Source organism: Anabrus simplex, chromosome 9 (assembly GCF_040414725.1).
Source record: "Anabrus simplex isolate iqAnaSimp1 chromosome 9, ASM4041472v1, whole genome shotgun sequence".
Classification (NCBI taxonomy): Eukaryota; Metazoa; Arthropoda; class Insecta; order Orthoptera; family Tettigoniidae; genus Anabrus; species Anabrus simplex.
Window position 1 is genome coordinate 142,932,736 of NC_090273.1, and position 144,179 is coordinate 143,076,914.

At 40.8% G+C, this 144,179-nt stretch overlaps 1 protein-coding gene across 2 annotated transcripts; it reads left to right on the top strand.

Annotated features, from left to right (window-relative positions):
• The first annotated feature begins 24,841 nt into the window (after window positions 1-24,841).
• Window positions 24,842-121,364, top strand: LOC136881096 (dentin sialophosphoprotein). 2 transcript variants are annotated; one of them, XM_067153718.2, is made up of 3 exons: window positions 24,842-24,935; window positions 102,743-102,868; window positions 115,500-121,364. In XM_067153718.2, exon 3 carries the CDS (start codon window positions 115,738-115,740, stop codon window positions 119,827-119,829), a length of 4,092 nt encoding a protein of 1,363 aa, XP_067009819.2. In that variant the 5' UTR covers window positions 24,842-24,935; window positions 102,743-102,868; window positions 115,500-115,737; the 3' UTR covers window positions 119,830-121,364. The 2 variants fall into 2 exon arrangements, with proteins under 2 accessions (XP_067009819.2, XP_067009820.2); XM_067153719.2 differs by lacking the exon at window positions 24,842-24,935 and adding an exon at window positions 25,074-25,173.
• The last annotated feature ends 22,815 nt before the right edge of the window (window positions 121,365-144,179 follow it).

Below are 144,179 nucleotides of genomic sequence, written 5' to 3' on the forward strand. Positions count from 1 at the left end.
GGTTTCTTTCTTAGATTTTGTGATGCGGTCCTCCTTTTTATCTCCTCCCACACCATCTCAATGATATTAAAAATAAAGTGGTATGGTGGTATGCGCAAGACTGTGTGTCCATAACTGGCTGCCAATTGGTCTACAACATACTTCTTTTTTCTTTCCCCAATAGGCGTGTTCTCCGTAATAATTTCGAAGAGTACTTGTATTATAGGAACAGGATGAGGGACAGGAATATTTTTATTGATCATATATTGAAGGATTCAATCTTTCTTCCAGGATTGATTGGGTTTAGGATTGAATTCACAGCTGTGGTAAGAGGCATTATCCATAACTATTACAAATGATCCTTCTAAGCGTAGTAGTATCTTCTCTTCAAACCAGTTTTCAAAGATTTCCAATTTAATGCTGCCATGGTAATCCGCGGGAGCATCCGCCATTTTAATATGTGTAACTAGAAGAGCATCACTAATAAAACCAAACCGTCCACCGCAATGAACAATAACGATTCTATCGCCTTTGTTGCTAGTTGCTTTACATCGCACCGACACAGATAGGTTTTATGGCGATGATGGGACAGGAAAGGCCTAGGAATGGAAAGGAAGCAGCCATGGCCTTAATTTAGGTACAGCCCCAGCATTTGCCTTATGTGAAAATGGGAAACCATGGAAAACCATCTTCAGGGCTGCTGACAGTGGGGTTCAAACCTCGCCTTTGTTGCATGGGGTTGTTACAGCACAATAGTCAGAATCATCCGTTCAGTTCTTCATTCTGCAACAGTTACTGACGAACCATGTTTCATCTAGATATACAACAGCATAACCTTGCGCCCCAAGATCTTGAATATCTTGAAGATATCTGTACCGCCAAGCAATTATTTCAGGTGTTCCAGCTTTTATGCACTTTTTAGGTACAGACAGGTATTTAAAACCCATACTTTTCAGAAGACGACCAAGTGTCTTCGCCCTATACAGAAACTGATAATCTGTCCCAGCTGTCTTCTCTTTCATTGATTCTGTTAGATCACCTATTGTTGGAGATTTACCATCCCTATAATACTCAAAAACTGTTCAACGAAGCAGGTCCCTATTGAAATCGTCTATTTTATCAAATTTAAATTTCTGCTTCCGAACTTTCGTTTTAGTGGGGGTTACATAGGTATTGACATCACTGATTTTAACTATTTTTTCACGGAAGTAACGCAGATTCCTGTCACTTCCGTTCCTAAATTATTTAATTTTTTATCAGTTATAACACCGCCATTTTCTGAGAAGCAGGATAGGAGTGACAAGATGGGATAAGATGAGAAATGAAAAGGTTCAGGATATAGTAAAAGAAGAGCCACTACAGAATACGATAGAGGCATCTAGACTTAGATGGTATGGACTCATGAAAAGAATGACAGAGGAAAAGATACCAAGGAGGATGCACAAAATGGAGATAACATGTAAACGACCAAGAGGAAGACCGAGAGACTGGTGGATAAAAGGAGTGGAAGAGTGTGTACAGAGAAGAGGAGAGGACTGGGCAAGAGTGACTAGGGAGAAGTGGTGGGAAGACAAGAGGAGATGGAGAGGCAGTTTACACATCAATTTCTAATATTTATGGTTAGACAGTATGGTATTAACTTTGTACATGTCACTCTCTGGAGGAAAGCCTGTCTTCAGTTGTGGTGCAAGATTTTAGGGTTAACGTAAGTTTATTGATGAAGAATATTACAGGCTTTTGGCCCAAATACATGTTCGCGTTACAAAGAAAAAACGTTCACTAAATCTACCGTGTGGACTCTCACATAGGCAGAAAACCTATCCACATGTAAGCGCCACCCTTATAACTACCTTACTGACCGGCTGTGCCATCCCCCTCTGGTGAGAAAAAAAGAGGCCGCCCTCCTTGGAACGACACGTCCGGCCCTCTAAACAGTTGACAAAGCTATATCCTCACCATTCCGTTTGATTACAGGCCACACGTGTGCTGAAATCCAGCACCCCATGTGCCCTGTCTCCCTATCTCGCTTTCGACCGCCCTCTATTCACTTTTGCCAACAACATTTGGGATACGCCCACCCTATCCCTCCCTCTTGTGTCATTCCCTCCATCCCCCACCATTCCTTCAAGAAGAAAACAATATAAATTAAAAAAATAAAATAAATTAAGATTTTAGGGGATGAGGAAAAGATTTCATATGGTGAGAAAAATATATTTATTGACTTCAGTACCATCTGTTAACCTGATCCTTAAACTACAGTACTGTGTGTTATTATCAATCATACTACAGTAGGGTAACCTTGCCTTCTTCACAGCTAGAGGTACTCAACTTATGACTGGTAAACAAATCTAGTACACTAGAGCTGAGGTGAAGTCCAACGAGCTTGCCAGTGTGTCTCATTTCTGTGCACTGTCCACAGTGGACTCCATGGAAGAAGACCCCTTGGAGTACATCTGGATTAGGGTATACTTCATCATCATCATCATCTTCATTTCCCATTTCCAGCTTCCCAGGTCGGGTTGTGAATCAACGACCTCCATTGCTGCCTGTCTCTCCACCACTCTTCTCCTTTCTTAAGTACATCTTCTGGTTTTCCTCCCCTCTTCTCTATGCACTCCCACATTGAATATGTCCACATCCTTTGGGGTCTTCCTCGTGGTCTCTTTCCTGTTAACTTCCCTGAAAAAGCTTTCTTTGGCACTCTCTCTTCTCCCATTCTCATCATATGCCCATATTTGTTGTTTCTATCCTGTCTTGAAGTTTCAAAATTCCTGTCCTTTTCCTTATCTCTTCATTTCTAATTCTATCCTTTCTGGTCTTGCCCTCGATACCTCTTAGGAATTTCATCTCCGCTGCCTGTATTCTACTCTCCTCTCGTTTTGCTATAGTCCACGATCCAGCTGCATAGGTTAGTATGGGTTCATAATAGGTTGAATATAATACTTTCTTACATTTCTTCGGGACATCTTGGTTCCACAAAATACCCCTTACCCTCTGGTAGAAGCTGTTTGCTTGTTGTATTCTTTTTCCAATTTCCTCACCAATCTTTCCTCTTCTGTGATCACATTTCCCAAGTACTTGAAACTTTTAACCACTTCCAGAATTTTACCATTCAGTTTTATCTTTCCTCTTCCTTTCTTCCTTCCTTCCTTCCTTCCTTCCTTCCTTCCTTCCTTCCTTCCTTCCTTCCTTCCCCTTGTCATCACTATATTGTTTTACTTTTCCCTGTGCTTACTTTCATCCCAAATCTTTCTGTCTCTTGATTCCATACATCTACTTGTTTTTGCTCTTCCGTTTCATCCTCACCCTATATCACTATATCATCTGCAAACAACATGGCTTTTGTTGCCTGTCTTCCCAATCTCTGTTTAATGTTCTTATGAATTTCATCCATGACTATGATGAATAGTATGGGGGATAGTGCAACTGTCAGGGCAGACTGTCATATGCCTTCTCAATGTCAATAAATATCATCACTATGTCTTTTCCATACTCCTATCTTTTCTCCATCATATATCTTAATGTAAAGATCAGTTCAAACATTGATCTATCTTTCCTAAAACCATACTGTTCTTCCATTTCTCCTTCTAGCTTCTTCCTCAGTCTTCCTTCCAATACTCTCTCAAACATCTTAACCAGTAGCAGCGACTAGGGGGGGCGAGGGGGAGCAATCCCCCCCCACACACATTTTTAGGATTTTAAAATTCCGTTTTAGCCTCATTTATCGCATGGGGTGTTGACAGCACTCCACTTACATTTGTTAAACTACATCTTGGGATCGAGTTCAATTGGCCTGCTGTAATCTCTTATACCTCTCAAATTGACCTTCACCTTGAAGTGTTCAGGGAGTGCTTATAATTAGAATTGCTGTGAAAGGCGTTAACGCTCTTTCTTCACACGTGGGGTGTCGTCACACCCCCCCTGCGACCACTGTCGTAGCATTTCCGGCTCAGTGCTCATCTGTCGCTTGAGTGGTAAAAGTTTTATTTTCTGTGAAAATGTGTAGCTATGAAAAACAGGAGGCTAGTATACGCGAATTTTTAGAAGATGAAAGTTGTCAGGAAGATTTCAATGAGTCAGACCCAGAAGAAAGTGATAATATTGTGAGAAACTTATCGACATTCCTCAGGATTCTTTTCACTGTCGGAATTAACGCGTAAGGTTATATTTTCTTCAAACGCAGAATTAGTAAATCCCACAATGCGTAAAGAGTCTATACTGAAAGCCTACTGAAGACCATTCGGCAAGAAGCGGCAAAACTAACTGGTACTGATGACCCCAGTAAGATCCGAGAACAGGGGCTCTCAACTTGGGAGCGTGCGTTGTCAACCACGGTTCCCTTTGCTGAGTCTGGCATTGCTTCCTTTACCGTTACTATCAACCTCCCTAGGTCAACTCTTGTTCTGTTCCAACCCCGACGGTATTAGGTTTTTGAAGCCTAGGGAGTCTCATTTTCACGCAGATAGTGGCCCTTCCCTTTCTATTACCTTCATTTTTAGAAATATCGGACCTCTTCCATTGTTTCCCTCTTATTAGTGTTAGTAGAGGATGGTTGCCCAGTTATACTTCCTCTTAAAACAGTAATCACCACCACCATCCTCTACTACGGCTGCATTCTACCGCTTCCATCCGATGGGGGCTTTAATAAATACAGTATATGAAACATAAATGCCCAGAAGTTAAATAATTATATACATAGGTCTAATAAATTATTATGTTGCTTTGTCCTTTGTCACTTCTCTTCCTTAATTACAGCTTCCCTTTTCCAAAACCATAATAAAACATGTGTGTTGCTAAGTTATCATCCTCGTCCGGTGCTTTGGCTGAATGGTCAGTATTCGCCCCCGTTTCGGGTGAGGGGCCGTAAAACAATTATTATTATTATTATTATTATTATTATTATTATTATTATTATTATTATTATTATTATTATTATTATTATTATTTCAGAGGGCCACAGGTACGATTCCTGGCTGAGGCGTAGATTTTAATCGCGCCTGTTAATCCATGTAGCTCGGGGAGGTTTTGATGTTTGTCTTAATGCACATCTTCAAATACACACGTCACAAGACAAACCACCACAGGAACACAGAAATAGTGAAAACATACCTCCACATAGGGTTGACATCAGGAAAGGCATCCGGTCATCAAACTAGGCTAAGTTCATTCAAAGAGCTGGTCCCAAGTAAGTGCGAAAAGGCCAGAGAGGCTAGGTGGATCCTCAAAAGAATTTGGCTTTTTAATTTTCAAGACAAGGCGAAAGGCACAACTAGTACAATGCTCGTTTGGAAGTTTATGAAGGAGGTATTCCATATTTTAAAATTTCATTCTTAACTATTACGATTATTAAATTATTTTAATAAATATTTTCCAGGAGTGGAGACGCATTTCTCTCAACTGTAGCATACACAAATATGCATTTACTGGACCTGTCACACCTAGACGCTGTCTAGATACCATCACCAACTCTGTTCGCACTCCACTCAATGCTGTTGAGACAGAGCTGTCCGGCATTTGGTAATATTCACCCGCTTGCCGCGCGCATTCGTCAGTCTGGAAGTCTCACTCAGTCAATGTGTCTGTTACTCTGTAAGTGTGTATTAAGATAGCCTACTAAGTGACTTTATAACTATATAATCATGCCTGAAAAATTTTATTTTTCAAAGAGAAGGTTAGATCACAGCCTCTCGCATGCACTGTTAGTTGACATTTTTGGTGTTTTGCCATCGGCAAGTCTTAACATAAAGCTCAACTCATGCAGACACGAGTCACAAGTGGTTTAATTTGTTTAATCAAACGTTTGGTTATGTTTTCATAAGTGCTTCTTGTGTTGTGTATCATTAACATATTCTTGCGTGCAAACATTGTGATTACAAGGAAATGAAGCGTACTACAGGAAAAAAGTTATTTGACCTTTTTGCCAAAAGACCGAACTTGGTTGGAACAAGCGACTCAGAACAATTTGATTCCGCCGTCGTTGTGGATATTGTGTCCACGAATAGTGCCAAGGAGTGTGTTTCATTAGATACTGAAGCAGAAGTTCCATCTACCTGCGTGTCAAGCGTGTAATCTCTAAATATTCATAATGAGCTTCAACCTAGAGATCCACTTACCGGGCGAGTTGGCCGTGCGCGTAGAGGCGCGCGGCTGTGAGCTTGCATCCGGGAGATAGTAGGTTCGAATCCCACTATCGGCAGCCCTGAAGATGGTTTTCCGTGGTTTCCCATCTTCACACCAGGCAAATGCTGGGGCTGTACCTTAATTAAGGCCACGGCCGCTTCCTTCCAACTCCTAGGCCTTTCCTATTCCTTCGTCGCCATAAGACCTATCTGTGTCGGTGCGACGTAAAGACCCTAGCAAAAAAAAAAAAAAAAAAAAAAAAAGAGATCCACTTCATGGTAAGCAAGCAGCGTTACAATTTTTCAAAGAAGGTCTATTTCAACCTAGTCTTAACAAATATCCAGAAACGAAAGGAAGAAAGTTCAGAAGTACATGGTTCGCAGAGTATAAGTGGCTTGAATACAGTGTTGCAGGAGACAAAGCTTTTTTTTTTCCATGTCGTTTATTTGGTAGCACAGGTTATTATGATAAGACATTTATTTCAAACGGTTTTAAAAACTGGAAAAAAGCAGTCCAATGTTTTAAAAAGCATGAAAGAATGTCTTCTCTTCTAAATGCTTCGCAACGAGGGTCTAAAATCGAAGGAAAGTGTAGTCAGTAAGATATCTACCCAACATCAGGAAGATGTGACCAAAAATCATGAATATCTTAAGATTCTATTTCAGTCTTTGCTTTTCCTGGCAAGACAAGGCTTAGCGCTAAGGGGACATAGTGAACATGAGAGTTCAGATAACAGAGGTAATTATGTAGAATTATTAGGCTCAGATCAACAGATAATGTGTTACTGAAAAAGATGTTCTTAGACAGAGAAAGGTTTTTTAACTATGCTCATCACGACGTACAAAATGAAATGCTTGAAATCATGGCGAATATAACCAGGAACAGCATACTTGAAAGTGCTATTGGTTGATGAAACTCAAGACGTTTCACATCATGAGCAGTTCACACTTGTAATAAGATACGTCACTGAGGAACTGAAAATCGAAGAACACTTTCTTGGTTTTTAAAAAACCAATTTGACTGATGGTGAAACTTTGTACAAGTTGCTTCTCTCTATTTTTGAGGAACTTGGGATCGATCCTAGAAATATAATTGCTCAATGTTACGATGGAGCAGGAAACATGAGTGGTGTTTACAAAGGTGTGGCAGCGAGAATGAAAGAAAACAATCGCTATATAATGTATGTACATTGCTACATGCATTCTCTAAATCTTGCACTTGTAGATGCACGTAAGAGCATTATTTCTGCACGCAATGTTTTCAGTACAATACAACAAATATACTGTTTCATTGAAGCTTGTCCCAAACGGCATGCAGTATTCGCAACAGTTAAGAATTTAGCTAATGCAGTCAAGCCAGTCATTGATGAAAGTAATGATTTGTCTCTCAAAGCACTAAGTGACACAAGATTTAGCAGCAGATACGAAAGCTTGATAGCTGTTCAACAGGACCTAGTAGATATACTGCATACTTTGGAAGTAATTGAAGCTTCTGACCCAAAAACTGGTGGTGAAGCTCACGGTTTGATAGTGTGTATCACTAAGTTTGAATTTGTTTTTGGACTAAATGTCATGAAACAAGTATTTGAAAAGACGAACATTCTTTCCAAATACATGCAAAACCCTGATGTATCAGTTCATGAAGTAATTGATGTTGCTAATAGAATAATAACGTCTGTTGCTGACGTTGCTGTTGCTGTGAAAATCACAGTTTCGAGGGCCCAGCTGTTCAACGTAAGTGAAATATTCCACAGAAACTTGGTAGAGGATTGTTCACCCGGGTTATGACTTACCTGAAGACTTTTACTTGAGAACATTTTACTATCCTCTACTAGACACCCTCTCTGAGAGCATCAAGTCACGTTTTGAAAAAAACCAGCTAACTTTACTGTGTCATATGGAAACATTACTGACTGCTTCAATGAAGAACAATTCGGTTTATAGTGACCCCATCAAAGAAGCTTGTTCAGCAGTGAGTGAAGCGTTTGGGATTGAAAGTGATACTTTATCTGCAGAAATTGATGTGTTCTCTAGGAATGAGCCTGAACAAACAGATTTTAAATTGATATCAAAGTTAGTAAACCAATTTTCTGAAAACATTCACAACCAGAAAGTATTTCCAAACCTTTTCAAGCTTTTAAAGCTGTTTTTAACTGTCCTTGTATCCACTGCATCGGCAGAACGGTCTTTCAGTGTCTTGCAAAGAGTGAAAAATTATTTGAGAAATTCAATGCTTCAAGAGCATCTATCACACGTAGTAATGCTGGCCAACTTGGATTACTGTGTGGAAGTGTACGCCAGACGAAAACGAAGACACTTATCGTTGTTTTAAAACAGAAAGACTAAATACGTGACTACGAGAAATCTAATTTATATTGTATATGTTACTTTATATGACGGAAATAATTGTATTGCTTTAAACATTTAAATAAATATTATTGTCTAGCATAAATAATATAACCCTATATTTTGTTACTCCTTACACACTTTTTAGTCTATCAGGGCATAAAAGAGGGCCTAGAATAAATTCACTGGTTGGAATTTGGCAAATTATCACTTTTTAGTGTTTATTTTCAACAAGGCATACTTTTGAATGAAATCATTTGTGAATGCTCAGAGGATTTTGATATGTCCGCTTCTTTGGTGTAGTGGTTAGTGTGATTAGCTGTCACCCCCGGAGGGCCAGGTTCGATTCCCGGCTCTGTCACGAAATTTGAAAAGTGGTACGAGGGCTGGAACGGGGTCCTCTCAGCCTCGGGAGTAGAGGGGGTTTCTATTCCCACCTTAGTCAGCCTCGAAGTGGTTTGCTGTGGTTTTCCACTTCTCCTCCAGGCAAATACCAGGATGGTACCTGACTTAAGGCTACGCCACTTCCTTCCCTCTTCCTTGTCTATCCCTTCTGATCTTCCCATCTCCCACACGGGTCTTCTTCAGCATAGCAAGTGAGGACGCCTGTGGGAGGTACTGGTCCTTCTCCCCAGTTACTTGATGATGATGTTTGTTGTTTTAAGGGGCCTAACATCGAAGGTCATCGGCCCCTTCTCCCCAGTTGTATACCCTGACCCAAAGTCTCACGTTCCAGGACACTGCCCTTGAGGCGGTACAGGTGGGATCCCTCGCTAAGTCCGTGGGAAAAACCAACCCTGGAGGGTAAACGGATTAAGAAAGAAAGAAAGATTTCTATTTAATTATAATACATGTGTAATTGTTTCTTTGGTGAAAGTTTTATTGAACAGGCCTCGAGTTAAATAAAAATCTCAAGAAACTACTATTACCGCAGTTAAGTTGGGTAAAATCACCTATCAACCTTAACTTTTCTGGATAAATTACTTCAGATGGATGTAGATGCATGTAAGAGCTATTTTGTTGCTATTTTTTTTTTAAAGAATTCTAACTCCCTACAACTATACCCCTCTGCCCTTGATACCTTCCGTTGTCTGTATTTTTCATTCCCCCCCACTTTTAATTCCCAATCGCCGCTACTGATCTTAACTACATGGGCAATAAGGGTGATTTCTCTGTATTTATTGCATTCCTTTTTTAAATATCAGGATAATTGAACCCTTTCCCCACTCTTCTGGGATCTCTTTCCTCCTCCAGATTATTCTAAATAATCTATACAGCCACTGTAGCCCCTGGTCCTGCTGCTTTTATCATTTCCGTAGTTACCTCATCCTCCTGCTGCTTTACCGCTCTTCATCTTTTGTATGGCTATTTCTAACATCGATATCTCCTTTTCTCAATCTTATTCTTTCCCCGTTGTTTCTTTTTGTTCCTTCTCATTTAGCAGTTCACTGTATTTAATATTTAGCAATTCTGACAAGTATTCTTTCCATCTTTTTAGTACGTCTTCTCACTGCATCAATATCTACCCTGTTTCAGTTTTTGCAAATCTTGTATCTTCCCTATTTCATAAACTATTCTTCATCAGATAAAACCTATTTACTTCCCTTTATATCCTCCTGTAAAGTTTCTGTTAAACTTTCCCAGCTATTCCATTTCTCTTCTTGTACTATTTTCTTACATGCATTTTTGGCTTCTTTGTTCTTTATATTTCTGCCAATTCTCTGTACTATTACTGCCTATCCACTTTCTCCAAGCCATTTGTTTCTCTTTAACTGCTTCCTTTACCTTGCTGTTCCACCAAGGAGTCTCCTTTTCCTTTTTCCTCCCTGGTAGTCTTGCTCAGGTGTTTACTGCACACTTTACAAATTCATTTCTGAAACATGTCCATTACCCTTTGACACTGTTCAAGTCATCTTTGGGAATTTCTTTCTTCAGATGCTCTTGAAACTTTCCCTTATTTCTTTCTCTTTTAACTTCCATCCCTTTATTTTCCTCATATCTTGTGTGTATTAAATTCTATGAATTTAGGCAGTGGCCTGCCACACAGACACATTATGGAGGTTATTATTTTATCATTAAAAATGAAGTCATACAGACTTGACTCAGTTGTAAGTTTAAACCATACTCAGGACACCTTTACACCATGTAAATGAAATCAGGAAATAAAAATTTATACTCTAGTCAATGGACATGCACCAACTAAGAGGAAGCTCACAAAGCACAACAATTCTGGAATCAATTAGACATTTTACAAAACATTTCAAAACATCATGCCAAAGTACTTTTGGGTAACTTCAATGCCCAAATTGGTAAGGAAAGGAAATACAGATACTGTGTAAGTAAATGATCTGACCACACACAAACAGTAAGATACAGTAAGATACAAAAGTTGAAAACTAGAAAAGCAGCTGGGATTGATAAGGTTTCGGGGGATATACTAAACACAATGGGTTAGGATATAGTACCATATCTGAAGTACTTATTTGATTATTGTTTGCATGAAGGAACTTTACCAAATGAATGTAGAGTTGCAATAGTAGCCCCTGTATATAAAGGAAAGGGTGATAGACATAAAGCTGAAAAATACAGGCCAGTCAGTTTGACATGCATTGTATGCAAGCTTTGGGAAAGCATTCTTTCTGATTATATTAGACACATTTGCAAAGTGAATAACTGGTTTGATAGAAGGCAATTTGGGTTTAGGAAAGGTTATTCCACTGAAGCCCACCTTGTAGGATTCCAGCAAGATATAGTAGATATTCTGGATTCAGGAGGTCAAATGGACTGTATCGCGATTGACCTGTCTAAGGCATTTGACAGGGTAGATCATGGGAAACTACTGGCAAAAATGAGTGAAATTGGACTTGACAAAAGAGTGACTGAATGGGTTGCTCTGTTTCTAGAAAATAGAACTCAGAGAATTAGAGTAGGTGAAGCTTTATCTGTCCCTGTAAAAATTAAGAGGGGAATTCCTCAAGGCAGTATTATTGGACCTTTATGTTTTCTTATATATATATATATATATATATATATATATATCAATGATATGTGTAAAGAAGTTGAATCAGAGATAAGGCTTTTCACAGATGATGTTATTCTGTACACAGTAATAAATAAGCTACAAGATTGTGAGCAACTGCAAAATTACCTCGATAATGTTGTGAGATGTACAGTAGGCAATGGTATGATGATAAACGGGGATAAAAGTCAGGTTGTGAGTTTCACAAATAGGAAAAGTCCTCTCAGTTTTAATTACTGCATTGATGGGGTGAAAGTTCCTTTTGGGGATCATTGTAAATACATAGGTATTAATATAAGGAAAGACCTTCATTGGGGTAATCACATAAATGGAATTGTAAATAAAGGGTACAGATCTCTGCACATGGTTATGAGAGTATTTAGGGGTTGTAGTAAGGATGTAAAGGAGAGAGCATATTTGTCTCTGGTGAGACCCCAACTAGAGTATTGTTCCTGTGTATGGGACCCTTACCAGGATTACTTGATTCAGGAACTGGAAAATATCCAAAGAATAGCAGCTCGATTTGCTCTGGGCGATTTCCAACAAAAGAATAGCGTTACAAAAATGTTGCAAAGTTTGGGCTGGGAAGACTTGGGAGAAAGAAGACGAGCTGCTTAACTAAGTGGTATGTTCCGAGCTATCAGTGGAGAGATGGCGTGGGAAGACATCAGTAGACGAATAAGTTTGGATGGTGTCTTTAAAAGTAGGAAAGATCACAATATGAAGATAAAGTTGGAATTCAAGAGGACAAATTGGGGCAAATATTCGTTTATAGGAAGGGGAGTTAGGGATTGGAATAACTTACCAAGGGAGATGTTCAATAAATTTCCAATTTCTTTGCAATCATTTAAGAAAAGGCTAGGGAAACAATAGATAGGAAATCTGCCTTCTGGGTGACTGCCCTAAATGCAGATCAGTAGTGATTGAAATCTCTATCAATCTCTTGATTGAAAAATCTCTATCAAACTAATAAGAATAGCATGCCCCGCTTTGTGTTATGCACGTGATTTATTCTTCAAATTAACTTTCTTTAAGAAAGATCCCTCCAAAATTAAGACTTGGGTCTCACCTAATCCATTATTAGATAAATTTCAACTGGATCACGCCCTGATCTCCTGCTTAACCCTGGAGTGGTCGCGAAGGGTCTACGAGACCCGGGCGGACATACTTATTGGTGTTCCTGTTGTTGGAATGCACCAAACGCTTCCACCTCCCTGGTAGCTTCTTGGCTCCCGACCTTCAACAAAACACAGTAGCCCGCTCTCAGTTGTCTTGGAAACCTTGAGCGTACCGGCTGTTCAGGTTCTCACAGTCCTGGTGCGACTGTTAACGTTAGTCTTTGTTGTCAAACTTTGCATTGTTAGTTTAATACATTTTTCTTCTGTGTAACAATGGATGAAGCTAATTCTGGGCATAACTACCCTGTGCAAGCACCTGCCACAGAAGTTCCCAGTAAAAGAAAGAGATGTCATTTCTGCACAACAAACAAAGACAGGAAGACATCCTTCATCTGTCCCACGTGCAAAATTTCATTTGCGGAGAACGTGGACAACTAGGCTGCAGAATATGCATAGAAATTGATTAAAGTGATGTTTCCCTGTACTTGGATGTGTTTCTAAAACTATTTTTTTTTATTTTATGAATTATGACACATAATTCACACATATCTAAAAAAATCCATATTTTTGTACCAATAGTTCAAGTGTAAAATTCTCAAAAATATGTTTTATTAAGACTGTGTAGAAAATAGATGAAAGTGTTGCTTTGTGCATGTAAATGCATGAGAAAGTGAGAAAAAAATTTAATTACATTCTACTCTTACCATATTTTACCTTTCACAAGTTAACAGAAAACCATCAATTTTTCAGTGTAATTATAAAAATACACTTTTTGGTTAAGAAACAGGATAGTTAAATATTGTAGCAATGTAAACTGCATTAAAATAAACTAAACAATGTCCTATGATACTGTAATTGGAAATAAAGTATAAAAATCTAATAGTAAAACACTGAGAAAAAATGAGTTTGAGAGACCTGGTGCGACCATTAATATTGACAAAATCCATGCGACCACTCCAGGGTTAAATACAAGAGAAATCATGAAACTCAAAGTACTGGACCTAGACTCTGATCATTATTCTACAAAATTCTCTCTCGACATGATTCCAGAAAAGAAATTTTACCAATTGGACTCTGTAACAAAAATATTATGTAGACAACATTAAAGATAATGACAATTTTAGGAAAGTAACAGAAAAATTAGATCCACAAACCTGGTCACATATACAAGCAGGACTTCTACAAAAAGGCAGAAAAAAATAGCGTCACTGACAGATGAATGTGAAAAACACTGACAATAATCCTGGCATAATTGGTCTTGCAGCAAAAATCAACTCCACTCCAAGAGCTTCAAAATATTAGAAATCATTCAGAAAATTTGTTAAACTTTGGAAAACAAAAATCATAAACCCAATAAACATAAAGAGGAAACAAGACTGATCCAAACAATTACTGTATTGGGAAATCTCTCTCCTGCAGATCACTTATGAAATTCTTTCAAAAATCATGCTGAACTATGCTGAGCATCAACTGGACCAAGAACTTGATGAATACCAAGCTGGATTATGAAAAGGAAGGTCATGTATAGAGCAAAATTATGAACTTGGAAAAACTTATTACCTTAATTCCATAACACAGTCAACAAAAATTACATTATCACATTTGATTTCAAAAAGGCATATGACGTCATAGACCACATATCACTTCTCAACGTCTTAACAGAATTTGGACTTGATCAAAAAACAAGAAGTTTTATCAAGGATACACTAACTGAAACAATAGCTTTATTGGTGAATTTAGTCACAAATTTCAAATAAACACAGAGTCCGACAAGCGGATGGACTTGCTCCATTATTTTTCAATTGTGATCGTGAAAAAGTGGTCAGAGAATTGTGAAAAGCAGGTGCACCATCTCACCATTTAGGACCAAAGATTCAAAGGAAAAGAACAAGCAGCAAAAATTGGACTCCATATGAGAAAATCAATTTATGGCTGACATCAAAAATGTGCTGTTGGAAATTAATAGAATCATCTGAGTGAAGGAAATGAAATACACAGGGAATGATAATGAAAAGAAATCCATAATATCAAGAATTCAGAAGATGGAAAGTCCTTTCCAACTAACAATACAACGTTGCAATAGAGCAGTAAGATTCAACATTTAGGCACTACTGCATATGCTTCAGAAACCCTCAATCTGTAACAAAAAGGATTAAAGGAACAATTACATATTAAGGAACAAAAATTATAAAAAATGTAGGGTCAAGAGTTAAAAGTGAAATTCATTACCCTAAACATAATTGTGGAACACAGAGTGATTTTAAAATACATTTGCAAACCTTGGGAACAGGTTCCTTTAACCAAAACAAGGAAAGAAGTTCCTATAAACATATGTCCCTAAATCCTTCATTTCGTTTATGCATTATTAATTTATTTATATTATTTTATTAATGAAAGTTTACATTTACATTCAACAGCTTTCCAGGTCCAACCTAACAATTTCATTTATCTATGCACTCATTCATAGAAGGCCTTGATTTATTGTATCTTATGAAGATGGCGACTTGTTTATATTTTTCATTTGTGTACAGGTAGCGAGTTTACTAAAAGTATACCTACACTCATGTTCATAAAAAGCAGAACACCTTGAAAGACTAGAGATAGAAAGTTCATATTCACAGGGCATGTTCATTAGTATGTTCTGCAGAAACAATTAACATTTCAGTCACCTAGGTTAAGCATGTGTCCTGTTGCCTGGTAGGCACTGGATCTTCCATGGGCACTAATAACTTGTTCCATGCGTGATGGCATCAACGCATATAAGGCGCAAATGGTGTCCTGGGATATAGCCATCCATGCTGCATTCACCTGGTTCCACAGTTCATCTTTGGTGGTTGGCACTGTGTCACAGTGCCGCACCCGTCATTTCACCATATATTTTTGATTGGTGACAAGTCCGGTGTTCGGCTGGGCCAGGGCAACATTCTGACATCCTGTGACAACATGAAGGCACATGTTCGTGCAGCAACATGTGGTCGCGCATTGTCCTGCTGAAATATGGCATCTGGAGTATCGTACAGAAAGGGTATGGCTACAGGTTGCAGGATGTCATTCACATAGGTCAAACTGGTCACAGTGCACTGGACACGCACCTATTGTGATTTGTGTTTGTACCCAATAGGCCTTGAGTTTGCACTGTATGTCTTTTGCGAATGCAGTCAATGTGATGCCTCTCCCTCTGTCTGCGGCATACCAAAATGCAGCCACCATTTTCAAACAAACAGAACCTGGATTAGTCCAAAAATACTATCTGCTGCCGTTCCTGTCTCCAGTGACATTGTTTCATACACCATTGCAGTCTTAGCATTAGTCAAAGGTAGGCAGAGAAGTGGACGATGCACCGGTAACCCAAACCGCGATGGACTGTCACTCCTGGTAGTATACGATGTGTTACACTGTTTCACTGTTATGCCAGAGGCAAGGAAGATACAGATCTGTTCTGTAATGCCATTCGGATGAGGTGTCAATCTTCTCGAGGGGTGGTCTGGGTGGTGCGACAAGACAATGCACTAGCCATGCGTCTTGGTGGGTGTGCTATTTACCAACTGATGAGCCCAATTTAGCACACTGGGGAGAAACACTGGCAACCAGGAATGAGTTAGCTGGAAAATTTATGTCCAATAACGGACCAACTATATTGGTTTTATAAATTTACTCATTCGGAACAAATATTTCAGGTTCCCTTTGGGAATCAACATCTTTATCAAGACCCATCTCGTCATGTTCTACTGCCTTTTGTGAACCATTCTGAACTCACCCATTGCACTGCCGACACACTTCGTCCCAAATGGGCAGCAATTTTCCGGATGGATGCATCATGTTCTCTTATGCCAATAATGTGCCCTCTTTCAAACTCACTCATTTGACAGTACGGTTCTCTCATACATCTGCCAGGCATCCTGCACGTCTGCTCAAGTCACACTGATCCATTACTTTTGGTTTATAGCAACAACAAGAGCCGCAGGCATATTTTACCAGTTGGTGGTGGTGCGCCGTGATTTCTGGTTTTTATGAACATGCGTGTACATGTTACAGTGAAAGTGTTCCATTCAACCAAGGCAGGATATTAATTTCGTGAGCAGGCCATGGATGCGAGGCTGCACGACTGTATCCGAAGACATTTCCAGACCGAAGACAACCGAGTCATCCAACCGTTGCTGCTGTTTATTGTCGTGTTGCTGAGACAGGATCTGTAGCACCACAGACTATTCATCAAGGAAGACCAAGAGTTGATCATACGCCTGGCCGGGAAGAACATGTTCTCCAGTCTGTCAAAGAAGATCAGGTATCAGCAGAAAGCAACGGGGCTCTGGCGTATGATGCATCTCAAATTAACGGGACATCATGGAGGATACTTTACAAGCATCTAAGGCATCTGTATCACTTTCAATGTGTGCAGGGCCTTTCACCTGCCGACACCCACACCGGTAGAACTTTCGTCAATGGTTTCTTGGACAAACTGCCAATCCATTGTTTGTCTCTTTAGTTTTGTTTACAGATGAGGCAATGTTTGGAAGAGATGGAATAATATATTTCTTCAAACAACATATATGCACAGTTTTTAAGCCTCGTGCTACAGTTCGGGCTAGACATCAGCATTAGTTTAGGATTAATATGTGGGCTAGAATTGTAGGTGATGGTCTGGTAAGTATATACGTTCTCCCAGCACATCTTACAGGTGATGTCTACAGGGACTTTATTCAGAACGCTCTCCCAGATTTACTAGAAGATGTGCCCCTGCAAATAAGAAGAAACATGTGGTTTATGTATGATGGGGCTCCAGCACATTTTAGTTCCATTGTACAAGGTGCACTGGCTGGTATCTACCATGACAGACGGATAAGTAGAGGATGACCACTTCCATGCCCTGCACATTCCGCCAACCTCCGGCCTTTGAAATTTTATCTCTGGAGCACCTTAAACAATTGGTTTTTGCAGCAGACAACCCAGATGAAGAAACTCTTCTTCGATATGTCATGGAAACGATCAAAACCATTCAACACCATCAGGGAGTACTTGAAGATGTACGACAGTCCATGATTCAATTAGTGCATGTGTGTCTAGATGTAAGAGGAGGACATTTTGAGCATTTTATATGAGTTTATGAGTTGAACACTTCCTAACAAGCTGACAGTGTCAATGTCAAAAACAGATTAATGTGTCACTTTAAAATATTCTATCATTAGTACCATTTTGAACTTTCATAAATCAAAAATGAAGGATTTTGAGACATACAGTATGTATATATGAATTTATTTCTTGTTTTGGTGTAAGGAAGCCATCCTCAAAGTTTGTAGAAGTATTTTAGAATCACCCTGTATATCACATTTTCAAAATCACAGATGCAATGTGACTGTGCCAAATCCAATCTACAGTACGAATATAAATTTACTCATTCGTGACAAAATTTCATATTCCCTATTGGAATCAACATCTATATCATCCAATCTACAGGGCGTTTAGAAACAATGGACTCTACCAGATTTTTCCATAAAATTTACAAAGGAAGATCTTATTAACACGTTAATATCGAGGCGAGTCTGGCTTCATGGCTAAAGGTTAGCATGCTGGCCTTTGGTCACAGGGGCTCGGGGTTCGATTCCCGGCAGGGTCAGGAATTTTAACCATCATTGGTTCTTTCCACTGGTATGGGTGCTGGGTGTATGTGTCATCTTCATCATTATTTCATCCTCATCACGATGCGCAGGTCGCCTACGGGAGTCAAATCGAAAGACCTGCAACTGGCGAGCCGAACATGATTTGCTCGACTCCATAAAGGCGATAATATCGGATGTGGCTATTCCATTTGTAATATTAGTGTCTGACTATGTTTAGGGTATGTTTTCTAGCCCCTTCCCCATGTGAGGCAAGCAGAGTAGACCCTAAATAGGACTGCTCAGTTGTATCTGCAGCAACTGAATTGCCCTACAGCAAGATGACTGAGCACACATCTCACAATTACAGAGTTTTCTGACATTCCTGCCTAATCAATACTATACACGTTGTAAAATTTACAGTATTTATTTACATCTACAATTGCAATACTAGGTTTGATCCATGGATCATCCTCAGTTGCTTACACTAACAATTAAAATAGTACATTCACAATAATTAGAAACCACTTTCTGAGTTTGTCATATATTACAATCTTAAAATCTAAAAAAATGCCTGTTTCATTTCACGACATTTTTATCTGTTGAATTGGGAACCTTAAGTCCGTCGGGATTGCCACAAAACACTCATCTCAGATTTTTGTAAATTTACTATCTTAAAAATTAGTACCCAAATGTTTAAATTGTTCTTATTGTGCTACGTTAAAATCTCAGTAAAATGGGGCTCCATGAAATTAGTTACATTAGTATATATATATTTTATTAGCTGCATGAACTTAGTGTTGAAAATGGTTTATCAGCTGGTTGTTATGCTCTTGATAGTAAGGCTAGGAGAGAACATCTTCAAATAGGTGGTCGGTTGCATAATGAATATGGCTTTAGTTGTGTGAAACACCTCCTTGCAGAGTAAATGTGTTGTGTGATGTTTCCTCATGTCTTCATGGGCCGATTCCCGGCGGTCTCGTTGCTAGTGCACTGAGTATTGTTCCTTGTTTGCGACGAGCTAATCACACATGAGCACACATCTACTGCCTATGTGCAAAGTTATCGCTAGAGGCTTCCAGACATCTAACCCCGTCACAACTTCTTGATCACCGTAAGACTTTTGGAAGAAGTAATTAGTTTTGTTGGAAGGCTGCTGTGCGTGAATTCTTTTAGAGTGAAAATGTTGCTGCACACTCCTTATATGATGGACTAGGAAATATGTTCAATGGCAAGCAGATGCAAGATGACTGAAGCCTTTATCCGCCATTCCAGGCATGGTTGTGACAGTGTGTACCCCTGGTCCACCATTGAGGTCTTACTATGCCACTGACCACACGTTGTTCATCCATATTTAGGGGAATTTTCTGACCCCAAGGGCAAGAGAGTACCTTAACCGCTACCACCTTTTGATGGCATGATAGTGGGGGACTCCTTATCCCTTATTCGGACACCAGAGCCTCATAAGTACAACAGAATGCACCACATGAAGGTCAGGTTGACATTTCAGGAAGAGAACTATTTCTTACTATCTTCTTCTTAATCTGTTTACCCTCTAGTGTTGGATTTTCCCTCAGACTCAGCAAGGGATCCCACCTCTACCACCTCAAGGCCAGTGTCCTGGAGCGTGAGTCTTTGGGCCGGGGATACAACTGCGATGGAGGACCAGTACCTCCCCCAGATGGCCTCACCTACAATGCTGAACAGGGGCCTTGTGGGAGGGGGGGATGGGGAGATTTACATAGACAAGAAAGGGGGAAGGAAGCAGCTGTGGCCTTATGTTAGGTACAATCTCAGCATTTGCCTGAAGGAGAAGTGGGGAAACCACGAAAAACCACTTTGAGGATGGCTGAGATGGGAATCGAACCCTCCTCTACTCAGTTGACCTCCAGAGGCTGAGTGGACCCCGTTTCAGCCCTCATACCACTTTTCCAGTTTCGTGGCAGAGCCGGGAATCGAACCTGGGCCTCTAGGGACGGTAGGTAATCACACTAACCACTACACCACAGAGGCGGACAGCTATTTCTTACCATACAACATTATAATATGTCTGTATACAGCAGAAAGGTGTATGATAACAGTTGTAAAAGAAAAGTACAGTAGAACCTTGCTTAACCGAACTTTGCTTAACCGAAACCTGGCTTAACTGAAATGCTTTGGCAAAATTGTATTTTAATATTTTATTTTTACCCTCTCATTCTTAGCCGTCGATATTAGTAATTCTTTTGCTATATGTGCTGAGATTATTATTATTATTATTATTATTATTATTATTATTATTATTATTATTATTATTATTATTATTATTATTATTATTATTATTATTATTATTATTATTATTATTATTATTATTATTATTATTGTTATTGTTGTTGTTGTTGTTGTTGTTGTTGTATTCGTCATGAAGATCATGCAAACGACTCCGACCTTGATAATAGCAAATGGTAATTCTAAATTCCCATGGAGGGAATTAGATATTTTTCCACCAATAGAGCATATCAAAAATCAGATCAAAAATTAGATGTTGGCTTTTCAGGCAGTTCTGAGATCGAGATACAGCTGATGATGAATTTAATGCATTGGAGGTAAGATTGATTTGGAATTTTTATTAAAATACAGTACCGCATGCTTTAATTACAGTACTGTAATAAAATTACTGTATACAGTATTCAGTTCAGTAGTAACAAAAAAATGTTTAATTATTTCAGATTGTTTTGTGCTTTGTTGAAAAAAGCAATGAAACTACACCAGCTGATGTGTTGTTGATTAAATGGTGGCGCAACAGCACTGCACCAAGAAAATTCAGATGAAAATCACTGATTTTATACAATGAGTGACATTATGTAAACATTTTAATGTTAATGTACAGTATGCACCTTAGTTAAACAGAGTTTATGCATTTCATTTTGACATTATACTTCCAAAAATATTTACTATGTGTCATCAGAAAAAAACGCGTCAACCAAAGTGGCTCCGCCCACTTTATTTAGGATAAATGGGTTCTATTGTATATCAAATAAAATTAAATCAACCTCAAAATATTTATGGTTGTGACAGTACAGAAGCTGCTGAGATTTGGATAGTGCGGAGTAATGACTTTTGGAACACAAGTAGTGTGCCTGCATGTTATGAAAGATGATAAGTCGATTCATGGGATCAGTCATGTTGCAATAGTACTCTATGGCCCAGTGGGGAAAGCAAAGGCAAACTATCTCACAGCTCATTTTACCTAGTATGTCTCATTACAGCACTACCATTGGTTTCCCAATAGTATCATAACCTTCAGTCATGCAATTTGATGAACCAACCAGCCTTCAGGCTGATGACTTAATGATATTTATGTGCAATTCGGAAATAGTTTTAGCAAATGGACAATAGTTATTTGTAATAATAATAATAATAATAATAATAATAATAATAATAATAATAATAATAATAATAATAATAATAATAATAATAATAATAATAATAATAATCTTATGGCCTCAGCTACCATGTGCAGACATTTCAATTTGACGCCATCTGGCTGTCTGCTCGTCAATTTCGACGCTCCGTTTTACTCTAGGCCCACTAGATGGCAGACAGAGTAAACCGGATCTCTCTTGGGCATCTGTGGCTGAGATTTTAATGAATTTTGTCGGGTAAACACCAAATGTGTCACCAGAGATCTTTTACATGCCGACATCATACGACATGGAGTGTTGAATGGACTTTTTTCCGCCCTTCAAAAATCTGACTACCTCTGCCGGTTTTGAACCCGCTATCTTGGGATCCGGAGGCCGACACTCTACCACTAATCCACAGAGGCAGCTTATAATAATAATAATAATAATAATAATAATAATAATAATAATACAGTAGTGCGGCATTGCTCACTCAGAGGTGATTTTTGGTGTGTTTCTCTCATCGGTTGGCCGGCAGGCACACCCAGCTTATTTGCCTCCCTTTAACTCATCACGCTCCTCGCTCCGTGGCATAGCAATGAGGACAGCACTTCGCTCACTTTATCTGTGCATGACGTGAGATAACAATTAAAATTAAGAAAAATAAGCTTGTACCTTATTGTTTCAATTTTAACATTTTCATAGCCCGCTGTACTGAGCTCTTCGAAACCCCGGCTTCTTGTCCAACTAGTCTTAGGAATTTTGTAGGCGTACGTTCTAATCTTTCTACGATTTCATTTACTTTTTGCTCATTAAGTACATGTTTTTTAACACTTCACTTCTTATCGAGTAAAGATCCAGTTCCTCTCAATTTGTTTACGAGTTTACGCACGGTCTCTCTGAAAATTGTGTTACAAATCGCTTAACGACTTCCCTACAAGACTCTGTTTTCACATAATTATTATCCATAAATACCTTTTTCTCTACCGTGTACACATGTGGAGGCATTATGAGAATTATACCCCGAAGTAACATTTCACAACTCAAGAACAGTTGGAGCGACAGATCAACACTTACATACACATTCTAAGCACGGAGGCTGAACTACAAAGTGCAGGCATTCCTGTGATGTTACTGCACTGCATAACGAGAAGTTATGAGTCAATGGGAGGCAGATAAGCGAGGCATGCCTGCTGACCAACCAATGAGAGAAACTCACTGGATAGCACCTCATAGTGCTTTAAAGATATATATTCCAAAGCTCCAAAATGTTGATAAAATATCAACTCGTCGACAAAAGAATTCCTGCCCCCTTTCAAAGCAAATCTGAATACATGCCTGGATACTTTATATTATACGGTGTATTAGGCTTGATTATTGTATTAATGTACAATATCATATTAACCTATATATTCAGGGTTTCACACACTGCCATTTCTTGTTGCATGCAGTGCTTTTACATCTGTCTCCTGCTACAGGCCAGAGCCAAATGTAGCTTCCACAGAAGTCTAAGTCTTGTCCATGGCTGTGACAATATAGAACCTGCTGGGGTATGGGTGGTGCTCAGGAAGACCAGTGTGTCTGATTGTTATGAAAGATGTTGCTCATAGGGTCAGTCATGCTGTAATTACACTTTCTGGCACAGTGAGGAAAGCAATGGCACACTACCTCACTCATTATCTTGCCTAGTACGCCTCATTTTGGCGTTACAATCAGTTGTTATGGTTTCCCCGTAACTGCATAATCTTTGGTGGTGCTATCTGTGAGTTAAAAGATAGGGGCTCGGTTCATCCGGAAGGAAGTGGGTTTGAATCCCCGTCAGGAAGTCCAAAAATGAAAGAAGTAAGGTTTTCTGACACTGAGATCTATTCGGTCTACACCAAAAAATTAATACCAGGATAAAATCTGGGAGCAAAGGCAGCTGAACATACAGCTAACCATTCCATGCCACTTAATGCTGAGGTTACGAAGATCGCAGTGGAAGCCTTAACCGTCTACTCCTCCAACTATCTAACTACAAATGTTCTCATTCGTTACCCTGAAGGGGTACAGTGGGCCTCTTACAGGGCAACAACCTCTCTCAGGCTGGGGAAATTTGGAAGAGTGAAGATGATGTACGGTGGTGAGGGGGTTGAGGGCCATTGCCTATACTAGGAACTGTCCCTTCATTCGCCTTAGTGCAGGAGAATGGAAAACCATGAAAAACCTTTTGCAGGACAGCCCACGGTGGTGACCAGCCCTTTTCCGTCTCTCAAATACCGTTTCTGTGCTCGGTTGGAATGCATATCTGTCAGACCACGGACCAGCCGTGGCCACTTGTAGGCTGAAATCTACTCTGTATTCGCCGATCTTTCCCTACCGTCATCACCCATCCAAGCCTTTATTCCCTTCCCTGAAGGGTTGGGGTGGGCCACATAGTAGGATACGCCTACTTTCTGGTCAGAGAGTCTCCTCCATCATCATCATCTTCATCAAAAGTTTTCATTCCCCACCCTGAAGAGGCGGAACGGGCCAATCTCCTTCATGGGCCTTGATAGCCTGTATGAAGGTGGCTTTGCTTTGAGTTTAAATGTGTTTGTTAAATAAAAGTAATGAAAAATTAGTCGCATGGTTTGAATTTTATGTGTAGGGGTAGCAGACTTCGAAGGGTGTTTTTTTTTTCAAAACGATTTTTTACAATTTGCTGAACGTCACACCTACACAGATAGGTCTTATGGTGACGATGGGGTAGATAAGGCTTAGAAGTAGAAAGGAACCAAGCCCCAGCAATTGCCTGGTGTGAAAATGGGAAACTACGAAAAACCATCTTCAGGGCTGCCGACAGTGGGATTGAACGACTTTGTATGTACCGGTATCCAACATTTATTTCTCCGAATTCGAATGGAATTCGGTTACCGTTGGTGGGCCTACTTGATATACATCTATACAGCTAGACGCAAGAAATTTGGATGAAAATATTCCCTACTTCTCACATAGTTTCATTTCTATGTTACTTTATTATTCCTTGACGAATAAGCTTGTAATGACCACAAATTTCTTGCAGCCATTTATTATCCAGTTATATGTTTGATATTCTCCTTCAATTTATCACTGAACAGGAGGTTGAAACTTTTACAGCGTATATAAAACATTAACATTTTGATAACATTGAATCATTCAGATGGAAATAATTCTCTTTTGACATTTAATTTATCTCTGTTCGAAAGTTACCGGTGTGCCAATATGGCTGTTAATGTCTGTCACTACTCCCAGCTATCTAGTTATCTAATCAATTTCTCTGACGGGAGAAAGAAGAAAACACTATAAGCTGCTTGGAGCGAACTTGCTATTATATGAGACGTCCATAGCTAGTATATGTTGTTAATGTGCATATCTTGGTACGTATTAGCTAAACTTAAGGTGTTATTATATATTCTTTATTATGTTGAATGTTTGTAGTAAGCCGCACTGAAATTTCTGCTTTGCTGGACTATTCTGGTGGCCATGTGACAAATTCCGAACGACCAGGGAGAGAAGTAAATATCTAGTACTTATTATTTGCATCCGAAGCTCAGTGATAAATTGTACCAAGAATTGTTTTGATTACAAGTGCACATTGCTAGTTAATGTAATACGGTGAGTATTTCTTCCCTGTGTACGTACAATAATTCACTTGACGTACGTAAAGGTACGTATGATTTCACTTCCAGTACCCGGGAACCTACATAGCGACTTGCTTATTTTTAAAAGTAGCGTTTAGAGTTATTTTGTTTTGATGGTTATGATTAAGATCGTTGTATGTTAATATTAATATTTTTCCTAACCTCTGTTGTTTTTAACATGGCCAAAGATGAACGTTCCTGGTGTAAAGGGACATTAACTACAGTGTTCAATGTTTGAACAACTCTTCAGCAGCAGTGTATCGTTGCTTATTTTTCTCCAAGAAAATAACTGATACACAAAGTCTGTGCTGCATTTTAGTTATGTATATACTGGCGAGGACCTTATGCATTTTTCATTACAATTAACCTCAAAATATCTGTTATTTTTATTTATCCAAGGCCTTGTTTTACTACGGTTGTTGTTCGTATTTGAAGAAACTTGCGGTGTGTTTCGGTGGCGCAGTTCTCTTCAAGATTATAAGTAGATTATCTGTTTCCTTCTCAAGACGAGAAATTACACCTTAAAGTAGACCTGTTATGCCGTATACACTTTGACACCAAAATGCCAATATTAGTTCATGAAGTACATGTAGATCATTTTCAAGTGATTACTGTGAATATCACAGTAGCTGTGCTCATATTATTTTGAGATAAATCGTTACCATACCCGGATTCTGCACTTAAAGGAGTTTTACTCGTATGGGACCCATTCTGTTACTTATCATGGTTATGGGAGCTCCATAGTTTTATGATACATTTTAGGTTGTAAGGGTTTTGCACTAACAGGTTGAGTAACTATTTTATTTGATATATCAGTATCGTTTAGGTTTGGAGTCAACCCTAACCTATATTTCGCTTGACGTATTCTAGCAATATGGCGGATGTGTAGTACCAATACGGCGTAATGAAACGCGTTTAACGTGATTGAAATTCTATTTTAGAACTTTATTTTATCATCACTTATCGAAAATAATTTACGATACTATAATTGGTAGGTATGTTGGTCCTGCAGTTCTATATCTAGTGTACTGTTATTTAAAATCGTTAATCTATATGTACATTTTTTTATTTTTTGTTTTTTAACGAAAGTTGGTTGATTTTCGGATTGAAAGTTTCTGCTTGAGATTTGTCCTCCGAAGTCTGCAGTATAATGATTTTATGTAGGACCATTGAACTGGAGGTAACACCTATTACCTATAGTTAAATGTGTATGACAGGTATGACTACGATTGTTTTGTTTCTTTCTTTCATAGCTTTGACATTGAAGTCTTGTGTTGGCTGCATTGTCGCCGAAAAGCGCGTCTTTGCTCAGGTACTGAAAGTTCGCCGTGAATGGTCAATACTGTCACGTGACTTCAGTAGTTTATTTGGAAGGGGGTATAACAGCTTTGCCGGCATTTATTGTGGTGGAAGGTAGTTTCGGAATCTTGTTTGGATTTAACAGTAGTGTAATATAGTGTGTGATTGACTGTGACTTTTTGTCGAAGATTTTGTGGTAAAATACGCGACGGGAATATTCTCTTGTGTGTTTGTTTATACTGTCGTTCGTATAGAGGTTCCTTGTTTGAAACTTGAGCTGTACCGCGAAAGTTAGGAACTTGGTTGAAAACAGTCTCGAAAGTCCATTTTCCTTCCGAAGGAATTTTGTACCCTGTGCTCTTCTTGTTCTAATTCTGTGTGAGTAATTTGGAGGTAAGTCGCAAGTTTAAAGTATTAAATTCTGTAAGGAAGTGCATGTCCAGGTGTTTTCTGTCACATGTGAAAGAATTGCGTTTTTGTTCCCGATGTAATGTTAAGGGTTGTTTTCTTTAAAATTCCTCCTGCATGTTTGTTTATAGTTTGCTGGTTTCATGACATGTAAGCCTCTTATGTTTTTGTTATTTTCCGTGCCCCTGTCTTCTCGCCTCACGTCTTGATTTTACCGGTAAAGTTGATATACGTACTCCGGATTGCATTTTTTCCTGATTGTCAATGGGGGCCTGGAAGATACATGCGCTCTAATTTGTGTGGTCCATTTGAGACTGTTGGTTGTCAAAAATGAATATTATGAGTTTAAGATTCATTACTTGTCAAAAATATGCAGTGGACCTGTATTTCAAGGTAGTATGTCGAGTTTCCGAGGCCGTTAGGGGTTAGATTGCGTGTGGTGATTGTAGGCTGGATGCTGTCGCCATCTGGAAGTAATTTTGACGACCAGCTGGTCTTCGCCCGCCTTTCGGGTGCTTACTGCTCGCTTTTCGCACATTCTAATAATAGGTGGAAATATGCTTAAAATTTCGACGTATAAAAACTGTACATGTAGCAATAGAAGTGGATGCTTTGCCACTTTGTTTTTTGATTATGGAGTCTGCACTTGATAAAAATTTCATTGTTGGAATATTATGTGCTTCAAGTTCTCTCCCTGGTTCCGCTCGACGGGAATTTCTTACTCGACACTGCATGACTCATTGCCGCTGGTCCATTCTTCAATCTTCGCATCTTCCCTTTTTATCCCATTTCAGACGTGGTTGGGAGTTAGCTGCAGCAAATGGAAGAGGTTGGCAATGTATGTTCTTTTTTAAAATGTTTTCCTGTAATCCTATTTATATACATATTTTTCTGAAAACTTACAATATTGTGCGTGTAATTTGCTGGTGTATTAAGAAGGAATTTTACAACCAACGGTTTAGGGCTATTTTTTAAAATCCATACTTGATATATTATTAATGGAAGAGGAAAATGTCGGAATGGTAGCCTATCCGTATTTTAATCTAATCCATTGACTCGGTCTGGCAGTCACATCCGATCATTTTAGATAATAATCTATATTGGCTGTAGTTTTATGGGCTTCTCATTTCCCTTCATGGAAACGAATTATTCAAAATAACTGAAAGGGTAAATTTTGCCCCTCTCCCATGGATCTTTATTAAGGTGTGTGGAGCGGTGGCCAGAGGCCTTGCAGCTCAATCAGGAGTTGCTTCCACCGATGTGCCTTACTCCTTGCTCTCCTCTTTCCTGCCTGAATTCATTTATTCTACATTTGTTCTCTGGCGACCCTGCAGGCACTTAGTTTGCAATTTAGGAATCTTTCATTTTCATTCCTTTCTTTGCCTATGAATTCCTTCAAGGGTCTCTTCTTCTATTCCCTGTGTTTAAAGTTAAGATTATCTCGTATTACACTCTATAACAATCGCCCATGGATTGCGGTTGGGGGTCCTGCAGCTTTATATTACGTACTATCTCGTGAATGTTGAACAGGCATGAGAAAATCCTCAGAAGAACCACAGAGGGTCTGTGTGTGAAAATGAACCATTCAATTTTCTTACTTTTGTATTCGAGGCACTCGGCTGTGGAGAGGGTCGTCTCCAGTCTGTATGTTAACAAAATACTGTCCATTCGTACCTAGTATAGGGAGATATCGTGTTGAGGGGAAAGGCATACTTATGTTGAGAACTGAGCATTCATTTCATGGGTGTAGAAATCCCTAGTCACCTGCTTATTCAAGCTGTGGCAAAGGCATAGTCTGAAGGAAAGAGTTTTTTTTTTTCTTTACTCTAGAAACGGTCTCGAATTTTGGTCTGTTGTTGTTGTTGTTGGTAGTCTGTACTACCTGTTTCATGGATCATTGCTGCTGAAAATCTGTAGAAACATTTTTGTATCCCCATTGTTCTGGCTAGGGGAGGTTCTCTACTGAGCCATAGCATTGCCGAGGGTAGGTGATGGAGGATGTGCCGACTCGCTTGCAAGCTGTACATGAGAGGGGCCACGTGACTGGTGTATTACAGTCTCAGTTTGAATCCGCTGCTGTCACTTACTTACTCACTCCTTGATGCTACGGTCCTTGTAGAACCTTGGTCTCCGCAACAATCTTCTTCCAAAGCTTTCTGTTGATTGCCTTGGTCCTCCATCTCCAGACTCCCATGGTACGTAGATCAGCCTCCAGCACTTTCTTAGGTTCTCTTGGTCTCCATTTGATGGACATGTCCTAGCCAACACACTCTAGCTGTCTTCATCAAAGATACTATATCCTGTTCTTGGTACAGGTCTCTAAGGTCCTGAATTGATCTAATACACCATCCCAGCTCAGTTTTAACTGGCCCAAAAATCTTTCTCAATACCTTTCTTTCCCATGTCATTAACCTATTTTCTTCTGTTTTATTTAATACCCAGGTCTCAGCTCCATATGTAACCACTGGGCTCTCTAACACAGCCAGCTAATTTACACTGCTGATTATTAACATGAAGTGTTGCAGATCTTAATAATGTGTGCGATCTAAAGCACCTCTGGACATGGTACAGTCCTCTTTGGTAGCGCTTTACTGGCGGGGGTGCATATTTAGGAAGGAGAAATCATGCAAAAGTGATGCAAAACAATACCTTAAGTAACAGAGAGAAATCCCCCTTTATGCTCGCCAGGGACCCACCAACCCACCCTTAACATATATTAACAAATAGAAAAATCAAAGCAGAGACTGTCACTCTTGCAAAATGTGATCATTTTCTGTGTTCTTATTGGTGGGAGATTACTTTGTTACTGTTTTTCCAATAGTGCTTGCATCATCTGTGGCTCACAGCTGCCACTTTCCAGGAAAATAATGTAATTACGAAATTTGAATGTTACGGAGTTTACCGGATGCAACTGCAGTATCCGCAATGTTAAGTTATTAGGCCTAAGTACACATGTGAAATGTATGGAGTTTTTTGTTATTTGCAGGTTAATTAAGCAATTGAATTGTGGAGTTTGTGGCAGAAATCTGGAAATAAATTAATTTTCGTGTGCCAGAAGTGTGCCTGCAAGTTCCAGTGCTCAGCCAGGAAGGGTACATTTTTTTAGATGGACCTTCGCTCGTAAATGTTTATTTCATAGCCTACCCGGTATTGGGAAACAGGCCCCAGTTGAATTTCTAGTAGCAACAAGCACATTGTATCCCCCGTCATAGTGGGTAATGTTGTCGCAGGCCGGGGGTACTAGGATGCTGTGGGCCAAACCTGGGACTTTTGCACCCCAGGTAGTAAATTTATGCCATTTGCTTAACACTGACAGTACTGGGTGGCCGAGTTGTAACTCATTGTCTAGTGAACTACACCACCTCAGAAACATATTGAGGGACATCATAAGTTCCCAGAACAGGAAAATAATGTATTTAACATCCCAAATTGTTGTAAATATTATAAGCAGAAGAGAGATTTAATTTTTCCTTTCAACAAAACTAGATTGTGGGGCAGCAGTGCTGTGGATAACAATGCGGGGACTATCCAGAATATTGCCTGAGAAGGGCAGAAAGAATGGAACACAATTTGAAAACTTGTGGAAGCTATGATCACATCCCAAGAAAATTGGAACTTGATGAATTTGAGAAGTCAGTGGTTCACAGATCATTCTAGGGATTTTATGAAGAGGGAAAGAATTCAATTGTCCAGACATTACTGAATACAGAGAATATAACTCGATAACTCCAGTCGCTTAAGTGGGCCAGTATCCAGTATTCGGGAGATAGTGGGTTCGAACCCCACTGTCGGTACATAAAATGTGAAGAATGATACATTACACAAACATGTTAATGGAAACACTGTCAATGATTAAACTAAAACTATTTTGTCAGAGACTAAAACTTCTTCCATTAAAATTCTGATTAAAATGGTTCAATTAAAATTGTTAATGGAACAACAAAGTGATAATGACATAATGCCAACGACATGAGGGCGTGAACACAAGCACAAACATGAATGTCATATGTACAACATGTTGAAGGCCGCTGATGAATTTGTGAGCGTAAGGTGAAAATGAAGCTTCAGTTGAATTATGTAGAATTATGACCCGGATTTTAGTAACTAGCTAAACTTCTAGCTTCCATATTTAATATTAGGTGTACTCTTGAAGATTGTTTTTACGCTGAAGATGCCCTAAAGTGAGGGCGAAACATGTCCCATTTAACTGATAGTCTGTTTATGTAACCACTATAAGTGGAAATTAAAGTATTGAATAGCTGGATTAAAGGACACCTTTATTAGTTTTGAACTGTAAATTTTCAATACGGACCAAAGATGAGACTTATAACATGTGAATGTCACATGGCCAGACAGGATTCGAATTGATAGCTTGTGCTACGAGTTAGATGTGGCTATCAACGCTTGTCTTAAGCAGTTCCATAGCGAAGTACCTCCGTGGCTAGTTCTGCGGCCAGATGTACTGCTAGATCTGTTCCATGGGTCCAAGGTGAACAATGACGCCTCTGTTCATCGGAAGTATTTCCAGGACTTAGTTCACCAGTATCCAGCTGCGTGATGTGTCTTCATGGATGGTTCTAAGATTGGGGAAAATGTAGGATGCTCATTCCTCTCCGATGATATTAGCACGGAGATCTCGCTTCTCAGTGTGTGTAGTGTGTATATGAATTATATTGATGGAAAAAATATATCCAAACACCATGAAATAAGGAATGTAGAATACGGAAGTTTTGGCAGTGTATTTGTCGAGGTAACATATTTACTTGATTAAAGGTACAGGACTACAGGGGATCCGTGCAAGAAAAGCCATCGCAAATGTGCTATGCTGGTCCATTAATGACCGGTGTAATGGCCTGACTGTTAAATGCAGACGCAAACGTGCATGCAATGTGTCATACAGATGCTGGATGTCAGCTTGTGAGATGGAGTTCCATGCCTGTTGCACTTGGTCGGTCAATACAGGGACGTTTAATGCCGGATGTGGATGACGCTGGAGTTGTCGTCCAATGATGTCCCATACGTGCTCAAGTGGGGACAGATCGGGGGATCGAGCAGGCCAAGGTAACATATTGACACACTGTAGAGCATGTTTGCTTACAACAGCGGCATGGGGACGTGCATTATCCTGTTGGAAAACACCCCCGGAATGCTGTTCGTGAATGGCAGCACAACATGTCGATTCACCAGACAGACGTACACATCTGCAGTTAGGGTGCATGGGATAATCATGAGAGTGCTATTGCTGTCATAGGATATTGCTCCCCAGACCAGAACTCCCGGTGTAGGTCCAGTGTGTCAATGCCGCAGACAGGTGGAATGCAGGCGCTCACCGGGCATACTCCTAACCAACACACGACCATCACTGGCACCAAGGCAGAACTGGCTTTCATTGGAAAACACAATGGGCATCCACTCCATCCTCCACTGAGCTCTCGCTTGACACCACTGGAGTCGCAGATGGCAGTGGTTTGGGGTAAGTGGAATGCACGCCACAGGGTGTCCGACTCGAGTTGTCCTTCAAGTAACCTATTTCAAACAGTTAGTTGTGTCACTGTGGTGCCAACTGCCGCTCGAATTGCTGCTGCAGATGCAGTCCGCTGTGCCGCCACAGCCATACGCCGAATACAGTGCTTCTCCCTCTCTGTGGTGCCGTGGGGACGTCCGGAGCTTGATCTTCTTGCGAGCTTGCCTTCTTGTGACCGCTGCTGCCAACATGCATGTACAGTGGAGACATTCTTGCCATCTCCGCCGTTACTCCTCCATCCACCACCCCTCTTCATTAATTGTATTCCAGTCCAGTCTTCTTTTTCATATACTGTTCTTAAGAGACTGCCCATCTTGCTCTGGGCCTCCCTCTTACCCTCTTTCCTTCTATCTTAGCCTCCAACACTTGATTTGGTATCCTTCCCTCAGCCAGACCATCTCATTTTATTCTCCATCCTATCATTTGGTTTTTCTACCCCTATCTCTTTTCTGACCTCAACATTTCTTACTCTGTCTCTCCTTCTCTTCCCTACCATACTCCACTGGAACTTCATCTCACTGGCCTGAATTGTACATTATCTCTTTACATGTCATTGGAACTTCTCTGTTCCACTCGTTTTGCTGAATATGTGCCCAGCCATTTCTTTATTCGAAATGACCCCATAGTAGAATTAACATGTGGAGATGAACATAGGCCTTACAGCCCGTGTCCTTGAAAAAGGCAGGAAGACCTTCCTCTAGTCCTGACATTACCGTTACAATGCATGGAAAATTCTAAATTCCCATGGAGGGAATTAGATATTTTTCACCAATAGAGCATGTCAAAAACATATCGGATGTAAGGCTTTTCAGGCGTTTGCTCTATTAACCAGCGTTTTGTCTTAGGTCTGACACTAGACTCGTCAGAGTGGGATGTGTCAGACCCTACCCACTGACGCTGGGTGTATGCAGAAGCCTATATATGAGGCACAGTCTGATAACTGCATACGGGTGATAAATCTCCACAATGGACTTATTGCCCGCCTAGCAATTCCGAATGGTGACCCTCCATGGGAATTTAGAATCTTCTACAGAAATTGTTTTTCACGGGAAGTTCCTGACTTGAAATCATAATGTGCGTCACGAACCACTCACTTCGACTTTGACCATCATTCAACCGGTCAGCTGTTCCGGATTGCTAACGGAATCTCAATACAGCCTTTATCAGACATACTGGATTTCGAGATGAACGCAAATCTTACTCAACATTACTGTTAAATGCAAATTTAACATCGAACGTATTATCCGGCTGTAAATATTATTATTTTGACTAAAATTTTTCTGAACTCGTAGGATATTCGAAATTATGGCATTCACCACGACTACGTTATCCTTATCACCTTTCTAACTTTAATCAGTTTAAACAATATCTCAAAGAATTTTAACACATTATTTAAACTTAGCATTTTACAGTTTCTCAACGTGATTTTTACTGCCCTTAATAATTCCGCACAATGACCAGAAATATAACACTTTCGTCTGATCATTATCAAATATTAATTCGACACGCACTGAAAATTTGATCGGGACAAATTCTATCTACAACATTAATATAAATATATATAAATTATAAACAGAGTACCGAGGGAAAAGATGTTCGCCATACTGGGGGACTATGGAATCAAAGGTAGATTATTAAAATCAATCAAAGGCATTTATGTTGACAATTGGGCTTCAGTGAGAATTGTTGGTAGAATGAGTTCCTGGTTCAGGGTACTTACAGGAGTTAGACAAGGCTGTAATCTTTCACCTTTGCTGTTCGTAGTTTACATGGATCATCTGCTGAAAGGTATAAAATGGCATGGAGGGATTCAGTTAGGTGGCAATGTAGTAAGCAGTTTGGCCTATGCTGACGACTTGGTCTTAATGGCAGATTGTGCCGAAAGCCTGCAGTCTAATATCTTGGAACTTGAAAATAGGTGCAATGAGTATGGTATGAAAATTAGCTTCTCGAAGACTAAATTGATGTCAGTAGGTAAGAAATTCAACAGAATTGAATGTCAGATTGGTGATACAAAGCTAGAACAGGTCGATAATTTCAAGTATTTGTGTTCTCCCAAGATGGTAATATAGTAAGTGAGATTGAATCAAGGTGTCGTAAAGCTAATGCAGTGAGCTCGCAGTTGCGATCAGTAGTATTCTGTAAGAAGGAAGACAGCTCCCAGATGAAACTATCTTTACATCGGTCTGTTTTCAGACCAACTTTGCTTTATGGGAGCGAAAGCTGGGTGGACTCAGGATATCTTATTCATAAGTTAGAAGTAACAGACATGAAAGTAGAAAGAATGATTGTTGGTACAAACAGGTGGGAACAATGGCAGGAGGGTACGCGGAATGAGATAAAGGCTAGTTTAGGAATGAACTCTATGGATGAAGCTGTACGCATAAACCGGCTTCGGTGGTGGGGTCATGTGAGGCGAATGGAGGATGATAGGTTACCTAGGAGAATAATGGACTCTGTTATGGAGGGTAAGAGAAGTAGAGGGAGACCAAGACGACGATGGTTAGACTCGGTTTCTAACGATTTAAAGATAAGAGGTATAGAACTAAACGAGGCCACAACACTAGTTGCAAATCGAGGATTGTGGCGACGTTTAGTAAATTCTCAGATGCTTGCAGACTGAACGCTGAAAGGCATAACAGTCTATAATGATTATGTATGTATGTAAGAAGTAGTCATCTTGGAGATAATCTTGATCCTTTATTGCTGGATTACCAATTAAGGTTAAAATCCCCAACCCAGTCGGGAATCTAACCCGGGGCCTCTTGAACCAAAGGCCAGCATGCTATCATTTATCCATGGAGCCAGACGGCATTGTCTAGCCATACATCCATTCGTAACATCACAACCTGCATGGTTGCTAAGACATGGCATCTTTAAGTTAAAAAAAAAATCCATCCATCAAAAAATAGCCATGGATGGAGTATATTAGATATAATTTTTTAATGAAGATTGACTTTAAGATTTTCAACGACTTTCTTTCAATTTCGTAAGTAAACCAACCTATGTTCTTCGTTTTAGGATATTTCTCTGTAAATGTTTTGAGAATATTTTCAAAATTGTACACAAGGCATGGTTCATGTTTGTGGGTTACTGTAGTCACATCCTAGTTCGTGAACCATGGGCAACGGCTGAGTGGCCTAACAAGTGGTCCTGAGAGTCGGGATACCAGTTGCTATGGAATGGGAGTGGGCATCTCAGACATATTCAGTTATGGCCCTCCTTGTGCTCAGGCGGCTAGGACTATACAATTCACCGGTGGTCTATAACCCTTTAGAGGAGAGATCCTCACTTGGACTATGTGCAAGTAGGGTAGCATCCTGCTTCATGAATTTACTGAGCTCAGAACATTTTAAGCAAGCCTCGGACCTATGGGAGTAATGGAGTCCCACTCCCATTTGACAGGCAAGGGACTCCTTGGAAACAACTTGGCGAACGAAATGGAATTCGATGGGGAGCTATCAATATTAATGGGGCTTAAGAAGGAAGGAAAGTAGAACTGGCTGAGTCAGCAAAGAGGATGCATTTGGATGTGCTAGGAGTAGGTGATATTCGGGTAAGGGGAGATACCGAGGAAGAGATAGGAGATTATAAAGTGTACTTGACAGGTGTTAGAAAGGGAAGGGCAGAGTCTGGGGTAGGACTCTTTATCAGGAATACCATTGCACGCAACATAGTTTCTGTTAGGCACGTAAATGAGTGAATGATGTGGGTAGATTTGTCAGTTGGAGGAATTAGGACTAGAATTGTGTCCGTGTATTCACCATGTGAAGGTGCAGATGAGGATGAAGTTGACAAGTTTTATGAAGCATTGAGTGACATCGTGGTCATGGTTAACAGCAAGGATAGAATATTGCTAATGGGCGATTTCAATGCGAGAGTTGGGAATAGAACTGAAGGATACGAAAGGGTGATGGGTAAACGTGGGGAAGATATGGAAGCTAATGGGAATGGGAAGCGTTTGCTAGACTTCTGTGCTAGTATGGGTTTAGCTGTTACGAATACATTCTTCAAGTATAAGGCTATTCACTGCTACACATTGGAGGCTAGGGGTACCAGATTCATAATAGACTATATCTTAACAGACTTCAAATTCAGGAAATCTGTCAGGACTGTACGAGTTTTCCGCGGATTTTTCGATGATACAGACCCCTATCTGATCTGTAGTGAACTAAGTATCTCTAGGCTTAGGGTAGAGAAAGTGAAATTGTCTGCAAACGAATAAGGGTAGAAAATCTCCAGGACGAGGAAATTAGACGGAAGTACGTGGATATGATTAGTGAGAAGTTTCAAACAGTAGACAGTAAGCAGGTTCGGGATATAGAAAGTGAATGGGTGGCATACAGGGATGCTGTAGTAGAAACAGCAAGGGAATGCCTAGGAAAAACTGTGTGTAAAGATGTGAAAAGGCAAACATCTTGGTGGAATGATGAAGTGAGAGCAGCTTGTAAACGTCAAAAGAAGGCTTATCAGAAATGGCTCCAAACAAGTGTCGAGGCAGACAGGAATTTGTACGTAGTTGAAAGAAACAGAGCAAAACAAATAGTTGTTGAATCCAAAAAGAAGTCCTGGGAAGATTTTGGTAACAACCTGGAAAGGCTAGGTCAAGCAGCAGGGAAACCTTTCTGGACAGTAATAAAGAATCTTAGGAAGGGAGGGAAAAAGGAAATGAACAGTGTTTTGAGTAATTCAGGTGAACTCATAATAGATCCCAGGGAATCACTGGAGAAGTGGAGGGAATATTTTGAAGATCCTCTCAATGTAAAAGGAAATCATCCTGGTGGTGTTGCAAACTGCCAAGCTCATGGGGAGGAGGAAAATGATGTTGGTGAAATTATGCTTGAGGAAGTGGAAAGGATGGTAAATAAACTCCATTGTCATAAAGCAGCAGGTATAGATGAAATTAGACCTGAAATGGTGAAGTATAGTGGGAAGGCAGGGATGAAATGGCTTTACAGAGTAGTAAAATTAGCATGGAGTGTTGGTAAGGTACCTTCAGATTGGACAAAAGCAGTAATTGCACCTATCTATAAGCAAGGGATCAGGAAGGATTGCAACAACTATCAAGGTATCTCATTGATTAGTATACCAGGCAAAGTATTCACTGGCATCTTGGATGGGAGGGTGCAATCAGTCGTTGAAAGGAAGTTGGATAAAACCCAGTGTGGTTTCAGACCACAGAGAGGCTGTCAGGATCAGATCTTCAGTATGCGCCAAGTAATTGAAAAATGCTACGAGAGGAATAGGTAGTTGTGTTTGTTTCGTAGATCTAGAAAAAGCATATGACAGGGTACCGAGGGAAAAGATGTTCGCCATACTGGGGGACTATGGAATCAAAGGTAGATTATTAAAATCAATCAAAGGTATTTACGTTGACAATTGGGCTTCAGTGAGAATTGATGGTAGAATGAGTTCTTGGTTCAAGGTACTTACAGGGGTTAGACAAGGCTGTAATCTTTCACCTTTGCTGTTCGTAGTTTACATGGATCATCTGCTGAAAGGTATAAAATGGCAGGGAGGGATTCAGGTAGGTGGAAATGTAATAAGCAGTCTGGCCTATGCTGACGACTTGGTCTTAATGGCAGATTGTGCCGAAAGCCTGCAGTCTAATATCTTGGAACTTGAAAATAGGTGCAATGAGTATGGTATGAAAATTAGCCTCTCGAAGACTAAATTGATGTCAGTAGGTAAGAAATTCAACAGAATTGAATGTCAGATTGGTGATACAAAGCTAGAACAGGTCGATAATTTCAAGTATTTAGGTTGTGTGTTCTCCCAGGATGGTAATATAGTGAGATTGAATCAAGGTGTCGTAAAGCTAATGCAATGAGCTCGCAGTTGCGATCAACAGTATTCTGTAAGAAGGAAGTCAGCTCCCAGACGAAACTATCTTTACATCGGTCTGTTTTCAGACCAACTTTGCTTTACGGGAGCGAAAGCTGGGTGGACTCAGGATATCTTATTCATAAGTTGGAAGTAACAGATATGAAATTAGGAAGAATGATTGCTGGTACAAGCAGGTGGGAACAATGGCAGGAGGGTACTCGGAATGAGGAGATAAAGGCTAGTTTAGGAATGAACTCTATGGATGAAGCTGTACGCATAAACCGGCTTCGGTGGTGGGCTCATGTGAGGCGAATGGAGGATAGGTTACCTAGGAGAATAATGGACTCTGCTATGGAGGGTAAGAGAAGTAGAGGTAGACCAAGACGACGATGGTTAGACTCGGTTTCTAACGATTTAAAGATAAGAGGTAGGCCTATAGAACTAAATGAGGCCACAACACTAGTTGCAAATCGAGGATTGTGGCGACGTTTAGTAAATTCCGAGAGGCTTGCAGACTGAATGCTGAAAAGCACAACAGTTTATAATGATTATGTATGTATGTACACAAGGTAATTAGTCTCAATTTGCTTTACTTCATATTCTTTTTCTGGTTGTACTTTTATGATTACATAAAAGTCTTTCAGTTTGTCTTCTTGTTCATTGTGAATGCGTTACTTGTTTGCAAAGCATTCTGTAACAGTGCTTATTATTTATCTACAGTATAAGGACAGTATTTGCGTCGCATTTTGCTCGTGTTTCTTTTGAAACTTTGTCAACAACGCTTTTGTTTACAGTGGCATGACCTTGTAAGTATTCTAAAGCCAAAGCCCGCGTACTTATGACACCGCAAAGGATTTGTGCTACCTGCATGATGGCTGGGACTAGGGATGGGTCCAGTCAGTTCATTTGCTTGAACTAGTTCATTCGATACCGTTCATCGCCTTGAGTCGTTCAAATGAACTAGTTCAAATGAACGAGGTAGTTCATAAGCAGGTGAGAATTGTGCTGTCACGTGACCATTAACATGGCACGCCATTGGCCATTTTTGAACGAGCTTATTTTGTCGTTCAAATGAACGAGGTAGTTCATTTGTGCTCTCGCGGCATTTCGTTCAAATAAACGAAGTCGTTCAGATGAACGAGGTAGTTCATTTGTGCTGTCTTCATGGAAACGCTTTCGTGGCACGTCGTTCAAATGAGCGAGGTAGTTTATTATGAGCTCTCTTGGCAACAGCACAAGCGGCGTGAGGAGAGGTAGTTTACCGTACCGCACGCGAGCTAGTACGTAAATTTTACAACAGATGGTACTTGCGTACGTCTTCGTCTTCCTTTAATTGAATGGCAAACCATACAGCCTTGACCCCACCCCACCTCCTACGTTGTTTAAAGCTCGGTGGTTTTAAGGGGCGTATGAATCAGCTGTTTGAGAGAGAAGCTACTGTATTTACTGCCTTCATATATTGCACTAAGGTGATAACTGTTCTTTTTATCTGTTAAAGAGCTGGGAGGACGAACAGTATGAAACGTCCTGTTAATAAGGGATGTTCCTGAATAGCTAACTAATAAAATGTTAGATGTAAGTCCTTTAAGGCGTTTGCTGTATAAAACTAGAGTTTCGTCTTATGCCTGACATTATTCTCATCGGAGTGGAATGTGTCAGGCCCTATCCACTGACGATGATAGGGTGTATGCGCGTGAATTTATCAGAAGCCCATTAACTTTTGATATACTCTATTGGTATGAAAAATCTAATTCCGTCATCGATAAACATTCCCCATTAATATTACAACATATTACAGTGAGTTGTGACTGGCATTATGAACTTGAAATGCGGTCGGCTGATTCTTAACCCAGACGTAATTAATAGTTTCGTTGTCAGGGAAGAAATGTAGGAGATACACAATTTCAATTTGTCTTCATCGCACCATTGTTAAAGCGTAGTTCTTTGCTCTATTCACTTGATCATAAGAATGTAGGGTAATTTCGAAGGAATATGATAGAAAAACATTTTGTATGCGACGTGACAATAAATACGTACATAGGTTAATGGGAATGCAAAACCCCCTCTGTAGATCAGTAGTCTACTTCCGATCCGTAAGATTGGGGGTTCAAACCCGGCATAAGTACTCGGATGTTTGAAGGGCTGAAAGAAATCCGAAACTATATCGTACGATATCGGCATGTAAAAGATCTCTGGTAACACATATGTTTACCTTAAGTCAGTCAGATCACCCTCCTGGTGAAATAAAGCAGAACGTCAAATCAAAATGCCTGTACATGGTAGCTGAAGCGTACTTAATAATAATAATAATAAATTTATTTATTTATTTATTTATTTATTTATTTATCTGTTTACCCTCCCGGGTTGGTTTTCCCCTCGGACTCAGCGAGGGATCCCACATTTACCGCCTCAGGGCAGAGTTCTGGAGCTTGAGACTTTTGGTCGGGGGATACAACTGGGGAGGAGGACTAGACCTCGCCTAGGCGGCTTCACCTGTTATGCTGAACAGGGGCCTAGTAGGGGGGGGGAGATCAAAAGGGATAGACAAGGAGGAGGGAAGGAAGCGGCCGTGGCCTTAAGTTAGATACCATCCCGGCATTTGCCTGGAGGAGAAGTGGGGAAACCACGGAAAACCACTTCGAGGATAACTGAGGTGGGAATCGAACTCACCTCTACTCAGCTGACTTCCCGAGGCTGAGTGGACCCCGTTCCAGCCCTCGTACCACTCTTCAAATTTCGTGGCAGAGCAGGGAATCGAATCCGGGCCTCCGGGGATGGCAGCGAATCACGTTAAGCACCACACCACAGAGGTGGACATTATTATTATTATTATTATTATTATTATTATTACTATTATTATTATTATATTTTTGCTAGTTGCTTTACGTCGCACCGACACAGATAGGTCTTATGGCGACGATGGGACAGGAAAGGAGTAGGAAGGAAGCGGTCGTTGCCTTAATTAAGCTACAGCCCCAGCATTTGCCTGGTGTGAAAATGGGAAACCACGGAAAACCAGGGCTACCGACAGTGGGGTTCGAACTTACTATCTCCCGAATACTGGATACGGTACTGGCCACACTTATGTGACTGCAGCTATCGAGCTCGGTATTATTATTATTATTATTATTATTATTATTATTATACAGCAATTGAATGAGTGCACTTGTTACACACATGCCCACTTCCTTTTAAAATTTAAAATTTGGGCTTGGAGCTGTAAAAACGGTGGTAGGGTGATAGTAATTACATTTTTATACAGGAAAACTGAACAGTTTTTAAAGCCCGAAACTGAAATATTGATAGGCCTATTTGAAGGGAAATAGCCAAATTTTCACTCCTGATTCACCTTAGCGTAGTTTACGGTATTATTTGCTTAAGATGTATTTGTTTAGAGAAAATATTCTTAAGGCGTATTTTTTATGTGGTTTATGATGGTGGAAATGATGAAAACTTTCGCGTATTCTGTGTCAATCGCATCTTAAGATAGCTTATGTGTACTGATATCTTGTATCTGTTACGATGTGCTAGCATGGTTTTGCTACTCCGCTCCAAATGCGTGTGATTTCGTTGTTGACATTGTTTATTTTGTGTGTAGACAGAGTATTTATTTACCGGTGCCCGTGTATTATTCCCCACAACTGTCGTGTATGATAGAACGCTTACGTAAGTGCCAGACAGTGAACACTTTTTTTTTTTTTTTTTTTTTTTTTCGTAATGGAATTCTGAGGAACCTCGAATACGATATTGTTCGTTAATATTATGTGGGATATCGTTGTTATAAGAGGTAAAACCAGCGACATTATCACCCCATCGTGTGTTTCGTGGACCGTATCTTGCATAGGACCGGACTCAAACCAACATGCGCTCAGTTACAAAGCTAGGCGACTAGTACGACATTTTGTGAACTTGGTACTTCATCATCTTGCGGAGCGCCTAGCACGAGCAGAAAACAGCTGCCCAGTGCCCAGCGGCGCCGCCAGCCTGCTAGGTGGAGAAACGTCATCTACGAGAGACAGAGAAACATGTAAACTTTCTAATTTTTTATAACTCTTCTCCCTGCTCCATCACCAGTTGAGGAATATGCTGTCATGTGATCATTAACACGGCACGCCATTGGCCACTTTCGTGCGTGCTTATTTTGTCGTTCAAATGAACGAGGTAGTCCATTTGTGCTCTCGCGGCATTTCGTTCAAATGAACGAAGTCGTTCATTTGTGCTGTCTTCATGCAAGCAGCCCTCGCGGCATTTCGTTCAAATGAACTAGGTAAAGCTATCTTAGCAACAGCACCAGCGGCGCAAGAGAGATAGTATTCCGTGCTGGACGTGAGCTAGTACGTAAGTTTTACAATAGATCGTGCTTGCTTACGTCTTCGTCCTCCTTTAATATATGCTGTATGCTCGCGTGAACGACTCGTTCAAAATATTTGAACGAACTCGAACTAGTTCAAATAAACGAGTCGTTCAAATGAACTAGTTAGTTCATGAACGACCCAACTCTAGCTGGGACCCTCCTCGAGTTTGTTGCTTTGTGTTACGTCCCTCGCTTGCATCGGACCGTGGGGAGAAAGCAGATGTAGGAGGGGGGTTACTAGGGTGACTTGGTTACCAACAATAAGCTGATGATGCAGCGAAGCTTGCAGTGTAATACAACTTATATTAACCTGCTGTTAATGATTCATGATTTCATGTTATTACATTATGCTATTTAACTTCTCGAGAGGTTTTCAGATGAAGCTGCTAGTGTGATACTTGACTGGACCTTTCCGTTTCAAGAACCCTTGCAAGTAGATGTATGTATGTTGGGTATTCAGCCCGAAGGCTGGTTTGATCCTCTGCAGCTCCGCCAACAGCTGTCATAAATAGCCTAGGCGTCACTGAAGAGGCGTACTAGGGAAATGAGGAGTGAGGTAGTTTCCCGTTGCTTTCCTCACCGAGCCAGCCGTTGCTATTGCATATCAGTCTGCCAAGACCACTGAAATGCATGCACCAACCGACCCTATGAGCGATATTTTCACACCATTCAATACAGGGACTGGCTGAATAAGGAATGGTATTACTAGCATCACTCATACCTCAGTCACTTTCATATTGTCAAAGCCAAGGATGAGACTGAGACAGGTCAATGAAAGTAACAAATTTGATATAGCCCATACCAGAAGACATAGTGCACTGTAAACACTACATCTCGCCAACAAAGGCATAAGATGGTCGATAAATCGCTGCCTGTTACTTTGTCACCGATATTTTTCTGTCACTGATATATCAGATACGCTGTCACAAAATATCATTTAAGTTGTGTACTTGGATCACGTTCAGAGGGCTATGTTATCCACTGTAGCTCAAGGTCTATATCCATTTTTCATTTACCAGTTACCCTCGGCGATATTAAAGGTCTGTCATACATTTCATCGTAGTGTATTTGTGAGCACAGTAGAGAGAGAATAGCTATCTAGCGATTCTATATGTCAGTAGGCGCGAATCGAACAGATTAGTCCTCAGCTGGCAAACGATTCATGTATGAATACATAATATTTTTCGAGAAGTACTTGTCCTATTTTCAAACTAATCACGGTGCTGAATTTGTAATGTTTATAGATTTAAGGCTATTTATAAAAGTGTGTGGTACCGTTTTAAAAAAACGAAGTTAATACCATGATCTCAGAAAATAGTAACGTTGTGACACATTACTTTTAAGTCCGACTATTAGCCCTTTGGTACCATTACTGAAAGTGAAAACAAAATGTCAATATCTTTAACCGTTCGAGTTATTTGAGGTGGACAGCTTTGCTGAATAACCCTGTATATGGCAGGGATCTTTGTATTAAGTTCATTAATTTATTATTTTTAGTAATTTTATTACCGGGTGAGTTGGCCGTGCAGTTAGAGTCGCGCAGCTGTGAGCTTGCTTCCGGGACATAGTGGGTTCGAATCCCACTGTCGGCAGCCCTGAAGAAGGTTTTCCGTGGTTTCCCATTTTCACACCAGGCAAATGCTGTGGCTGTACCTTAATGCCACGGCCGCTTCCTTCCCACTCCTAGGCCTTCCCTATCCCATCGTCGCCATAAGACCTCTCTGTGTCAGTGCGACGTAAAGCAACTAGCAAGAAAGAAGTAATTTTATTTTTAAATCTACATTAAGTACTGTAAATAATTGGTATCCCGGAGACACGACATGGGTAATCATATTCCGCTTATTAATTTCTTGCCCATCATGTTAACAATCTTTTCCACGTGCATTACTAAAACTTCAAATTATAAATGTGAATATAATTTTTTTCACTTCTAATGTATCGAATCTTCCGGAAAATACTACCCGGCATTGTTATGTCAAGCAGAAGCATTTCCGTACTGGTCGCCCGCGACCAAAGAGTGGCCGTGACGATATCATATGCTCATATAATCATACGTGACTGAATCACAGATATTCTGAAATATCATTTAAGCTCATTTCTACTTGCAACATATGTTTCTGCCGTGATACTTTTTAACATCTCGTGGCAGCAATCGATCAGGATAGCCCGTCAACCATCCGGAGCTGGTTTGCGTAGTGGATTTGACGCTCGCCTTTATGCTGAAGTTGCGGTGTAGAGTCCCGGCACACTGTGTTGGCATTTAAGTGTGCTTAAATGTCGGAGACCATTTCTTGTAGATATACCGACATACTAAAGTAGCTCTCTTAACTTTTTCTTCCGCTTATCCTAGGTCTTTACTGTATGTTGTTTAAATGGGGTATGAGATCATCTCCAGCCTGTTCTGTGGTGCAGTTAAGCAGACTATCAACCTGTGGGTGGGGGTGGTAGAATAACACCCACGGTATCCCCTGCCTGTCGTAAGAGGCGACTAAAAGGGGCCCCAGGGGCTCTGAACTTTGGAGCGTGGGTTGGCGACCACGGGGCCCTCAGCTGAGTCCTGGCATTGCTTCCACTTACTTGTGCCAGGCTCCTCACTTTCATCTATCCTATCCGACCTCCCTTGGTCAACTCTTGTTCTTTTCCGACCCCGACGCTATTAGGTTTGCGAGGGCTAGGGATTCTTTCATTTTCACGCCCTTCGTGGCCCTTGTCTTCCTTTGGCCGATATCTTCATTTTTCGAAGTGTTGGATCCCTTCCATTTTTCCCTCTGATTAGTGTTATATAGAGGATGGTTGCCTAGTTGTACTTCCTCTTAAAACAATAATCACCACCACCACTATCAACCATATTGTCACCAAATGCATTGGAAGGGCATTCGCTGGATCCAGCCAGGACTTTGTGGTGGCTTCTTCTGAGGCCATACAATGGCTAGAGAACTTAGATCTAACTCTTTGAACCCTTTTGCTTGCATAATTGTTTTCAATGTTGTGTGTATATCTTGTAATTATAAATATAATATTTTTGCTGTAGTTTTAATCCTTGTATTGTTTTGTGTACGTTACCATACGCTAATAATAATAATAATAATAATATATGGGGTCGCTGGAGCTATCCAGCCTCATTTTGGTGTAGTTTTAATGCGGGATGCCCCTCCTAGCGCTGCGTTTTTCATGACTGGAAATTCCAATCCGACATCGAACCGGATTCGAACCTTAGTCGTCCGAGTTGAAAGCCAGCAGCTAAGCCACTGCGTTCCCCCCTGGCGTCTCTTATTTTATTGCAACTTATGACGTTCATAGCGACTACGAGACGCTATCTAAATCTGGCTTCAGTCGTTTTGTTCTCTTCATACTCGGACTTGTTTGTTTTACGAGGCCTAGGAAGACTAAATCTCCCTCTAGGTTGCATACTCATTGATCGAAAAAATACGCTTGTTCCGAGTCTCCCATGCTGGAATGGCCTCGGTGAAGGTGTCTCCCGAATTGCACAGTAGGTTTCCGTGCTGTTTTCCTTTTTTGTCCTAACTCACTGATATTTCTCGATCTTGCTAACCCCCCTACTTAGTTTGGGTACGTGTACAGTATGTTTGGAGGTTTCATTCTCTCACACACGCTTCTTGGGTCGCGACGAGTAGGTTCATGGTTATTAAGAGATCGTAGTCGCTAACTACCCACGACCAGATGCCAGTCGACCACTGGAATATTTATTCTTGTCGCGGAACTATTCGAAGATCGGTCACTGTTTCCTTAGTTACTTGTGGAATCAAAGCGAGTGGCAGTTTTTGACGCCCACAAAACTGCACGAGAAATTAAGTCTTGTAGAAATGAAGCTAATACCGTTCGAAACTGTGTTTAGGAAAATATGGTAAATCTTGTGCAAGGGATTGATCTCCTACAGAGATTTGATTTAGCCTATACCTCGGAAGATCTGACTCGAACCTTGTTCTCTGGTATGTTTCCTACATCCAGGGTTGTGTAGGTGATAAGCTGTTCGATACGGCCGTTTTCATCATGATCGATTCACAGACCCTGACATAAAGGATTAGTCTCTGTGTACCACCTGACTCTTTGCTTGTACATCCCACAACCAATGAGATGCTATAACATAAGAAATTTGGCCACCTCCATTGCTCTGTCAAGGGTTGTCGCCCTGTGGATTCTGTGGAGAAGGTGGACCTTCGAATGCATACCACAACCCATAGTTGCATTTCCATATTTTTTCCAGTTTTCCGTCTGATAGTCCTGAAAATTATCCCAAACATCGTTCTATACAGAATATAGAAGGGAAGACTCTTCTCGTTTCTCTCGCATCATTTAACCTCAGACTTTCTCTGCGTTCGTCATTATTTTTGGAAGTATTGTTCATTTTCTATAATATTAAATCCGTTTGGAGATTCGTAGAATTGTTCCACAATAAATTATTTCGACTCGAAATATCGTTTCAGACCTATCTGATTTTCAATAAAACTAACTGAAAGAAACTTATGTATACATCGGTCGCCTGTAGGTGTATTGGCCCCTCTTATTGAATCTTTTCTTCAGTTTTGCTTATTGAATTTCGAGACTACTAGTTTCTCCTGTCCGTTACTTCTTGGATGGCTGACTGAGCATGTGATGTATGCCTATTTAGTAACGGGACTTAACAGTTAGTAGCTAGCCACGAGTCTCGAACTCCTGGTTTTGTATGTCTGTCACCAGACTCGATCCTAACACATAGTACAGATAACTGTCGATGGAAGTAGGTCTCCGGTTTGGCTTCCCGAGGTAAGGCTGCCTCGTATTTGTGAATGATTTCAAACTGTCCCCATCATTCACTAATCTGGGAATTTTTAGCTTATTGATCCGGGTTATAATGACCTTGGTAGGAAGAACTCTGTTCGACATTGTTCAGCCCCGGATTTTTAGGTTTAAGAAACTAAAATGAGGATTTTTAAACCGATGTTTTAGGACTTTAAATCTTCTGTTTAGGAATGTGTAGGTTTATACGGGAAGAAGTAAAGAATAAGCAGTGAACTGTGTATATATTGTGATAACTATTAGACTAGCAGTTGATTAGTTGCTAGCTGTTTCCCACGGCTTCGCTCGCGAGGATTTGGCAAGTTGATAAAAATTGTTCCTCGGTACTGCACTAAGATGTTATCTGAAAATCCTTAAAGTATAAAAACTCACCGAAAAATTGCATTTCATTTACCCCAGAACCTCTTTGTAAACCACGTTTGTGGCATTGCCTTATGGGGCTAAGATGACCAGACTACCGGCAGAGTTAAATCTGGAACATGCGACATGGAACTCTACATGTGAGAAACTCCTCTTTCAAGTCTAAAAAAAGGCTGCTTTATTTCTAATGGAGATTCCAAATACCGATTTCCACATCTGTAACATCGTAGTTTTTGAGATATAAGTATCCTCATAAAGAAAATTCAACTCCTTCACCTATTTCCGATCTCCAGCTTAATTGATTTTCCGAAAACAAAAAGTACGTGTTTCTTTATTTTTAAAGAGGATTACAACTACCAATTTTCACGTCTTTAACATACTAAGTTTGAGATATACTGTAGATGTACTCATTTTAAAAACTGCCCCACTCCTTGGTTGAGTGGTCAGCGTTGAGGCCTTCGGTTCACAGGGTTCCGGGTTCGATTCCGGGCTAGGTCGGGGATTTTAATCGCGTGTGATTAATTCATCTGGCTCGGGGACAGGTTGTTTGTGTTTGTCGCAACATTCTTCTCTTCATATTCACTCAGCACACCACATTACCAACCACAACATGAGCACACAATAGTAATTACATCCCTACACACGGGATTGGTGTCGGGAAGGACATCCAGGCGTAAAATAGGATCAAATCGACATGTGCGACACAGTTCGCACCCGCGAGCCCACAGGTGTGGGAAAAACTGTAGAAGATAATACTCATTTTAAAAATCACCCGCTTTTTTAATTATTTCACCACCTTAAGTGAATTTTGCAACAAAAAAAGTGTATTCATTTATTTTTAGAACAGATTCCAAGTACCAGTTTTAACGTCTGTAACATCTTCAGTTTCTGAGATATATGGTCATCGTATAAAGAATTAAACTCCTTCCTCACTTCTTTTCACCCCCGTCACCTCCCCCCCTCACCCCTTAAGTGGATTTTCTGAAAACAAAAATTTGTGTTCTTTTATTTATAAAAGAGATTACAAATACCAATTTTCATGTCTGTAACATGTTAGATTTTGTGATCTGTATGTTGGGTATTCAGCCCGAAGGCTGGTTTGATCCTCCACAGCTCCGCGAACAGCTGTCATAAATAGCTTAGGCGTCACTGTAGAGGCGTACTAGGAAAATGAGTGAGGTAGTCTCCCGTTGCTTTCCTCACTGAGCCAGAAGTTGCTATTGCATATGTCTGCCAAGCCCACTGAAATGTGTGCACCAACCGACCCTATGAGCGAAATTTACACACCGTTCATAATAGGGACTGGCTGCATAAGGAATGGTATTACTAGCATCACTCACACTTCAGTCACTTTCATATTGTCAAAGCCAAGGATGAGACTGAGATAGGTCAATGAAAGTAACAAATTTATTCTAGCCCATGCCGGAAGACGTAATGAGTGCACTGTAAACACTACATCTCGCCAGCAGAGGATATTGTAGATAATCTCGCTGCTGTAAGAATACTGGAGCTGACGTTGCCATGGTTACGGCAGTTCTTTTCTTTATCCGATTCCTAGAGCAGGAGTGGTGTGGTGCCAATATCTCCATACCGATTGGTTTTAGGGCCTTAAAACATAGTTTTGGAGACCGTAGGGCTTGCCGAGTTTTGTTATTTGCGTCAAGGGGCTTAAATTGAGCTTTGTCTCGTCCTAGTACGACAAATTCGATATTTCGCCTATATTAGCCTAGTATGTTTGTATCTCCCCCCGTGCCCCCCCCCTCCCACTCGAATTGTTTTGAAAATAAAAAACAGCCCATGTCCCTTAGGGATAATGAATATTTACATTAGTCGAATAATTTTTAGAATCGGTCCGGTAGTTTTTGAGATTAGCTATTACATACAGACAAACTTTACCTCATTAAATATTAGTATAGAAGTATAGATTACGATGAAGAAATTATCTCTTTCAGTGCTAAGCCTGGTAAAATATTACATGCGTGAAATATGCAATACCATGCCCTCATTTTTATTTTTTCGACTATACAGCCTAGCAGGAAAATGGTATTTTAATGCAATACTTGTTGTAAATATGTATTAAATATTTTAAAAAATAATTATGGATGAAATGTACCAATGTACTATTTGGTATATAGTTCTTTCTAATGTCTGATCTAGTGTATATATCCCAGACTCAACTAACAGAGGTTCCGTGTTGTCCTAGTCTGATTTTAAAAACTGACGTTCGCGTTTCGGTCAGTGCAAAACAAATCAGTTGTATCACGGCTCGGGTCTTACCACTCTTTCCTGATCGGTATCACTGTATCGACTGGTCGCGGAACACGACGGCTCTATTGTTTAGCGGCTCGGAGTTATTTTGTCACTAACCGCTAACCAAGTGCTGTTTCGCGGCTTGATTTGTCAGTACTGTAGTCACTATGTCGGCTGTCGGGTCAAATGAATAAAAAAAATTGTGTTTCTACCACAGAAAGATAAGCTTGGTGCTATTGAACAACCATATCGTGGTGACTTGGATGTAGGCTGTATATAACATGTTTTGACGCGTCTATTTCTGAAGCTGTTGTAATAAGGAACGAAAATGGAACGTGTTTCGTGGCATTATACGGACAATCCTCGAATTTAAAACTACGTAACATCATAACGCGTCTTCCGAACGATATCCAAAACTTTGTCCCGAACCCGGTTTCTCATCCCCAGGACAACAGAGTACTGTAGACCCCTATCTGCCCTCTCAGGAGGCCGTTTGCATTTGGTAGAGGTCAGAATTCGATATTTTTTAAAAATTTTCCGTGGCAGATTGTAGAGTCGGTCCACTGTTCATCGTCGAGCTTTACTGTGTAAAGAACGCCTGCGACGGTAACTTTGTTTATGCTGCAGTGAACAACCCTTGCTCAGTTTCTCTACGGAATCGGGTATGAAGTGAGATGAATCTTCGCAGCGAGTTTTTACCACCGTGTGCCCTTTCTGACGCATGAGATGAAATGAAGTGATATGTGATAGTAGAGAGAAGATGAAACCCGGTTCCGACACATAGCCTACTTCTGTCGAAGAGCTCTGAGGGGTCTGTTGTTAGGCATCCCAACGAACGCAACTGGTGGCGTCATTGTCGATTCTGCTTTGCCGTACACCAATCAACAATCGCCATTAATCATTTAACTGCACCATCACCTTTGCAAAATCATGTACCGTATGCGACAAGTAGGCATACTGGTAGAAAATGTGTGCGCGTTTATGAAGCGGTAGTAGTTGTCCATCTAGTAGGCTTTCCGGTAAGCTACTCGCTGGAGTCGCCAAAGTTCAACTACGTACAAGTTCAAATATGTAAGTATTTTCAAAATCGGACAAGTACTTTTTGAGATATAAATAAGAACAGCATGCGCGGTTTCACATGCCGCATCAGACGGCGTGCAGTCGGGCAAGGACATACTGTCGCGCAAGCAGATTCCTGGGAGTGAGTTCAGCCTCAGAACGGATACTAGGCATGTATTGTAAACATAATGTGATGTGCCGAGGCTAGGAAAACAACAGATGGGGAATCTATCACCTGGGCGACTGCCCTAAATGCATATCAGTATTGATTGATTGATACCGTAACATACCCCGGGTGTGCTTTTTTTTTACATCCATGTGTAATAGGCTGCGCTCAGTTCTCAGTTTAGCGTCTTTTCCTACGCATGGGAATGGGAATGATTTGGAAAGGACGTCGGCTGTGTCCTATCCCAAAGGTACCTATCCGGTATTTGCCTGGTGTTGAACATGGGACTCTATGCAAATCACTTTAATGTTGGGCGAGGCAGGACTCGAACCTACGTTCTCCCGATTGTAGAGCAGTCTGTCGAGTTTTTTAATCACGTGTAGCGGCAGCATTCGTAGCTGTCGCCGCGGTGGCCCGGGTTAAATTCCCGGCTCTGATAAGCCATTTAATTATGGTTGGAGGGCTGGAACGGGGTTCACTAAGCCTCGTGAGGCAAAGCGGAGAAGAGTTGGGTTCGGTGCCCATCTCACCTATCTTGGAAGTGTTTTCGTGGTTTCCCACCGCTACTCCAGGCAAATGTCGGGATGGTTCCTTACTTACTACAACGGACGCCTCCGTACCAATTCCTCACCTGAATTACAAATACAGTACACTCCTACAGACACCACAATAACACAGGTTATCAGACACATTCTAACACGGGCCGATGACCTCGATGTTAGGGCCCTTTAAACAAGTATCATCACATTCTAACACACATACAGTACACAGACACACACACCCAAGCACATGGGGCTAGACGACCACGATGCCCAAGCCCTGGAAATTACATAACTGTTCTCTGTACCCCTTCGAGTGTCTTAATCACGTACATCTGGAGAGGAACCCGAACAATAAGATGCATTACTGAAAGTGCGACCGTATAAGCATTACTGTTCTGGAGTAGACTTAGTGTTTGTAAATGTGGATTTTGTCATGCAATCGCAGTGTGAAATGACACACGTCCTGCAAACAAATGGGAATAGTTGCTGCTATTAGAGGGCGTAAGAGGGAAAGGTCTTGTCCGCCCTGTTCTCCTGGAAAACGAACCCCTTAACGTACGACAGGATATGTGGTTCCAGCACGACGGGTCTTCTGCCAACTATTCGCTTGTGGCTAGGCAAGTCTTAAACGAGATATTCTCCGGTCGATGGATCGGACGTGGAGGCCTCATCAGGTGGCCAGCACAGTCACCTGATTTGACACCGCTGGACTTTTTCCTCAGGGGTACTTGCACGGACATAGTCTACGCGTAAGCTCCAACACCACCACAGGATCTCAAGCGACATATCATCGCAACATGTGCTGCAATGTCGAGGGAAACGCTTCGGTCTGTGGTATCATCCCTCGCGACACGACTGCAGATGTGCATTGCCGTTGATGGTCAACATTTCGAGCACATAGTTAGACACAATGTGTATGCGGATCACTGAGACGCAGTCCGGCTCCATGGCTAAATGGTTAGCGTGCTGGCCTTTGGTCACAGGGGTCCCGGATTCGATTTCCGGCAGGGTCGGGAATTTTAACCATAATTGGTTAATTTCGCTCGCACGGGGTCTGGGTGTATGCGTCGTCTTCATCCTCATCACCACGCGCAGGTCACCTACAGGAGTCAAATCAAATCAAAAGACCTGCAACTGGCGAGCGGAACTTGTCCTCGGACACTCCCGGCACTAAAAGCCATACGCCATTTCATTTTTTACTGAGACGCACGTATTCAAACATCACCCACCTCGTATCTTTATTGTGATAATTCAGCCTGCAGCCAATCAACGATTGGCCACGAATGGCTTTGCCACCGAAAGTACTGAACTCGTTGCCAACACTGTCTCTACATACAAAATGCCAAAATGCCCGCCTCATTACAATTACACTGGCGATACGTTATGTTCCCATTCCTGCGCCCTTAGGATCATTTCCAATGAAGTCTACCTCGGACATTATTCATTTGCTTTTTTAGGAGGAGCTCTTCCGGTGTTTTGTGTTATGCTTATTTCTCAACTCATACAGTAGTATGTACTTACTGTACACTAAAACCAGTGACAGTTATAGCTTTCGTTATGTTCCTTTCAAGGCAAAGTATTTTATTCCTTTTAAACATATCAACCTCCGTGTCCTGAAATGACTTGGCTTGTCATACACACTTTACAAACCCATCACATGTGTACGAGGTGCTTACATGTCTGGTAACCATTCTGTGGCTGAAGTCACTCCCAGGAAACTGCTTGCGCGTCAATATGTGCTTGCCTGACTTCCCGCCGTCTGACGCGGCATGCAAAACCGCGCATGCTATTCTTATTTATATCTCAAAAAGTACTTGTCCAATTTTTAAAATACTTACATATTTGAACTTGCACGCAGGTGAACTTTTAGTCCAGCTGTATGAATTTGTGCCGTTCCATTTAAAAATATGGAGTTAGTATCAATATCTCGATTATTAATCATCCCGAGATGAAAATGCAACCGTAACGGGCCACATGGCCCAGTACTTGGAAAGAAGATGACGATGATCAATCATCCCATGAGACTAAGTGGCACGTTATTTTGCAAGACCATGGGTACCATTTACGAATATGAAAACAGAATGCCGATATCTTTAATCGTTTAGAAGTTATTTGCGTGTAACATGTTAGGTGAATAACCCTGTATATAACTACCTCATTGTGTATATCACCCTTCATGTTTGTTTGATAAGTGTCCTAGCTTTTTAATGTAACTTTAATTGATGCTTGGAAATTATATGTATAGATTCTTAACTTCAGTATAAGTCTATTTGAATTTTAAAATTGTGTGTGAAATGTTTGTTTTAAATTGCAATAGTATTAGTATAGTATACTATTAATGTATCACTTGTGTTCCTTATTATTGGATCTGTACCTGTCAGGAACACAATAAATAAATACATAAATACATTAACAAAATACATAAAACGAAAACGAAAAGTGTTTTTTCAAGAGTTACGAGATATCAACACAGTATGTTCGAATCCAAGAATCTAGGGCTTGTATACGAGTTCAGAATAGTGTTCGGTAATAATTACTAACTTGATTCTGTCTTTGCGTTCAAGGGAAAACATATAGGCATCAGTTGCTTTTATAAGGTAGTTAACTACCCTTTATTGTGTTATGAAGTGAAGTACGGATTGACGTCAAGGTAAAGGTTGGCAATACTGCATTGGACACTAAATTTATTAATGCCGCCACGAAGCTATTATTTAACTCAGTTGTTTTTGAACCGACATTACTTTAGGCATTTTTTCTGTAGGTCACTCGGATGTTTTTGTATTTCCGGAGCTCAATTGTGAGTCGCCTTCCCTATAAAATCTCTCTCTCTCTCTCTCTCTCTCTCTCTCTCTCTCTCATGTTCTGCTGCTCTGCCATATCTTGAGAACATGTCTGCCTCCCAGTTTTTCTTCAAACTTGTATGGGAGGTATGTTGTTTATGCTTTTCTCCTTGTAGGTTGACCCAGACTGCCACTGAAACAGCGTCTACGAATTCTTGACGCGAAACATTGCCATGGTTTTGATAGCTTCTTTCTTGTACAAATTCCGACCTAAGATTATTTTTAAATATTGTCGTTTGGGAATGTTTGCTTAGTTCCTTAGAAGTATCTTGTTCGTCGCTAGTTTTGTTTCATATACATTTACACCGTATAAACTTCTGTATGGTACTTTGATAACATTAACCTTCCCACAAGAGGAAGGAAACATTATTCCAGGTACCGAAGGATCATCCTGAACTGCCTTGTTAGTGCAACCATTCTTTCCTATTCCCTGTCGGTTTCCAGTTCAGCGTAACTTTTGAAACCGATCTTGCTCTTTATCATCCTTACACTTCTTTCTTCCTCAGGCTCTTTCCTTCATTATCTCTTCCGAAAAAACTGTCTTAATATGTGGACTACGAACTTAATTTTCCTCTTTTCCATTTCTTCCTGGAATCCTCCCTTTTCCTTCGCTTCCTGTGACGTATTGGTTTTCTTCTCTGTCTACCTTGTTTTGGTCGGGATAACTAGGAAAAAATCTTTGTGGATTGTTGTAATTGTGCACTGGAAGTTCCATTAGGACATTACAGGCCTGGCATAAATGGTCCGCCATTGCGCGTGAGTGGTTCAGATGGGAGGGCACTGGCTTTGTGAGTCCACGCTGGTGGGCTCGATCCCAGTCCGATGGTATTTAAAGGTGCTCAAATACGCCAGTCACGTGTGAGTAGATTGGTCGGCACGTTAAAAAGGACGCCTGCGGGACTTTACTGCATTTTGACTTCTCCGAAAACCGCAAATTTGGGTGGTGGGACGTAAAAGCAGCAACATTATTCATTGCTTTTGTTCTCTCTTTCGACCAGTATCCTTATTTATGATGGTAACCCAGTGTTTCATCTTCCCAGCAGGTGGAGTACACTATGTACTTAAAATTTATTCTTGGAGGGCCCCGGCTTCGATTCCCTGGTGGGTCAGGAATTTTAATTGTATATGGCGAATTCCTCTAGCTCGGGGCTGGATGTTTGTGATTGTCTTCATACAATAAACCACCACAGAAATACGCAATAGTAAATACATCCCCTCAGTAGTGTTGGCGGCAAGAAGAGCACATGGTCGTAAAACTGGGCCACATCTACATGAAGTGCCGACCCCAATAAACTGAGGAGAAGAAGTAGTATTTTGATGTGGGAAAGAAGACGTAGAAAAGACAGTGCAATGATTTAGCAGTTGCTGTCGATCATATTTGCTACAAAGACGCGAATTCACTGGCCAGATTACTCGCTTGGCGAGGGCGAAGTTGAAAGGACTCGGATCCATGGGTTTGGTGCCATTTCCATGCAAGTAATGAAATTGCTTTCTGGTGCGAACGGATTTGAACAGGGGAAAATAGGATATTAGTAATTACAAGAGTGGATAAATAAAGGATGAGTGTGCATAGGTGGTGGCTGTACGAAGCAAATGAATGGACTTGGACACTGATGGAAGAATCAGGTGGTTGGTTAAACTCTATATTTAATGGTTTCAGGGTAGACCACCGTGCTGGGAAAATAGAGACCTTCGTGGTGGCTTCTGGACCGAATTCCAGCCAGTGCACGTGGGATCTTGAAAATGAAAAATCACGTCCCAATGGTTACAATTCCACGTGAACGGGGAGGAGGCCTCGTGGCTATGATTACATTATCAACAATTAGCGTAAAGCTACTGCAGGCTTGCTTGCAGAGAGGTCAGCTTGTAGGTTTAGGTGACTGTTGATGTGATTACGGGCGCAGGACCTCCAATTTTACGAGGAATTTTATCCACAGGGACGTTTAATTTCAGGGAGTCAGTAGTGGTAGAGTGAATTATGCTAGTAAATCTTGTGTAGTTTTGTAGGGTTATTTAAATCCTGACGTTGAGAAGTGTTGTTGTCCGAGTCATCTGATTGTGACATTACAATGTTCGATTTATCGAAAGATGTTTCTAGACAGCGCCATGTCCCACATTCAGTACCCTTGTTTTAAATGAGACGGACTATTAAAAAACATGTCTTGGGGAATCAGAATATGTATATGATTTTAAACCGAGTGAGTTGGCCGTGCGGTTAGGGTCACGTAGCTGTGGGTTTGCATTCGGGAGGTGGTGGGTTCAAAAACCACCCTCGGCAGCTCTTCCCCATTTTCACACCAGGCAAATGTGGAGCTGTACCTTAATTGGACACGGCCGCTGCCTCCCCAATCCTAGCTCTTTCCCATCCTTGCGTCGCTGAAAACCAATGTGTTCGTGCGACGTTAAACCATTAGCAATAATAATAATAATATGTCTGTGTAGTGTGGTGTAGGGTAAGGGAGGGTGTGGTATTTTTCTTCTCGTGCTAACATGTTGATCTAACCTCTGGGGAATACGTTCAATGCCCAAATGCGTGCCAGTAGATACACGAACGTCGCGGGCCTAGTCGCACAATTCTAAACTAGCGCATGGGATCGTTGTTGATATAAGAGAAGTGTGTAAGATGACTACGAAGTATTTATATTTAGCGTATAGCATGAAGTTAATGTACACTCTATTTACATCCTGCTTTTGTGGAGATGCTTGTGCACTGAATGGGGTAATACTAACCAAAACATGTATCCGAAGTTTAATTTTGGTTAAATGTGTTTTTATTTATACGTCTATGTCTTCTTAACTTATGATTTACCGAGTTCGATAGCTGCAGTCGCTTAGTGCGGCCAGTATCCAGTATTCGGGAAATGATGGGTTCGGCCCTATTGTCGGCAGCCCTGAAGATGGTTTTCCGTGCTTTCACATTTTTACACCACCGAGCGAGTTAGCCGTGCTGTTAGAGCCGCGCAGCTGCCAGCTTGCATGCGGTAGATAGCGGGTTCGTATCCTACTGTCGGCAGCTGTGAAGATGGTTTTCCGTGGTTTACCATTTTCACATCAGACAAATGCTTTGGCTGTACCTTAATTAAAGCCACAGCTGCTTCCTTCCAACTCCTAGCCTTTCCTATCCCATCGTCTCCATAAGACCTATCTGTACCCCATGCGGGTGCGGGACGCACATGTAGAATACACCCGCGGTATCCCCTGCCTGTCGTAAGAGGCGACTAAAAAGGGGCGATCTAGGCGCGGACATGGATTGCGGTTTGATACTACGTGTTGGACCTCCTGTGGATGGGAGGGGCTGAATACATTCACTGGTAATCCCTGCCTAACGTAGAAGGCGACTAAAAGTACCATGTGGCCATGGTCCCCTCTTTACTTTTTATTGGGTTTTTGTTTTTGAGGGTTAGTTGTAGACCATTTCAAAAAATTGTATGTGCGTGCTGCTCGGAGATGGGCCTCTTACATGTGCGGTTACGCCCAAAAGCCCGCATTTGACCACCCAGTGATCTTGCGGATGGGAGCGTCATGTACCCTTGCAGTAGTATCCGCCTGACAACACAGTTTCCCGCACAGCCAAATGCCACAAGGACATATTATTAATTATTTATTATTTATTCTCTATATTTAGTGCTCTGTACACGCCATGGGGTACATGCTAATGCGGGTGACTGGAGGAGGGGAATGCCAGTGCTCATTGCCTCAGTCATCCCGTATTAGACATCGTCCAACATCGGACCCCGGGCAGTACCGGCTATGACCAGGTGATTATTGCCTTGGCAGCTTAGTTCGGCTACAGGGATCCCTGATCGGAGTGGGTGGCATCCGGGGAGGATGATTTCCCGCATGGCTTCGAAACGAAGTAGCCCATCCCAAGGTGGCCCCCCCACCGAAGCCTTTAACTTTTGCTTCCCTGAGAGGTTCAACTCCCTTGGAACATGCGCAGCGTGAAGGACTGGGATCCAGCTTCCCTAGGTTTCTGGTTGCTACCAGAACCGATGGGCATGATATTAAGATGGTAAAATCGATCCTTTTCTGTAGACCCATTGAAGGCGTCTACGGCGAAATTTAGGATCTCAAGAAAATGCGCAACGGTAGTTTGCTATTAAAGACTCGTACAGCACTGCAAGCCGATCAGTTGCTTAAGTTCGACCACTTTGGCGAAATCCCCGTTAAAGTAGAGGAGCACAAATCCTTGAAACTGGTTCGCGGAGTCCTCTTTCACCGCGACTTTTTTTTTTTTAACACTGACGAAGAGTTGGTGAAAGACATAAAGAACTGTGGCGTGACACACGTCCGGCGCATTATGTGCAAGGTCAATGGTGAAGACGTTGCCACTGGTGCCTTCATTGTCTCCTTCAAGTTGTCAGTGTTACCAGAGAAAGTCAAGGTCCGACATATCTGAGTGAGAAGAAGATCCAGGAGATCAAGACCCTGGATGGTCTTTCCTACCAGGAAGCGGGCCGTAAGTTTAATTCCACGAATACACCTGCCTGTACACTCGACTACAGCATGATAGCTCAGAGTCTCCCAGGTTCGTCTTTCACAGCATCGTTACACGTGATGATCGCTGCGCCCAAGGAGGCTGTTGCTACTGAGAGCAAAGTCGCAAAGAGTATAAGCTCGAAGGGGGGGGGGCACCCTTCCTTCGACCACCAAGAAGTCTGTGTCGGCTGGCAGTTCTAAGCTGGCACATAAAAGGGGGGAAGGCTGTCTCCCCTCTCCCCCCACTTACAAGGTCGGCGAAAGCCGTGCCCACGCCGGTGGAGCCGGCATCGTCGACCAGGACTGGGAAATTATCTCCCAGCCCGTCTAAACAGGAAAAGGCGAGAAGAGGAGCGCCCGTACCGGACGCTCCCGCATTTCTCCTGCGAAGGGGAAATCGTGCACTCCATCGGGAGGGTATGAGTCTGCGCCAGCAGGTACGCCTGCTCCGAAACGTGCGCGCTTCCCTCGTAGGGGGACTTCCCGCCCTCCCCCCGGAAAGCGTCGAACTTCTGGGCGTCAATCCCGCCGTCTGTCAATGACGGGATGGACGTCGAGCTGTCATCTACATCTTCGGATGTAGATGTTGATAGTGTTTAGGTTTAATAGCATCTTGTCGCTCATAACCTAACACTCTTTTTTTAGTCCATACTATGATACTACTACAGTGGAATTATAATGGTCATGACAGGCATCTTGCTAAGCTGCGTCAGCTCATTAGTCAGTTCGCGACGAGTATAGTATGTATTCAGGAGACAAACTTCAGACCAAGTCGTCATACGGTCTTGAGAAATTTCAGACTATACTCGACAGATCGACATTATGCTCACCTGGCGTCCTGTGGCGTGGGTATTTTTGTTCGTTCTGATACCTATAGAGAAGAGATTCCTCTAAGAACCCCACTGGAAGCAGTTGCGGTGCGCATACAGCTGCCTGTCATAACAGAGTGTAACGTTTATTTTCCACCAGGCCAGGCTCTTACCATAAATGATGTCACTGATCTTATAGATCAGCTTCCTTCTCCCTTTTATTGGCAGATTTTAACGCTCATCACGCCTTGCCCCAGGGGAAGAGAGTTGCAAATATTAGTAAACGAGCTGGAGTTATGCATTTTGAACACAGGGGAACCAACTCATTTCAGTGCACGGTACGGCACATACTCTCGCATAGACTTAAGTATATGCAGCCGAGCGTTGGTTCCGCTGTTTCGGTGGAATACACACGATGATCTCTGTGACAGTGACCATTTGCCCATTATTTTTTGTTGAAACAGAAATCCGCCGAGGCCTTTCCTCGATGGATTCTTAAATATGCTGATTAGCCAAAGTTTAAATCACTCGCTATCTTCATTGACGAGACCAGGCGGACTGTAGACGGCGATATATCATTTAACACAAGTTATCCTTGCTGCTGCTGAGGAGTCTATTTCCTCCTCAGGGACTCCTCGCCGAAAAACTCGTTCTTTGGTGGAATGAAGAAATTGCAGCAGCTATGAAAGAACGCCGTTGCGCTTATAATCGTTATCGTAGGCAGCCTACTGTGGCCAACTTGGTAACATTTAAACAACTCCGCGCTAAGACGCGAGTTCTTATTCACCAAAGTAAGAAAGCTTTGTGGGAGTGATATGTGTCGTCTATGACGTCACATACTCCACCATCTCAAGTGTGGACTAAACTTCGACGGATTTCGGGTATCCAGAGTTCATCTTCTGTAGCGGGAATTTCCATTGCAGGCAGTATCGTCACTGAACCAGTCTCGATTGCTAGCCATTTCGCGGATGTATCTGGCTCCGGAAATTACCATCGCGATTTCCTCGCTCTGAAGCGGGAGGCAGAACGTTATCACCTCACTTTTGCCACTCAAGTTTCAGAGGACTATAACGTGCTCTTTACGGAGTGGGAACTCCGCAGTTGCTTGGCGATTTGCAAGGACACGTCTCCTGGACCAGATAATATCCATAACCACATCTTGAAACACCTTAGTGAGGAAAGTCTACTATATCTCCGTGTGTTCAACCGAATCTGGGTAGAGGGCGAGTTTCCGTCTCAGTGGCTAGAGGGCATAGTCATTCCTGTCCTCAAGCCTGACAAAGATCCTAAATATGGAGGAAGTTACAGACCTATTTGTCTCACTAACTGTTCGTGTAAGCTATTTGAGAGGATGGTAAATCGCCGACTTGTGTGGTGTCTGGAGAAACAAGGACTCTTGTCGGAGTACCAGTATGGTATTCGAACCGCTCGCTCGACCACTGACCACTTGGTACGCCTGGAGAGCTCTATCCAGGATGCGTTTCACCGCAAGCAGCATTTGGTAGCTGTTTTCTTTGATTCAGAAAAAGCCTATGGCAGCACATGGCGATATGGTATCCTCTCAGCCCTGCATGTAGAGATTCCGAGATCACTTGCCGGTATTTATTGCGAATTTTTTGTCCCTCCGTCTATTCAGTGTCCTAGTAGGGAGGGCATATTCGCAACACCACGTTCAAGAAAATGGAGTCCCACAGGGATCGGTTCTTAGTGTCACCCTGTTCGCGATTGCCATAAACGGTATTGTCGCCGCTGCTGGTTCAGCAGTAATACCGTCGCTATATATGGAGGATTTTGCTCGGCACTATAGCTCGCGTAATATGGTAGTAGCAGAGCGACAATTACAGCAAGCTATTAGGAGAGTGGAGCAGTGGACCTTAAAACAAGGCTTTCGGTTTTCCACCGCAAAGACCTCTGTCCACGTTTGTCGTCAACGTACCCCCACACTCATCCTGAACTTTATATAAGAAATCTCGCTATTCCCGTAGTAGACAGTTAACCGATTTCTTGGGGCTCCTTTTCACCGTTAAATTATCGTGGGAGCCACACGTGCGGCAGCTAAAAGTGCAATGCACCAAGAGGTTTAATCTCTTGAAGTTTATTAGCAGCACTAATTAGGGAGCGGATCGAACGGTGCTCTTAAGATACTATCGGGCACATATTTTATCCTGGTTAGACTACGGCTGTGCAGCATATGGTTCAGCAGGACCAAGTGTCCTTGTAAAACTGAACAGCATCCACCACAGCGGGTTAGGTTGGCGACGGGAGCTTTCCGAACAAGCCCCATAGCTATCCTGCTCGCTGTATCTGGTGTGCCACCTTTATACCTGGGGCGCCAGCAGCTCCTTCTGACCGGATGCTGCAAATTTGTGACAGATGCCACTTCACACAAGCCATCTTGCGTATTCAATAATGGAAACCGTTGGCTGTACGCTGCTTGTCCTCGAGCAACGCGACCGGTTGGAATACGCTTGGGTAGCAGTCACAGATAGTTTCACGTACCTTCGGTTCCTTGCCTTGTCAGACTACAAAGTGGGGTACCTCCGTGGGTAGTACTAGGACGTGAAATAATCCTGGATCTGCACGCTGGCCCGAAGGAAAACACGTACCCTTCGATTTATCGGGGCTCTTCCTGTCCGTTGTTGGCCTGTATCCAGGCTCAGTCGTCGTTTACACGGATGGATCAGGGACAGAAACGAAGGTGGGCTGTGCGTTCGTTGTCGACAATGATAGGTTTCATTTTGCTCTCCCGGAAACCTGTAGTTTGTACACAGCAGAACTCGTGCTATCTGTGAAGCTCCTCGGTACGCGCTGTTCGTTGAGCTCCGACACTTTCTTCTGTGTACTGATAACTTGAGCTCGCTAGTCTGTTGATACCAGTTTCCCTCGGCACTCTCTGGTGCAGCGGGTCCAGGACCTGTTGGCTGGGTGTTCGGATGTCGGCACCAGAATCACGTTTATGTGGCTCCTAAGCCACACGGGTGTAGAGGGAAATGAATTAGCAGATAAGGCTGCCAAGGAGTTCCACTGCACCGTTGCCTTACAAGGTTTCAAAATTGATATTCGCACTCAGCTGAGACATCTGGTTATGTCCCATTGGGAGATGGAGTGGTAGACCATTCAACTTCCAAATGAGCTGAGAGCGATAAGAGGATCAACGAAGGTATGGAGGACTTCCCTTCGGGCTTCTCGGAGGGAAGCAGTGACGAGCAGTCAGCAGACCTAGTCATCCGTGTTATGAGGTATAGCGGTCTTTTTTTATCGTGTGTAATGATATCCTTTGTCCTAGTGTATTTGTGTTAACTGCGCCTTTATTCCATTGACTTTATTTTAGTTTGTGTTGCGTATTTTAATGTGTTATTTTAACTTCTAACTTGAATTAGATATATATCTGTACTTACAGGCATTGCCTTATTCCTTTGTTACTTGTATTTTCTATTATTTTATTAGAAAATAAGACATTGCGAATTACTGTCCGATTTTTTATTATAGCCACTCGAGTATAGGATTTAATTACAAACGAACCAATAGGCCTATTGGAATGCGAGTTATACCAATATTTTCCTTGTTTAATTCTACATTGAGGTATGTAAGACACATTGTTTTCGACGTTCATTAAATATTTTTTATTTGTGGTCGTAATAAATATTGCACGGGTTTTTTGTTTCTTCTCTAGGAAGCACTCACTTAGGAATATATACAAGGAAAACTACTTGTCTGATGGTAATGCAATTTTTATATGTTATAACCACATGTATTTTTAGTGTACTACTAAAGTTACAATTTTTTTCAACCTCCCTGAAAAAAGTTATCATTTTCCTAAAGCAACTCTCTCTCAGCCCAGGATAAACGTTCAGTAGCAAACTTGGGCTTGATTTGAAGCACTCAGTCATGGTTTTCACAAACTACACCAACGGTAACCGTACAGTTTGGTACCGAATTTATGAAGAGTGATATTGAAAGGAGGTTTTGTGTGCGCCGAACCATGTGATTATCAGCAGGCCGGGTGGTGAAATCGGGCGCAGTGTTGCCACGTTCAGTAGTAATTACGCGCGCAACGAACACAGCTTTTGGTTTACTTTCAACCTTTAATTTATTTCCTCTTATAAATTCCACTTCCCATCACCTTTTCTCATAAAGGCTTTGGACCTTCAGTGGCAGGTTTAAAAAATGGTTGACTTCCTAATTTAGAAATATCACACTGTAAATTTTTACAGGAGTGGTCAGTAATACTTTAATTAACTACCTTTCTTTTTGAGTCTTATCCACAGTTTTTGTCTGTTTTTGTTTCTTGTAGTGTTCATGTCCATTCATTCTTCATGACATTTTTATTTTATTTTAGTCAGTGGATGAATTTGAGTTTTTTGTTATTTCATTTCGTACCATTAGGGGCCGATGACCTCGATGTTAGGCCCCTTTAAACAACAAGCATCATCATTATCGATTTAGTTGATTTTTTATAATCGACGACTCCAGGTGGTAGTGAAATATTCTTTGATGTCATCCAAGATATAATTTCAGGTTTCAGCAATGACATGTTCGGGTTTTTAGGTGAAGGATCGACCATCGTATGATGTGGAGCATGATCTATAACGACAGCCAACCTCTGAGGCAATAAAATCGGGAATTTCATGAACCATTCTTCATAATGAGTCGAGTTCCTCTCATTGTGGTAATCACCACTTCCTTTCTTGCCAGTAAAACAAAGTTCTGCGCCGTCAAGAAATCCTTCACTTCCGATGAGTAAAATTATGATGCGTTTCCCGGCTCCAGACAGTGATTTGAACCCTCCACACCACGCATAAATTTGCTGAATGTACCCTTTGTACAGATTATAATTGTCAATGTTGTTTTCCAAAGCTCCAAGCACGTTTTCATGCCACCCATATTTCATTAATATGGTTCTGTCCGCACCAGGTCTCGTCTGTAAAGATCATCTTGTAGCCTTCGGGCTGAATACCCAACATACATACACATAATTAAGATACACTCTGTATAAATATCTCGTGAGTCCCATCATGACATATGCCTGCCAAGAATGGGGAGCAACATCACACTGTCAGCTAAAACGTCTGCAGATTTTCCAGACTATATAGTTCTCCACATAATTGCCAGTGCTCCTGGTTTGTACGTAACCAACAACTGCACAAAGAAACGGACACTTCACCATTTCGCAATTACATTCGATTAAAAGCGAAGAAATTCTTCAACCGGCTAGATCGTATTCCCGTCGTTGTGTAACTTATTTTAATATTGGCGCTGAATCCCACCGGCTGACTGACCTGAAAATGTCCCTTGTTTCGAGCCAGTCATAATCAACATGAATGACAGCAGCACTGATTCATCGGACGAAGAAAATTGAAAGAATTAAATATTGTAAATATATGTAACTAAAAGTGCAAGTAACTCTTGTAAAAATTGTACAGTGTGATATTTCTAAATTAGGAAGTCAACCCTTTTTAAACCTGCCATTGAAGGTCCAAAGCCCTTATCAGAAAAGGTGATGGGAAGTGGAATTGAAAGAGGAAATAAAATTAAACGTTGAAAGTAAACCAAAAGCTGTGTTCGCTGCGCGCGTGATTACTACTGAACGCGGCATCACTGCGCCCGATTTCACCACCCGGCTTGCTGTTTATCGCACGGTCCTGCGTACACAAAACCTCCTTTCAATATTACTCTTCATAAATTCGGCACCACATTGTGCGGTTACAGTTATTGTAGTTTCTGATAGCCATGACTGATTGCTTCAAAACAAGACCAAGTTTGTTGCTGTACGTTTATCCTGGGGTGAGAAAGAGTTGCTTTAAAAAATAAGAATTTTTTTCGAGGCGGTTGAAAAAAATTGTAACTTCGGTATTACACTACAATAATGCATGTGGTTGTAACATAAAAATTTCATTACCATTAGACAAGTAGTTTTCCTTGTATATATTTGAATCCTCTAGATTCAAAATCCTCTATATCCACTTCCATAAATTTTTCAGGAAGTGACTTTTTCTTTGATAGGTTATTCTTAAAATGTTATCGAACAATTTGTGTTATCTAAACATGCAAAGAGGATCCAAAAGCAATTATAAGTTACATAAAATACATTAAGAGATATCAATATGCAGTAACATCAGTGTTAAATATGAACGTAGGGGGTTTTGAATCTCAAATACTAACATAGGGGTTTTGAAACTCATAATCATGAATACTACTTGATATGGAGCATTTTGAAACTAACTCACTTTACTTCAGCTCTTGTCACGAAAATGATGTTAAACAACATAAGGTCATTGAATACCGGGCGAGTTGGCTGCGCGGTTGTGGTCGCGCAGCTGTGAGCTTGCATCCGGGAGTTAGTGGGTTCGAGCCAAACTATCGGCTGCCCTGAAGATGGTTTTCCGTGGTTTTCATTTTCACACCAGGCAAATGCTGGGGGGTTGTACCTTAATTAAGGCCACGGCCGCTTCCTTCCCACTCCTAGGCCTTTCCTGTCCCTTCGTCGCCATAAGACCTATCTGTGTCCGTGCGACGTTAAGCAAATAGCAAAAAAAAAAAAAAAAAAATCATTGAATCACATATTATACAACTGTTTTGCATTCTTGGTCTAGTAATCATGAATACAAACTTCTAAATCACAATCAACAATGTAATTACACGCACTTCAATAATACTTTAATCACTAAACATTACTCACTTTTCTCGCTTTTTCTTAGACCTTTTCCAAGTATCCACCTGCCGCAACCTTTTTCGCCTTCTTCCTGGAGTTACTTTAGCAGCAAGAAAAGTTTCGTCCCTCATTTTTCAATAAATGATGCCAAGGAATTGGACAACATATCGCTTTCTCCTTAATATATTGCCAACATACTGCTTTAGGATTCTCCTGTCCGAGGTAAAGAAAACGGGCAACTTGCCATTTCTACAGTGATTAAGCCGTTTACTTTAATCAAAATCCCCGTGAATACGTTCAAATTATCCTCTGACAATCATATTGTTTTGTCTTCATTAGGGTCCATTAGTATACGAAAATCTGTAGTTACGAGAAGATCGCAAGAGTTGGCTGCACTGCTAAACAAGTGACGTCATTCTTATTCCTCAATATATCTGGAATTTCTCATTGGTTGATACACATAGAGGCTTTTGAAAGTAATTGGTGGTGGATATAGAAGATTTTGAATTTAACAGTGATTTCCAAGTAGCTCGTTATATGTAACTTAATGGGCCGATTGCAGAAACGGTATTAAGACGATGTCTACGGTTAAACAATGCCTAAGCATGGCTGCCGCATTGCAGAGACGTTATTTATCACTTAGACACTGTCTAAAACCGATGCTCAACCGGTCATGTTTAAACACTGCCGAGAGCACTGTTTAACCTCAAATGAGAGGAGTGAATCACAATTAGAGGTTATGTACCATAAAATATGTAATTTGTATGATCATGTTGAAACGGTTCCGGAAAGAAAGGTTAGTCCGACGGCCTCTCTGTGGGTCGCCCGCTGCTAAATCGCAGCAGTTCGTTTGACATGCACGAGGAGATAACAATAAAATAAGGTTTCGCTTTACGAGAGACTTGATTCTTGAGACTGACAAAGTGACAGTCCGGTAACTGTCAACTTGAATACAATTCTTGGCAACCGATATATTTTATTATGTACATGAGGTAATTTCCATGGAATTATAGGCCACTTCGACTACATACATATCAGAATTACGTGTCCCGATCGTCTGAGGGCTGTCACATATATCAATCAGGAGGGATTCACTTATATTTACTGCCAAGTAAACACACATAATAGTAAAAACTAAAAAGTAGGTTGTATGGGATTTTTATATATATCATCGGCAACTATCAGATAGGAAAAGGCAAGTGGTGGTGATTATCGTTTAAAGAGGACTGAGGAAGAAGAGCCGTGGCCATAATAACAGCCCTAGTATTTGCCTGGTGTAAAAATAGGGAAACTGCGGAAAACAATCTTCACGGCTGCCGATGATGCGTTTCGAACCTACGATCTCCAGAATGCAAGCTACATCTATATGGCCCGTACAACACACTCGGTTACACGTTACTATTGCTTCATCTTCCCTTCGTCGAAGCTACCGTATTTATGAGTAGATTACACTCACTGTAACAACGCTATAATGAAAGCTACACTTCCGCGTACGGTGCCGTGTCGCTTTAGTGTCTATATTATGAGATTTAATTTCCACCGAAAGCGATACTCTTATCTGTGGGCAAGTCATGCTCAGCCATATTTGAGTAATGTGTAGGAAGACAAATAGCTGACTGGCGTTCGGCGCGCGCACCGGCGAATTTCATTGGTTGCGACAAGCAAAGAGTTGCATGAAAGATACTTCTGTATCCATTTTCAAACCAAAATTGAAACTTTCAGGGATGTCTAGTTAAACATCGACTGAACATTGTTTATGCAATGGAAGATCGTGAACGATTTAGGCGTTGGTTAGGTAGACGATGTCTAAGGCTTAAAACTAGTCATCGTTTCTGCAATCGGCCCAGTGAGTTTTGAGACTCAGGGGTTCACCAACCGATCGAACTCATCCTTGGAAATCTACTGTTATGCTTCTCAATTTTTTTTTTAAATGGTCTTTAGGGGGTTTTGAATCTAGAGGATTCATTTCTAAGTGAGCTCTTCCTAAAGAAGAAGCCAAAAACCCGGGCATTATTTATTACAACCACAAATAAAAAATATTTAATGAAAGTCGAAAACAATCTGTCTTATATATGTTACATGTAGAATTAAACGAGGAAAATATTGGTATAACTCGCATTGCAATAGGTCTATTTGTTCGTTTGTACTTGAAGCCTAAAATCGAGTGTCCATAATAAAAAATTCGACAGTAGATTCACTGTTTGTTTTAATCTCATAATCATTTTTCTTCATCACAATTTTTTAAAACTCTAGTCAGTGGATACATTTTTGAAATTTTAATTATATCATCGTCGTCCATCTCGTTCCATTAGGGGCCGATGGCCTTAGATGTTAGGCCCCTTTAAACAAGTATCATCATCATCAGACCTATCTGTGTCGGTGCGACGTAAAGCCACTAGCAAAAAGAAAAACATTTTCACACCAGGCGAATGCTGGGGCTGTACTTTAATTAGGGCCACGGCCGCTTCCTTCCCACTCCTGACCCTTCCCTACCCCTATCGTCGCCATAAGAAATATCTGTGTCGGTGCGACGTGAAGCAACTTGTAATACGAGTATATGTACACTGACTGAGGAAATGTCATGGGATAGCGGAGCACTGATGCGCAGGTGTGTTGTCTGCGCACCACACGCCCCCTGTGCCAGCAGCAGTTGTATAGGAGACCTTGTGAGCAGTGGCTGTGCATGTGACAGGTGTAACTTGGAGCGTCGTCGTGAACTGACACCGTTCGAACGGGGTATGTGGTCGGTGCCCGACGGATGGGAAGGGTGATTTCGGAAGTGGTGCGGGAATTCGGCTTTACACGATCAACCGTGCCCAAGGTCCATCGTGAATGGTTGAATGCGGGTGTCACCGTCCACAACAGACGAACGACCGGCCGTCCAGCCAGCCTCGATGGCCGTGCGAGACGGACAGTCAATAGTGACAGACGGGCAACCGTGCAACAAATCACGGCTCAATTCAACACAGGCTGTGCTAGACACGTCTCCCAGTGGACAATCCGTAGGAACATGGGTTCTATGGGGTATGGGAGCCGGCGCCGCACACGGGTGCCACTGTTAACCCAACGTCATCGGGCACAACGACGCGCATTTGTCGCCAGTCACCAGGGATGGACACTGGAATAATGGCGTAACGTGATATGGCCGGACGAATCAGGATTTCAACTGCACCATGCCGATGGGAGGCATCGTGTGTGGCGAAGACCACATGAAGCGCTGGTGTCTCTGTTACAGTCTGGGGTTCATTTTCCTGGTATGGAATGGGCCCCCTGTTATTCTGGAAGAGACTTTGAATGGTACGCGGTATGTTGAGCTGCTCGGAGACCATATCCACCCATTTTTGGCCTTCCAGCGCCCAGACGGTTCTGCGGTGTTTCAAGATGATAACGCGCCGCCGCATTGCTCCCACGTCGCCCGGGAATGGTTCCAGGAACATGCAGCGGAAGTCCAACGACTGCCATGGCCACCCAGGAGCCTCGATATGAACTCTCGCGAGCATATCTGGGATGTCCTGGAACGCAGGCTCCGTGCCATGGATCCTGCACCCACGAACAGACCAGCATTGTCGGCCGCTCTGCAAACGATTTGGTGTCAGCTGCGTCCAGAGGACTACCAGGGACTTGTCGACTCACTTCCACGGCGTCTCACTGCAGTTCGCAGGGCCAGAGGAGGCCCCACACGCTAATAGGTGACTATCCCATGACATTTGCTAAGTCAGTGTATATGATTTTGCAGCAGCACAGTATCCCTTGCCCCCTGAAATACACACTGTTCGTCGCACAAGTATCCGTCCATTCAATGGTGTGACAGGAATAGCGGTATGTAGTGATACTAGTTATCTTTTATTTGAGAATGAGAACGTGAAAATAGACAACAATCAAATCATGAACAAAAATAGTGAATGTTGTAGCTTTCTGTTCCGCCAAGTAGTGTAGCAAAAGTAATCGCCCACTTGAACGTCATGTGCACTTGACTCACAAACCAAATAACTCTTTAGTATCCTTTCGAATTGCCTTTGGGTGCAATGACAGCTTGTGAACTAATTTTGCCGTGATTTCTGGGCCTAACTTTTGCCACTTTCAAATGTTTGCTTCCAACTTTTATTGCTTGTAATTCTCTTTTGCTACAGTCTCTGCTTTAGTTCCGCCCATAAATACTCTATGGGGTTTAAATTTGTCCACTGGGATGGTGTTTGCAACACAACACGTGAGGTGTCTTGTAAGGCAACCAGTGCTTAAAGACCCGGGCAGTATGTTTTGGGTCACTATCTTGTTGGGAGTAGTAGTAGTCACCAGCATTTCCTAACTTTTCGACACTGGGATTGAGATACTGCTTTAAAAGGTCCAAATACACTATTCTATCAATTGTTTTAGGTATTATGTGGAAAGTGTTTTTTTAACAGTACAGGTACTCCTTTCTTCCCATACGGCGCTTTAAGAGGCCGTATTGGACGAGCTGAATTTAAAAATTCTAAAAATGGCTTTCACGGCCGCAGATCTTAAAATGCCGGGAACATTCCTTAATAACAGAACGTTTCCACAGGATTCGTCTTCTCCAGCTCTTTAACAATTCAAAAGGATAATCTCAAACAGCTGATTCATACGCCCCTTGAACCGCCGAGCTTTAAATAGCGTAAGAGGTGGGGTGCGGTCGAAGTCTATATGGTTTCTGGTTCATATTAAAGGAGGACAAAGACCTAAGCAATCTCACCATCTATCGTAAAATATACGTACTAGCTCGCGCCGCTATGCTGTTGCTAAGATGCTCATAATAAACTACCTCGTTCATTTGAACGAAGTGCCGCGAGAGCTGTTTCTATGTATTATAGACAGCACAAATGAACTACCGGTACATCGTTCATTTGAACGACAAAATAAGCTCGCACATAAATGGCGTGCCGTGTTAATGGTCACGTGACAGCACATCTCTCACACTTCTCAACTGGGGGAGGAGTTATACAAAATTAGAAAACTTATCTCTCTCTCGTAGATACCATTTCTTAACTTAGGCAGACTGGTGGCGGCATTGTGTAGCTGTTTTCTGTTCGTGCTCATAATAAACTAACTCGTTCATTTGAACGAAGTGCCGCGAGGGCTGTTTCTATGACATCATCGCCTCATGAACTACCTCGTTTATTTGATCTAGTTCATTTGAACGACTCAAGGCTATGAACGGTATCTAATGAACTAGTTAAAGCAAATGAACTAACTGGACCCATTCCTAACCACGGTATTAGTCGCTTACAGCAGGGCGCGCCGCGAAAAACAGTTCAGTCAGTTGGCGAGCTAACCAGTACGAACTTCATAACAACAAAGCTCCACGGAATATACAGTGGTGAGGGATCAGCCCACCGTTATATTACAACTAGCTGATGTACCCGTGCTTCGCTACGGAATTCTACATTGTATACAAAATTCTAGGTTAGGTAGTGTACACGTTGTGAGCAAGACGGTATTAAATTGCATAGCTCTTAACATTACCCTGGAAACACGACGGAGAAATCACCAAACGTCTTTTTTCTCATAAATGAAGACTGCGTTAGGGAATTTTCATTGTAATGGTAGGCCCACTTGCCTACCACCTTTCACAATCAGGTTGGGAAATTGCATTATAATGGCAGACAGTCACTCTCAACCTGCCTTTTTACATCCTCAGAAAGACTGTCTTAGTGGTTTTCCTAACTGAAATGAACATACGTCATTACAATGACGTCAGTAGGAATGGCGCGAGTAAAAGCAATGATTTCACATGAAATAATCAAATGAAAAACCACACAGTTTCTCACTTTTAATGAACAGTACTACGCTGCCGATCTAACAGTCCAAAGTTCCAGAGCTGGAATGACCAGGCTGCAGACAGCCGTGATCCGTGAACACTATTAGTCTTTTTCCGGAAAGGGTGGGGTCGAATAGTGGAGAGTCCCAGGGCAAAAACTATGCCCATTTGCTAATCAGTTTCCTAGGAGTACCCGATGTGTCGGAAAATCTCAATTCACTACACTGGCGGCGGAAGAATCTATCTGACTTGGAGGCAATTTTTTCCTCCAAGCCAGAGGAGAAACCCCTTCTTCGCCGCTAATTTTGAATAAAATGAATGTAGAATTTAATAAAAGTGAAGAGGAAGAAGCTCTTTTTAAGAAACGGCTCCTTTCAGGGTTGAATTTAAGTTATTTAGTGAATTGTGGTGCTATATTTTGGAATATGCTTAAATTGTAATTCTAGACCAGGTCATACTACTACTACTACTACTACTACTACTACTACTGAGTCTCTGCCTTAAGAGTACACACTGCTCATTCAAAGCAGCGCGTCGGAGTAAGGATCGAATAGTTGGAATACTATGATGAACCAGTGAGTTACGTACCAGCAGTACGGTATCAGAAAATGTATGAACCAGACGAATTACGTGCTAAAGAAGAAAGTTTTCTAACTCCCCAGCTATTTCCCGCCAATATTCGGTCAGGCTGTTATACTCGATACGCAGCAGTAATCCCATCTATCAGAGTTGAGCGGCAGCCTAAGAGACAAAGAACATCACCACAAACAATGGTCAATGTAATGTTATTGTTGATCGATGTTAAGCGCTTTCAATATTGTAGGTCTTCATATTTAATTTTCTTCCGACTCTAAAATACCACTCTTATCATAGTCGGTACGGTAAAATTGAATAAAACATAAATGGTCGGAAATTGTATTCTCTGTAACTTTTGTTATGTAGTACTTTTCGATAGGACCAATAACATAGGTATTTAACCCTGACAGTAACACGTCTATAAATATCGCTTTAGTTACACCACACGTTTCGAAGACGTGTCACTCAAAGCCTATTATTTAAAGTTACATTAAAGTTACCAGATGGAATGAACAAGGAATAGAGGTGGTGGAGGGGATAACTCTCCCCTCCTTAAGAGGAATAAATGGCATTCATTCGCACAACACGTCAGAAAAACGTATGGTGTTACTGTCAGGGTTAAAATTAGGCGCCTTCCCCTAAACTACAATTTCATACCGGGCGAATAAAATTGTTTATAACTTAGACTGTAGTTTCTTATTTCCCGACTCTATATACTGACTTTCATTAAATACTCTTAACCCATTTTCTTGTGGCTCGGCGTTGATATGGACTTGGCAACAAAAATACAAATTCATGAATATCTGTGTTATCAAAGCCGGTACAGTAACAATGTATGAAGTAAGTGATCGGAAATTTAATTCTCTATAACTTGTTTTGTTATGTAATATTTATCGAGAGGACTGCTAATAATATAAATAATTGAGAATTCAATTTTAGGCCTTCCCCTAAACTACCATTTCACTCAGCGTGATTAAAATAATTTATAGCCTAGATTGTAGCGGTTCATCACCCGACTTTACATTCCGATTTTCATTAAATTCTCTTCAGCCGTTTCTCGTGATGCGTGTACATACATACATACATACATACAGACAGAAAGAAATTACGGAAAAGTAAAAAATGATTTTTTTTTTGTTACTGTGGACATGACTTATACAGAAATACCATTCTTCTCAAATTATGAGCAATGTACAGACAAAACTCGATATGTACAGATGTACAGACAAAACTCTTATTTTATATACAGGATGAAGCGGACTCGGGCGTCGCAGCGCGACTCCTCACATGCCAGCAATAAAAAAATGTCTCTTACAAAATTTCGTCTTGCGAGTATATCCGGTAGAAAACGGACGTTAAAGAGTAGCAATCTGGCAACACTGTAACCATATGTAGGGTAACTACCGCTGTCAGCACGTCTACGTCGTGCTGTACAGTTGGTGCAGTGGGTAGAGTTTTTGGTTGGCATGCAGGAGGTCGATGGTTCGATCCTGGGTTGAGGCGCATTTTTTATTTGCTAATTTCCATCTGACAGTACCTACTGTGATACAGTAAGACACCGTTTCTGAGGTCACATGTATCCTACATTTACAACATAATAAGACGTCTGAAATTCTATGGGCACGTCCACAGATTGCCGGCAAGTAGACTGACACACAAGATTCTCACCTACATAGAACATCTAAAAAATATTCCATGGGTACTAGAAGTGAAGAAGGATCTGGAAAAAGCCCAGATAAACCCAAATGACACCGCGGACAGAAACCTTTATAGGAAAAAAATTAATGGATGGAAAGTGCAACCAGAGAACGAAGTGAAAAAGAAGACTGGAGCAAAGTGGACAGAAGAACGAAAAAGGATCCACGGAGAAAGGATGAGAGCTGTTTGGCAACTCAGAAAACAGAATCGTTAGAGCTTTGCGTGATCCATTGGGTCCATACGCACATAATAATAATAATAATAATAATAATAATAATAATAATAAAGTAAACTCGTGTCCTCATCCCGAGGTGGTGCAGCTCTTTTCAGACACACCCCCATTGGAGGTGAGCTGCATGTACCATTTCAACCACACACCAGCCCTCCTACCATTCTTAAATTGCTGGCAGTACCGGGAATCGAACCCAGGCCTCAAGGACGGCAGCTAATAACACTAACCGTTACGCTACGGAGGCGGACATAATAATAATAATAATAATAATAATAATAATAATAATACATTGAGATACGTACTGAACAGCATGCGGTTACCAGACGCAACACGCAATGTTGAAAGGCAGAATTATTGGGACCATGGTGATAACACATACAAATTGTAACAGAGTTTGGACATTATTCGCAGAGCACGTTGCTAGGCCTACTGGTAACGTATGGCCCTAACGAAATGTAATGGACCTGAACGAGGCAAGAATAATAGTTGGTACTAATCTATGGTACAATTGGGGGAGGGTACAAAGAAAACAGGTTTCACATCTAGTAGATGAAGTGGTGCGAATAAATTCACGCCCACGACGTGGAAAGGGCGCCTTTCAAAGCTGACCAATGAAAACGATTGTTCGTCCATTTCTAGCATCGTAGTATGTAAGTACAAATGGTTTCTAGAGGACCCACTGCAATCGCTGTTGACGATTAAGATACCAGATACCATACCACCTGGACTACATTTACGAAATAAAAAAAAAACATACGCCTCAACCCAGGATCGACCACTCGACCTCCTGCATGCTAACCCAAAACTCTATCCATTGTTGCACCAACTGTACAATACGAGTAATGTCTGCTGACAGAGGTAGTTACCCTACATGTGGTTACAGTGTTGCCAGATTGCTAATCTTCAACGTCGTTTTTCTGTCGGATATACTCGCAAGATGAAATTTTGTAAGAGACATTTTTTTATTGCTCGCATGTGAGGAGTCGCGCTGCGACGCCCGAGTGCGCGAATTACGCTTCACCCTGTATATAGATGTACTCCAAATAAGGACTTTAAATGCACAACAATTAGCTATCGCTGTGTTGCCTTACATGGCGCAAAGTAAAATGATAAGTTACCATTCTTGTTATCTTTTAAATCCCACACGACCAGATCTCACGTGTAGCGGTAATTCTACATAGTCCCCATAATTATACCGCTACGTGTTAATACTTACCCCATGCATTATAGGTAACGTGTTTTAGGAATGGAGTGAGCTGTTTTGGAATGGGAGGCCTCGTTTGTATATTTATAGCACTCTTCCCTGCCGCTATGTGAAGTGAAAAAATGTCACTGCCTGGCTGTACTTGACTTTGAATTGAAACACGTTCGTCTGTATTTATTATATAGTCCTCGCCGAAATAATAATAATAATAATAATAATAATAATAACAACTCCATCTGTGGATCAGTGATAGTGAGTCGGCATGTAAATTCCAAGCTCAACCCGGCGGAGGTAGTGGGATTTTTTGAAGGTGGAATACAGTCCATTTGACACTCGGCGTTCATTATTGGAGTGCAAAAATATCTCCGGTGACACATTTAGTATTTACCTGACTGAATTATTTCAGCTTCAGTCGATTGCACGGGACAGCTTTTATTTACTCCGCCATCTGGTACAGGAAAACGCAACGTCGAAATTGACGCGCAGGTACCTCAAATGGCCTCAAATAAAATACCTAATCGCGATAACAGTGTCTGTACGATTATCGTATTTTTACGAGGACAAGTCAGTAAGTATATAATCAATTTTTATAACTTATCACAAAAAGTACTCATTGATATCTTCAACATAGTTATGCGCCCCGTACCGCAGAGGAAGTTAATGTTCGCATGGACTAAGGCCGATTTTCCTCAAATGAGAAATCTTCTTTCGTTGTGTCCCTGGAATTTAATCGAGGACTCCCCCTCCATTGACGAGGCGTTAACCCTTTTCTACGACTTCCTTCGCGCTGTAGTAAAAGACACTGTACCGTTCCGGATAGTTAGCACGCGGAAGTACCCATGCTGGTACGACTCTGAGGTAATAGATAAATTAAAAGAAAAGGAGAGGGCAAGAAGGAAGTTTAAAAAAACGGGCCATAATAGTGATTATGTGCAATTTTCGACCATACGCGGTGAATTTAAGCGTCTTCAGCTCATAAAATACAGAAACTATATAACTTCGATGGAATCGAAATTAGCTGCCAACCCGAAGTGTTTCTGGAATTTTGTAAACAACAAACGGAGGTCAACTCGCCTGCCATCTACTATGCTTCAGGACGGGGAAGAATTACAGGACAAGAGGAGCATCTTGGACAGTTTTGCAGATACCTTTGAAAAGTATCACTCACCTGCCGCACATTGTAATCTATCCGCTTCGTCCGTGTGTGATATAGGCCCAACTTCAATAGTGACCTCTCCAGCAGAGGTATCTTCAATTCTAGCTTCTTTGGATACCTCCAAATCATGTGGTCCAGATGACGTACCCGCAGTAGTATTGAAAGAATGTGCGTCTGAGCTAGGTAGGCCACTTAGCATCATAATAAATATGTCATTCTCGTCAGGGTATTTTCCGTGTGAGTGGAAGAAAGGTTATGTCATACCAGTGTTCAAGAAAGGAGACAAAATGGTGTTCGATAACTATAGGCCTGTTGTGTTATTGTCCCTAATTTCAAAGGTGGCAGAGAAGATCGTGTATAAGAGATTGTACAGTTCAGTTTCACAGTATATTAATATAGCGCAGCACGGTTTTGTACGGAAACGCTCTACTGTGTCCAATATGGCGGTGTATATCAATTTCATTTCTGAATCTCTGGATAGGAGGCAACAAGTGGATGTTGTTTATACGGACTTCTCCAAAGCCTTTGATTCAGTTCAACAAGATGCTCTACTCACCAAATTGTCAGCATATGGGATAGGAGGAAGTGCTTTGGAGTGGATTAAAAGCTATCTCACTAATAGAGTTTGCGTAGTAAAAGCTGATGGTATTATGTCAACGCCGTACCACCCTACTTCAGGTGTCCCCCAAGGCTCTTTACTTGGCCCTCTTTTCTTTTGTCATATTCATAAATGATATAACATCAGTTATACAACACAGTAATTGCCTTCTCTATGCTGACGATCTAAAGATCTTTAAGGTAATCAATAGTGAGTTGGACTGTAAGTTGTTATAGTCTGACTTAAACCTACTAAGTAACTGGTGTGAAAAGTGGCTGCTTGGTTTGAATACTTCAAAATGCAACGCAATTACATTTTCACGCAAGTTGGAACCTGTAAATTACCCTTACCATTTATGCAATAACCAAATAGCTCGTGTGAATGAAATTAATGATCTTGGTGTGACAGTTTCAAACTGCTACGGTCTTTCCTTCGAGAAACATATAGACAAGATTTCTAGGAAAGGGTTTAAATTACTTGGCTTTCTGAAAAGAAATTGTGCCGAATTTGTTTCTGCTAGAACTCTAAAAACTTTGTTTTGCACTCTAATCAGGCCATCGTTAGAATACTGTTGCGAGGTGTGGCTGCCTTCTCAGCAGTATTTAATACAAAACTTGGAAAGAGTCCAAATAAGGTTCATGAAATGGATCAGCTACAAGGGTTTGGGTATTTCTCTCTTTTCGTCCGATTACGAGTCTTTTTGTGAGACTATGAGCATGAGGACATTGCACTCACGCCGTAGATGTTCCAATGCCCTCTTTCTTTATAAGTGTCTGACGAACAAAGTGGATTGCTCAACATTACTGGAGCTGATTCCATTACATGTACCTCGTCGCAATACTAGGCAAAGGTATATTTTTCATCTGCCTAAAGTGAGAACTGTGGCTCTGGCTAACTCATGGCTTGTGAGGGCACTAATATCACTGAATGAGGTGGGTGAATCAGTGGACCTTTTTCACTCACCCCCGTCTAAAATCAGATATACCCTAATGACCTCACGAATGTAAGGCCCTAAATGTAAGATATGTAAATATGTAAATGTTACTAGATGTAGTTTAATAATGTCAATTATTTAAGGAGATTGAGTTTTATTTATTTATTTAATTTATTTGAGGTTTTGTAAGTATGCATATAAAATGGTCTTTAGATTTAGTTTGAATTTGATTTTTATTTTAGGAAATTAGTGTTATTTACGTAAGGTGTATTTGCTGTATGTTATCTTTTATTGAATCATCTTTAATTGGGAAATAACCTGTTGATGATAAATAAATCTATTCTATTCTATACCCTGCTTTTCAATGCACATGGTCCACCGTTTCACAAACGTTCTGATACCCTCTGCAAAAAAAGATTGTTGTTGCTCAGCAAGCCACGTATTCACCTTTTCTTTCACCTGTCGATCCGAGCTGAATCAATGGCCTCTTAGACCAATTTTAAGTCGACCAAACAGATAGTAATTCGACGGGGCGAGATCAGGACTGTACGCAGGATGCTCGAACATCTCGAAGCGCAGCATCTAAATAGTTTGAGCGGTGTGGGCGGTGGTATGTGGACGCGCATTGTCAATCAACAAAAGAACTTTCGACAGTCAACCTTGGCGTCTGATGCGAATTGCAGGTTTCAGCCTGTTTACGAGTATATTATTGTAACGTTTACTGTTTCCCCTGTTCCAGGATTGGCCTTTGAGAATCCCAAAACACTGTGGGCATCACTTTTCCTTTTGACTGGGGATCCGGGATGCTTCAATTCCATGCTCTGGCGTTTGTTCTCCGGTTCGACGTGGTGAACCCATGTTTTCGTCTCCAATGATGATCCGTTTCATAAACGTTTCACCTTCGTTAGCATGACGGTCCAGTAGGTGCTGACATATTCTCACACGATTGTGCTTCTGCTCTTCATTGAGTTGTTTTGGAACCCATCTCGAACAGACGTTGTGAAAGTTAAGCCTGTTATGCATGATTTCATATACAGAACCATGGCTAATATGCACAGGGTTTGCCTCGTCATCAACAGTCGTCTGTTATTCAGGACATATCACGCACTGGTTCAATATTGACATCAGTTACGGCTGCACATGGACGCCCGGATTGTTCCTCATCCTTCACGTTCGTGCGACCCCTTTTGAACTGTTCAGTCCACTGGTAAACACTTCGCTGTGGCAAAACATTATCCCCGTATTGTGCTGAAAGTCTTCTGTGTATTTCCGCTCCTGGTACACCCTCAGACCACCAAAAAAAAAAAAAAAACGGATTACGGACCGCTGTTCTTCCTTCGTGCAAGCAGAGATTGGCGCGGCCATCCCTACGTCGCAACAGCGCAAGCTGTACTGATCTGGTAACTAATGTTGGCTACTGAGTGTATGATTCGAAGCAGTGTATCGACTCATTCAAGTGTCCGAGTGAATCGATTCACAGGAACGGCGAGATCACGGCATACGATTCAGCTGACTCGCAGCAGACAGTGCGGAGTGGCGCAATCACGGATGAGTGAGACACAACACACACACACTGAACAACATTGCAGCGAGACCACTGATCAGTGAGCGAGACATACAGAGCCATGACACACTCAAAGAATAGTACACTATAACGAACTCTCGCTCTCAGCGCATTTGAAAATAACACCCACTTGCATTCACTGTCCTCCTCTTACAGGAAGGTTTAAATAATGGATGGATTTATTTGCAATGTTAAAAAGGTAGTCAAAATATAATTCCAAAGTACCTAGCTAGTAAATATGTAGGCTACGATTTTTCTACTTGTTAGTTTAATAAATCAGTATTATAACTTAGTTGACATTCGACAATTCACCTCGACTCTCTAGCCTACACTATGACTATGAGTTATGTTCATGACCACTCGAAATTTTCTGTTTTGTACTGGGAAGAACCGTTCAGTATTTTCTCAGTATGTCGCATCATTGCACTAGACTTCACTAATGGAATCACGGGATCACCTGTGTCGTTGACAATAAGTGAGCCGACTGACGCAGTAGCTTAAATAAAAAGATGTTGAATCAGAAAACCAGAGGGCTACTGTACATCTCGGTAGCCTATACAAAATATGACGATTTAAAAAATTCTCGACTGATAGAAAACGACAATCTTCGAAGATGACCGAACGAGTTGGCAATGCGGTTGGGGTCGCGTAGTTATGAGCTTGCATTCGGGGATGTTGGGTTCTAATCCTACTGTCGGCAACCGTTGAAATGGTTTCCTGGGGTTTCCCATTTTCACACCAGCAAATGCTGGTGCTGTACCGTAATTAAAGCCGCGGCCGCTTCCTTCCCTCTCCTAGCTTTTTCCTACCCCATCGTCGGCATAAGACCTATCTGTGTCGGTGCGACGTAAAGCAGCTTATTTGATTTATATTTAATACACTGAGCGGCACGAAAAACGCAACACTTCAATTTCTTTCAAAACTGAAATTTATTTTAAATTTGTGACTTATGACACTGACCCACTATCTTACAATCGAATATTGTTATACGGACCCTTCTAAGTGTCTGACGATAAAAAATAAAAGACAGTTATAAACAAATTGAGTAGATTTAGTCAGAGATGCACATTTCTAAAACAAGTTATTTTATTTTTTCTTTTATTTTCATTTTTTCTGTAAATAATGGCTAAGAAGTTCAAGTGTAGGAACTGTGGGTGTGGTGAGGCATTAAGGAGTATGAGGGAGGAGTTGAAGAGTTTGAGGGAGATAATTAGGATTCTCACAGAAGACAGGAAGGAAGGTAGGCCTCCCTCAAACAATGTACAGGTTACAGCACGTGTAAAAGAGGGATGGGGAGGAAAGGGGGGAATTGTAGAAGGCAGGTGGTCTAATGTTCTAAGGGGAAGGAGATTGCAGGCTAAGGGTTCTATTCAAGATCAGAATTCAGGACAGGTGTCTGTGAGAAATCAGTACAAATGACTCCAGGTAGAGCAACAGAGGGAAGATGAACAGGGAACTGTTGCTGAGATGTGTGGAAGTAGGAGGAAGGGAAAAGGTAGGAAAGGGAAATGTAGAGTAGAGGATAGGAAAAGACAGGTGAACACGGTCATGGGAAGGAGAAAAGGGAGGAGGAAGTCGTTTTTGCAGCTATCAGGAAAGAAAGGGCTGACCAGGAGGGGAGGGGATCAAAGGAGGTGGATAGGGTTGAGGCTCTGGTCATGGGGGATTCCATCGTTAGACACGTGGAGAAAGTGTGTGGAGGAAAGGAAACCAGTGTAGAGTGTTATCCAGGAATTAGGTTGAGGCAGATGCTGAGAAAAGAAGAGAGGGAGGAGGGGAAGAAGAAGGTGGTAGTTTCACGTTGGTACCAACAACGTAAGGCAAGCTGGTATAAGTACCAACATAGTTAGGGATGTGTGGGATCTGGTACATGCAGCACAAGTGAAGTTTAAAGAAGCGGAGATTTATCAGTGGAATACTGTGTAGGAGGGATACTGACTGGAGGGTCATTGGGGATTTGAATGAGACTATGGAGTGGGTATGTGGGAAACTGGGAGTGAAATTTCTAGATCCTAATGGGTGGGTAGGTGATAGGGATCTGCACTCAGATGGCCTTCACTTAAACCACAGTGGTATGTATAAGTTAGGAAATTTGTTTGGAAGGGTAATAGGGAGGTACATTCAGGGAAACAAGGTTGTCTAGGAAGTGGTGATGCAGGTACAGAGATCTGGAAGTCAAGTAGCGATGACATAAAAATGTTGGTCTTGAACTGTAGAAGTATTGTGAAGAAAGGAATAGAATTAAGTAATTTAATAGAAATATATTTATCAGATATTGTAATTGGAGTTTAATCATGGCTGAGAAAAATGATATAATGAATGCAGAAATTTTCTCACGGAACTGGAGTGTGTATCATAGAGATAGGATAGGAATGGTGGGAGGTGGGAGGTGGGGTATTCATTCTGGTGAAAGAAGAATTTGTAAGCTACGAAAAAGTTAAGGATGAAAAACATGAAATTCTAGGTGTAAGGCTCATTTCTAAAGATAATAGGTAACTTGATGTCTTTGCAGTGTACAGACCGGGAAAGGGTAGCGCTGACACGGATTTAGAATTATTTCATAAGATAATCAGCTCTGTGGGAAACGGCATGGAAAAGAATGTGATTGTAGCGGGAGATCTGAATTTACCAAATGTCAATTGGGAAGGAAATACGAACGACAGGAAGCATGTCCAACAAATGGCAAATAAGCTAATATGGGAAGGACAGCTGATTCAGAAATTGACGGAACCAACTAGAGGGAAAAATATCCTGGGCGTGGTGCTGATGAAACCAAAGTAATAAATGGTATTAGTGATCACGAAAGTGTTTTTGTTGTAGTTAAAAATAAATGTGATAGAAAGGAGAGTCTTAAAAGTAGGACAATTAGGCAGTGCCATATGGCTGATAAAGCAGGCATTAGACAGTTTTTAAAAAGTAATTATGATCGGTGGAAAACAGTAAATAAGAATGTAAACCGACTCTGGGATGAGTTTAAAGGAACGTGAAAACAGGTTTGTACCTTTAAAGGTGGTAAGGAATGGTGAAGACCCACGTTATTATAATAGAGAAATAGAGAGGCTAAGAAGAAGCTGCAGATTTGAAAGAAATAGTTAGAAATGGCTATGGAAGTAAGGAGAAATTGAAAGATCTTACTAGGAAATTAAACCTAGCAAAGAAGGCATCTAAGGATAACATGATGGCAAGTATAATTGGCAGTCATATACATTTTAGTGAAGAGTGGGAGAGTATGTATAGGTACTTTAAGGCAGAAACAGGTTCCAAGAAGGACATTCCAGGAAGAATTAATAAACTAGGAGTGTGTGTATGTGAGGATCTTCAAAAGACAGAAGTATTCAGTCAGCAGTATGTAAAGATTATTGGTTACAAGGATAATGTCCAGACAGAGGTGACTAATGCTGAAGAAGTATTCAAATTTACATATGATAACAATGATATTTACAATAAGATACAAAAATTTGAAAATTAGAAAAGCAGCTGGAATTGATAAGATTTCTGGGGATATACTAAAGACAATGGATTGGGATAAAGTACCATATCTGAAGTACTTATTTGATTATTGTTTGGCTGAAGGAGTTATACCAAATGAATGGAGAGTTGCTATTGTAGCCCCTGTGTATAAAGGAAAAGATGATAGACATATAGCTGAAAATTACAGGCCAGTAGGTTTGACATGTGTTGCATGTAAGGTTTGCGAAGGCATTCTTTCTGATTATATTAGACATGTTTGCGAAATTGATAACTGGTTCGATAGGAGGCAGTTCGGTTTTAGGAAAGGTTTTTCCACTGAAGCTCAACTTGTAGGATTCCAGCAAGATATAGCAGATATCTTGGATTCAGGAGGTCAAATGGACTGTATCGTAATTGACCTATGTAAGGCATTTGATAGGGTGGATCATGGGAGACTAATGGCAATAATAATGAGTGCAATTGGACTAGGCAAAAGAATGACTGAATGGGTTGCTATATACCTAGAAAATAGATCTCAGAGAATTAGAGTAGGCACAGCTTTACCTGATCCTGTAATAATTAAAAGGGGAATTCTTCAAGGGAGCATTATTGGACCTTTGCTTTCTTATATATATAAATGATATTAGTAAAGGAGTGGAATCAGATGTAAGGCTTTTGCGGATGATATTCTGTATAGAGTAATAAATAAGTTACAAGACTGTAAGCAACTGCAAAAGACTTCGATAATGTTGTGAGATGGACAGCAGGCAATGGTATGTTGAAAAACGGGGTTAAAAGTCAGGTTGTGAGTTTCACAAATAGAAGTATTTTTTTTTTTTTTTTTTTTTTGCTAGGGGCTTTACGTCGCACCGACACAGATAGGTCTTATGGCGACGATCCTCTCACTTTTAATTACTGCGTTGATGGGTGAAAGTTTCTTTTGGGAATCATTGTAACTGGGTGTTAATATAAGGAAAGATCTTCATTGGGGTAATCGCATAAATGAGATTGTAAATGAAGGATATAAATCTCTGCACATGCTTATGACGATGTTTAGGGGTTGTAGTAAGGATCTGGAGGAGAGGGCATATAAGTCTCTGGTAAGACCCCAACTAGAGTGCGGTTCCAGTGTATGGGACCCTCATCAGGATTACTTGATTCGTAAAAAAATCCAAAGAAAATCAGCTCGATTTTTTTTTCTGTGTGATTTCCGACAAAAGAGTAGTGTTACATAAATGTTGCAAAGTTTAGACTGGGAAGAACTGGGAGAAAGAAGACGAGCTGATCGACTAAGTGGTATGTTCCGAGCTGTCTGCGGAGAAATGGTGTGGAATGACATTAGTAGACGAATAAGTTTGAGTGGCGTCTTTAAAAGTAGGAAAGATCACAATATGAAGATAATGTTGGAGTTCAAGAGGACAAATTGGGGCAAATATTAATTTATAGGAAGGGGAGTTAGGGATTGGAATAACTAACCAAGGGAGATGTTCAATAAATTTCCAATGACATTGAAATCATTTAAGAAAAGGCTAGGAAAACAACGGATAGGGAATCTGCCACCTGGGTGACTGCCCTAAATGCAGATCAGTATTGATCAATTTTCTAGGAAATATTGAGTAAGCTCATAAAAGTAATGCACTTCATTTTGATGTTAAACATGTCACACCTTCACTTCACAGACCTCGGAGACGATCTCGGGGACCTCTGTTCGGATCTTCAAAAGCGTGTATTGCCACCTCTTGCACCAATGACGGCATTCAACCTTTCAGGCATGCTCCTGATTAATGCGGTAATGTCCTGTTGAGGAATCATCTCCCATTCTTCCAGGAGGGCATTCTATAGGTCGTGTAGGTTCTCTGGGTAGTGCTGACTGGCTCTTCTTCCCAGCTGGTCCCAAACGTGCTCAGGAAAATTCAAATCATATCAGGGCTTCGAGCAGGCCAAGCCATATCACGAATCCCTGTTTGATCCAAGAACTCTTGCACGATTCTCGCAACATGTGGGCATGCATTGTCGTGCATTAATGTAAAATCATCACCAATAAATGGAGCGAAAGGCACAACATGCTCCAGAAGGGTTTCCTCCACATACCGATGTGCGGCCGTCCTCGCAGCAGTATTGATCCCTGCCCACACCGTGACAGAACCACCCTGAAAAGGCGTCCCGAATGAGAATGTGCGAGGGAATACCTTTCCTCTGGTCTTCACCAGACTCTCTCTTCCGTCAGGTGATCGGAGGCCAAATCGCTACTCATCGGTGAATAACACTTAAGCACATTGTTGTACTGTCCAGCCATGATGTTCCCTTGTGAAACGTGTTCGAGCTGTGCGATGTTCTCTGGTGAGTTTCCGACCTTTAGCAGGTCTTTTTGACCTAGGATTGGCTTCTTCCCGTCGTCTTCAAACGGTTTTTTCACTGACATTAACCCCTCCCGAACTTGGAGTCGATTTCGTGCTTCAAAGACGGTGGTGTGGCGGTTGCGGAGAACTTGAAGTTATAACAAGCGATTATCTCTCTCCGATGTTGCTCTTCTCGGGTCTGATCCTGGTCTCTTTGCAGTTTCCCTGTACCTTCGTAGGGATCTGGAAAGCGTGGAATGTGTAGTCCTCAACACTTCTGCAACGTAATGCATGCTGCAACCATCTTCTACCAAAGCAACAACTTTCACAGCTTGTTCAGGGCTTAATGGCAGGTTTACTCCAGAAAGCTGATTAAGACAATCACAGAAAAATTATACAAAGACATGTGATTGAAAGAGGAACAATTAAAGGCACAGCAATAAGCGCCACAAGAGCGAGAAAACATAATTGGCTCACATCCAGCGATGGGTTTTCCAGGTTGCATGAACAAAAAAATCAACACTTCATTTGCTCACAAAGCAACGCCAGTAGCATACCCCGTGTTTAAAGAATTGGTTTACGCCGGAAGAATTGACCGTGTGGTCAGGGGCGCGCGGCTGAGAGCTTACATCCGGGAGATAGTGGGTTCGAATCCCACTGTCGACAGCCCTGAAGGTGGTTTTCCGTGTTTTCCCACTTTCACACCAGGCAAATGCTTCCTTCCAACTCCTAGGCCTTTCCTATCCCATCATCGCACTCCTAGGCCTTTCCTATCCCATCATCGCCATAAGACCTATCTTTGTCGGTGCGACGTAATGCCACTAGCAAAAAAAAAAAAAATGTTGATGTGCTTCACTTTGATTAAATAGATAATTACACATTATTTACTGGGTGTTGCGTTTTTCGTGCCTTTCAATGTGTGTAAGCTACTTACTGTGATCACAGCTATTTTTACGTCTAAATGAATATAATATGTGTATGAGATGTGACTTGCGGAGTGGAAAACCAGAAGTTAGTGTAAAATTTGAGTTATTTCTTCTTCTTCTTCTTCTTCTTCTTCTTATTATTATTATTATTATTATTATTATTATTATTATATTACGTAAGTTTTGTACTCTGATATAATGAGCATGTATTGTACTGCACAAATACCTGTTTTTTCATGCATTTCATTTTTAACTTGTTTGTTATTGTGTACTTACCGTGAATACAATGAAATGTCCATGTTCTTTGAAATTATTTAAGCAAAGGCTAGACAAACAATTGATAGGGAATCGCCCACGTGGCCGACAGCTCTAAATGTAGATAATTGATTGTGTGTACAGATTTTTTTTTTTTAATCATATAATTCTGTATACTTGTTTAATAGAGTTGTCACTGTGGGCAGAAGGCTTTGTAACAGAACTAGACGTGAAGAGGAAGCTGCAGGAGAAACCTGAATTTGAAAGTTAGATGACGCATAGGAAAGCAGTTCATAGAAAGACGACCATTGAATGTTACTGCTGTCTGAGCAGTACACACAACACAGATGCAATGTGACCGGTGACTCTAGTGTGCCGTGAATCGGATCACTATCGATTCAGTAAAATGAATCTAATATCTGATAACGCTGAAACCTACCACAGACGTAGACAACGGTGCCATCTAGCGGCTGGAGAGCACACAGTGACATAGAGCCAACCTAAAGACAGATTAGAGCAAAATTGCCGATATTATTATTAGTATTATTATTACATCACCAACGATGTTAGGCCTAGGGAGTATTTGTTTCACAGGTCCATTCCGTTTTCCTCATTCTTCGGAGGGTCGGATCTCATTCTTTTCCGTTCTGATAAGTTTCCCCTTTGTGGATCAGTGGTGGAGTGTCGGCCTACGGACCCAAGGTCGCGGGTTTAAACTCGGCGCCATGTATAGGAAACTGCATGGAGATCGGAAAATAATCCATTCTACACTCCAATGTCGTACCTTGTCGGCAAGAAAAAAATCTCTCGAGTCTCACTTGGTGTTCAACTTACCAAATTAATTAAAACTGTGCCATAAGTCTCCTAGCAGAGATACGTTTCTCTGCCATCTGATAGAGATTGGCATGCTGGCAACCTAAATGGCGTCAAATCGAAATGCCTGCTCTTGGTAGCTGAGATCATACAACTCTTTCGAATGGGCCTACTCGAGAGAACGCTTTATCCAGTATTGTTGCGTCTTCTCACGGTTTAGCTCCTTTCTTTCCTCTTACCAGGTTCCATGTTTTCATGGGTTCTGTATATTTGATTTACAATATTTGAGGTGAATGAGTTGTCCGGCTAAGCTCGTTGTTGACAAAGTTCGTGTAGTTCTTGGATATAATTTTCCATTGCATACTATGCCCATCTCAGCAGTTTTTTAAAACGACTATTCTGCTTGTGTTTGTCCGGGTCACTCTCCATAATTTCCATAGGTACATACAAATACCTCAGACTCACGATTCAGACGGGAAGATGTTCTTTCCGTGATCTCCGTTACAATTGTCTTACAGTAGTCAGCCCCAGGGGCTCTGAACTTCGGAGCGTGGGTTGGCGACCACGGGGCCCTTAGCTGAGTCCTGGCTTTGCTTCCACTTACTTGTGCCAGGCTCCTCACTTTAATCTATCCTGTCCGACCTCCCTTGGTCAACTCTTGTTCTTTTCCGACCCCGACGCTATTAGGTTTGCGAGGGCTAGGGAGTCTTTCGTTTTCACGCCCTTCGTGGCCCTTGTCTTCCTTTGGCCGATATCTTCATTTTTCGAAGTGTCGGATCTCTTCTATTTTTCCCTCTGATTAGTGTTATATAGAGGATGGTTGCCTAGTTGTACTTCCTCTTAAAACAATAATCACCACCACCACCACCTTACAGTAGTCATCTATCGTCCTGTTTGCGACCTCGGTTCACTACAGGAGACGCTAACTCGTACGAGATTTATTCGCTGCTTTGGAGTATCGAGATCTATTTAAGAGACACACCCATGAGCCATTGCTTTTTGACCATTCCGGCCCGGGAACATGTAGCGTGTCTTTAGCGGGGAGAGTAGCACGTGACATGCTGGTAGGGTGGTATACAGTCATGGGAAAAAGTATACGTACACCCAGTGTTGCCAACTTATATTTTCAAGATCCGCTAAATACTACTAAAAATCCGCTAAAATTCCGCCGAGAAATCCGATCTATAATAATAATAATAATAATAATAATAATAATAATAATAATAATAATGTGAGGAAAATTCTCGGCCCCCGAAAAACAGATGTATATAGACTGAGGTCACACAAAGTGACAGAAGAGCTTTCCAACATTGCAACAGACATCCATAAAAGACGTCTGAAATTTTATGGGCACGTCCGCAGACTGCCGGCAAGTAGACGTGACACACACGATTCTCACCTACATAGAACATCAAAAAAATATTCCATGGGTACTGGAAGTGAAGAAGGATCTGGAAAAAGCCCAGATGAACTCAAATGGCACCGCGGACAGAAACCTCTATAGGAAAAAAATTAATGGATGGAAAGTGCAACCAGAGAACGAAGTTTAAAATAAGACTGGAGCAAAGTGGGCAGAAGGACGAAAAAGGATCCACGGAGAAAGGATGATGATAATAATAATAATAATAATAATAATAATAAATGTCTGTACCCACCTGATATGTGAGTTCCGCTGGGATTAACCCCCTGCCTGCGAGCCGGCGAGCTAAAACTTGTAGGCGTTTTACTGCCGGGTGCAAACTAGGTGAATCCCCTACCTCAAGGGCCACACACAGAACAGGCCAGTTCATTAAACGGTCTTCCTTCATAGCATAAATAGAAATGCTACTCTCTCACAGTTTCATTATCTGTCGTCATTCGTCAACTAAGAGATAAGTACCCTTTCCCCACTCATTACAAATTTGATACCATGATCTTATAACATCTAATCCAAATAACATATTTTTCTCATGTGACTGCTAGCTCCTGACAAGAAATACGGAATAGCTCAGAGACAGACTGGAGTACAAATTTTTGTAAAAAGTAAAATGGATAAAACGCTAAATTCCGCTATAATAAATCGAATTCCGCCAAAAAAATCCGCTGTCCGCTAAATGGTATATTTCACCGCCGACATTCTTCTAATTCTGCCAAATTTAGCGGAAAATCCGCTAAGTTGGCAACACTGCATACACCTTAAACGTTAAGCAGTGTTGTCGTTTGTAGTTGCCGCATTGTCCATAGACTGCTAGAAATTTCACTACTTTTCTATATTTCGGTATTTCACGAAACGTGAATGTGACTACCGGAAATAACAGTAGTAATTTAGAAATGTTCGTTCGAACAAACGTGTCATCCAATAAAGTTCCAAATGAAGGGTGCAGGGAAAGAAAGAGCTATGTCACATTTTTAAAATTTTGAGTAAGTAGCATTTAAACAGTTTAACTCTGCTTACCAACTGTATTTTCTAAAGTGAATATCAGTTATAGTTATTCCCTACTAGCTATATCATTTCTAAACAGTTTTAACTTATATCTGGTGTGAAAACAACATTCTATGTTCGGAAAAATAAATTTTGCTCTCCTAACTACACTACAGAAGGGGAAATAACGGGGCTATTCATACAGAGGGTATGTGGTAAAAATGGTGCCCAAACCATTGACAATTTTTCAGTTTTATTTAAAGGAATTTATATACGTGCTTTTTTGTTAACTAGGCCCATGTTTTTGTCACACTCCTTGTAACTGTGACCTCGAATAGGGAATGTTACTTTGATTGAATCAAATCTCGTCTCAAAATGAACAAGATAGTGAAGAAATCGAAAGACAGTGTGATTCTTATTTTGTCCTGCGCAAGAGTCACAGAATATTTGAATGTCTAATTTTCATGGGCAGTATTTGCTTGACACTCCAAGTTTCTAGGCCGTCGACGAGCGACTGGTAAAACAGAAATGAGTCCGCATAGGTATGAATCTTGGATGTCCCTGCTTAGCATGAGATTAAAATTCCTTAAAATGGTTTTCCTGTTTTCCTCACCAACCACATCAAAACATTTCATCTTACAATTGCAGTTCTGCCTCATTATATGACTACGTAGGTTAAGTTTGGTCCTGACCTCTGACATTCTTCCATGACGTCTCCTTTTCTTAGTTACCTGGTGCTGATCATCCTCATTAATTGAACAATCTGATAGTCCACATATTGAAGCATTAATGAACACTTTCTTGCTGAATCATTCACAGAGCACTCCTAGAACAAAATCTTACGCATTAACTAAGCTCCCACCGGGCGAGTTGGCCGTGCGCGTAGAGGCGCGCGGCTGTGAGCTTGCATCCGGGAGATAGTAGGTTCGAATCCCACTATCGGCAGCCCTGAAAATGGTTTTCCGTGGTTTCCCATTTTCACACCAGGCAAATGCTGGGGCTGCACCTTAATTAAGGCCACGGCCGCTTCCTTCCAACTCCTAGACCTTTCCTATCCCATCGTCGCCATAAGACCTATCTGTGTCGGCGCGACGTAAAGCCCCTAGCAAAAAAAAAAAAAAAAAAAAACTAAGCTCCAGATGGTACAATGGAGGGAAATAATAATTAATATGATAGGGCTGGTAACTTAAAGGTTAAAAACTACTGTTTAAGAGCCCGTTTATTCTCTGACTTACTGGATATGACTCCTTTCCCAGTGCACTGTTTCTTGTTTTTGCTGTATTTGTGGACCTAGCTCCTTCTTTCCAAATCCACCTGATGTATTGTTTAGGACCGGGAATAAACATCTCATTCACATTAAAAAATAAAAATAATAAAAAATGGACTTAGCCCTTTTTTTTCCCTGCACCCTTCAAGTATAGATGCATAAAAGGTATTCGTACAGATGGTTTATCTCACATTATAGTCTTTGATAACATCCCTTGCAATCCAGGTAAGCAGTAAAGGTCACGTTTTGTACCAAGTCAGTTGTGCTTCAGTCGTTCTAAACAAGTGATACAGTGAATCAGTATTGTGGGCCACAAAATGAAAGAAACAACAGAAGAAGAGAAAAGAATTGTAATTCGGGTTCATAATTCCTGTAAATCGCTCTCGGAAATATCTATTGTAACTTGTGAAGAGACCAAGATCTACAATTCAAGGAATTATTTACAGATACGGTGAAAGAAAATCTCAAAAATCCACGTAGATATGGTCGTCCATGCAATCTAGACGATCGAACTAAAAGACTAATCCTCAGGGAAGTGAAGAAAAGTCTTAGAATTAGTGCTGCTAAACTGAGGTCTGAACTAGGGAATTATTTAAAACTCAATATCTGTGCTTCCACAATTCAACAGTTTTTATATACGAATAGGTATCATTGTGGAAATACCGGGCGAAAACCTTGCATTACTCCAGAAAATAGGAAGAAAAGACTACAATATGCTACGGACTATAAACATGCTTTTCTATAATTCTCAGATCGAGTTGTATTTACGGATGGAAATTGACTGTTTTTCAAGAATATGGCAAAAAGGTGTGAAGGAAAACGAACGCAGAACTCGAAGGGGGAAAAAAAAAAATCTGCTTCCTTCAGTGAAACATGGTGGAAGTTGTTTAATGGTTTGGGGGTGCATGAACTCAGATGAAGTAGCTTCCTTAGAATTCATAGATGTAAAGATGGACCGTAAATACTATATTAAAGTTTTGAAGAAACATCTAGCATCTAGTGCCGAAAAAATGGGATTTCTGGGTAATTATGTATTCATGCTGGATAATGATTCAAAGTATACGGCCCTTTATACATGACTGTGGATTTTATACAACACACCCGAATACATGGTAACACCCCTCCCCACCCCCCTCCCCCAATCCCTGCATCTGAATCCAAATGAACACATGTGGGCTTAAAAAGAGACTGAGCACAAGAAATATTTCATCAAAGCCAGGTTTGAAAATGGTTCTTTTGGAAGAATGGGGTAAGATTGAGCACACCTTCGCCTCCAAGCTAGTTCATTCAATGCCTAGGCGGCTTGAGTCCATTGTAAAATGAAAAGTATTGCCAACGAAATACTAAGTGTGCACAAAAATCAGTAGGGAATGAAAGTAAAACTGGACTGTACGAATAGTTTTTATGAGTATGAAATCATGGTATTTTCATTTATTTATGTATTAATGATAGATACGTTTATCAATTGTATGTTTTATGATGTACATATCTTTACGTAGTGTACAGAAAGTTAACCTATTTATGTTATACAGCATGCATGACAATAAGTGTACTAAATAATGTATTTTTGTTTCAGTATTAAGGGCACGAATACTTTTTACTATGACTATATTGGACAGGTCTACATGCTTGCTGTTATGATATTGTCTCCGGCGTCAGAATGGGAAAAGCGGCCGATCCACGTTTGATAGAGGATAAATTGTGATAGCATGGCGCCTTGGTACAAGCATCTCGCTTATGGACTGCTCTCGTGCCGCTGTTGTGAGCCGCATCGAAAGTGGTGCAACGATTTTCAAACAACGAAGAGTCGACAGCGGCTCGTGGATGCTAGAGGCCAGGGGAGGCTATCGCGAATTGTTCGGAGCGACCGCGGGGGCCACAGTTCGAGATATCGCCAACAGGTGCAACGGCGATGACCAGGCCAGTGTTTCGCAGCACACGGTTGATAGAATAATGCTGCGCATGGGACTGAGGATTCGAGGTCCCAGTCGTACTCCAATGCTGAATGCTAGCGATGGGTCGAACCAGTTCATTCCTATGAACTACTTCACTCATTCACACTCTTTACTGTGTACCGTTCAAATGAAGTAGTTCATGAAGTAACCAAGCCTGATGAAGCTGCTCAGTATGTCGTTCAGCAGCGACTTCGTTCACAGTATCTCACTCAATTAAGCTTCATAATACTTAATATCACCAACAGATGGCAGAGCTATGTAATTATGGGCCAAATAGCTTGCTTGCTTACAGCATCTAGATGATGGTTGATAGGGACAGGGAAAAGATAAAGATATAACGGACATATATTTAATCTAGGGTCATCTTATTCGCATGATGCACTCAACAGTGTCTTTATCTGCCACGTGATACCTGTTTTAGCTGTACTCTGGCAGAAAACACCAGGGTTACTAACGTTATTCATCATATAATATTTTTTCCTCTTAAAATACAATCCGAAATAGAATGAATATGACTACCACTGACATAAATATCTATTTATCTATTCTGATGAATCTTTCATATAGTTATCCTCCTGTGTGCGGGGGCGGTAGAATACGTTATTCATCATATCATAATATTTTTTCCTCTTAAAATACAATCCGAAATAGAATGAATATGACTACCACTGCCATAAATGTCTATTTATCTACTCTGATGAATCTTTCATATAGTTATCCTACTGTGTGCGGGAGTGGTAGAATAACACCCACGGTATCCCCCTGCCTGTCGTAAGAGGCGACTAGAAGGGGTCCCAGGTCTCTGAACATTGTAGCGTGGATTGGCGACTACGGGGTCCTTAGCTGAGTTCTGGCATTGCTTCCACTTGTGCCAGGCTCCTCACTTTCATCCACCCTATCCGACCTCCCTTGGTCAACTCTTGTTCTTTTCTGACCCCGACGTTATTAGAGCACTCGAGGCCTAGGGAGTCCTTCATTTTCACGCCCTTCGTTGCCTTTGTCTTCCTTTGGCCGATACCTTCATTTTTCGAAGTGTCGGATCCCTTCAGTTTTTCTCTCTGATCAGTTTTAATAGAGGATGGTTGCCTAGTTGTACAATCACCACCACCACCACCACCACCACCTTTTATATAGTGTGCTGTCACTAACAAGTAGCTCTCATTTTTAATTGAAGTTCACCCATCCATTGTTAGTACAACCGCTTCTGCAGACGACATTGCAAGCATAACACAAGTCTGCGAAGTGTTTTAAAGTTTTCAAAGATTGTACTGAAAAATGAGCAGTGAAAGACTGGTCACTGCGTCAAAAGTTATACTCCTCATTCGGTCATTGAAAAGATGGTTTAGCAGATTCACTAATAACTCTGAAATTCGTGGTGATGTGAAACAGATGGCCGATAAGCTAGTGGAAGAGCTAAATCGTCGTACTTAAAGCACTCTCTATAGGAGAGACGATTCCAGCTTCAGGTCTTTAAAAATGATATAAAATCCGTTCATTTTGATTTATTATTTAATTGGTCTATTTCCCAATTGCAGTTTTGTTTAATTAATTAAGTGTTGTGTATGAGATGAACACTCCTGCAAGGAAGATCCTCTTTCGGCTGTGTATTCAGCGCACGTTTGACTTCCAGATTCACAAGGCAAGCATTTTATTTGCATGTCTGCTGTGCTCACTCTGTCGGATTGTCAGTGTCTTCGTAGGCTATATATCTTTAATGGTGTAATAACACAGTTGACAGGTAGGACGGGACTGGGAGTAAAGGACGAAATGAGTGACGTAACTAGACTCTGAGGAGGGAAGAGAGAGGGAGAGTGAGCGAGCGGCAGACAAATCGAATGAGTTGTGAATGATATGAAATTTTTGAACTGTGAATGATGTGAAGTGTTTGAACTACCAGTTCATTGAAATTGAGTGGTTAGTTCACACTTCATAGGAGTGAAGTGTTCATTTTGAACGGCTCATTCACGAGCTACCCATCACTACTGATTGCACTCCACCGAAAGCAGCGCATGAGGTGGACACTAATCGTCGCCAGTGGACTGTGGATGACGACGGCCAAGCGGGTGTACGCCGATTTCCATCGGAGAATATGGCTTGTGGTTGGTTGCATGCTGGGCGGAAGCAGGCTGGTTGATTAGGTATCTGGGCGTTGTTTTCATGGAACACACTGGGGCCCATTATTCCGGTACACCAATCCCTAACAGCTATCCAAGTCTATCCGTTCATGTCAGTAGTGTTCCCTGATGATGACGGCCACTTTCTACAAGACATTGCGCCAAGCCACACTGCCAGGATTGTGGGCTGGTTCGAGGAACACAGGATAGTGAATTTGCTTTAATCCAGTGGCTCCCAGATAGCCTCGATACGGATACCATTAAACAAATTATATGGTTCGAGGCTTGGAGAAGCGGGTTTGTGCTACATCACAACCGTCCAGCAATGTACGCCAACTGGAGGACCTGTTTTTGCTCTTGTGGTAGCAGATGCTCCAGGATACCTTGCGCCATCTCGTTGAATCGATGCCTCGCCAAGTGTGCGTGGTTCGGTAGGCAGAATTTGGTCCTACTTCGTATTAGGTAGGTGGTCATAACGTAATGGCCCCCTCTAATTCCAGTAGCATCCCATGACGGTGGGCGACATCTGCCATGTGTGGGAAACTGCGTGTTATTGTAGTAGAGGATATCGTTGGGACTGGTGTATCAGCTGCATTGTTGTTTGAAACCGCACAAGGACCCTGTCCCCAAGCCAAGGGAATAAACCGTGTAAGGCCCGTATTCAAAGCGAGTAAACGCTTTTATTTTGGTTTAAAGGTAAGAATATCGAATTAACAGTTACATTTGCATTCACCAATAACATTATCTCGGATAACGGGTATTATCTCGGTTTAAAAATTTTACCGGAGAAAATTTGGCCGGTAAAATAGGAAATCTTAAGATAATAGCTTTTCAAGATGGCAGCTCGTACACTGCTGGAATATTTAACTGAAAGAGAAAATTGAAGCAACGAGGAATGTAAGCAAGATTGTGCAATAAAACGTCGTGGATGGATAAGAAGAAATCGCTACATACTTTGAAGACTACGTGAAACACATTTTAGGTTATCTAACCCTTCATAACCTGAAATTCCGATCACAAGTGTATGCCTAAGATGAATTCTCGATTATAGTTCGTAGCTTGTATGGTGCACACTGGATGACTGTTTAACGAAGAATTAAGGAATGCTGCCTATTGTTTGAGTGAGATATATGTGAAGGCTAATTTTTTCTTATTCTCTATGATAATGCTTCCTGCCACCACATTGAATAACAAATGATTCTCTTGGAAAAGTCATATTAGGCTTCTTTCTTTTGTTTCTGGTCAGTAGTGGACATAATTTATGATAAATTATTTGCAAACTCCGAATGGATTCAAAAACTTGTTTACATTTAGATTGTGGCGGAAGTATGTATTCATTTGTTTTTCCATGGGTCAGTATGAAAACTTTAAGGTTCACATTCAGATTGAAACGAAAACTTAGTCTTGATAAACCGAGATGATAAATTGTGTGGTGAATACTGAAGTGAGCGTTATCCGAGATAATGACATCCGACTTTTGGTGAATACGGCCGTAAGAGTTAAATCTGGCTCTCGCTCTCGCTGTCAAAGCAGGAATAGTGTCTGCTGTCCGGAGAGCGAGAGGCTGGTATTCATATCACTTAGGCGATCACACAAAATACGTTCATCTTCCCATCACTTGCAGGTAGAAAATAAACAGCCGTTCTTGGAATAGCAGAAGTTCAATTTGAATCATCCCGTATTTGAGGCAGTCTTGTTGAATTTTTAAACTTAGGCACTGTGTACAACATATTGTCTTCGGTTTGGTTCCTGGAACACGTTTTCGAACAAGAATATCGCTCATTTTTTAAACCTTGCTCACATCTATTGTTATTTTGTAAATGTATTATCTTATTCTTCAAACTTTAAATTACTTCGATTATAAAAATCATTTAAAATTCATTAAAATGTAATCTTGATAGTAATTTGTCATACTGATTGATGCGACTTGCATGTCTTCGCTGAGCTAAGGGTTCAGATGCTGTCCTTTTCAGTTCAACCTCGCGGGTTGGTCCCGGCTCAGAATGGTGGTACTAGAAGGTGCTCAAGTACGCTGGTTTCGTGTTGGTAGATTTGCTGGCATGTAAAATAAACTCCAGCGAGATAGAATTCCGGGACCTTGGCATTTCCATGAAAAGCCTAAATACTTAACGAAGATGAAAGTAGTTTGTGGAATGTTAAACCTTTAACATAATTGTTATTAATACTTATAAAATTTCTGCACGTGATCTTTTTTGTAGTCGAGCATGCTAAAATACGTGTAATGAGTCAGTTGAATTTTTATTGTCTCCTTTCCCGTGTTCGTCGACTTTTGAAAATCAGATTTGACCGCACAGATTCAGGGTTTTTTATTTATTTATTTTTAACGTCGCTCCGACTCAGACTGGTCTTTGGTAGAGGTCGGATAGGGCTGGGAAGGAAGCGACCGTGGCCTTTTATTAAGGTACAGCTCCAACCTTTGCCTGATGTGAAAATGGGGGATCATGTTAAATTATCGTCAGCGTTACCGACCGTGGGGTTCTAGCCCACTATCTCCCGACGCAACCAACTCGCTCGGTAGACTTAGTAACGTCGGAGTGTTCTATAGAACTGCCCTTATAACAATAGCTAAGGTACAAGAGCTGTCCTACTACGCGTAGTACGCTATCGTTGGTATACGTACGGCTCCCATACTTCAGTCGGATGTTACGAAAGCTCCAAGCAATTTCAGGACATAAATGGTGGTTCTGTAAACCGATGTGTTGGTATATGTTACAGTTGATCGCTGCTGCTTTCTGAACGTCAGCATTGTGTAAAATCTATTTATGTGCATTTTCTCCCGTTGCTGTTGTGTAATATTTTGACGGAGCAACAGATTTGCTCGTCAATAAACGGTGTTTGTTGTGTAATAGCAGAACTTCGAACTTCCTGCTCCTCAGCTGCGTAGAAACAACTAGCTAACAGATAAGGCACGTGATTATTCTTAACGACTATTTGTGCTAAGTTGAGTTGTTGATTTGTGATTCACAAACCATGGCGTTAACGGGGTAAGCTAATTGGATACCACTCGTATTGAACACCACCCTGGTCGGTATTGGCTAATGATGACGCGCGGCTTAACACGTTATAAAAACAAACACGTCCACCACTTCGAGTGAATACATAATTTTCACGACCACACTGTACGTGAAGTAAACTATATGCTTATTAGGCCGTGTTCAGTTCATACAGCACGTGCCAAGGACATGTCAAGAACAGAACAAAAATGGCCTACTGGACACCAGTGGGATTTGAACCCACAACCTTCCGACCTAACAAGTTGATAGGTTACTTCAAGGACAATCACCTCCATTGCCGGTTAATTCGTTGCCATGACGGCTGAATAATGTTTCTATGTCGGCGAGTTCTCCATTGATGGACTCCATTTCATTTATTGCCTTTTACAGGCCTTCAAGACACACAGCAGAAGCTGCCGAGAGATATCTAGTGCAGATGTTAGTTCATCGCCGTCTGTCTCTCGCATCTTCTTCCGCGGTCGTTTCTTGAAAAGCTGCCTTCGTGCGATCTTTCCACCGTCTCCTTGGGCGCCCTCTTGGCTGTTTTTCATCTGGTTGAGTGTGAAATACCCGATATGGAGGGGATCCGTTTGCCCTGCTGGCATGTCCGAACCACTGCAGTCTCCTTCCTATTATCCTTCCGATATATACAGTAGCTTTCCAAACCGTTTGTACAGGTCCTCCTTCGGTTTTCATTCCCATCTTCCTTCCACGATATTAAAAACAGGTCCATAGGTCGTCCTCAGTACCTCTTGAAGGCATACATTCTGTCGTCAGTTGTCGGTAGAGTCGCCCATGTTTCACAACCGTACAGCTGCACGAATGTCATGTATAGGTGGGTCTTATTTCTCTGTGGTACCAGACGCGTATTGAATAGGTTATTCGGGCTATTATTCACTGTCTCGCCTCTTTCTATTACGTCTTCTTGACAGTACTAAACCTAGGTGTTTATTCGTGGACACGTTCAAAATTATGTTCAACAATAACGGAACAAAAGAGGGTGTGACAATTCTGTACTTCGTTATCTCATCGTTCACCACTAGGCCAACTTCCTTGGCATTATGTAGAAATCTAGAGGTATCTATGTGCACTTTTTCTAGCATATCATCTATAATCGCAACGTCGTTTGCAAAGGCCTGGATTGTGTCTTCCTACCATCCACATCTCTCTGGTGCGACGATTATCACGGCTTACCATCTTCAGGGCTTAGTTAAACAGTATTGGCGCTAATGGATCGCCTTGTCTCAATCCATTTCGAACACCGAACGGTGTCGGTAATGGGTTTCCGAACCGTACTCGACAACCTGCTTCTGAATAGCAGGCTGCAATTAGTCGAATATATTTTTTAGGAATGTCCAGCACCTTCCTTGTCCTCCACAGCATGCATCTGGCAATACTGGCATAGGCCTGTTGGAAGTCGATGGAGACGAGGTTGAAGTTCCCAATCGTTCGTAACATTTCTCAGTCAGTTGTCTTATGGTGAAAATGTGGTCGATAGTTCAACGCCTCTCGATGGAGCGACATTGATATGATCCCACGATTCTTTATGCCCATGGTTTCATGTGGTTTAATATCAAGGTGGTGAAGAGTTTGTAGCCTGTCTCAAGCAGTGAGATTCCTCGGTAATTTGATGCTTGCATGCTATCACCTTTTTGTGAAGATGGGGCATATAATTGCTCTCTTCGAATCATTAGGAGACCAAATGTTGGATAATCAGGAGTCTTAACTCTTCCACCACCTACGCCTCCGCACCAGGAGAGCTCCTGGAGCTGTGTTGTTCTTCAAGACATCTGAAGCAACTTTAATATCTCTCTGTCTCAGGTGATCCAGGTACTTCCACATGGTTAACGTGGATCTTCCTCGGAGTGGAAACTGGTGCTTCACCATTCTCATCCATGGCTTAAAAATACACATCTAAATTCGTGAATAACTTAATTATCGTTGTCTAAACGTTAAAAATGTATTCTGACATAAAATTTTGGAGATAGTACTTTACACACATTTTGTTCTACACACTTTTTAGATTGAACTAATGTTTACGTATATATTTGGAAGTTAGTGAAAAATGTAATAATTGCTGTATCTCCGTTATTATCCCTCCTACGATTTGATTGCGTATGACCTCTGGAGAGGTCTGGTGCAGGTCTTCCCATTTGATGCACATGGGTGACGCGCGCGCGCGCGCGCGCGCGTGTGTGCGTGCGTGCGTGCGTGCGTGCGTGTGCATGTGTTGGTGATTATTGTTTTAAAAGGAAGTTCAACTAGGCAACCATCCTCTATATAACATTAATCAGAGAAAAAATGACAGGGATCTGACAGTTCGAAAAATGAAGACATCGGCCAGAGAAAGATAAGGGCCGCAGAGGGTGTGAAAATGAAAGGCTCCCTAGGCCTCGGGAACTTAATACCGTTGTTGTCGGAAAAGAACGAGTTGGCCAAGGGAGATCGGATAGGATAGATGAAAGTGAGGAGCATGGCAGAAGTGGAAGCAATACCAGGACTCATCTGAGGGCCCCATGGATTCCACCCACACTCCCAAGTAAGAGACTCTGGGGCCCCTTTTAGTAGCCTCTTACGACAGGCAGTGGATAGCGTGGGTGTTATTCTTTTGCCCACACCCACTACTTTCGACTAACACGAGGGCATCTGCTCAAGGCTAAAGATCTTCATCGGTCAGACGAATCACCATAAACAGCATCGTATGCCTTCATTCCATATGAACACTGGAGAGATTTGGAATTGAACACAGTTTTTTTGCACGCAATCTAATTATTAGAAATTGTATGCCATCAACTCTCCTTCCCTGCAGGCCACAATCTGATGGTGATTTCCTTTCCACCACTGGTACTTGAACCAAGCAACCATGGTCAGAACATCAAGACTCGATGCCTTAACCATCATGGCCACCAAGCGGGCCCATCGTACGGTAAAAAAACGTATGAATCATAAAAGATGAGATTGTTTACTGAGCGAGTGCTGCGGGATTTGTCAGGAATCAGCTTGCTTTCGGGAGACAATGTATTTGAATCCTACTGTCAGCAGCGCTGAAGATGGTTTTCCATGGTTTCCCATTTTCACACCAGGCAAATGCCGGGGCTGTAACTTTGTTAAGTTAATGGTCGCTTCCTTCCCACTCCCATCCCATTGTCACCATAGAACATATCTGTCGGTGCGACATAAAGCAGATTGAAAACAAAAGGCCTCTCTCCCGCAGGAGGGTTCAAGGACGGGAGGAAATACTCAATATGTGAGAATATTGTTTTATCAAAAATGCTACATTGGAATGGTATTGATTTATAAATATTTAATTTAGTTCCAGATTTTAAACTTTTGCAGTGCTTTTACACTTATGTTTTGTTGTTTAATTTAGATTAGAGTGAAGAACAAATAAATGCCTTTTGCTTACCCAAAAATATGTAAGATAGATATTCTATCCTTTCAGAAAATGTCTATTTACTGATATGTAATACATATTGGAAAAATACATGGGAATTTTAAAATTAAAATCATGCCTCTGTGTTTTGGATTCCACATTAAACTGGAGGTCCCACGACTGTTATCACAATATCATCAGTAACGTAAAAATACAGGCTGGGTTCCTTGTTTTTTGATATGGAAAAGCGGGGGTGAAATATTGTTTGAAATTGTGAAAAAATTGAACTGATTATGCCCCAAGTTATTTTTGTTGAGTATATATTTAAATCTTTGTTCCATAATATTAAATTAGTTTCCATGGATGAAGTTCAGTGTTGACTCTTGGCTAACAGAAACGACTGAGTTTCTCTTGACTGGAAGGTATTATAGGCCTACTTGGAATGCAATTCAACTTTGGCCATGTTTTCTTGATGTGAGGGATCGTACCTTGATATTGGATGCTTTGTTTTGTAATTAATGTTTTGTACGTAGGATTATGGTCATGATCTACTTTGTACCCCTCCACCTTGAGTCCGCAACTGGTGGATGGAGGGGACTTTTGACATTGGTGTGATGGTCATTTAGAGGAATCGCAAGGAACATCTGCAATAATAAAGAGTAAGTTTATTTATAATACAGGAAATTGAATTTGATTGTAGATTTTTAACGGAAGAGTAATGTGAAGAATCCTGGTCTTGTGTAGACGATAGTTATTTCATCCTAGAGTTATGTTAATGTGCCTTTTTGGTGATTTTGTGAATGTGAGTTTCTGGAAGCCTTAATTTTTATTTGGATATTTCATGTTGTGATATTACATTCTGGACACACCTATTGATGCAAGCTGTCACACACATTACATCTGCAACTCTACTGTTTAAACATTCTAGAAGGCATTATGTGCCTAATTACAAAAATCACCCTTTATATTTCTGAATTTAAAGAATGAATTTAACATTTTGATTATAATTTTTTTTTCTGTAAAAATAAAATATTGAAATAACATGTAAATTATTCTGGATCCATATGGTCAGGTGTATCTGCAGTCAGATGAATATATTTCTGATGGTAGAGCACTGGCCAAGGTTTGATCCTTGCTTAGTCCAGTGGTGAAGGTTCTCAAATATGTTAGCCTTGTGTCTGCACATTTATCGGCACGTAAAAATTCTCGGGACAAAATTCTGGTACGTCGGCATCTTTGAAAACCTTAAAAATATTTAGTGCGACATAACCAATAACATTACATTATAGATGTATTTCTCTCTGTATTTACCTGATGAGTCAGGAGTATTGCTCAGCTGGAAAATAAATATGTCGTACATTATTATTATTAATGTGATACTAGATGAAACCTGTCAAAACTACACTGATGACGGAGTATTTATGGAAGGCCTTCCTTTTATAAAAGGTTACATTTTTGCACAGATGTTTCTGTATATCTACACACCTTGTGTAGAAACCATGTTGATTTTTATATTATTTCTCCATGAGGTACGTAATTCAGGGAACAGACAGAAGTGGGAATCTCGCTGTTAATCTTTTTCCCTCAATGGATGTTTCTAAAAGTCCACAAAATGTGGAATGCTTGAAACTTTGGTGATTCCTCAACTTAATGGACCTCTTTGAACGTAACATTATGAGTGCTGTTATTTTTAGGAATTTATGGTGTAGTGTGTGTGGCCAAGGAATTTAGTTTTCCTCTTTTCTATAGTTGCAGTCAACTCCCTTGTTTCATCTACTTCCTGAAAGTAAAGTTAAAAAAGGGATTACAAAGAACCATGTAAAGTAAAGTTAAAAAAGGGATTACAAAGCGCCATGTAACAGTTGTCGATTTCTTCTTTGTTACCCTGAATGTGAATGGGAATAGTTATAGTTTTACTGTTATTTATCCTCCGATAAAGGGGATAACCTTGTGCATTATCTTTTGCTTCACGGGTGAACTGTTTTAGGTATTCCTTCTTACTTACCATCAACCGTGCAGAATGATTCCTGATTTAAGCCGCACAGACCCTGGACCATATGAGCTTTTACTAATTTGTATACGTTGGTTCTGGAAGTTCTGCTGGAATCACTTTGTCAGAATCTCTGACTTCTCTAAACTTGCATTTATCTTGAAGATTCAGTAGGAAATGAACATGAGGCAAACCTCTCTTTTGGAACTCGACAGTATAAGTAAATGTTTTAACTTCCCTCAATATTTGTTATGAAATCCTGGTCTCACAGCAGTTCTGTTATGAACATGCATTTTCTGCAGGTTATTCAAACCCTGGCTGGAATTTCCATTTCCTGTTACTTTTAGGCAGAATTTACACTTTCAAGTTTTCTATAGATCGCACTCAAGACATAGCAACATACAACTGTCCTTAGCTAAATACAGGTCAGGAAAATAAATATAAACACCATGCCTTGTGCCTTGTTTGTAGTCATACGAAATGCCAGAACTTTTCCTTCCAATGTAGTAGTGAGTACTACACTGGTGTGACCTTTTGTTAGGGGCTGTAATTAAATATGTTAATGAGCCTAATTTAATTTATTTTGTGTAAGTGTGATGTTAACCCATTCACGTACCATTTAATTGAACTTATTTATACCTTGGTGTACTATTTATTTTCTTTATTTTACTTGTTATTATCACAGACAATGAAAAAGCATACTTTACTGCAACACTATTTCACCAGTTGTGATGCATGAATGATACTCTAGAGTATTACTTACGTGCTCCCAGCTCCATTCCCTATTGTGTAAAATATTATCACGAACCTACTACGCTGGCGTAGCAGGGGGAGAGGTGATATTCCCACATGGTGGCGGATAGGTTGGTCCTAACGGGCTTGCCGGCGGACTTGAGGGAAATAAAATACCTCTCGTGGACCAAAAACACAATCACCTGTGGGTGAGGAACGCAGGCGAAGAATACACCCATGGCATTGATACTTTGTCATTATATAAATTTTTCATCTAAACAGTTTTATGTGGCTGAAGATGTATATAATATACGAAACATGTACCACTTTTAACCAATAAGTTGCCTTAAGCAATTTAGTGTATCGACAAGGTGGAAAATAAAAATACTTAGTTGTGAATCTGTGTAAGTGCGATACGGACCATGAAGCTGATTTTATGTAATAGCACCAAAATTGACCGACCAATAGATATGTTCTGCGCACAGGAGATACAGGAGGTACTCATAAATTTGAAAAATCAAAGCTCGTGGGCAGACATGATCTATAATGAACATTTGAAGAGTTTAGCTCCCGTTCTCATTGAACACCTTACTAGGCTATTCAACGAATGTGTTAAACAGGGATGAATACCAGATCGATGGTGGACTTCAACGATAAAGACCCTTTATAAAGGGAAGGGAGAGCGACCCTAATTCATATCGAGGAGTAGCATTAGAATGCACATTATTGAAGATATTGACCAAACTGTTTACGCAAAGGCTGAATGCTTTACTATCAGTATCTTCCAGAAGAGTAATTCAGATTTAGGAAAAACCAGTCCACAATACAGGCCTTCAATATTGCCTTCAGAATGATATTCATGAACCCTTTAGATTCATGAAGGGGAAGCTACATGTTATATTCGTGAATTATTCGAAAGCCTTTGATACAATTAGTCGAACACAAGTCATGTCAAAGATTGAGGATCTCATAGGAAAAAATAATCCCATATTGCAACTGGTAAAAAACATACTGGCAAAGAATGAGGTGCAAATAGACAATTCGATCACAATATCCAATCCAATAGACCAAACTACAGGTGTACTACAGGGTGATCCTTTAAGCCCTCTCTTTTTTAACGTCGCAACACATTATGTCATTCAGGCAACGAAGACAGAAGGCACAAACATTTATATGTACGCAGATGACATGGTTTTAGTACTCTGCATTTGGCATTTGAGCGACTCGTAGAGTGGGCTAAAATAAATGACCTTCATGTTAACAGAAGTAAAACCATGACTATGACCTTTAGGAAAGGAGGCAGACATGCAGCAAGTGATGTGATATATTTGGATGGAGAACCATTAATCAGTGTGAATAAATTTAAATACCTTGGAATAACACTGCATATACAAGGAACCAATTTCACAGTGCATATCAAACAAAGATTAACAGCAGCATTGGTAGCTATTAATGACATCAACTATTTATATAAAATATCCCCTCAGGCAGCGTTGAAGTTATGCAGAGTGATAATAGCACCTGTAATAACCTACGGCATCTTCAGTATCTGGCAGCATCTGTCAGTAAGAAACTTAAAGGATGTGGAGAACATTTTTAAAGAGAGCCTTATGTTTGTCGAAATTCACTTTTTGAGACTGGTGTATGAGCTAACTAGGGCAATGATGTTTTTGGAGGAAATACGGGACAAATCTTCTCTTCCATCAACTCCAGCATACCAAAGTTTATTTCGCGAACATCAGAAAAAAAAATCGGAAATCTGGTTGGACTTCTACAGTATGGAAGTGATGATCAATGACAAATGGAAGGAAGCCAACTACGAGTTACGGCCCTATCAGCAATGCTTGCTGTGCATGGTATTCACTTCAAACTATGCTCCACGATGAAGTATCACTCGCCAAATGAGGGATGCATGTGTGCTTTGTGCGGGAAGCAGTGTGATCGCTATCACGTACTAAGGTGTGAAGGAAGGAAAAGTCCTCTAAGTTCTGCATTGAATGATTTTGTTTATTCTTTGTATATGGCAATTAGCTGCAATAAATATATTATTATTAGTAGTGTGCTTTAGACGCAATCCCTTGGTCAGTAATACTATTATTTAACGCTAGTTTCTGGGAATGTGGGGCATTGTGGGTTGGATCCACTGATTGTTTTAACTTCATACCCTTCCATTCGTTCTTCGCCCTCGCGTTTTCGAATCTGATCAGTGGAGGATTCTGGATTTTTAAATTGTCATAACATTTTGCCTCAGTTCATACCATTAGGGGCCAATGACCTAGATGTTTGGCCCCTTTAAACCACATCATCAGTTGTAGGCCTAAAATTCAGTGACATGTTCGACAGCAAAACAGCACTTTGTTCACCCCTATCACCGCTCATGTCCCCCCCAGCCACTCTCTTCTAAAAATTCCCTTATAATCGCTTTGTCACTCAACTTAGGAGGCAGCCATGATTTTGCTTACAATGAGGTTGCGAATGCTAAAAAAAAGGTTGCTAAGATACAGCTCCTTCTTTCCACGGAATAACTGCACAGAAGTATTTATGAAATACATCAATGAAATAAAACGGTGCTTCCATCTGGCAAGAGGTACCTTACTAATATCAAATTCTTTCACAAAGGAAACCTGCTAGGAGCGGGTCCGGAAATAAACACTATGCGCTGACGGAGAGGCCCGTCTTTGTTCCGGTGTGCATTCGAGAGCCAGAGGTCCGTCTTTGTACGGGAATGGGTTAAAGGGTGTCCAGTTTGAAAACCACTGAATCAGAGAGTAAAATTGCCTTCCATAATCTTGAACACAATCAGCATTACGGATATGTCCATATTGGAAGTCACCTAAGTTGTTGCAGCCAAATAATTTCTAATTAATCCTTTTCAGGAATCTGTGTGCTGTTTTTATATTCTAATATAATAGTATAAATAATAATAATAATTTATTATTATTATTATTAGTATAAATAATATAAATATGTAAAAGTAAATATAAATGATAAAAAGCTGTTGCGTTTTCCTGAGATTATTGTTAACTGAGAAATCTATACCTATCCAATTGTTTAAATGGAACTATACTAATTAATACAGCTGGCATAAATGTTCAAACTGTTATGAGTTCAAAGGCGTTTTTCATAATCGATTAATATTTGAAATAGTAATGTCTTAACGTACGATTTGTGGGCCTTTGCGCTGACTATCACACAGCGTTCAGTAGCACAAGGCTAGGTGATTTGTTATGGATGACATGGAACGGTTCAATTTCTAAATACTGTATTGTCTTCTCATAACAGCATTTGTGACTTGTTAAACATGTCTTTGAAAACTTTTATAGAATAACATAAGGGTTTGTTGTTAGGTCCACCCTGTCAATAGTTAATTGGCTGGTTTCTGGTACACTACAATTACCTGTGAGTTACCTAAAAGCGCTTGTAACTTTAACTGTGCTGATAACTTTAATGAGTTTCTGGAAACTTAAATCCAGATTCATAAGCCGTGGTAATAAACAGTACAGTTATCGTCATGTTTAGTATCTCTCATCCTCCGATAGATATCTGTACGTAAATGTTCTTAGGATTATTTTGGTAACATCTAGTTACTTTTACTAGCAGAAGTATTCTACAATGAAAAATGGTTGGCAAATATGTACAGTTATCTCAGTCAGTCTGATTCAGCATGTAATAATAATCTCTCATAATATAAAAATATGTACGATCTAATGATGCAAAAATTAGGTATATATTATTTCCCCTTCTTTCTTATTGACAGTATGCAGACTTCGTCTTAAATATCACCTTGATCGTTGTTGTCAATCAGATCACTTTTCACTGATCCAGAACACAACAAACATAAACAAAAATAATCACATAAATGAAAACTTTCTGCACACTTTGGAACCTATCATTCTGGCACTGAAGTTCTGCACTGATGGTGTGATATCCATCTGCTCTCACTGCAACTGTTGCAGTTTTTTTTTTTTTACTGACCATGCAACATGCATTGACAGAAATACTTAAGTCCAGATTGTTTTATGTTTATTGGGAGTCTGAGACCTCACGTCACCGGTTAAAGGATATAATAGCATTTAAAAAAGCAATGAAAAATCAATATTTATTATTCAACAGGTTAATATTAAATGCATACTGGTAAATGTAAATATTTATGGTAAATCCTCCATAATTTCAGATTGTGTTCACTACTGTAACTGTTGGTGGGACTCATGATTGAAAGCCTGACGAAAGAGATCTTAACATTATAGCTACACTGAAAGATCAATTAGAGCCTGATGAAAATCCGTTTGACTCTAGTTCTATTTTATTTGACGATTCATTTCCCATATTGGAAAATATATTTACAGTAGAGTGTCATGCTCCAAGGAGATTATAACCTAAACAGCTGGGACAGATGACACCATACAGTTGGAATCGGTGACCAAAGCCAGTGATAACATGGAAGTAAACGTACTAACCGAAATATTGTCGAGTCCAGCACACCCAAGCGAGTTAAAACTACAATGAATGACTGTAAATATATTATAACCAGTTCATTATCACTTCCTAAGTTTTATGAAACTAATATAAGACCTTGTACGAAACGGTATGGAGTGGCGGCTCATAGCAGTATTTGTTGGAATCAGTTCTAACATAGAGGTAACTATAGCACTAGCTGCAGTTACCAGTCGTTGTGGAGATAAGTGTGAAGAAGCCGATAACTGTTGTTTCGGAAGCTCATTTTAAACATATCACCATGTTAAGTCACTGATAACTACGCATTTACAGATAACTGTCGTTCCAGAAACCGGCCAAATGTCCTTCATTAATTCAAGACTTAATTTTTGTACATTTCAAGAACTACCATTCTCTTCCTCAGCGAATAAACTTCACAAGTAAAATTTCTCACATTCTGGGAACCAGTTAAACATGAAATCTTTACACATATGACATTAAAAAGTTCTCTTGTAAAGTAAAAGTTTGCACTTGAATTTTTGTATCAGTTTATATAACTATACACTGAAAGTTCATATTAAAACATCTTCATTATCATAAAACAATCCTTTGACAGATGAAACCTAAAAAATCTTGCCAGTTATTCAGATTAAAATGTAGTCCTGCTACGGTTATCATTTCCTTTGCCGTTCACAAATTAACTGTGTCTCATGTCCCATTGGATTATGCCATCCCTATGCCATGCTTGCTGAGTAGAACCCAAACTGATCAGTACTGGTGCAACTATTAACTTCCCCTGTGTTCTTGAGAACTCAGGTGGATATTCTTCTTATTCTAAAATAAGAAAATCTAATAGAAGCTTATTTATATTAACGAAATAAAAATCTAACTCTAAGTAATGGATCAAACTTGCTCTATGTAGTGAGCCAGCACAATCTCTCTCAACAGCCAGGCATGTATTAGCAGAGGTAGGGGCTAAACAACTGTGATTCCAGATTATTCACATGCGAGGGAGAGGAAAAAATCAAAAGTAAAGACGTGACCATCAGCTTGTGAGCTTGTCAATACGAACCAATTGTGAACTAATATGGTTACATTTGTTGATAGTTAACCTTTATAACACAGCAACAAGAGATTTGCTGAAATGCCTGTTAAACACACTTAGTATTGTTATTTATTTGGAAAACATAATCATGCTTTCCCATACTTTATTAATATATCCTCCAAACACTTAAAAATCAAGGCGTGCGTATCATTTAAGAGTCTGACGTGGTAGAATGGATCCAAGGCATATCTTTAATGAAGAAAGTTGCTGTATTAATTTCTCTGGACATAGAGTGGTGCTTTTGACAATGCTTGATGGCCCAAAATGTTGTCCCAGTTAAAGGAGAAACGATGCTCAAAAAATCTCTCTAAACTAATTCAGTCTTACTTTTGTAAAAGAAGAGTGAAGCTTCAGATTGGAACAGCAGTCTTTACAAAATATGTTTCCAAAGGTTGTCCGCAAGGATCAATATACATCCGTGGTTTCTGGAATATCCTTAATGACGACCTCTTACAGCTAATTCTTCCAAAGGGATGTCGAGTCATTGCCTACACCGATGATGCTTGTCTTCTAATTGAAGCTGAAAATGTGAAAGATCTCACCGTTCAAATTCTGCTTTGTGTAATGTTTTTAACTGGGGTGAAACTAACAAACTTTAATTCAATGCAATGAAGACCAAAGCAATGTTTCTCATGAGGAGAAGAAACAGAAGAAACCAAGAATAATTATGAATTGACATCAGATAAAAATTGAGGATCAATTATCATTTTTGGGCATTAACCAAGTCAAAAAACTCGCATTCAGAACTCACTAGTAAATTTTTACAGGGACTGACTGTTGCATGCAGACCGTCGTGGGGACAGAATTCAGAAGTACTTTAATTTATTATGCAGCATTTGTGTCACTGATTCTATACTGTGCCTCTTCTTTCCGAAACACACTGGAAAAGAAATGGGCCCAGAATAAATGATTTGCAAATTCAAAGAGGCTTTGTGCTCCGGATCTCCCGAGCTTACCGAACAACTTCGACCGATGCAATACTTACTATTTCTGGAATTGAGCCACTCTTTTTGACTGCAATGGGACTAGCCGAACTGACATTACTTAAGAAAAATAGGCCATCACCTCAGCCTATCATCAATACTGTTATAGAACAACAACGCCACTTTTTACAGTCTGGTCATCCAAGATTGTTCAAGAAGATTCTCCGCAACAAATGCATAGACCTCATGACTGCATCATTTATACTGATGGCTCTCGTTCATCAACAACGGTAAGGACCTTGTTGGGTGTGCTTTTGTAGTATATGAAAACGAAAGTGAAGTTTTTACAGCGCAGTATAAATTATCCTCCTGCTATTCGGTCTTTCAGGCAGAAATGCTAGCCATTAAATGTGCAATACAGTGGTGTCATGACGACAACAAAAGGCTCCAAATACTCAGTGACTTGCAAGCTGCATTGAAGTCTGTAGATAAATATAATATGAACCTGTTAGCAGTTGCTATAGGAACTATAGCTCACCAAAACCGTCATATCTGCATTTCCTGGATTCGCGGACATACTGGGTCCATCGGAAATGAAAGAGCTGATCAATTAGCAAAAGTTGCTGCTCAATCAAATCGGGAAATTATGTATGACAGTTCTCTCTTATGCTATGCAAGATGACGAATCAAAAAACATATCTTAAATCAATGGAACGTCCTTTGGACCTCTGTTTTAAATGGATCCGTTAGTAGAAGAATATATTTTCCCACGGTTTACAACCGACTTCAGTGCAAACATTTGGTGCCAAATTTTAAGTTAACACAATTTATGTCAGGCCATGAAAATTTCAAATCATATTTAAAATTATTTTGACAGGTGACTATTCTTGCTTTTGTAGGTCTACTCAAACAGTTGATCATTTAATATTTGATTGTCCTGTGTTTACAAGAGCAAGGTTTGATTTGGACTCTCATTTCAACTGCTATGGTATTCATCTTTCACAACCACTATACCATATTTTCATACAGAAATGCTGTTACAAACATTTCCTAATTTTCATTCATCGCATCTTTCGTAAACTGGTTCTGTAAATCACCGTCATTATGTTTAGTTTATAATTGTATGTTTCAATTACAACCCTAAAATACTTTGTAAAATAGGGGTTCATTTATATTGGATATTCATAATAATAATAATAATAATAATAATAATAATAATAATAATTGAAGAGTAGTGTTCTTGACTACCTACTTCAGCGTAGTGTTACCTGGTAACAAGCGTGCATGTCAACACGTCTAGAATATAATGGTATGTTCAATTTCTTTGTAACCAACAGTTACCTTATTTCTTTTAAATCTCCTTTTCCCATCTTAAGTTTGCCTGTCATAAAAACATTGCAGACCCAAGAGGTAAGTTACATTATATTTACGAGACATGCTTATACGTACTGTACAGTATCAGTATCATTGCTAGGTTCTCAACAAGGAAACGGGTTACTTGGTAACATGTCTTTGCATCAGTTAATCCTGTGTGATATGGCAAGACTAGCACCCGCTCTCGACCAGTAAAATTGCAAGCAGCAGTTTTATTGATATTTTGAAAAGTAAGTGTGATGTATAAATGAATTGCCTATCTGAATTTGTAACAGCATCAAAAATTACTCTAGTTCTGTTGAAAAATTAAGTTGGTGTCTATCTCCATTATTAACAAATTCACAGGAACACCTAGCACAGTGTTTCACTATCTCCTTAAAACCATTAACATGTTAAGTGCCAGACCAAAATTTATGGGATTCCATCTAGTATCCCAAACCAAACCCCATGGTGCAACAGCCCTGATGGGCCATAGCTGACCAAGCGACCGCTGCTCGGCCCAAAGGCCTGCAGATTACGAGTGTCATTCTGGGCAGCACGACAAATCCTCTCCACCGTTATTCTTGGTTCCCTAAACCGAGACTGCCATCTCATTGTCAGATGGCTCCTCAGTTGTAATCCCGTAGACTACCTCGAACCAGCCCTCAGATCCAGGTAAAAATCCCTGGTCTGGCTGGGAATCGAACCCGGGACCTCCGGTAAGAGGCAGGCATGCTATCACTACACCACAGGGCCGGCCTGTGCCATCTAGTGCTGTGAGCTAATTGCACCGAGTTACTCCCCAGTACCAAAATGCTCGCAGGGTTAGCCAAGCAGGTGATAACTGAAATGAGGATATATTTGTGTTATATTAGGTTGACTTATCTATATTTGATCAGATAGTGTGACCCTCAGGGTCGTATTGGTCATTACGAATTGTGCACTCGCACATCCCCGTGTACGGTCGCACTTATACCGTATTATTATTTATAAATTTCATTTTCCGTATTGACAGATTCAAAGTATAGATAAGAAAAGTGTTTTTCCACCAATCAATACACAATTTAAAAATACTTATACCGTAGTGAATGTCCAGATGCTCAGCCATACTTACCTTTTCATTTGAAGGGACACATTTATGTTGTTGATTATGAGAGACTAGTTAGCGTGTTCATAATATGAGCTTGCCTGAAGTGTTATTTTTATTGCTGTATTTGTGGGCTTTAAGTGGGAGATATTGCTTGCACGATAATTTCGCTCGTCAGGGAACCATACATTCATCTATGGCCAAAGTACAGCCTGGAGTCTTTCACTTCCTGAAATCAGTTTTCTGTCATGTTCACAAGAAGCTGTATTTTGTGCTGTTTGGCCTACCTGTTGTTAATTGTTGGCAAAATGCCAGAATCTCAGGAGCATCTAAAACCTGTTTCTGCTCATAATACTACGAGCAACTTTCGTATAGAAAACAGTCTTTTAACTCCGGTAACACGCAAAGGATGGCAGATGGACCAGACCCATACACAAGCAAAAATCGAGGAATTTCCTCATTTTGTCCTATGTTGTGTCCACCCATTCATTAAGCCAGCTGATCTACTTAAATGCTTAGTTATTAAAACTTAATGAGCATTACAATTCATCTCCTCTACCATTAAATTTATTACTTCATCTGTAACAAACAATAAATGCCATACGGTGAAGCTTCGGAATCATTAGCCAACCCTGTGCCTCTACCATTATTTTTTATTATTATTATTCCCGACTCTTCCTTGTTTCGAAACCCTATCCTCATTTTCACTTTGAGGCTCACTTTCAGCGCTTTCTGAATTGTCACTACTTTCTACAATCTCATTGTCTGTACTCAGTTCAAAATCACTAACTACATTTTTGTCAATGTCGTAATTATCAGACTTGTTCAATAAATCATCCAGACTATCTGCACTCAGTCATTTACTGCTTGATTTGCTCATAATGATTGAAAAATAGTAATGAACAAACTAACTGATGCAAAAGTAAACTAACAGCACTGTACACTTACACAAACAATCCGCAAGATAGACAGTGACTTGGTCGGCTTACAAATCACTCCTGACATACCCATATGGGGTCGCACCAAAACAGAAATTGATGAATGAAAGGTGGACTATGCACTTACTTAGATGGTCAACATGATGGCAGGAAGAGGCTTTATACTGTTTCGAAACACACACATACTGTGCACCCAAATGGGTTTGCACAGTTCTCGATTTTGAACAAGCTTACAACCCCATTTGATTGGACTTCACCGATGAAGGGAATGCATAATGTTCCTGAAAAATGTATGAATGAATAATTTTCAATTGTAAGAAGTGTATTGACAAGGTGGACTCAACACAAACTATTTTAGTAGATTTAACCCCATTTGGGGATGTGACGTTCAAGAAATTGAGTGCTCTCGTATACCCAAATGGAGTGACTTGGCACTCAACGTGTTAGGAATATAATAACAGAATATTACAGTGGATTATAAGTTATTTGGCTTTAACAACTTCAGTGACGAACCCAGTGTATTATTGTTGTGTTGAAGGAGTGTGTAATACCCAGGCTGTTCTCTGCATTGCTCTTCCTTATAACTATTTCTTCATTTTGAATTACTTAGAACTCTCTTACTGCAGGAATATTAAACTTTTGTGATAATATTAATTTTATATCTTATTTATAGTTGTATACAACAGTGATGTTTAATATTAATACATTTGTTTTAATCCTATTTCTAGACCGAAGTCCATCCTCTTCTTTGCATAATTTGCAGTTTAAATGACAGTCTCACCGGTTATGGGCAGGTACAAGAGATCCATATGTGCTGATGCCACCTGAAAGATGTTTGAGCTATGGAGTGACAGACATGGACTGTGAGATCTTGCATCATATTGGAGGCTCCAAGTACCTTTCACCTGACAATGCTTGTGTACATAGTTTTATTTTGGTGATTCCTTCATTCTCCTGAAGAAGGAAATGGCTAACAGTGCTCATTGCACCATGGACTTGAAACAAGAAATGTCTGATAATGTAAATTATAGCAGTGACTCGCGACCTGAGAGGGAGACATCTTTTGTGGATGTTAAATCTTTGTTGGATGAAGCTATTTTTCCACTCTATAGACCCTTAATTCTTAATCCTGTGCGAGAAACTGATGTTAGTGTAGCACAATTTCGATCTGATCCAGATGCACAGTCGCCAAGAAGCTTTCGTGGTTTTATTGAGAGAGTTACAACATTTAAACCACAGACATGGGGTGCCGATCCCAATGCAGCCTTATATTTTGCTAAGCATGGTTGGAGAGGTACAACTGACTGTAATATTCGGTGTAATATGTGTTTGACCTCCATAGATTGTTCCCATGTACTGGGCAAAGGTGAATTATGGTTCATATTGGCAAAGAAAGGTCATGATACTTTGTGTCCTTTTCAGTTTATTTCAACTCCAGATGATTTGTTCAAACTTCCCACAGACCCTGGAATTATTCAGCAAAATGTGACGAAGATATGGGGAAGCCTAATTACATTGGAAACTGAATTACCGAGTATAACTGAAGATGTGATCAGTGATTTAGGGATAGAGAACAAAGTTGTGGACTTATTCTTCAAAGCATTGGAGTCGCCTGTGACAGAATTTGGTTTAAGTGCTCTTGTGCTGGGACTGTGTGGTTGGGTTAAGGGTAATTCAAGGAACACTATTGAGTGCAATTTTTGTCAAAGGTGTGTGGGACTTTGGAATTTCTTTTCCATTGCGGACAAAACCCCTTCGTTATCGTCCCAGGAGGAACCTGTGCCTAATTCATCCTCAGAAGTTCCTTCTCACGAGAAAGATGCTCATTCACCGAAGCCACCATCTCCTAGCGTATGTTCTGAACATAGTCCTAGTCAGGAAATTATTCCTAGTGATTGTGAAGTGCCGTTGGATAGCAATGACTATGTTAGCGAGGAGTGTTCAGAAACATCTGACATGGAGTCAGGTGATGGTGTTGACGAGGAAGAAGATGAAGGTGAGGATTTCGAGGAATACGATCAATCAAGCACTATGGATATTCCCAGATCAATGTCAAAGTCGCGTTCAACTGGAAAACGAAAGAAGGTATTTGACAGTAATTCTGAAGAACACAGTGAAGACAGTGATGATGAAGTAGCTTCTCGATCAAATTTAAGTAGTTGTGCAAGTTTTCAAGGTAGGGTACTGGACAGAAACGCATTTTCGGTTGATTCTTCTGATCTTTTTGAACGAGATCGTATAATTCAGCTAGCTCGAAAAATAAAAAAGCAGGCAATTGATAGAATGTATAGAATTAGAGTAAGGTATGCTGATTATAGGGCAAGATTTAGTAATGAAAACTCTGAAAATTATTTGAAAGAATCATGCACAAAAAGTAGTCTAGGTTCAATAGATAAAGTTCAGCAGGTAGGTACAAGCAGGATTCTAGGTCAGGCTGTAGACACCACTTTAATATCTGGTTCACACAACGATATTCAAGAAGTAGAGGATGATGATAGCGATATGGAATGTAATAGGAAAAATAAACGTGGAATAGAAGAATCCAGTCTTGACGAGATTTGCAACGGTCCTTCTAGAGAAGAGTTACCTGACAATAACTTCAAATTAGTTCTTGAGTGTCCATCGTCTTCTGAGGCAGATGATGGATCTGTGGACCCTTTGGACACTCAGGGAGTAAAACGTACCCTTGAAGATGTGCATGGTGAAGATTTGAATGACAGTAGTTCTGTTAAACGTAGGAAAGTAGGCGATGATACCAGTGAAAAAGAAATTAGTTCAATAAGCCAATGCACATTAGTTAATGTAAAAGACATAACTAATAGGTTATCTGCACATGGGGTGACCCTTGCCAAGTGTGAGCCAATACAAATTGGTCCTCTGTCAGAAGCAGCTGAGCCTAGGGAGAGGGGCACTAAAAGAAAAGCAAATTCAATGGATGAAGAACAGGCTGAAACAGGCCGAAACACACTGCATCCAAGGAAGGATCTTGCAAATAATGTTGAAGTTTTTAATGCAGAAGGGCTTCCATGTGAAGATTCTAATGTAACTGGAGAATTGAAAAACAAAATTAATGATTCAAATGTAAATAAAGAATCAGACCTTCTATGTAAAGAAAATTCTTCAGCAGTCAGTGTGAAGGATGGAAAAGAAGGATCTAAAAGTATATCTGATGGTATTTCTAAAGATGATGATGAAATACCTGTAGACATGAGAAATGGTATTGATTCATCAAAACTTAGTTCAGAAAATGAATGTGAAATAGATTCAGCAACTTTCCACAGTGAAGAACAAGGGAAAATAATAAACAGTAATAAAGTTACCTTGCATGAGATTGCTGTTAGTAATGGAGATGTAAAGGAGGATCCTGTTGAAGGTAGTCGTAAGATCTCTAATGGTGATTCAGCAATAGTTTCACCAGATTCTAGACATGAAGAAAAATCTGGCAGTGAAAGAATGAATGGTAAACTAGAATCAGAATCTATTGGCCCATGTAATTCTACTACTGACCATGGGAATGAAGTTGTAGAGGACAATGCTAAGCATGAAATATGTATTGTTCAAGAGGAAACAGATATCATAGATACTAAGATGGATATAAATGAATCTTCACAGTCAGATCACGCTGGAGCTGAGAATCATGAAATGAGAGTGAATGAATCTAAAGGAAATGACGAAACTTCTGTGGCACACAGTTTTTCCAAGAGTCCTGAAGGGGGCGAGATAAGTGCAAATCCTGTTTCAAATAATGCTGAAACAAATTCTTCAGTTGCAGAAGAAAAGAAAATTATCATTGCTGATGAAAATCTTGTTACTATGAAAAATCCTGTATGCTGTGGTGTTGAACCTATTGAAAATGATAACTGTAAAGAAAATGTAGATATTGAGATTAAGATGGAAAGTGCTGATAGTGAAAGTTTGCCATGTACTGTTGCAGAGACTGATATTAATACAGACAAATCAGATGTTGCAGGGGCTGGTAACAATATTGCTGATACAGAAACCAGTTCTGCAGAGAAAAAATCAAACGATGATGTAAAGGTACGTGATGATAGTCGTGGAGATATAAAATCAGATGTCTCCACGGGGGAAGTACAGTGTCTATCAAGTCATGGAAAAGAAATAGACGGTAGCATTGATGAGAAGACAGACATTGTCCCTGATGATAAAGTTGAAACTTCCCAAGTAAGCGCTGATGTAGATAAAAGCCCTGATGTAAAAGAGGATAGCAGTATATTTGTAGACTCTTCTGCAATTGTTGTTGAAACTTCCCAAGTAAGCGTTGATGTAGATAAAAGTCCTGATATAAAAGAGGATAGCAGTATATTAGCAGACTCTTCTGCAAATGTTAAAGACAGTGACATCTCTGTACAAGAAGATGGCCTCGACAGAAACAACAGGGAAGATAATGTAGGGGAAAAATTACAATCCTTAAGTGAGCAGAAGATACCCGTATCAACTGACGAGGCTGTGGAAATTGAATTAAAAGATAGTGAATGTCCTGTTGTTGATGACAAGCAAGATGTTGTTATGGAGCATTGTGAAGAGGAAGATAAAAATATAAGTATAGTCATCAGCACAGACAAAACGAGTGAGGTAGGTACTTGTAATACTGAAGATATAAAAGATAATGGGGAAGAGATGGAAGTATCTGGTCCACCGCAAGTCCCCTTAGACGACAGTTGTGAGCAAAGGGCACCTGCCGATAAAGATGCATCTCAAGATTGTGCAGTGTCCAGGAAGAACGTTGATGAAGAAGTGGTTAGTAGAAAACGTAGGCATTCATCTGTTGAAGAGGAAGAAGTACAAGGAGATAGTCATAAGAAATTCAAATCAGATGAAGCTGTTGCAAAAGTGGATTTCCACCCTATTAAAGAGCACCGTTTTTGGTGCATATATCGTTTGAATACCGCTACTTCAAATGGTGTTGCCAAACCAGGTTGGGCACAGTTACGGGATGGTTTAAGGTTGGGTTTGTCCATGGAATGTGTTTCCTACGATGATACGGTAGATCTCAAGGATTTCAGAATGAGACTAGCTAAACATCTGGCTCATTGGTGAATTTGAGTGTGTTATTTTATTTGAGAAATCAAATTGTTTAAGGCTGAAGTGGATCATAGCGAATATGCTCCATTGTCTCACGGGCATTGTCGGCAGTGAGTTTTATGTACAGTTCTATTAGCTGAAGAACAAAACTTTGTGACAGTGAAGTGAAATATCCTCCTCCAAAGTCAGTTTTGTTTTTTTAAGAACTACGCTTTCCAAATATGATCCATGCACTGTCGTTAGTGCAACACGAGTTTTAATTGGGTTTTTGAAAAATGTATTGTCAGGGCTGTTCAACTTGCTGGTTATACTTTTACAAGATCTGTTTTTACCATTTGTGTGATTGAAAGATGTATACACTTTCTTTATAGTTGAAGCTAGTGATTAGTTGGCCATGAAATGTGCTTCCAGGTAGGTTACTGTAAAGAATCCCGTGAATTTAATTTCTGTGTCAACATTCCAGAGTAGGAAATATTCCCTGTATAAAGTTTGCTGTCTGGTCTTGTATATGAATGGAACATTGCTTATCTCTGATAGTTTAATTGGGGTTGAGAAGTAAGGCTGTAAACAAGGAAAAACTCTATGCAACTTTCAAATTTCAGTTGCATTTAGGTTGACATTTCAGTGAATTTTGCAAGAGTTTTACTTCCAAAGTTTAATGTGCTTAAGAAATATTGTCACATCTTCATGCCTACTATTTGAACTGATCGGTGATTGAAGTAGGTGTTACATATTCACTCAGAACGTTGTTCTTCATCTTTTCTGAGAAATATATTTCAAGAATAAACTAGGCTATAATTTGTTTGTATCTTGAATTTAACATTTTATTGTGATCGCTGGTGGACTGAAAACCTGAAGACTCCTACAATCACTCACAGATCTCAAGTTGAACAGTTTTGATAAATTCACCATATTCTGATAGCGTGCGTGTGAGAACATTGTGCTCAATTATATAGAATATGTCGAGGGCACATGAAGAGTGTGTTTTTAGGTTCTTGAGTTACAAAATGTGTTAATTTAATGGTTGTTTAAGAAGTGACGGTTTTCTGTCAAAGAGAACCTTTGAAACATTCATAGTGTACTCTACTACAGAATTGAAATAAATGTCACTTGTCTGTGAGGTGTAATATAGTATATGCCTTTTTATTTAGTAAGAGAGATTTTACGTATTATTTTACATATATTTTGTCTTTAGAAAATTTATGTTAAAAGGTGATAATGGAGATTTTTCTTATCTGCTCTTGAGTTCTGTGTAGTTACAGATGCAGATCTTTTGTGTATTATTTGCACTTCATTACCATTTTATAAAATGCATTTAATTTTGTTTTGGCAGAGAAACCAGGTTTTTTCCCTTTCGGTGTGAATATTCTTTCATATCTGGGGAAAAACTTCTTGGTGAAAAATTAGGAGAGATGATTTGATCGGTTCCTGTAATTTGTAAGTTTATTGTCACATTTGGTGCAATAAAGTCATAAAATGTATATTTGTACCATATTTTGTATTACAGTTGCATCATGGTCTCTTTCAACTATTAAATTAACATAATACAGGCCTTTTGTTTTCTTTCTGGTGTAATTCTGTTACGATTCATCCAGTTTTAACCACAAAATTAGCTATTATGAAAAAACTTTTAGTTTGATAGATAAGTCAAGCTATAGAGATCTGTGTGAAAAAGTTTTATTGGATTGAATAAATCGTAGTTATCATATTTTATGTTCGTAAATCTGTCCGCTTTGAAACTGATGTTGCTGTGTATACTTTACAACCTTAAAATTCTGCATTACATCATGCAGAAACAGTTTGAAACAAGTTACTGGGACATTGTGTTAAATATTCCGGTATAACACTTTGCTTGCTTTATGCAAGTTTTTAAAATGCTGAGAAAGAAAATGTTTCCTCATAAGCAAAAGCTTCTCACAACTTTGTGTGTGCTATAACATTTGGTACTGTGAAACACTAGGCCTGAATGCTTTGTTGAAACAGATCATGGATTGAATATCCTCCTCTGTAGCTATAACAGTTGATTTATCTGCCATTTAAAAAAAATACATGTTCTCTGAATATATTGCTTTCCAGTCCTACTCCCTGGTTTATATGGCCTTTGCATTGGTAGTGCAGTACTGTAATCCTTAAGGTACTCATCCAAACCTTAACTTTTCTTTTGAACAACAAATGTGGATTTTATAATGTAGGTTCTTCTGCCTGCCAAAACTAATTTTAATTAATAAATTTATAAACTATCTGATAAAGAAAATATATGTTATCAGTATTTTACTTTAAAAGATAATGATCAAAATGTGGTTGGCATTGTTTGCACACAACACGCAACTTACCGTTTTTTCCTTATTGCAGCACTGCAAAAGATATGTTGGCTGGAGTACTTACACTACACGAGTTCTATGGCTTAATTTTAAGCACGTGCCACTTTCTTGGTCCGCTGTTGAGTATGATGTGGAGAAAATATTATCTGGCAATGAAGTGCTATCTGCAACTTGCTTATCGCGTATTTTACTACTGCAAGGAAGAGGACGTTCAAGTTTTTTTCTGTTATTGTTTACAGCTCACTGACGCAGACAGGTCTAATGGTGACGATGGATTAGCGCAAGGCTGGGACTGGGAGAGAAGCGACAGTGACCCTAATTAAGGCACAGCCCCTGAATTTACTTATTGTGAAAATGGAACATTCAGGGCTGCTGAGAGTGCGGTTCAATTCCACTTTCTCTTGGTTCCTTTTATTATCTATCTTTTCTCCCAATTCCTGAGTGAATTGGGAGTTCAGTCTGTGAACCATTGGTTTCATTTTCATCCGGTGACATGTTGAGCTCAATTTCAATTTTATTTAATGCATTATGCCTTATTTATTCCTGTAGTCCACTGTTTCAGTTTTCCGCAAACTTTATTATGAATCAGTTAATACGGCCAACTTCTGTCATCTTCGTTGTCTGTTTCATGTTCCGAGCGATTGAAATATGAATTAATGTACATTGAGTATTCAGCAGAAAGGCTGGTTTGTTCCTCAATAGTTCAGCCATCAGCTCTCTTAACCCTCCAGCAGGTGCGCCTAAAAAAATACCAGGCGCATGGTGTACTTTATACTCCACACTTCACCAACACATAATAATGGTAAATATCTCATTTTCACCAAATTTTATTTATCCACTTCACTAATAATTACAAATGTTCGCATATTATACACTGTAGGAAGTGAAAATGCAACAATAAATGTTATTTGCACGCTTGAAAACTTTTCAGAAATTTGATCCGATTAACAAGCATCTTCTAATACACAGGCGTTCTGATCACAGGTCTACAAACTAACTAGGACAAGTGTTCACCTTCTTCGTTGTTGCAAGAATCACATGTGTAGGTAACTTTTACATGTTTCTTGCAAGCATACTGATTGCAGGAAGTACACTGAATGGGGGTACTATGTCTTTTGCTCGACCACATGAGCAACACCTTCCAGGTTTCTTCCACTGGTCCATCACAGTTTACTTCATCTATGGCAGGTCTACAGTATATTTCGAGGAATGCTCTAATATCACATGGGAGTGACATTATAGTTGCTCATTCTATGAGGTGTGGTTTCACAGCAGATAAAGACAAGCTTTTCAGGAAATTCCTTCTGGTTACCATAGAATTTCTGGGATTTGATCGTTTATTCCAGCTATGTTCAACAATGACTAAAACACTGCCGGCCGGGCTGAGTGGCTCAGACGGTTAAGGCGCTGGCCTTCTAACCCCAACTAGGCAGGTTCGATCCTGGATCAGTCCGGTGGTATTTGAAGGTGCTCAAATACGACAGCCCCGTGTCGGTAGATTTACTGGCACGTAAAAGAACTGCGGGACAAAATTCCGGCACCTCGGCGTCTCCGAAGACCGTAAAAGTAGTTAGTGGGACGTAAAGCAAATAACATTATTATTATTATTATTATTATTATTATTATTAAAACACTGCCATTGGCCATTGCCTTGTAATGCGTGAAATACTGCAAATATTCTCATTTCGTCAGCCATGTGTACACTTTCCTTGCTCATAGTATAATCCATTACTATCGCAGACTTCCCGGTCTCAGCATCAATTTCTGGTGTATCGTGCATTGTAGATACCAGAATTACAGCTCGGTTCTTTTAAGGAACGTAAGATGTGTTACGTCTTTCTGGAACCCGAAGAGAGATGACTGCACTTCTCATCTTTTATTAGCCTGAAACTTGGTTGGGATTTCTCTCTTATGCTTTTTCAGTGTACCATTACAAGAACGTTCTTTTCTAAGGTCCAGTTCGACCATCTGCTGGTAAACTGGCTGGCAGCTACGCGGGAGATAAACTACCTGGGGGTGTAAATCAGCTGGTACATTGGCTTGTGTGCAACCACCTCCGCGCAAGCGCTAGGTAGCTGCCCGGAGCTAGACACCGATGTACGGGGTTGGCTAGACTGATTTTCAGCAAATTCTCGCTTTTGAGTGAGGTACGATCTATCATTACATGCATGAAGCTAATTTGGATTGCCTTGTTTTCCTGTGCTTGCATCTGCTGATTATCACCAACAAGCCTAATAAGGGGAGTCTTTAAGAGTTACGGACAACGATTTATATCAAGCTAATATAATGGTCCGTTATTGGACATTATAAATTTTCCAGCTAACTCATTCTTAGTTGCCTGCGTTTCGCCCTCGTGTGCTAAGTTAGGCTCATCAGTTGGTACTTAGCACACCTACCAAGACGCAAGGCTAGTACATACCGTGCAGGCCACTGCATAGGCATAGGCAACTTGAAGCCACCAGCAGTGCCAGTGCACTATGAGAGACTATGTCTCACTTCCAAACATTGATGCCTGCCTGGCCATCAGATGATATAGATGTTGATTCCCATAGGGAACATGAAATATTTGTCCTGAATGAGTAAATTTAATATTTCCCTATGGGAATCAACTTCTATATCATTATGTCAAGCTTTCGTGAGGTTAATCTATGAGCTTCAAAATCAATACCTATTTGGGATTAAAATCTAGAGATTACCTTTTTTTACGCCAGTTATAACCTGTCATGTAAGGCAGCGTTTTGGAAAGTATCCTCGTAATAGATTGGTTCTCTTCGTATTCCTAATTTATATTTAAGAATTTTTGTTCCCTGCCAATGTTCTTAACTCTCTTTTACGCGCTTCCATATACGTATATACACACACATGTTCCTTATGGACTTATTGCCTTTGAGCAGTCTATCTGCAGGCTTCTGTGAATTGATGAAGTATCTCCACGATCCTCTATTTGCAACTAGTTCTGTGACCTCCTTTAGTTCCACATGCTTCCATTTTTTCATAATGCATTTCATTCTAATGTATATTTTTATAAAGATAAAAACTAAAGAACTAATCGGGGTAAATATCCATTCATACTGTAACATTTCGATTATACTCGCTAATTTAAAATAATATCAAATAGCATTAATGAAAAATACAAAAATTATATTCATTAAATAAAATACTCATTCGTCGGACTATGTACCCACACTTTGTCCTTACCTGATTACTTACACATACAATATTTGTTGGGCGCCAGCTACAACTCAAGTGCAGCAATAATAGATTGAGTCTCTTGAATAATTCTAGGGTGTGGGGTAATAAGCTTACTTTTGACAACATACCATATAGGTTCTGGGGAGAGGAGATTGGCGTTCGGTTTCCCCATTAAATTTGAGGTTATCTAATTCTACCATTGAAATAAAACAAATTAATTTGATAGATTAAAATACGACGATTGGTGCAAAAATCATTGCAACTATTTTTTTCTTGTACATATGTGAACGGATTACAAACGTATATGTGTCATGTGGAAGTTCTGCAGGCATAGTGTGTATGCAGAACAACAGATGGTCCTGTGCTAGCTCGTAGTAGCGCAGCGAGGCCTATGAAATCAGTCAGTTGCCGAGTGTCGTGCCAGATGGAATTAACCCGTGTTGAGCAGCGCGCTTACATCAAATTAGTCGTTCTCCGAGGGAGAAATGCGATGGATTGTCACAGTGAATTAGTGGAAGCCCTTGGGAATAATGTGCTACCATAGCGTACAGTAGTACGGTGGGTAGGAAAGTTTCAGCAACCAGGCGAGTTATCCGAGCGGTTAAGGCCGCGCAGCTGTGAGCTTGCATCCGGGAGATAGTGGGTTCGAACCCCACTGTCGGCAGCCCTGAAGATGGTTTTCCGTGGTTTCCCATTTTCACACCAGGAGAATGCTGGGGCTGTACCATATTTAAGCCCACGGCCGCTTCCTTCCCATTCCTAGGCCTTCCCTATCCCGTCGTCGCCATAAGACCTATCTGTGTCGGTGCGACGTAAAGCCAATTAAAGAAAAGAAACATTCCCTGCACTTTTTCTCCACTGACATTGCTTCATATGGAAATAAACATCCATGCACTTGGACAGATGGGAGTACATATCTTAATGCAGAAATAACTACAGGTTCAAATTCAACCAACACATTCTTGGGGTTCCATTGTGGAATATGTTTTAGACTATCACGAAACAGGCTTATATTCTTTTGTAAAATATGCAAGGGCCACTGGGTGGATGTTGGATTCATTCTTCAAACTTCCTAAGTGTGCATGAATCGTATAAATTTGAAAAAAAAAAAAAAAAAAACTGCTTGCTACAGCTTTTGAAGGTCCCATCTATGAAAAATGTCTTGTTTGCTTTTCAGAACTCCTCTTATTGCTTTCCCATTAATAGTCATGATCCTTTCTTCTGACTTGTAGCATAAAATAAAACTGCTACAGTCCCTCATATTTAATATTTATGCTTGAAGCTCAACTTCTTGAGCAGATTTTGGTTCGTTTTGATTTCCCTGTAGCTTAGCTCGTTGGTTGTATAATGTCCTCTTTACTATTTGCTGTCCTGGCATTTCCATGACGAGATCATACCCTCGATTATGCAGGTATGTTTTAGAAATCAAAGTATCTTCCTCTCGTGCTCTCTTCTTTGCCTGATTCAATGACTAGTACACTTCCAAACGAGCGTCGTCCGAAGCTCCACATTGGTGCTCATTTGAACTAAGTACGTTGCCGTCTTTCGTCTTCATCGTTCCTCGACACCGCGTTGATCTTTGTTTTTGACAGCTCCAAATCACAGTTCTCTCTTCACTTGTTTTCTTTGCGGAAGACGAGTATCCTTTAAAAAGGGCGCATGGTTTACCGTGGCTGGTCGTTGTTTAACTTCCATATCTAACAAATAACAGCGTAAAAATATACAGCGCCCGAACTGAACACTAGGATAGTTAGGGCAGTATTGAGGGTGGTAAAGAGAAAGCTGGATGCGTAAACTAGAAAGAAATTACAATGCATAGGGAATTCCAGCGGTTACTTATCAGGTTGGAAGTCCAGCGGTTACTGATGAGGGAAGAGGCAAGCCAGGGACTCAGGGGGGCCAGGCAGTCCCTTAGACAGAATACTCACATACAACCTTCCATGCAGTTTACCGAATAGGGGAAACAGGTTCCCTGCGTCCATTGTATCATGTAGGTCGTCCACGACAGGCTAAAAGGATTCTTTGTCGAATAATATCCATTCAAAGTAGGTCTACCAGTTTTTTTTAACTAGTTCCTGTATAGTCCTCTAAAAGGCATAGTTTCTCTAAAAATATTATACAATTTGTCTTGCGTCGTACCGACGCATGTAGGTCTTAAGGCGGCGATTAAATAGGAAAGGGCTAGGAGTGGGAAGGGAGCGACCTTGGCCTAAATTAAGGTATAGCCCCAACAGTTGCCTGGTGTGAAAATGGAAAACCATCTTCAGGGCTGCCGACAGTGAGGTTCGAACCCGTATCTCCCAAACCGCGCAGCTACTTGCTCGGTAGGCATAGTTTTAAGAGTGTTTGTCAAGGCGGTTTCCTTTTTATTCAGTGTTTTCACTTCTCCCTCTTTTTTTGTATTTTCTTATAGCAGAGAACTGTACATGGATGATCTATCATTCTTCTTACAGGCCTAGAAATTCTTTTATTACTGTTATAGTCATACCAGGCCTGAAGGAACCTCTCATGCTACCAATGATTTCAACTATTTGGAGAGGTTCACTGTTCATGTATAAGCGGTGATAATATGAAAAGCCAAAAACGAAACCTCAAGGCGCCACAGCCCTGATGGCCTTGGCCTATCGAGCGACCGCCTGGAGGCCTGCATATTACGTGGTTACGCGTGGTCACCTCGACGTGTACTCTCGGCCGTTATTCTTAGTTTTCTAGACAGTCCGCTATCTCACATATATCTGCTGTGTAGTTCCCACGTAGACTAAGTGGACCTCGAACCATGTGCGCCCACAGGATCTTTTCTTGAATATAAAAACCAATATAACGTCAGCAACATTAAATTGTTTACAGAAATTTCCGGTTATAACAGATCTATTTGATTCCCGTAGGCGACCTGCGCTTCGTGATGAGGATGAAATGATAACACATACACCCAGTCCCCGGGCTATTGGAATTAACCAATTAAGGTTAAAATCCCCGACCCGGCCGGAAATCGAACCCCGGACCCTCTGAACCGAAGGCCAGTATGCTGACCGTTCAGCCAACGAGTCGGACCTTAATGTATCATGTATCTGGCTGGATACATTTACATGATCTTTACAAAAGAAATGTCAGAGCTGTAGACATTGCACCGCTTGTCGTGCATCTGAATATTAATGTAACAGGACGGAGCACCAGAACACTTTCCCTGTCGGTCTGCAGGAATTTCTGAATCATATAAAATCTCTGCACCAGTTCAGGTGTCGAAGCCCACCTCTCTCCCACCATACATACATTGATGCCATAGACTGAGGAATAGTCGCGTTTACAAGGGCACCAGTGACCGATGACGGACACCAGTTGATGAGGATCTTTCTGCTTCTTATGTGTTTTCAGTGTTTTCACTGTCTCCCCTGCTATATTGGAAGAGGTGTGCCGAGTTTCCTTTGCTAGTAGGGTAAAGGTACCTAACTTGGTGATATTCTTGATATGCTTGTTTTAAGGCACATACATAGGTTTGAAAACCCCGTAACTGAAGGGGTCGGGGCAAAAGAGTGCCAAGCAACATTTTCTTAATTTTAAGAGAGCAGTTAGAAAGTTCGTTCAAATCGTGAAATCGTACCATTCACGGGAATGGTGTATTAATAGCTTTGAAATGTTCAGCAATATTCATTGTATGTGATTTGCAGGCATAATTTCTTTTGGTCTGCTATTTGTAGGGTCAAAAGTCAATACGTTTAATAACATGTCACAGAATGCTGTGGCTTGGCAATTTATTTCCCCAATGGGAGTGATGACTTATCTTATGAATATTATTTTATGATAATGAAACAATGTCTGATATTTCGACTATTTTAATCAAAAATAGAAACTAACACCAATCTTCAGTTAAAATAACATTTCCACCAATAACATTTAAATTGGTAGCAGTGGAAATCGGGGTGGAACTGGCAACTGAAAAGAAATTTAAATAAATCAACAAATCCGTCACGGAAAAAGGTCTGTTTGTATTTTTTCACTATGTTCTTTTCAAAATATGGAATTTAGGAGTTTATAACTGCACATGCATAACATTGAAAATTAAATGGCGTATGGCTTTTAGTGCCGGGAGTGCCCGAAGACATATTCGGCTCGCCAGGTGCAGGTCTTTTGATTTGACACCCGTAGGCGACCTGCGCGTCGTAATGAGGATGAAATGTGCGAAAAATGTGAAGAAAAACAAACTGCAAGAAGTGTTGAAACTCCTGGACTATGTCCCACCTCTCCATCACCAGTTTTATCTCAGCTTGATTCCTGGCTCTGAAGACACTAATGAAGTTGAAGAAGCGTAGGAAAGGAGCATCTGATCTGTTAGTTTTAATGTTATGCATGTCCGGCTCCAAGGCTAAATGGTTAGCGTGCTGGCCTTTGGTCACAGGGGTCCCGGGTTCGATTCCAGGCAGGGTCGGGAATTTTAACCATCAGTGGTTAATTTCGCTGACACGGGGGCTTTGTGTGTGTGTGTGTGTGTGTGTGTTTTTTTGTCTTAATCATCATCCACAGTGCATCTGGAGACCGTAGATGGAATTCTTTCTCAATTTTGGGAGATTTTTTCTCTTCGATACCATGATCTATTTTCACATGTAAGGAGTCACGCGTCTTACAGGTATCTGAGGGAGGGAGTTTGAAGCCAATATTGTGCTCTTCACTGAAAATTTGTCTGTATTTATCCTCTGACACAGCTGGGGCGTTTTTTCAGCAGCAAATTTCAAGTATAAGTCATGCATTTGTTTAATGTTCATATTACTTCCTAAGTACATTCTACTGGGGTTTTGCATTCGACTGTAATGTGATTGATACTTCGGAAACCTCTTAATGTGCTGTGAACTTGTGCTACAGCTTCATTTGAAGCACGATTGATCCTGTTATGTTTTCCTCTTTTATCTGCTGGAGGTGTGCTTGCCTTACACTTTATTCTTTTTAATATATTGTTTAATCTTCCTCGGTGGTTCTGCGGACCATGAATACTCATGAATGACTTCTTGCAGATTCGCCGGGTTATACCATCGGTTTGCATTCGGTCAACAAAGGCATTTTGTTTGTAGTTTGGCTCTCCTTCAGGTGCTCTGTATCTCCGTTTTACAGGAATAGCTTCAATGCATCCAAATAAATAAGCATTTTGCTTATCAAAATCAGCGAGATCCCAAAACCCATTAAATACTGACAATATCTGTTCTTCAAGTTCAAAATATCTCAGGAGACTGCGACACAGTTGTCCAGCTTTTGCTCCTGGAACAACTTTTCCGGTCTTACGCGCTACATATTATTATTGTTATTATTATTATTATTATGATTATTATTATTATTATTTTACAATTTGCTTTACGTCGCACCGACACAGATAGGTCTTACGGCGTCGATGGGATAGGGCAGGCCTAGGAATGGGAGGGAAGCGGCCGTGGCTTTAATTAAGGTACAGCCCTAGCATTTGTCTGGTGTGAAAATGGGAAACAACGGAAAACCATCTTCAGGGCTGCCGACAGGGTGTCTGGACATTTGCGGTCACTGAGAGAAACTTGTGCCCACTCACAGAAATTCCCCAGTTGTCACAGGACATTTGCGGTCACTGCAGCAGTGGGTGGGCCTCATTAGCTTAATCTCCGGGTATCCCCGCTGCCCTGCCTGAGCTATGTACTGCTCCCTCCTTGCAGATCAACATTTTTCTCTCGCCGGCATTGTTTAGAGAATGATACCTTCAGACACACACAATTCTATATCGAAACTTCCTGGTGTAAGTATTTACTGGTGTGTGCTGTAATGGATTTGACATTCACTAATAAGGCAACTGGTTATATGTACAGAAAGTATAGGGAAGGTCAACATGAAATAGTCACCTGGGTGTGTCTGGAGGAGAACAAGTCATGTCATCTTTTTGGTAACATACAATTCTGTAGATGATAAATAAATATATTCTATTTCATATCCGGCCTCTCTTGGTCAACTCTTGTTCTCTTCCGATCCCACGGTACGATGTTTAGCAAGCCCAGGCAGTCTTTCATTTTCACTTCCTTCGTGGCCTTTCCCTTCCTTTTTTCCCCTAAAAGGGAGTCGGACCTATTCGAATTTTTCTGTTTATTTTTAAAGGAGGATGGTGGCACCGTTCTAATTTCTCACAAAAGCAGTAATCACCACCATCACGAAAACGAAATCATCAATCACTACTGATTGCATTTAGTGCAGTCGCCCAGGTGGCAGATTCCCTATCTGTTGTTTTCATTTTGCCGGCGGTGTGAACGGTGTTGTACACATGTTGACTTGGCCCTGTTTTTTGCCCGGATACCTTCCTAATTTCAACCCTGTGTGGAGGGATGCATTCACTATGGTGATTTTCTGCGGTATTTGTTAGTGTAGTGCGTTAACCAGATGCGATTAAAATCCCCGACCCGTCCTGGAATCGAACCCAGAACCTATGATTCGAATACCTTGACGCCAATCATTTAGCTAATATAAAAACGAAATATGAGTCAAAAATTTGAAGTACACGCAGAAAATAATAATTTTATTTGCAGCCCTAAAGATTTTGTTCCAAGGCTTTGTAATTTTTCACAAGCTCGTATATTTGATATTTAAACTCTAGTACTCCACAAAGTGAATTTTTATATACAAACATCAGAGGCTAATTCAAAAAATAAGTTTCCTATTTATTTATCGTGGAATAATTAAAGGTAGGCCAAGGTAAAAAACTGTTTTATTCTGCACCAGTCCTTCATTTTTTAGAAAAACAAAAGTTAATTCATCGTTAATTAAATGTATGTATTTATCTATTTATTTATTTATTTACTGGCCTTCGTGGCTAGGTGGCAGCGCACCGGACTCTCACCGCTGGGTTCCGTGGTTCAAATCCCGGTCACTCCATGTGAGGTTTGTGCTGGACGAAGTGAAGGCGGGACAGGTTTTCCTCCGGGTACTCCGGATTTCCCTGTCATGTTTCATTCCAGCAACACTCCCCAATATAATTTCATTTCATCTGTCAGTCATTAATCATTACCCCAGAGGAGTGCGACAGGCTTCGGCAGCCGGCACAATTCCTATGCTCTCCGCTAGATGGGAGCTTCATTCATTCCATCCCTGACCCGGTCAAATGACTGGAATCAGGCCGTGGATTTTCATTTATTTGCTGATTTATGTATTTATTTATTTCTGGTAGTCTAACGTCACGCTAACATATTTTTCGCGAAAATGCGATGGGAAAGAATTAGACTCAGTGACTCACACGGTTGAGGCGCTGGTCTTCTGGTCACAACTGGCAGGTTCGATCCTGCCATCCCACGCTCCCAAGTTGTGAGCGCCCGGGGCTCCATTTGGTCGCCTGTTACGATAGGCAGGGGATACCGTGGATGTATTCTTCGTCTGCGTCTCCGACCCACAGGGGGGCACAACGTCCAAATTCGAGTACCGGTACATACAATAATTTGGTCGACAGTAAATTATATGTTTTAAAATGCTGATTCCCATCACACTTTATCCAGGCTTTAGATTGGCATAATTAGTGTATTGAAATAATTTTGGCGTGTTTAAAATCAGCTGAACTAAAGCTTCGTCAATTACTTTTGTCGCTTTTAGGTAAGCGTCGTTATAATTTAGTTCCTTTTGTACAAGATAATCATACTTAAGTCGCTTTTCAAGCTTAATGAGAAATTTAGGAAATACACAAACACACTCGCTCAATTAAAAATGTTGATCTGCAAGGAGCGAGCAGTTGCTCAGGCAGGTTAGCGGGGATACCCCGAGATTAAGGTAATGAGAGCCATCCCCTGCTGCAGTGACCGCAAATGTCCTGTGACAACTGGGAAATTTCTGTGAGTGGATACAAGTTTATCTCAGTGACCGCAAATGTCCGGCAACCGCCGACAGTGGGGTTCGAACCCATTATTTCCCAGATGCAAGCTCACAGCTGCGCGCCCGTAATCGCACGGCCAACTCGCCCAGTAACCTGAAAGTTACATATATTTGAAACTATTTTCGGTTTTGTTAGAGACAATCATCAATCAGTCATAAAGACTTAAATTATAATAGATGAAATTTATAAAATAAGTGTGTTGTTGACATTCAGTGTAAGACAAGTGTAGAGTTGAATGATGTTTTCTTCTATTTTGAAGAATGCACTTTTTAAAAGAGTAGGTTTAACACTTAGAGAATCTTCTTGAATACAGTTCAGTTGAAATAAGTATGAACAGAATAGTGTTGATGGGAAAGTGTTGAAATGTTTGTTTTCAGTATGGATCTTTGAAAGAGCAAAAGCAAAGAAAGAGAGATTGTAGATTGGAAGAAGAGAAGGCAGGTATAGTGTAGCCTAAGGTGGGGTTGGCGGATGTGGTATGGTGGGTGATTGCTGGAGAGAATCTGGAGAAGAAATAAACGGGGTTTATATTAATTTATTTTTATTGAAAATAGGAATTAATAGATCAAATAGAGTTTAGTTTTTTCTGATATCTCATTAAAGTTTTAAAGGCTTCAAGTATTGATGCAGGTGGATGAAACAGTTCTCAAAGATATTGAGCAGAGAGCACTTATTAACCATCCTTAATATTTTCATATCTTGATCAATATTTGTGAATTTATGGTTTTGAGTCCATCTGTTTTCCCACAGGTGAAAACCACCTCAAACTATTACATAATGATATTCCCATTAGTCTTAATAATAACCACATGAATAAAAATAATTTCTTAATTTCTCTCATAAAAATGATTACAATCTCAGAAAGAAAATTACTGATCATATCATCATAACTAAGGCAAATGAAGGTAATTCTACTGTCATTATCAACAAAGATTAATATATAAAGTAAACTAAACAATTCTTTTCTAATAAATAATTTTCCTGAATTAAGAAAGATCCGAGAACCCCTTCCGGTGTGTACTTGCGGCAATCATCTTACGTTGGTACACGTCCTTACGGAGTGTGTGGACCTGGTCGATCTGCGCCGTAGTCTTAACCTCCCGAGTACAATCTCCCTTATCTTGCGAGATGACGAGTAGTCAGCATACCTCGTCATCCGTTTTTTGAGGAATAGTGGGTTTTTTAAATCGTGTGTAATGATGTATTTTGTCCTAGTATATTTGTGTTCACTGCGCTTTTATCCAATAGACTTTATTTTAGTTCGTGTTTTCGTATTTTAATCTGTTATTTTAACTTGAATTATTTATATATCTGTACTTCCAGGCTATGCCTTATTCCTTTGTCACCTATATTTTCAATTTATTTTATTAGAAAATAGTGCATTGCGAATTAGACCCACTGATTGTTTTAATCTCATATTCATTTTTCATCCCAAGTTTTTAAACTCCGGTCAGTGGATACATTTTAAAATTTATCATATCTCATCATGTCGTCCATCTCGTTCCATTAGGGGCCGATGACCTTCGATATTAGGCCCCTTTAAACAAGCATCTGAATCATCATCAACGATCCGCTGGTTGAATCGTACGGTAGTACACAGCATCAAAGTATCGTACATGTACGATCTAGATCGTACGGTGGGCATCGCTGGTCTGACGCACATATCAGACCGCCTGAGCCAAATGTGTCAGTCTCGGGTCGGTAGGTTTGCCCGTAAAAGAACTCCTGAGGGACAACATTTAGGCATTTCGTCGTCTTTGGAACCTGTAGAGGTAGTTAAAGGGACATAAACCTAATATTAAAAGATAAGTCCGATACCAGTCTCAGATTGTGAGCCCATGGGGAGCCTGACAAACATGTGATAATACCCGTAAACTGTATAATATTGTTATTTGCCTTGAGAGGGTGGGTTTTCTTCAGGCTTCTGACACACTGCTCACCCTCGCTGGCAGGGAACTTCCCCTGACATTACGTGCCAGTAGGAATGATGGATCTGATGAGTCACGAACAGCTCATTACACCGTCAAAATGCAGCCCACAACTTGCTTATTCCGATGTACACAAATGAGGAATCCCAAGGAAAATTCTGATGAGACCAAAGTTCTCCATTTTGTATTCGAGCGTCATCTAGTGGATTTTTTTTGGTCAGGTAGGTAGCAAGCGAATTGTAGGTATAATAATAATCGTCATCGAATGGCTTCGGGACAGTGTGCGGGTGTTGACACCATCCAAGCTGCCTTCGTGTCAGTTTCGACGTATCATACGGCAGAGTAAAGCTCATCTGTTACTTAGTTTTCTTGTGGTTTTTAATTACATTTTTCGAGTAAGCACCAGATGTGTCATCCGAGATCTTTCAAGTGGTCACATTGTACATCGGCTGTCGAAATGATTTTTTTTTCCGCCGGTATTTTGACCGGAAAATGGTTGTGGGCGTGGAATGTATCCACAGTATCGGGGATCTTTCTAAGAATTAAGGTATCGACAAAGGAAAGCCAAGGACTTAGAAGGGCATGGAATTAAGACTCCTTAAATTTTTTAAACCTAGTATATTCGGAGTCGGAAGAGAACATCAGTTGACCAAGGAAGATAGGAGAGGAGAGATGAAATTTGTGAGCCCGGTGCAAATAAGTTGAAATAGTGAAGGGCCAGCGGCCCATGGTAATCAACCCTCCTTTGCAAGTTGAGAAACCTCACGTGCTTCCCTTTTCAGTCCCCTCTTACCACAGGCAAGTGGTACCACGGATGTATTCTGTGCCCTCGTCCACGGGGATAATTAGCAGAACATAGTTACTACGTTTACATGATGATGTTTGTTGTTTAAAGGGGCCTAACAGCTAGGTCACAAGCCCTTAATGGTACGAGGTGCACCGAAAATAAAATTAAAACTTAAAAATGTATCCACTGATTATAATCTGAAACAAATGAAGATGATAACATTATCGTGAAACCAAAACAATCTGTGAATCCAATTCACAATGCATTTAATTACTGAGATGATGCTTATTATCTAAAAGTGCCCAAAATCCAGGTCACCGGTCCCTCATAATGGTAGAGTACTAATAATTGGTAAAGCAAAACCATGGAGTTCCTCCTAGAGTGGTACTAATCATAGGCAATGCAGACCCATGGTGATCCTGACATAAAGGTACTGTAGAGCCATGGTGTTCCTTACATTGTGATTCTAATCACGGGCGCCGGCTATATCCGTAGTGTTCCTCACATGAAGGTACTAAGCACAGGCCACGTATACTCGTGGTGTTCCTCACATAGTGGTACTAATCATACGCAATGTAAACCCACGGTGTATCACACGCTATGGTACCACCCACAGGCAACACGAACCCATGGTGTCCCGTACATAAGGGTACTACTCTCAGGCAACGCAGATCCGTGGTGTTTATCACATAGGTGTACTAATCACGGGCGTTGCACAAACCCGTGGTGTTCCTCACATAACCACATGTGGGTGGGGTCGGTAGAATAACACTCACGGTATCTACTGCCTGTCGTAAGAGGCAATTAAAAGGGGCCCCAGGTACTCTAAACTTTTGACGTGGGTTGGCGACCACGGGGCCTTTAGCTGAGTCCTGGCATTGCTTCCACTTACTTGTGCTAGGCTCTTTACTTTCATATATCCTATCCGACCTCCCTTGCTCAGCTCTTGTTGTTTTCCGACCCCGACGGTTTATTTATTTATTTAGCTTATGGCTAGTACATAACGTTAGAAAAAGATATCATACAATATAACACTTCAATCAATCAACCCATCTCAAAAACAGGTCACAAACTCAAATCTAAACTGTCCAACCATTGTACAACCCCGTCAGAAGCACACACAAACTCCTTCTGCTGACCGGAATATGACCTCCTTGGACATTCAATGGCAATATGACGGATGGTCTATATCTTCTCACCACAGTCGCACTCAGGGGAGGAGCGCATACCCCACTTATGCAACAATAAACTACATCGACCATGTTTGGTACGGACTCTGTTGCGAAGAACCCAAGTTCTTGGGAGATTAAAACCAGGTGGTGGATGTTGAAGACTAAAGAGGGTCTGCCATTCATCTGGAACTGTGTTGGTCCACTCCAATTGCCATTCATCAGAACCATTGAAGTTCCTATTGATGAGTTCCCTTGCAGTCTGAATGGGCGAAGATCTTGATTTCAGACGTCCATACCTTACAACCATGCCTTCATAAATGGGAAGACTTGGGTTCATTGTTATCTTCTTGAACTCGCGTATTAGGTTGTTTTGTCTGCGTTCTTGGAGGCGTTATGTGGCTCAAGACTGGCAACCAAAAAAGAGGAGTGGATCTGACTGCGCCGCAGAAAATGCACATCGTCTGATTCAGAACAACATCAATATTCTTAACATAAGGGCTATTCAGCCAAACAGAAGAATATCTCGGCTGTGGAGTTTACCAGTCCCAATGCTGATGACCTAAGAGTGGATGCTGATGCTCCCCATGCAGAACCTGCAAGTGTCTGAATGCTATTGTTCCTGGTCTTCAGTTTAGCAGCGGTATTCATTAAATGTTTCCTGAAGGATAGTGTCCGATCAAGAGTTACTCCAAGGCACTTGGGGTTAGGATTGTGTGGTAGAGGAAAGTTGTCGAGGGAAACATTCAAAGTAATGTTTGCCTACCTGTTATTAAGGTGAGAAAGAGACAGGTTTCTGTTTTACTGGTGCTAGGTATCAAACACCACTTTTCAAAATACTCACTTAAAATGTCATGGTGTCTGTTTAGAATTGTTTCTATCTCATTCACATTGGATTGCTGAGTAACTATTGCTAGGTCGTCCGCATAAGCAAATTGGCGTGATGTAGTGTCAGGTATATCGGCAATGTACCTATTAAACAGCAATGGAGAGAGCACAGATCCTTGAGGGAGACCATTGTGGAGCTTTTTAACTTTACTATGTTTGTTACCCATAACTACCTGGATCATTCTATCTGATAGCATGTCGGTTATGAATTGTGACATTACTCTGCATCCTACAAGTTTAAAATACTTATACACAACTCCCTCTCTCCAAACCGTATCACAAGCAGCTATAAAGTCTATGAACACTGCATCACTCTTCAGTCGTTTTTCAAAACCTGCTTCAATGTGGGTTAACGCAAGAACTTGGTCTTCACAACTACGGTTAGGTCTAAAACCGGCTTGTTCTGCTGGGAGTGATCGTAAAATTAGCAGGCTTATTCTGTTGTAAATGAGCCGTTCCAGAAGTTTGTAACAAACACTTATTAGAGCAATTGGACGGTAACTTTCAGGACAATCAGAAGGTTTACCTGGTTTCAGAATAGCCAAAATCTTGGTTTGTTTGAACTCTGGAGGAAGTTTGCCTGGAATCAGAATATTTGAGAAATACCGTGAAAACCATTTCCTTGTGTTCCCACAATGCTTGAGGAATTCAGGGTGAATACCATCTCAAAACCAGGTGATTTGCTGTTCTTTGTTATCTTCAGAGCAGACAGGAGCTCTTATTCGGTGAAAGGGGCAGAAATATTTGATGAACCAATATTTTGTCTTTTCATCAAGGTTAGTTCTTATTAACCGATTGAGTTCTTTCTTGGGTTTCACTTTAGACAATCCAGCAATCCGTTTGACAACTTGATCAGCTGATACAGCAGATTTGGGCTGTAGAATGTGAGGTGGTCTCCCCAACTTCTTTAAGAGGCTCCAAGCCTTCCTGCTAGAATGTTTGAAATCCATAGTCTCCATAGTTTCTGTCCACTTGTTCCGTCTGGCTTCATCTCACGAGTTCATCAGCAACATCCGTTTCACCATTCTTTTGAAAATCACATGTTTCATTCCTACCGGGTATAGTCCTATACTCCTTTCAGACTCCTCTAGGAACGTGTCTTTTTTGCAGCGGCAAGTGTTGCTTTAACAAATCTACAGTAATTGTTGACAACAGGAGGAATCCATCTTATGCTGCTATCAAGATCAGCAGAGAACTGTTCTAGTTAGCTTTGGCAAAATTCCACCGTGGAAGAGGAGAAGATCTAATAATGGGGATATGAGTGCCTATTTCTAAAAGAACTGGACTGTGCTGACTGTGTGGGAAGTTTGTGAGCACTCTACGAATGGCAGGTTAACTGTATCCCTGGTGATCTGTGAACACAAAACATAGGTCAGGATTGGTTTCTGTGTTCCACCTTGCTGATTTAAAGGAGCCTTTTTCCTTTGGGTTGAAAGTGAGCTGAATATTGGACCAATCTGGCCATTCAATAAGTTTCTCTCCACAAAGGTCATTTGATCTGTATCCCCATTGGGTGTGGTGGCTGTTAGTCACCCACATCGACAGCAGGATGTACAAAGTTTGGAAGAACATCATCAGGCCATGGGATGCCTGGAGGTTTATAAGTGTTCACAACTGTTAAGCTCTTAACCTGAGTCACAATATAAAAACTGTTCTCATGGTGCGAAGAGACTAGATGAGCATCCGTGATGGAGTTTCAAACATAGGTCGCAGAACCATACGATTGATAAGTAACTCCCAATAATCTGTAACCATGGATCCTTCCTCTTGAGCGCATTTGTGACTCATCAGAAATGAGTTTCTTGAACACAGATCAAATCAGTGTTATTTTCTAATGACAGTTTGGACAAATAGTTGGCCTTGGATTTACTCATGCCTTCTATGTTAATTTGAAGGACTCTTAATACAGGACCCAAGGGTTTGGTTGATTGGCTCTGAAAAGAGCTTCTGTGAGGTTTTCGAGGCCTTAGAGAGTCTCATTTTCACGCCCTTCGTGACACTTGTCTTCCTTTAGCCGATCCAATACCCTAAATGAAAGCTTACAACCAAGAGTCCGTACCGCCAGCCAACTACTGTACATTGACCTCTTCTGATCCCGACTGCACTGAGTTTGCGAGGCCGATATACCTTTCTGAAAAAGGTTGAATCTCTATTTTGATTGTAGTTAACAAGGAGTTTATTATCTCGTACTTGCTCTTAAAACAATAGTCACCACCGCAAAATAAGGAGAGTAAAAGTAATCGTAAATAGTAATCCGACATGGCATTTTTAGTACGGAAAGTATTGAACCTACATGTAAACGGGAACTCAGTGCGGATTGAGTCTAGGTCGATACGGTAAAATATGGGATCGTATTGTACTCGGGGATTACTGTGTTAAAAGGAAGTACAGCTAGGCAACCATCCTCTGTTATATAACACTAATCGGGGAAACATTTCTGTGAAGCAAGATGCTACCCTTATTTACACATAGTCCAAGTGAGGTTCTCTCCTCCAACGCGTTAGGGACCATCGGTGGATTGTATTGTCTTAGGCACTTGAGCCCAAGCTGGGCCATGACGTCGAATATGTCCGAGATGCCCACTCCCATTTCTTAGCATCTGGTATCCCGACTCCCAGGTCTACTTACTAGGGAGCCGTTTCCCATGGTGCACGAACTAGGACGTGACTACAGAAACCCACACCACGAACCATTTATTTATCATTTGTTAAAATTTAATAGATTTGGGTATTTGTTCGACTTTCATAACGTTAAGTAACCATCTGCAGCCCTGAAGTTGTTTTTCCGTAGTTTCCCATTTCCACACCAAGCAAAAGCTGGATCTGTACCGTAATAAAGGCCTCAGTCCTTCCTTTCCAGTCCTAGCCATTTCTTAACCCCTCATCACCGAAAACTTATTTAAATTGCTGAGACGTTAAACCGCAATATGTGGCTGAGGGAAGTTGGAAGAAAATGAAGCCAACGCAAGTAGAAGAAATCTCAGACTTTGTTAGAATGCCGTGGTCGTCATTCTACTCTCCCAAGATGAGAACCCTTTTATGTGTAAGTTCATGCCGTCCTGTCAGTTTTTCTGAGAAATATTACATCTTCTTTCCATACCTGTGGTGTAATTGTGCCTACCACGTGTATGCATAAGTGTTTTCCGGTTTCACTAAGAAATGGCGCCAGCGAACAGTACGCAGCGTATGCATTACACACATACGTCAGTTTGTTCGTCTGACATTAACCTACCACCACACACAAGTTGAGTCCGCCAAACAGTAGCGTTTGTGTTGTATCGTTCAGTGATCATGTCAACGTTTGTGCGTGAAAAAGAACATTTGCGGCACGCTTTGCTTTTCTTATTTAATCGAAGAAAAAGGCTGTGGAAAGTAATCGTTTGCTAGTAGAAAGATATGTTGGAAACACTCCATCGATTAGAACATGTGAGATATGGTTTCGACAGTTTAAGCGTGGCAAGAAGATTCCCATGCTTTGTGTCTAGCGAGACCAGAGCAGGATTATGTATGATGAACTCTTGAACCCTGGCGAAACCGTTAATGCACAAAGATTCCGCCAACAAATGATTAATTTAAATTATGCATTGATGGAAAGACGAGCGGAATGGGTCAGAAGACATGGCAACGTGATTTTGTTACGCGACAATGCGTCGTCTCGCACAGCAAAACCAGTGAAAGACGCCTCGAAACCGCTTGAATGGGACATCCTTCCGCACCCGCCGTACTCGCCCGACCTGGCGCCATCTCACTATCACCTCTTCGTATCAGTGGGGTACGCGCTCGGTGGCGTGCCAGATGCGACCCGTGCCACTAGCGACCGCATAATCTGTAACCGTGCCGGATGCGACCGGCGTTGACAAGCAAATTGTCATTTGATAAGTTGTGTTATCACCCAAGATAAGGTAAGCTAAACGAAGTGCAATGCCATTTCAATAAGTCCTATAAGCAGCTACTGCCCCTCGTTTTACAACAGGAAACATGGTGATGCGTTTACGTCTTTTCCCACCGGGCGAGTTGCCCATGCGGTTAGAGGCGCGTGGCGCTGAGCTTGCATCCGGGAGATAGTGGGTTCGAATCGCACTGTCGGCAGCCCTGAAGATGTTTTTCTGTGGTTTCCCATTTTCACACCAGACAAATGCTGGAGCTGTAGTTTAATTAATATCAGGGCCGCTTCCTTCCCGTTCCCATTCCTTGCCTGGTGCAGGTCTTTCTACCCGACTCCCTTGGGGGGCCTGCGCGTCTAGATGTGGGATTATGATAATGAAGTAGGGAGAGATGAAACCCGGTTTCGGCTCGTAGGCTACTGCTCTCGAATAATACCAAGGGGTCTGCTCAATGTTTTACGTCGCCATCCGACGGCCGAATCACCATCAACAGCATCATATCCCCTCACTCCATTTGAACACTGCGAAAAGGTTTGGATTTGAATCCCGGCTTTTGGCATGCAATCTAGTGATTAGAAACTGTCTAACACCAACTTTCCTACCCTTCCGGCCAACATTCTGATGGAGATTTTTTTTTTTTTTTTCCATCCAGGCTAAGTGGCTCAGACGGTTGAGATGCTGATCTTCCGACTCCAACTTGGCAGGTTCGATCCTGGCTCAGTCCGGTGGTATTTGAACGTGCTCAAATACGGCAGCTTTGTGTCGGTGGATTTACTGGCACGTAAAATAAGTCCTGCGGGACTAAATTCCGGCACCTCGGCGTCTCCTTAAACCATAAAAGTAGTTACTGGGACGTAAAGACAGCAACATTATTATATTTTTCTTTCGACCAACGGCACTCGAACCTGCTAACAATGGTGTCAGACCTTTATTTTAGAAAAGACCAAGTTAGCTACTTATAAGCAATCTGTTACTTGGTGATCAATTGTAAGTGATTGATGGGTCGCATGCGGCACATGCTAATCCGCTCGGTCGCTATTGGCATGATAATGGCCGGGTCGCACCCGGCACGGTCGCATGTGGCACGTGACCAAGCGCTCGCAGAGCAGCACTTCAGCAGTTTCGAGAAAGTCGGAAAATGGACTGACGAATGGTTTGCCGCAAAAGACAAGCAGTTTTCTGGCATGGTATTCATAACTTACCTGAAAGATGTGGAAGATGGGCGAAGTGTGTGGAAGCCGATGACCAATATTTTGAATAAACAAAAAATGAATTTCCCTTGAAAATTACGTGTTTTCTTAAGCATACGCCTGGTATCGTTGCCCAGCCATGCCAAAGAGTGGAGAATTCCAGGGAAGCTTATGTATGTTGGAAACAACGTGAGCCGGGTATATGAGCGTTAGAGGGTTGGCCATACTGATAAATAATTTGAAAAATAAAAGTTCGATTTCTCGCGCCTTTGTCATTTTATCAGCTGCTGAAATTAGCCAATCAGATCGCTTCGCGGGCGAATTCAAATAGGCTTTGTGAAGCGGGTTGCTAAATCTGAACGTGGCATATGACCGGCTTGAAAGCACCCTTCGAAGAGAAAAACTTCGCCCGAGGAAGCATTCGTTCATGGACCTCCGAACTGACAGGATGTCGCTGCGGTATGTTTGTGTTTGATGTTAATTTCTCTGCATGACTCGTACGCCAGTCTTAAGTCACGTGCAGATTTAACAACACCGCCTCGCAGAGCCCATTTGAATTCGCCCGCGAAGCGATCCCATTGGCTAAGCTAATAAAATAAAAACGGTGCGAGATATCAAATTATCAGTATGGCCAATCCTCTAACGTTCATATACACTGTTCATGTTGTTTCTGACCACTCTGTATAACATGGACTCGTCAGCACTGCTTCTGTTGTACTGCGTTTTCTGCTACCCTGTTTGGTTGGAATTAGCACCACTCCATAATACCTCATTTAAGAATATGCATTCCCACCGAGTTTGTATTTTATCCCTTTCGTTCCATGATTGTATTCCCAAATACGCTGTACCTCTTGCGGGCCATAGCCTTGAATGTACAGTTTATATGATGGGTTATTCCTAATTCCTACCTACACAGTCTGTATTGTATGTTGCTCTTTAAAATTCCAGTTTTGTTTAAATGCTTCTTCCCAGGTGCTTGGTCTGTCGTGAGTGCTACTACTAATCTTAACTGAGTTTTACTGCACGTAAGTAGTATTTGAGTTGTTTTCGTAATGAAAAGTTTCCATGTTTCATGGCTGTTGTTGTTTTCCACCTTTTAAGGTGTTCATTCCTGGAACCAGTTCATAATGACTTCCATAATGGAACACTTCG

What these genes read in the sequence shown, in the direction of transcription:
- LOC136881096 (XM_067153718.2), top strand. Translation starts at nt 115,738, where the DNA reads ATGGCTAACAGTGCTCATTGCACCATGGACTTGAAACAAGAAATGTCT.